Source organism: Vipera ursinii (genome assembly GCF_947247035.1).
Source record: "Vipera ursinii genome assembly, chromosome: 2".
Lineage (NCBI taxonomy): Eukaryota > Metazoa > Chordata > Lepidosauria > Squamata > Viperidae > Vipera > Vipera ursinii.
The window spans coordinates 291,859,428-291,995,733 of NC_139513.1; the positions used below are offsets into that span (position 1 = coordinate 291,859,428).

Sequence of the window (136,306 nt, forward strand, 5' to 3'; positions counted from 1 at the left end):
GTCTTCTCTTTGTCAAAAAGTCCTGGGAACAGGCGTCTGCACGATTCAAGGACTCTTCTGGGCAAGCCCCATCTCTTCTGGAGCTTCATCCTCTGAAGGTGGAACTCTAGGAAGTTGGTGACTTTTGGAGGAAGGAAAAGTAGCTCTCGAGGGAAGACGGAGGCTTGAGTGACAGCCTTTGAAGGACGCAGTGGGGACATGCGGCCACTGAAGTTCCTCAGGGAACTCTGGACCAGGAAAGGAAGACCCCACTGGTGCTGTATCCTTTTCTTCCTAAGGTGCATCTCCAAGACCTCCCTGGCTGATGGCTGGAAGAACGGGGTCTTCCCTTCTGCAAAACGAAAGCCAAACTCCCTGGTCCCATCAGACAGACGTGGCCTCTCTGCATCCTGCTGGATGATGGTGGCCATTTCGGTAACAGCTTCCACGTACTTGAGACCGAGCCCCCAGAGAGAGGCCAGGTGGCCCCGTTGCAACACCGATTCAATCCGACTCATGGCTGCCAAGCCACAGGAGGAGCTGAAGATACGGCTTTGGGGAGTCTTCAGACCCGGAAGGATAAGCTTGGGGAGAGGTTGCCTTTGAGACCACCAAAAAGATTTCCAGGAGATTTGTGGGGCAGCAGGGAAGCTTTCCAAGCGCATCTCCAAATGTTTCTTCGTCAGGTGGACCTGCAGTTTCTTCAAGACTTTCATTTTTAACACGAGGAGTGGCTGAGCTGGACATAACGGAAGACCCTGATTTTTCCTAATTTTCTCCTCTTCCTTCTTGGGCCTTACAAGGTGCCCTGGTGGTGTTCCTATCCCCAATCTGGGCTGCTGAGAAAAGGGCTTTACTGCCACTCTCTTCTCTTTATAAAGAACATCCGGCAACAGCCGTCGACAGGTTTCGAGGACTCTTCTAGGCAAGCCCCACCTCAGCTGGAGCTTCATCCTCTGAAGATGGAACTCCAGGACGACGCAAGTGTCCTCGGGAAGAAAGGTAAGTTTCCGTGGCAGAGTTTTGACGCGGCTCCTGGTCTTGTAGAGGACGGAAGAACGTGGGGCCATGCTCGGCAGGAAAGCCTTCAGAGATCTCCTGATCACACTTGGGAGACCCCACTCATGGTGCAGTCTCTTTTTTCTCACGTGGGCTTCCAAGGTTTCTCGCCCCCGCTGCGGGAGAAAGGGGGTCTGCGCCCCAGAGAATTCAGAAGCTTCCCTTCTGCATGGGAAGGGCTTGGAGGAAGATGAAGGAGGGGCCATGGCAACCAGGGACTCTACGTACCACTTTCCCAGATCCCAACAGGAACTCAGGCGCCATCTCTGCACAACCATCTCCATCTTCTTAGCCTCCTGGGGGAGCACAAAGGGGAGGAAGACCAGGCGAGTTTGCAAGGGTTTGTCCGCATGAGATACCAGCTTGGGCAGAGGTTGGGCGGTCAAACGGGCCAAGAGTCTCCAGGAGCGAAGGGCCACATCTGGAAACACCTCTGCTTGTATTTCGACACACTTCTTAGCCAGGTGGAGTTTCACCTTCATCTGAACTACAGCCAATGATCTCTGGGGCAATGGTGGACCTGTGACCACTGATCTTTTGGCCTTCTTGCCCGGTTTCTGTACTAGAGACGTTTCCCTCTTGGGCACAGGAAGTGGCCTCATTTGCCTGAGACCCTCTTGGTTTTCTACGGAGCTCCGGGAGATGAAACGTCAGAGACGGGGCCTAGAGAGCTGTTGGAGATCCAGCCGATCCGAATCCGACCGATCGCGACTAAGGTCCTTTACGAGGTCTTATCTCGCGGCGCTGAGGAGGGCAAGGTCAAATTACTTTGCTACCCTTATCGCGTCCGCAGATAATCGCCCGACCGCCCTGTTTAGGGTGACCCGCTCCCTCCTTAATCTAGAGGTGAAGGAGGATCCCATACAGGGTCGTGCCGAGGAATTTAGCCAACATCTGCTGGACAAAATCGCTCGGATCCGGACCAGTCTGGATACCGACTGGGCAGAATCTGACGATGAGAACATGGACAGTCTTGTTGATGTTATCTGGGAAGTGTTCGATCCTGTGACTCTGGACGAGGTAGACAAGATCATGAGGAAGCTGAGCTCCACTACATCCTTATTGGACCCGTGCCCCTCCTGGCTGGTTTATGCGGCTCGGGATGGGACACGAGGCTGGATCCATGCATTGATAACTGCTTCATTGAAAGAGGGCAGTTTCCCCGCAGCCTTGAAAGAAGCGGTGGTGAGACCCCTCCTCAAAAAGCCTTCCCTGGACCCAGCTGTTTTAAACAACTTTCGCCCGGTCTCCAACCTTCGCTTTCTTGCGAAGGTTGTTGAGAGCGTAGTGGCGCATCAGCTTCCTCTGTTCCTTGAAGATACTGACTATCTAGACCCGTACCAATCGGGTTTCAGGCCCGGACACAGCACGGAGACGGCATTGGTCACTCTGATGAATGATCTCTGGCGAGCTCGGGACAGGGGTTATTCCTCTGTCTTGGTCCTATTAGACCTCTCTGCGGCTTTTGATACCATCGACCATGGTATCTTACTGCGGCGTCTCAGGAGATTGGGAGTGGGAGGCACTGTTCTTCAGTGGTTCTCCTCCTACCTTCTGGAACGTTCACAGTGGGTGTTGGCGGGTGGGCAGAGATCGACCCCGAAGCCTCTCATTTATGGAGTTCCTCAAGGGTCGGTCCTCTCACCTCTCCTGTTTAACATCTATATGAAGCCGCTAGGTGAGATCATCCGTGGTTTTGGAGTGGGTTATCATCAGTATGCTGATGACACCCAGCTTTTCATCTCGACCCCAAACCACACCAGTGATGCCCTCGACGTGATGTCCCGTTGCCTGGAAGCGGTCCGGGAATGGATGGGGAGGAACAGGCTTCAACTCAACCCGGACAAGACTGAATGGCTGTACATACCGGCATGTCAGGAAATTCAGATTATTCCATCTCTTAATATTGGGGGCGAGTTATTACCCCCCGGATTACCTACGGGAGCACCTACTGCCGGCGTCAACGTCCCTCCGTCCAGTACGTTCCCACAGAGACGGCCTCCTCAGGGTACCACCGGTCAGAGAATGTCGGCTGGTGACCCCCAGGGGGAGAGCATTCTCGGTGGGTGCACCAATCCTTTGGAGCCGCTTACCAGCTGAACTACGGATGGCCCCCGACCTTCGCTCCTTCCGGCGTGATCTAAAAACTTATCTATTCGAACAAGCCGGCCTGGCCTGATGGACTTGGGTTTTAAAATTATTTATCTAATATATTCTTATTTTATTACCCTGTACACCGCCCTGAGTCCTCCAGGAGAAGGGCGGTATATAAATCAAATAAATAAATAAATAAATAAAAGCCCAAGAGCAAAGTTGGCAATAAGAGACAGAGAGCAACAGGCAAGTCTAGGCGAACTAAAGTCCAGATTTGCTCTGGTAACAAGACAGGGCTCTCTTTCCTCCCAGAGAGCAGCCGGAACCTTCTGGAATTCCACATCCAGTGGAAGAGAATCCAGCATGCATGGGGCTTGCCATCAACAGTGCTAAAATCGTTGCAAGCTTTCGCCCCACCTCTCTTTAAAGCAGAGAAGATCACCGCAGACACTGTGACCAAGATTCCCCCACGTGATAGAGGAGAAGTGCAAATCCTCAGTCAAGACCTCGATTTTCTCAGCATTGGGGAAAAGGAACTCTTGGAGGCCCATCTGAGACATCGTACATCAGAGCACAGATGGGGTCTTCCAGAAAGAGTTCGGCAATCTCTGAGGGCCTTCCTACCACCCAGATCTCCTTCTCATCCTGGGATGACTGGATTCCAGCCTCTCTTGCCTTTACCACCCAAATCCTTACGGAAAAGTGGACCTGATTTGCAAACCACAGACATCTATGAACCGGTATTGTTTAAGCAAGAGCAGAAGACTTTAGAAAAGCCCAAGAGCAAAGTTGGCAATAAGAGACAGAGAGCAACAGGCAAGTCTAGGCAAACTAAAGTCCAGATTTGCTCTGGTACCAAGACAGGGCTCTCTTTCCTCCCAGAGAGCAGCCAGAACCTTCTGGAATTCCACATCCAGTGGAAAAGAATCCAGCATGCATGGGGCTTGCCATCAACAGTGCTAAAATCATTGCAAGCTTTCGCCCCACCTCTCTTTAAAGCAGAGAAGATCACCGCAGACACTGTGACCAAGATTCCCCCACGTGATAGAGGAGAAGTGCAAATCCTCAGTCAAGACCTCGATTTTCTCAGCGTTGAGGAAAAGGAACTCTTGGAGGCCCATCTGAGACATCGTACATCAGAGCACAGATGGGGTCTTCCAGAAAGAGTTCGGCAATCTCTGAGGGCCTTCCTACCACCCAGATCTCCTTCTCATCCTGGGATGACTGGATTCCAGCCTCTCTTGCCTTTACCACCCAAATCCTTACGGAAAAGTGGACCTGATTTGCAAACCACAGACATCTATGAACCGGTATTGTTTAAGCCAGAGCAGAAGACTTTAGAAAAGCCCAAGAGCAAAGTTGGCAATAAGAGACAGAGAGCAACAGGCAAGTCTAGGCAAACTAAAGTCCAGATTTGCTCTGGTACCAAGACAGGGCTCTCTTTCCTCCCAGAGAGCAGCCGGAACCTTCTGGAATTCCACATCCAGTGGAAAAGAATCCAGCATGCATGGGGCTTGCCATCAACAGTGCTAAAATCATTGCAAGCTTTCGCCCCACCTCTCTTTAAAGCAGAGAACATCACCGCAGACACTGTGACCAAGATTCCCCCACGTGATAGAGGAGAAGTGCAAATCCTCAGTCAACACCTCGATTTTTTCAGCGTTGAGGAAAAGGAACTCTTGGAGGCCCATCTGAGACATCGTACATCAGAGCACAGATGGGGTCTTCCAGAAAGAGTTCGGCAATCTCTGAGGGCCTTCCTACCACCCAGATCTCCTTCTCATCCTGGGATGACTGGATTCCAGCCTCTCTTGCCTTTACCACCCAAATCCTTACGGAAAAGTGGACCTGATTTGCAAACCACAGACATCTATGAACCGGTATTGTTTAAGCCAGAGCAGAAGACTTTAGAAAAGCCCAAGAGCAAAGTTGGCAATAAGAGACAGAGAGCAACAGGCAAGTCTAGGCAAACTAAAGTCCAGATTTGCTCTGGTACCAAGACAGGGCTCTCTTTCCTCCCAGAGAGCAGCCGGAACCTTCTGGAATTCCACATCCAGTGGAAGAGAATCCAGCATGCATGGGGCTTGCCATCAACAGTGCTAAAATCGTTGCAAGCTTTCGCCCCACCTCTCTTTAAAGCAGAGAAGATCACCGCAGACACTGTGACCAAGATTCCCCCACGTGATAGAGGAGAAGTGCAAATCCTCAGTCAAGACCTCGATTTTCTCAGCGTTGAGGAAAAGGAACTCTTGGAGGCCCATCTGAGACATTGTACATCAGAGCACAGATGGGGTCTTCCAGAAAGAGTTCGGCAATCTCTGAGGGCCTTCCTACCACCCAGATCTCCTTCTCATCCTGGGATGACTGGATTCCAGCCTCTCTTGCCTTTACCACCCAAATCCTTACGGAAAAGTGGACCTGATTTGCAAACCACAGACATCTATGAACCGGTATTGTTTAAGCCAGAGCAGAAGACTTTAGAAAAGCCCAAGAGCAAAGTTGGCAATAAGAGACAGAGAGCAACAGGCAAGTCTAGGCAAACTAAAGTCCAGATTTGCTCTGGTACCAAGACAGGGCTCTCTTTCCTCCCAGAGAGCAGCCAGAACCTTCTGGAATTCCACATCCAGTGGAAAAGAATCCAGCATGCATGGGGCTTGCCATCAACAGTGCTAAAATCGTTGCAAGCTTTCGCCCCACCTCTCTTTAAAGCAGAGAAGATCACCGCAGACACTGTGACCAAGATTCCCCCACGTGATAGAGGAGAAGTGCAAATCCTCAGTCAAGACCTCGATTTTCTCAGCGTTGAGGAAAAGGAACTCTTGGAGGCCCATCTGAGAAATCGTACATCAGAGCACAGATGGGGTCTTCCAGAAAGAGTTCGGCAATCTCTGAGGGCCTTCCTACCACCCAGATCTCCTTCTCATCCTTGGATGACTGGATTCCAGCCTCTCTTGCCTTTACCACCCAAATCCTTACGGAAAAGTGGACCTGATTTGCAAACCACAGACATCTATGAACCGGTATTGTTTAAGCCAGAGCAGAAGACTTTAGAAAAGCCCAAGAGCAAAGTTGGCAATAAGAGACGGAGAGCAACAGGCAAGTCTAGGCAAACTAAAGTCCAGATTTGCTCTGGTACCAAGACAGGGCTCTCTTTCCTCCCAGAGAGCAGCCGGAACCTTCTGGAATTCCACATCCAGTGGAAGAGAATCCAGCATGCATGGGGCTTGCCATCAACAGTGCTAAAATCGTTGCAAGCTTTCGCCCCACCTCTCTTTAAAGCAGAGAAGATCACTGCAGACACTGTGACCAAGATTCCCCCACGTGATAGAGGAGAAGTGCAAATCCTCAGTCAAGACCTCGATTTTCTCAGCGTTGAGGAAAAGGAACTCTTGGAGGCCCATTTGAGACATCGTACATCAGAGCACAGATGGGGTCTTCCAGAAAGAGTTCGGCAATCTCTGAGGGCCTTCCTACCACCCAGATCTCCTTCTCATCCTGGGATGACTGGATTCCAGCCTCTCTTGCCTTTACCACCCAAATCCTTACGGAAAAGTGGACCTGATTTGCAAACCACAGAGATCTATGAACCGGTATTGTTTAAGCCAGAGCTGAAGACTTTAGAAAAGCCCAAGAGCAAAGTTGGCAATAAGAGACAGAGAGCAACAGGCAAGTCTAGGCAAACTAAAGTCCAGATTTGCTCTGGTACCAAGACAGGGCTCTCTTTCCTCCCAGAGAGCAGCCGGAACCTTCTGGAATTCCACATCCAGTGGAAAAGAATCCAGCATGCATGGGGCTTGCCATCAACAGTGCTAAAATCGTTGCAAGCTTTCGCCCCACCTCTCTTTAAAGCAGAGAAGATCACCGCAGACACTGTGACCAAGATTCCCCCACGTGATAGAGGAGAAGTGCAAATCCTCAGTCAAGACCTCGATTTTCTCAGCGTTGAGGAAAAGAAACTCTTGGAGGCCCATCTGAGACATCGTACATCAGAGCACAGATGGGGTCTTCCAGAAAGAGTTCGGCAATCTCTGAGGGCCTTCCTACCACCCAGATCTCCTTCTCATCCTGGGATGACTGGATTCCAGCCTCTCTTGCCTTTACCACCCAAATCCTTACGGAAAAGTGGACCTGATTTGCAAACCACAGACATCTATGAACCGGTATTGTTTAAGCCAGAGCAGAAGACTTTAGAAAAGCCCAAGAGCAAAGTTGGCAATAAGAGACAGAGAGCAACAGGCAAGTCTAGGCAAACTAAAGTCCAGATTTGCTCTGGTACCAAGACAGGGCTCTCTTTCCTCCCAGAGAGCAGCCAGAACCTTCTGGAATTCCACATCCAGTGGAAAAGAATCCAGCATGCATGGGGCTTGCCATCAACAGTGCTAAAATCGTTGCAAGCTTTCGCCCCACCTCTCTTTAAAGCAGAGAAGATCACCGCAGACACTGTGACCAAGATTCCCCCACGTGATAGAGGAGAAGTGCAAATCCTCAGTCAAGACCTCGATTTTCTCAGCGTTGAGGAAAAGGAACTCTTGGAGGCCCATCTGAGACATCGTACATCAGAGCACAGATGGGGTCTTCCAGAAAGAGTTCGGCAATCTCTGAGGGCCTTCCTACCACCCAGATCTCCTTCTCATCCTGGGATGACTGGATTCCAGCCTCTCTTGCCTTTACCACCCAAATCCTTACGGAAAAGTGGACCTGATTTGCAAACCACAGACATCTATGAACCGGTATTGTTTAAGCCAGAGCAGAAGACTTTAGAAAAGCCCAAGAGCAAAGTTGGCAATAAGAGACAGAGAGCAACAGGCAAGTCTAGGCAAACTAAAGTCCAGATTTGCTCTGGTACCAAGACAGGGCTCTCTTTCCTCCCAGAGAGCAGCCGGAACCTTCTGGAATTCCACATCCAGTGGAAGAGAATCCAGCATGCATGGGGCTTGCCATCAACAGTGCTAAAATCGTTGCAAGCTTTCGCCCCACCTCTCTTTAAAGCAGAGAAGATCACCGCAGACACTGTGACCAAGATTCCCCCACGTGATAGAGGAGAAGTGCAAATCCTCAGTCAAGACCTCGATTTTCTCAGCGTTGAGGAAAAGGAACTCTTGGAGGCCCATCTGAGACATTGTACATCAGAGCACAGATGGGGTCTTCCAGAAAGGGTTCGGCGATCTCTGAGGGCCTTCCTACCACCCAGATCTCCTTCTCATCCTGGGATGACTGGATTCCAGCCTCTCTTGCCTTTACCACCCAAATCCTTACGGAAAAGTGGACCTGATTTGCAAACCACAGACATCTATGAACCGGTATTGTTTAAGCCAGAGCAGAAGACTTTAGAAAAGCCCAAGAGCAAAGTTGGCAATAAGAGACGGAGAGCAACAGGCAAGTCTAGGCAAACTAAAGTCCAGATTTGCTCTGGTACCAAGACAGGGCTCTCTTTCCTCCCAGAGAGCAGCCGGAACCTTCTGGAATTCCACATCCAGTGGAAGAGAATCCAGCATGCATGGGGCTTGCCATCAACAGTGCTAAAATCGTTGCAAGCTTTCGCCCCACCTCTCTTTAAAGCAGAGAAGATCACTGCAGACACTGTGACCAAGATTCCCCCACGTGATAGAGGAGAAGTGCAAATCCTCAGTCAAGACCTCGATTTTCTCAGCGTTGAGGAAAAGGAACTCTTGGAGGCCCATTTGAGACATCGTACATCAGAGCACAGATGGGGTCTTCCAGAAAGAGTTCGGCAATCTCTGAGGGCCTTCCTACCACCCAGATCTCCTTCTCATCCTGGGATGACTGGATTCCAGCCTCTCTTGCCTTTACCACCCAAATCCTTACGGAAAAGTGGACCTGATTTGCAAACCACAGAGATCTATGAACCGGTATTGTTTAAGCCAGAGCAGAAGACTTTAGAAAAGCCCAAGAGCAAAGTTGGCAATAAGAGACGGAGAGCAACAGGCAAGTCTACGCAAACTAAAGTCCAGATTTGCTCTGGTACCAAGACAGGGCTCTCTTTCCTCCCAGAGAGCAGCCGGAACCTTCTGGAATTCCACATCCAGTGGAAGAGAATCCAGCATGCATGGGGCTTGCCATCAACAGTGCTAAAATCGTTGCAAGCTTTCGCCCCACCTCTCTTTAAAGCAGAGAAGATCACCGCAGACACTGTGACCAAGATTCCCCCACGTGATAGAGGAGAAGTGCAAATCCTCAGTCAAGACCTCGATTTTCTCAGCGTTGAGGAAAAGGAACTCTTGGAGGCCCATCTGAGACATCGTACATCAGAGCACAGATGGGGTCTTCCAGAAAGAGTTCGGCAATCTCTGAGGGCCTTCCTACCACCCAGATCTCCTTCTCATCCTTGGATGACTGGATTCCAGCCTCTCTTGCCTTTACCACCCAAATCCTTACGGAAAAGTGGACCTGATTTGCAAACCACAGACATCTATGAACCGGTATTGTTTAAGCCAGAGCAGAAGACTTTAGAAAAGCCCAAGAGCAAAGTTGGCAATAAGAGACGGAGAGCAACAGGCAAGTCTAGGCAAACTAAAGTCCAGATTTGCTCTGGTACCAAGACAGGGCTCTCTTTCCTCCCAGAGAGCAGCCGGAACCTTCTGGAATTCCACATCCAGTGGAAGAGAATCCAGCATGCATGGGGCTTGCCATCAACAGTGCTAAAATCGTTGCAAGCTTTCGCCCCACCTCTCTTTAAAGCAGAGAAGATCACCACAGACACTGTGACCAAGATTCCCCCACGTGATAGAGGAGAAGTGCAAATCCTCAGTCAAGACCTCGATTTTTTCAGCGTTGAGGAAAAGGAACTCTTGGAGGCCCATCTGAGACATCATACATCAGAGCACAGATGGGGTCTTCCAGAAAGAGTTCGGCAATCTCTGAGGGCCTTCCTACCACCCAGATCTCCTTCTCATCCTGGGATGACTGGATTCCAGCCTCTCTTGCCTTTACCACCCAAATCCTTACGGAAAAGTGGACCTGATTTGCAAACCACAGACATCTATGAACCGGTATTGTTTAAGCCAGAGCAGAAGACTTTAGAAAAGCCCAAGAGCAAAGTTGGCAATAAGAGACGGAGAGCAACAGGCAAGTCTAGGCAAACTAAAGTCCAGATTTGCTCTGGTACAAAGACAGGGCTCTCTTTCCTCCCAGAGAGCAGCCGGAACCTTCTGGAATTCCACATCCAGTGGAAGAGAATCCAGCATGCATGGGGCTTGCCATCAACAGTGCTAAAATCGTTGCAAGCTTTCGCCCCACCTCTCTTTAAAGCAGAGAAGATCACCGCAGACACTGTGACCAAGATTCCCCCACGTGATAGAGGAGAAGTGCAAATCCTCAGTCAAGGCCTCGATTTTCTCAGCGTTGAGGAAAAGGAACTCTTGGAGGCCCATCTGAGACATCATACATCAGAGCACAGATGGGGTCTTCCAGAAAGAGTTCGGCAATCTCTGAGGGCCTTCCTACCACCCAGATCTCCTTCTCATCCTGGGATGACTGGATTCCAGCCTCTCTTGCCTTTACCACCCAAATCCTTACGGAAAAGTGGACCTGATTTGCAAACCACAGACATCTATGAACCGGTATTGTTTAAGCCAGAGCAGAAGACTTTAGAAAAGCCCAAGAGCAAAGTTGGCAATAAGAGACGGAGAGCAACAGGCAAGTCTAGGCAAACTAAAGTCCAGATTTGCTCTGGTACCAAGACAGGGCTCTCTTTCCTCCCAGAGAGCAGCCGGAACCTTCTGGAATTCCACATCCAGTGGAAGAGAATCCAGCATGCATGGGGCTTGCCATCAACAGTGCTAAAATCATTGCAAGCTTTTGCCCCACCTCTCTTTAAAGCAGAGAAGATCACCGCAGACACTGTGACCAAGATTCCCCCACGTGATAGAGGAGAAGTGCAAATCCTCAGTCAAGACCTCGATTTTCTCAGCGTTGAGGAAAAGGAACTCTTGGAGGCCCATCTGAGACATCGTACATCAGAGCACAGATGGGGTCTTCCAGAAAGAGTTCGGCAATCTCTGAGGGCCTTCCTACCACCCAGATCTCCTTCTCATCCTGGGATGACTGGATTCCAGCCTCTCTTGCCTTTACCACCCAAATCCTTACGGAAAAGTGGACCTGATTTGCAAACCACAGACATCTATGAACCGGTATTGTTTAAGCCAGAGCAGAAGACTTTAGAAAAGCCCAAGAGCAAAGTTGGCAATAAGAGACGGAGAGCAACAGGCAAGTCTAGGCAAACTAAAGTCCAGATTTGCTCTGGTACCAAGACAGGGCTCTCTTTCCTCCCAGAGAGCAGCCGGAACCTTCTGGAATTCCACATCCAGTGGAAGAGAATCCAGCATGCATGGGGCTTGCCATCAACAGTGCTAAAATCATTGCAAGCTTTCGCCCCACCTCTCTTTAAAGCAGAGAAGATCACCGCAGACACTGTGACCAAGATTCCCCCACGTGATAGAGGAGAAGTGCAAATCCTCAGTCAAGACCTCGATTTTCTCAGCGTTGAGGAAAAGGAACTCTTGGAGGCCCATCTGAGACATCGTACATCAGAGCACAGATGGGGTCTTCCAGAAAGAGTTCGGCAATCTCTGAGGGCCTTCCTACCACCCAGATCTCCTTCTCATCCTGGGATGACTGGATTCCAGCCTCTCTTGCCTTTACCACCCAAATCCTTACGGAAAAGTGGACCTGATTTGCAAACCACAGACATCTATGAACCGGTATTGTTTAAGCCAGAGCAGAAGACTTTAGAAAAGCCCAAGAGCAAAGTTGGCAATAAGAGACGGAGAGCAACAGGCAAGTCTAGGCAAACTAAAGTCCAGATTTGCTCTGGTACCAAGACAGGGCTCTCTTTCCTCCCAGAGAGCAGCCGGAACCTTCTGGAATTCCACATCCAGTGGAAGAGAATCCAGCATGCATGGGGCTTGCCATCAACAGTGCTAAAATCGTTGCAAGCTTTCGCCCCACCTCTCTTTAAAGCAGAGAAGATCACCACAGACACTGTGACCAAGATTCCCCCACGTGATAGAGGAGAAGTGCAAATCCTCAGTCAAGACCTCGATTTTTTCAGCGTTGAGGAAAAGGAACTCTTGGAGGCCCATCTGAGACATCGTACATCAGAGCACAGATGGGGTCTTCCAGAAAGAGTTCGGCAATCTCTGAGGGCCTTCCTACCACCCAGATCTCCTTCTCATCCTGGGATGACTGGATTCCAGCCTCTCTTGCCTTTACCACCCAAATCCTTACGGAAAAGTGGACCTGATTTGCAAACCACAGAGATCTATGAACCGGTATTGTTTAAGCCAGAGCAGAAGACTTTAGAAAAGCCCAAGAGCAAAGTTGGCAATAAGAGACGGAGAGCAACAGGCAAGTCTAGGCAAACTAAAGTCCAGATTTGCTCTGGTACCAAGACAGGGCTCTCTTTCCTCCCAGAGAGCAGCCGGAACCTTCTGGAATTCCACATCCAGTGGAAGAGAATCCAGCATGCATGGGGCTTGCCATCAACAGTGCTAAAATCGTTGCAAGCTTTCGCCCCACCTCTCTTTAAAGCAGAGAAGATCACCGCAGACACTGTGACCAAGATTCCCCCACGTGATAGAGGAGAAGTGCAAATCCTCAGTCAAGACCTCGATTTTCTCAGCGTTGAGGAAAAGGAACTCTTGGAGGCCCATCTGAGACATCGTACATCAGAGCACAGATGGGGTCTTCCAGAAAGAGTTCGGCAATCTCTGAGGGCCTTCCTACCACCCAGATCTCCTTCTCATCCTGGGATGACTGGATTCCAGCCTCTCTTGCCTTTACCACCCAAATCCTTACGGAAAAGTGGACCTGATTTGCAAACCACAGACATCTATGAACCGGTATTGTTTAAGCCAGAGCAGAAGACTTTAGAAAAGCCCAAGAGCAAAGTTGGCAATAAGAGACGGAGAGCAACAGGCAAGTCTAGGCAAACTAAAGTCCAGATTTGCTCTGGTACCAAGACAGGGCTCTCTTTCCTCCCAGAGAGCAGCCGGAACCTTCTGGAATTCCACATCCAGTGGAAGAGAATCCAGCATGCATGGGGCTTGCCATCAACAGTGCTAAAATCGTTGCAAGCTTTCGCCCCACCTCTCTTTAAAGCAGAGAAGATCACCACAGACACTGTGACCAAGATTCCCCCACGTGATAGAGGAGAAGTGCAAATCCTCAGTCAAGACCTCGATTTTTTCAGCGTTGAGGAAAAGGAACTCTTGGAGGCCCATCTGAGACATCGTACATCAGAGCACAGATGGGGTCTTCCAGAAAGAGTTCGGCAATCTCTGAGGGCCTTCCTACCACCCAGATCTCCTTCTCATCCTGGGATGACTGGATTCCAGCCTCTCTTGCCTTTACCACCCAAATCCTTACGGAAAAGTGGACCTGATTTGCAAACCACAGACATCTATGAACCGGTATTGTTTAAGCCAGAGCAGAAGACTTTAGAAAAGCCCAAGAGCAAAGTTGGCAATAAGAGACGGAGAGCAACAGGCAAGTCTAGGCAAACTAAAGTCCAGATTTGCTCTGGTACCAAGACAGGGCTCTCTTTCCTCCCAGAGAGCAGCCGGAACCTTCTGGAATTCCACATCCAGTGGAAGAGAATCCAGCATGCATGGGGCTTGCCATCAACAGTGCTAAAATCGTTGCAAGCTTTCGCCCCACCTCTCTTTAAAGCAGAGAAGATCACCGCAGACACTGTGACCAAGATTCCCCCACGTGATAGAGGAGAAGTGCAAATCCTCAGTCAAGACCTCGATTTTCTCAGCGTTGAGGAAAAGGAACTCTTGGAGGCCCATCTGAGACATCGTACATCAGAGCACAGATGGGGTCTTCCAGAAAGAGTTCGGCAATCTCTGAGGGCCTTCCTACCACCCAGATCTCCTTCTCATCCTGGGATGACTGGATTCCAGCCTCTCTTGCCTTTACCACCCAAATCCTTACGGAAAAGTGGACCTGATTTGCAAACCACAGACATCTATGAACCGGTATTGTTTAAGCCAGAGCAGAAGACTTTAGAAAAGCCCAAGAGCAAAGTTGGCAATAAGAGACGGAGAGCAACAGGCAAGTCTAGGCAAACTAAAGTCCAGATTTGCTCTGGTACCAAGACAGGGCTCTCTTTCCTCCCAGAGAGCAGCCGGAACCTTCTGGAATTCCACATCCAGTGGAAGAGAATCCAGCATGCATGGGGCTTGCCATCAACAGTGCTAAAATCATTGCAAGCTTTCGCCCCACCTCTCTTTAAAGCAGAGAAGATCACCGCAGACACTGTGACCAAGATTCCCCCACGTGATAGAGGAGAAGTGCAAATCCTCAGTCAAGACCTCGATTTTCTCAGCGTTGAGGAAAAGGAACTCTTGGAGGCCCATCTGAGACATCGTACATCAGAGCACAGATGGGGTCTTCCAGAAAGAGTTCGGCAATCTCTGAGGGCCTTCCTACCACCCAGATCTCCTTCTCATCCTGGGATGACTGGATTCCAGCCTCTCTTGCCTTTACCACCCAAATCCTTACGGAAAAGTGGACCTGATTTGCAAACCACAGACATCTATGAACCGGTATTGTTTAAGCCAGAGCAGAAGACTTTAGAAAAGCCCAAGAGCAAAGTTGGCAATAAGAGACGGAGAGCAACAGGCAAGTCTAGGCAAACTAAAGTCCAGATTTGCTCTGGTACCAAGACAGGGCTCTCTTTCCTCCCAGAGAGCAGCCGGAACCTTCTGGAATTCCACATCCAGTGGAAGAGAATCCAGCATGCATGGGGCTTGCCATCAACAGTGCTAAAATCATTGCAAGCTTTCGCCCCATCTCTCTTTAAAGCAGAGAAGATCACCGCAGACACTGTGACCAAGATTCCCCCACGTGATAGAGGAGAAGTGCAAATCCTCAGTCAAGACCTCGATTTTCTCAGCGTTGAGGAAAAGGAACTCTTGGAGGCCCATCTGAGACATCGTACATCAGAGCACAGATGGGGTCTTCCAGAAAGAGTTCGGCAATCTCTGAGGGCCTTCCTACCACCCAGATCTCCTTCTCATCCTGGGATGACTGGATTCCAGCCTCTCTTGCCTTTACCACCCAAATTCTTATGGAAAAGTGGACCTGATTTGCAAACCACAGACATCTATGAACCGGTATTGTTTAAGCCAGAGCAGAAGACTTTAGAAAAGCCCAAGAGCAAAGTTGGCAATAAGAGACGGAGAGCAACAGGCAAGTCTAGGCAAACTAAAGTCCAGATTTGCTCTGGTACCAAGACAGGGCTCTCTTTCCTCCCAGAGAGCAGCCGGAACCTTCTGGAATTCCACAGCCAGTGGAAAAGAATCCAGCATGCATGGGGCTTGCCATCAACAGTGCTAAAATCGTTGCAAGCTTTCGCCCCACCTCTCTTTAAAGCAGAGAAGATCACCGCAGACACTGTGACCAAGATTCCCCCACGTGATAGAGGAGAAGTGCAAATCCTCAGTCAAGACCTCGATTTTTTCAGCGTTGAGGAAAAGGAACTCTTGGAGGCCCATCTGAGACATCATACATCAGAGCACAGATGGGGTCTTCCAGAAAGAGTTCGGCAATCTCTGAGGGCCTTCCTACCACCCAGATCTCCTTCTCATCCTGGGATGACTGGATTCCAGCCTCTCTTGCCTTTACCACCCAAATCCTTACGGAAAAGTGGACCTGATTTGCAAACCACAGACATCTATGAACCGGTATTGTTTAAGCCAGAGCAGAAGACTTTAGAAAAGCCCAAGAGCAAAGTTGGCAATAAGAGACGGAGAGCAACAGGCAAGTCTAGGCAAACTAAAGTCCAGATTTGCTCTGGTACCAAGACAGGGCTCTCTTTCCTCCCAGAGAGCAGCCGGAACCTTCTGGAATTCCACATCCAGTGGAAGAGAATCCAGCATGCATGGGGCTTGCCATCAACAGTGCTAAAATCGTTGCAAGCTTTCGCCCCACCTCTCTTTAAAGCAGAGAAGATCACTGCAGACACTGTGACCAAGATTCCCCCACGTGATAGAGGAGAAGTGCAAATCCTCAGTCAAGACCTCGATTTTCTCAGCGTTGAGGAAAAGGAACTCTTGGAGGCCCATCTGAGACATCGTACATCAGAGCACAGATGGGGTCTTCCAGAAAGAGTTCGGCAATCTCTGAGGGCCTTCCTACCACCCAGATCTCCTTCTCATCCTGGGATGACTGGATTCCAGCCTCTCTTGCCTTTACCACCCAAATCCTTACAGAAAAGTGGACCTGATTTGCAAACCACAGACATCTATGAACCGGTATTGTTTAAGCCAGAGCAGAAGACTTTAGAAAAGCCCAAGAGCAAAGTTGGCAATAAGAGACGGAGAGCAACAGGCAAGTCTAGGCAAACTAAAGTCCAGATTTGCTCTGGTACCAAGACAGAGCTCTCTTTCCTCCCAGAGAGCAGCCGGAACCTTCTGGAATTCCACATCCAGTGGAAGAGAATCCAGCATGCATGGGGCTTGCCATCAACAGTGCTAAAATCGTTGCAAGCTTTCGCCCCACCTCTCTTTAAAGCAGAGAAGATCACCGCAGACACTGTGACCAAGATTCCCCCACGTGATAGAGGAGAAGTGCAAATCCTCAGTCAAGACCTCGATTTTCTCAGCGTTGAGGAAAAGGAACTCTTGGAGGCCCATCTGAGACATCGTACATCAGAGCACAGATGGGGTCTTCCAGAAAGAGTTCGGCAATCTCTGAGGGCCTTCCTACCACCCAGATCTCCTTCTCATCCTGGGATGACTGGATTCCAGCCTCTCTTGCCTTTACCACCCAAATCCTTACGGAAAAGTGGACCTGATTTGCAAACCACAGACATCTATGAACCGGTATTGTTTAAGCCAGAGCAGAAGACTTTAGAAAAGCCCAAGAGCAAAGTTGGCAATAAGAGACGGAGAGCAACAGGCAAGTCTAGGCAAACTAAAGTCCAGATTTGCTCTGGTACCAAGACAGGGCTCTCTTTCCTCCCAGAGAGCAGCCGGAACCTTCTGGAATTCCACATCCAGTGGAAGAGAATCCAGCATGCATGGGGCTTGCCATCAACAGTGCTAAAATCATTGCAAGCTTTCGCCCCATCTCTCTTTAAAGCAGAGAAGATCACCGCAGACACTGTGACCAAGATTCCCCCACGTGATAGAGGAGAAGTGCAAATCCTCAGTCAAGACCTCGATTTTCTCAGCGTTGAGGAAAAGGAACTCTTGGAGGCCCATCTGAGACATCGTACATCAGAGCACAGATGGGGTCTTCCAGAAAGAGTTCGGCAATCTCTGAGGGCCTTCCTACCACCCAGATCTCCTTCTCATCCTGGGATGACTGGATTCCAGCCTCTCTTGCCTTTACCACCCAAATTCTTACGGAAAAGTGGACCTGATTTGCAAACCACAGACATCTATGAACCGGTATTGTTTAAGCCAGAGCAGAAGACTTTAGAAAAGCCCAAGAGCAAAGTTGGCAATAAGAGACGGAGAGCAACAGGCAAGTCTAGGCAAACTAAAGTCCAGATTTGCTCTGGTACCAAGACAGGGCTCTCTTTCCTCCCAGAGAGCAGCCGGAACCTTCTGGAATTCCACATCCAGTGGAAGAGAATCCAGCATGCATGGGGCTTGCCATCAACAGTGCTAAAATCGTTGCAAGCTTTCGCCCCACCTCTCTTTAAAGCAGAGAAGATCACTGCAGACACTGTGACCAAGATTCCCCCACGTGATAGAGGAGAAGTGCAAATCCTCAGTCAAGACCTCGATTTTCTCAGCGTTGAGGAAAAGGAACTCTTGGAGGCCCATCTGAGACATCGTACATCAGAGCACAGATGGGGTCTTCCAGAAAGAGTTCGGCAATCTCTGAGGGCCTTCCTACCACCCAGATCTCCTTCTCATCCTGGGATGACTGGATTCCAGCCTCTCTTGCCTTTACCACCCAAATCCTTACAGAAAAGTGGACCTGATTTGCAAACCACAGACATCTATGAACCGGTATTGTTTAAGCCAGAGCAGAAGACTTTAGAAAAGCCCAAGAGCAAAGTTGGCAATAAGAGACGGAGAGCAACAGGCAAGTCTAGGCAAACTAAAGTCCAGATTTGCTCTGGTACCAAGACAGAGCTCTCTTTCCTCCCAGAGAGCAGCCGGAACCTTCTGGAATTCCACATCCAGTGGAAGAGAATCCAGCATGCATGGGGCTTGCCATCAACAGTGCTAAAATCGTTGCAAGCTTTCGCCCCACCTCTCTTTAAAGCAGAGAAGATCACCGCAGACACTGTGACCAAGATTCCCCCACGTGATAGAGGAGAAGTGCAAATCCTCAGTCAAGACCTCGATTTTCTCAGCGTTGAGGAAAAGGAACTCTTGGAGGCCCATCTGAGACATCGTACATCAGAGCACAGATGGGGTCTTCCAGAAAGAGTTCGGCAATCTCTGAGGGCCTTCCTACCACCCAGATCTCCTTCTCATCCTGGGATGACTGGATTCCAGCCTCTCTTGCCTTTACCACCCAAATCCTTACGGAAAAGTGGACCTGATTTGCAAACCACAGACATCTATGAACCGGTATTGTTTAAGCCAGAGCAGAAGACTTTAGAAAAGCCCAAGAGCAAAGTTGGCAATAAGAGACAGAGAGCAACAGGCAAGTCTAGGCAAACTAAAGTCCAGATTTGCTCTGGTACCAAGACAGAGCTCTCTTTCCTCCCAGAGAGCAGCCGGAACCTTCTGGAATTCCACATCCAGTGGAAGAGAATCCAGCATGCATGGGGCTTGCCATCAACAGTGCTAAAATCGTTGCAAGCTTTCGCCCCACCTCTCTTTAAAGCAGAGAAGATCACCGCAGACACTGTGACCAAGATTCCCCCACGTGATAGAGGAGAAGTGCAAATCCTCAGTCAAGACCTCGATTTTCTCAGCGTTGAGGAAAAGGAACTCTTGGAGGCCCATCTGAGACATCGTACATCAGAGCACAGATGGGGTCTTCCAGAAAGAGTTCGGCAATCTCTGAGGGCCTTCCTACCACCCAGATCTCCTTCTCATCCTGGGATGACTGGATTCCAGCCTCTCTTGCCTTTACCACCCAAATCCTTACGGAAAAGTGGACCTGATTTGCAAACCACAGACATCTATGAACCGGTATTGTTTAAGCCAGAGCAGAAGACTTTAGAAAAGCCCAAGAGCAAAGTTGGCAATAAGAGACAGAGAGCAACAGGCAAGTCTAGGCAAACTAAAGTCCAGATTTGCTCTGGTACCAAGACAGGGCTCTCTTTCCTCCCAGAGAGCAGCCGGAACCTTCTGGAATTCCACATCCAGTGGAAGAGAATCCAGCATGCATGGGGCTTGCCATCAACAGTGCTAAAATCGTTGCAAGCTTTCGCCCCACCTCTCTTTAAAGCAGAGAAGATCACCGCAGACACTGTGACCAAGATTCCCCCACGTGATAGAGGAGAAGTGCAAATCCTCAGTCAAGACCTCGATTTTCTCAGCGTTGAGGAAAAGGAACTCTTGGAGGCCCATCTGAGACATCGTACATCAGAGCACAGATGGGGTCTTCCAGAAAGAGTTCGGCAATCTCTGAGGGCCTTCCTACCACCCAGATCTCCTTCTCATCCTGGGATGACTGGATTCCAGCCTCTCTTGCCTTTACCACCCAAATCCTTACGGAAAAGTGGACCTGATTTGCAAACCACAGACATCTATGAACCGGTATTGTTTAAGCCAGAGCAGAAGACTTTAGAAAAGCCCAAGAGCAAAGTTGGCAATAAGAGACAGAGAGCAACAGGCAAGTCTAGGCAAACTAAAGTCCAGATTTGCTCTGGTACCAAGACAGAGCTCTCTTTCCTCCCAGAGAGCAGCCGGAACCTTCTGGAATTCCACATCCAGTGGAAGAGAATCCAGCATGCATGGGGCTTGCCATCAACAGTGCTAAAATCGTTGCAAGCTTTCGCCCCACCTCTCTTTAAAGCAGAGAAGATCACCGCAGACACTGTGACCAAGATTCCCCCACGTGATAGAGGAGAAGTGCAAATCCTCAGTCAAGACCTCGATTTTCTCAGCGTTGAGGAAAAGGAACTCTTGGAGGCCCATCTGAGACATCGTACATCAGAGCACAGATGGGGTCTTCCAGAAAGAGTTCGGCAATCTCTGAGGGCCTTCCTACCACCCAGATCTCCTTCTCATCCTTGGATGACTGGATTCCAGCCTCTCTTGCCTTTACCACCCAAATCCTTACGGAAAAGTGGACCTGATTTGCAAACCACAGACATCTATGAACCGGTATTGTTTAAGCCAGAGCAGAAGACTTTAGAAAAGCCCAAGAGCAAAGTTGGCAATAAGAGACGGAGAGCAACAGGCAAGTCTAGGCAAACTAAAGTCCAGATTTACTCCGGTACCAAGACAGGGCTCTCTTTCCTCCCAGAGAGCAGCCGGAACCTTCTGGAATTCCACATCCAGTGGAAGAGAATCCAGCATGCATGGGGCTTGCCATCAACAGTGCTAAAATCGTTGCAAGCTTTCGCCCCACCTCTCTTTAAAGCAGAGAAGATCACCGCAGACACTGTGACCAAGATTCCCCCACGTGATAGAGGAGAAGTGCAAATCCTCAGTCAAGACATCGATTTTTTCAGCGTTGAGGAAAAGGAACTCTTGGAGGCCCATCTGAGACATCATACATCAGAGCACAGATGGGGTCTTCCAGAAAGAGTTCGGCAATCTCTGAGGGCCTTCCTACCACCCAGATCTCCTTCTCATCCTGGGATGACTGGATTCCAGCCTCTCTTGCCTTTACCACCCAAATCCTTACGGAAAAGTGGACCTGATTTGCAAACCACAGACATCTATGAACCGGTATTGTTTAAGCCAGAGCAGAAGACTTTAGAAAAGCCCAAGAGCAAAGTTGGCAATAAGAGACGGAGAGCAACAGGCAAGTCTAGGCAAACTAAAGTCCAGATTTGCTCTGGTACCAAGACAGGGCTCTCTTTCCTCCCAGAGAGCAGCCGGAACCTTCTGGAATTCCACATCCAGTGGAAGAGAATCCAGCATGCATGGGGCTTGCCATCAACAGTGCTAAAATCGTTGCAAGCTTTCGCCCCACCTCTCTTTAAAGCAGAGAAGATCACCGCAGACACTGTGACCAAGATTCCCCCACGTGATAGAGGAGAAGTGCAAATCCTCAGTCAAGACCTCGATTTTCTCAGCGTTGAGGAAAAGGAACTCTTGGAGGCCCATCTGAGACATCGTACATCAGAGCACAGATGGGGTCTTCCAGAAAGAGTTCGGCAATCTCTGAGGGCCTTCCTACCACCCAGATCTCCTTCTCATCCTGGGATGACTGGATTCCAGCCTCTCTTGCCTTTACCACCCAAATCCTTACGGAAAAGTGGACCTGATTTGCAAACCACAGACATCTATGAACCGGTATTGTTTAAGCCAGAGCAGAAGACTTTAGAAAAGCCCAAGAGCAAAGTTGGCAATAAGAGACGGAGAGCAACAGGCAAGTCTAGGCAAACTAAAGTCCAGATTTGCTCTGGTACCAAGACAGGGCTCTCTTTCCTCCCAGAGAGCAGCCGGAACCTTCTGGAATTCCACATCCAGTGGAAGAGAATCCAGCATGCATGGGGCTTGCCATCAACAGTGCTAAAATCGTTGCAAGCTTTCGCCCCACCTCTCTTTAAAGCAGAGAAGATCACCGCAGACACTGTGACCAAGATTCCCCCACGTGATAGAGGAGAAGTGCAAATCCTCAGTCAAGACCTCGATTTTCTCAGCGTTGAGGAAAAGGAACTCTTGGAGGCCCATCTGAGACATCGTACATCAGAGCACAGATGGGGTCTTCCAGAAAGAGTTCGGCAATCTCTGAGGGCCTTCCTACCACCCAGATCTCCTTCTCATCCTGGGATGACTGGATTCCAGCCTCTCTTGCCTTTACCACCCAAATCCTTACGGAAAAGTGGACCTGATTTGCAAACCACAGACATCTATGAACCGGTATTGTTTAAGCCAGAGCAGAAGACTTTAGAAGAGCCCAAGAGCAAAGTTGGCAATAAGAGACGGAGAGCAACAGGCAAGTCTAGGCAAACTAAAGTCCAGATTTGCTCTGGTACCAAGACAGGGCTCTCTTTCCTCCCAGAGAGCAGCCGGAACCTTCTGGAATTCCACATCCAGTGGAAGAGAATCCAGCATGCATGGGGCTTGCCATCAACAGTGCTAAAATCGTTGCAAGCTTTCGCCCCACCTCTCTTTAAAGCAGAGAAGATCACCGCAGACACTGTGACCAAGATTCCCCCACGTGATAGAGGAGAAGTGCAAATCCTCAGTCAAGACCTCGATTTTCTCAGCGTTGAGGAAAAGGAACTCTTGGAGGCCCATCTGAGACATCGTACATCAGAGCACAGATGGGGTCTTCCAGAAAGAGTTCGGCAATCTCTGAGGGCCTTCCTACCACCCAGATCTCCTTCTCATCCTGGGATGACTGGATTCCAGCCTCTCTTGCCTTTACCACCCAAATCCTTACGGAAAAGTGGACCTGATTTGCAAACCACAGACATCTATGAACCGGTATTGTTTAAGCCAGAGCAGAAGACTTTAGAAAAGCCCAAGAGCAAAGTTGGCAATAAGAGACGGAGAGCAACAGGCAAGTCTAGGCAAACTAAAGTCCAGATTTGCTCTGGTACCAAGACAGGGCTCTCTTTCCTCCCAGAGAGCAGCCGGAACCTTCTGGAATTCCACATCCAGTGGAAGAGAATCCAGCATGCATGGGGCTTGCCATCAACAGTGCTAAAATCGTTGCAAGCTTTCGCCCCACCTCTCTTTAAAGCAGAGAAGATCACCGCAGACACTGTGACCAAGATTCCCCCACGTGATAGAGGAGAAGTGCAAATCCTCAGTCAAGACCTCGATTTTCTCAGCGTTGAGGAAAAGGAACTCTTGGAGGCCCATCTGAGACATCGTACATCAGAGCACAGATGGGGTCTTCCAGAAAGAGTTCGGCAATCTCTGAGGGCCTTCCTACCACCCAGATCTCCTTCTCATCCTGGGATGACTGGATTCCAGCCTCTCTTGCCTTTACCACCCAAATCCTTACGGAAAAGTGGACCTGATTTGCAAACCACAGACATCTATGAACCGGTATTGTTTAAGCCAGAGCAGAAGACTTTAGAAGAGCCCAAGAGCAAAGTTGGCAATAAGAGACGGAGAGCAACAGGCAAGTCTAGGCAAACTAAAGTCCAGATTTGCTCTGGTACCAAGACAGGGCTCTCTTTCCTCCCAGAGAGCAGCCGGAACCTTCTGGAATTCCACAGCCAGTGGAAAAGAATCCAGCATGCATGGGGCTTGCCATCAACAGTGCTAAAATCGTTGCAAGCTTTCGCCCCACCTCTCTTTAAAGCAGAGAAGATCACCGCAGACACTGTGACCAAGATTCCCCCACGTGATAGAGGAGAAGTGCAAATCCTCAGTCAAGACCTCGATTTTCTCAGCGTTGAGGAAAAGGAACTCTTGGAGGCCCATCTGAGACATCGTACATCAGAGCACAGATGGGGTCTTCCAGAAAGAGTTCGGCAATCTCTGAGGGCCTTCCTACCACCCAGATCTCCTTCTCATCCTGGGATGACTGGATTCCAGCCTCTCTTGCCTTTACCACCCAAATCCTTACGGAAAAGTGGACCTGATTTGCAAACCACAGACATCTATGAACCGGTATTGTTTAAGCCAGAGCAGAAGACTTTAGAAAAGCCCAAGAGCAAAGTTGGCAATAAGAGACGGAGAGCAACAGGCAAGTCTAGGCAAACTAAAGTCCAGATTTGCTCTGGTACCAAGACAGGGCTCTCTTTCCTCCCAGAGAGCAGCCGGAACCTTCTGGAATTCCACAGCCAGTGGAAAAGAATCCAGCATGCATGGGGCTTGCCATCAACAGTGCTAAAATCGTTGCAAGCTTTCGCCCCACCTCTCTTTAAAGCAGAGAAGATCACCGCAGACACTGTGACCAAGATTCCCCCACGTGATAGAGGAGAAGTGCAAATCCTCAGTCAAGACCTCGATTTTTTCAGCGTTGAGGAAAAGGAACTCTTGGAGGCCCATCTGAGACATCATACATCAGAGCACAGATGGGGTCTTCCAGAAAGAGTTCGGCAATCTCTGAGGGCCTTCCTACCACCCAGATCTCCTTCTCATCCTGGGATGACTGGATTCCAGCCTCTCTTGCCTTTACCACCCAAATCCTTACGGAAAAGTGGACCTGATTTGCAAACCACAGACATCTATGAACCGGTATTGTTTAAGCCAGAGCAGAAGACTTTAGAAAAGCCCAAGAGCAAAGTTGGCAATAAGAGACGGAGAGCAACAGGCAAGTCTAGGCAAACTAAAGTCCAGATTTGCTCTGGTACCAAGACAGGGCTCTCTTTCCTCCCAGAGAGCAGCCGGAACCTTCTGGAATTCCACATCCAGTGGAAGAGAATCCAGCATGCATGGGGCTTGCCATCAACAGTGCTAAAATCGTTGCAAGCTTTCGCCCCACCTCTCTTTAAAGCAGAGAAGATCACTGCAGACACTGTGACCAAGATTCCCCCACGTGATAGAGGAGAAGTGCAAATCCTCAGTCAAGACCTCGATTTTCTCAGCGTTGAGGAAAAGGAACTCTTGGAGGCCCATCTGAGACATCGTACATCAGAGCACAGATGGGGTCTTCCAGAAAGAGTTCGGCAATCTCTGAGGGCCTTCCTACCACCCAGATCTCCTTCTCATCCTGGGATGACTGGATTCCAGCCTCTCTTGCCTTTACCACCCAAATCCTTACAGAAAAGTGGACCTGATTTGCAAACCACAGACATCTATGAACCGGTATTGTTTAAGCCAGAGCAGAAGACTTTAGAAAAGCCCAAGAGCAAAGTTGGCAATAAGAGACGGAGAGCAACAGGCAAGTCTAGGCAAACTAAAGTCCAGATTTGCTCTGGTACCAAGACAGAGCTCTCTTTCCTCCCAGAGAGCAGCCGGAACCTTCTGGAATTCCACATCCAGTGGAAGAGAATCCAGCATGCATGGGGCTTGCCATCAACAGTGCTAAAATCGTTGCAAGCTTTCGCCCCACCTCTCTTTAAAGCAGAGAAGATCACCGCAGACACTGTGACCAAGATTCCCCCACGTGATAGAGGAGAAGTGCAAATCCTCAGTCAAGACCTCGATTTTCTCAGCGTTGAGGAAAAGGAACTCTTGGAGGCCCATCTGAGACATCGTACATCAGAGCACAGATGGGGTCTTCCAGAAAGAGTTCGGCAATCTCTGAGGGCCTTCCTACCACCCAGATCTCCTTCTCATCCTGGGATGACTGGATTCCAGCCTCTCTTGCCTTTACCACCCAAATCCTTACGGAAAAGTGGACCTGATTTGCAAACCACAGACATCTATGAACCGGTATTGTTTAAGCCAGAGCAGAAGACTTTAGAAAAGCCCAAGAGCAAAGTTGGCAATAAGAGACGGAGAGCAACAGGCAAGTCTAGGCAAACTAAAGTCCAGATTTGCTCTGGTACCAAGACAGGGCTCTCTTTCCTCCCAGAGAGCAGCCGGAACCTTCTGGAATTCCACATCCAGTGGAAGAGAATCCAGCATGCATGGGGCTTGCCATCAACAGTGCTAAAATCATTGCAAGCTTTCGCCCCATCTCTCTTTAAAGCAGAGAAGATCACCGCAGACACTGTGACCAAGATTCCCCCACGTGATAGAGGAGAAGTGCAAATCCTCAGTCAAGACCTCGATTTTCTCAGCGTTGAGGAAAAGGAACTCTTGGAGGCCCATCTGAGACATCGTACATCAGAGCACAGATGGGGTCTTCCAGAAAGAGTTCGGCAATCTCTGAGGGCCTTCCTACCACCCAGATCTCCTTCTCATCCTGGGATGACTGGATTCCAGCCTCTCTTGCCTTTACCACCCAAATTCTTACGGAAAAGTGGACCTGATTTGCAAACCACAGACATCTATGAACCGGTATTGTTTAAGCCAGAGCAGAAGACTTTAGAAAAGCCCAAGAGCAAAGTTGGCAATAAGAGACGGAGAGCAACAGGCAAGTCTAGGCAAACTAAAGTCCAGATTTGCTCTGGTACCAAGACAGGGCTCTCTTTCCTCCCAGAGAGCAGCCGGAACCTTCTGGAATTCCACATCCAGTGGAAGAGAATCCAGCATGCATGGGGCTTGCCATCAACAGTGCTAAAATCGTTGCAAGCTTTCGCCCCACCTCTCTTTAAAGCAGAGAAGATCACTGCAGACACTGTGACCAAGATTCCCCCACGTGATAGAGGAGAAGTGCAAATCCTCAGTCAAGACCTCGATTTTCTCAGCGTTGAGGAAAAGGAACTCTTGGAGGCCCATCTGAGACATCGTACATCAGAGCACAGATGGGGTCTTCCAGAAAGAGTTCGGCAATCTCTGAGGGCCTTCCTACCACCCAGATCTCCTTCTCATCCTGGGATGACTGGATTCCAGCCTCTCTTGCCTTTACCACCCAAATCCTTACAGAAAAGTGGACCTGATTTGCAAACCACAGACATCTATGAACCGGTATTGTTTAAGCCAGAGCAGAAGACTTTAGAAAAGCCCAAGAGCAAAGTTGGCAATAAGAGACGGAGAGCAACAGGCAAGTCTAGGCAAACTAAAGTCCAGATTTGCTCTGGTACCAAGACAGAGCTCTCTTTCCTCCCAGAGAGCAGCCGGAACCTTCTGGAATTCCACATCCAGTGGAAGAGAATCCAGCATGCATGGGGCTTGCCATCAACAGTGCTAAAATCGTTGCAAGCTTTCGCCCCACCTCTCTTTAAAGCAGAGAAGATCACCGCAGACACTGTGACCAAGATTCCCCCACGTGATAGAGGAGAAGTGCAAATCCTCAGTCAAGACCTCGATTTTCTCAGCGTTGAGGAAAAGGAACTCTTGGAGGCCCATCTGAGACATCGTACATCAGAGCACAGATGGGGTCTTCCAGAAAGAGTTCGGCAATCTCTGAGGGCCTTCCTACCACCCAGATCTCCTTCTCATCCTGGGATGACTGGATTCCAGCCTCTCTTGCCTTTACCACCCAAATCCTTACGGAAAAGTGGACCTGATTTGCAAACCACAGACATCTATGAACCGGTATTGTTTAAGCCAGAGCAGAAGACTTTAGAAAAGCCCAAGAGCAAAGTTGGCAATAAGAGACAGAGAGCAACAGGCAAGTCTAGGCAAACTAAAGTCCAGATTTGCTCTGGTACCAAGACAGAGCTCTCTTTCCTCCCAGAGAGCAGCCGGAACCTTCTGGAATTCCACATCCAGTGGAAGAGAATCCAGCATGCATGGGGCTTGCCATCAACAGTGCTAAAATCGTTGCAAGCTTTCGCCCCACCTCTCTTTAAAGCAGAGAAGATCACCGCAGACACTGTGACCAAGATTCCCCCACGTGATAGAGGAGAAGTGCAAATCCTCAGTCAAGACCTCGATTTTCTCAGCGTTGAGGAAAAGGAACTCTTGGAGGCCCATCTGAGACATCGTACATCAGAGCACAGATGGGGTCTTCCAGAAAGAGTTCGGCAATCTCTGAGGGCCTTCCTACCACCCAGATCTCCTTCTCATCCTGGGATGACTGGATTCCAGCCTCTCTTGCCTTTACCACCCAAATCCTTACGGAAAAGTGGACCTGATTTGCAAACCACAGACATCTATGAACCGGTATTGTTTAAGCCAGAGCAGAAGACTTTAGAAAAGCCCAAGAGCAAAGTTGGCAATAAGAGACAGAGAGCAACAGGCAAGTCTAGGCAAACTAAAGTCCAGATTTGCTCTGGTACCAAGACAGGGCTCTCTTTCCTCCCAGAGAGCAGCCGGAACCTTCTGGAATTCCACATCCAGTGGAAGAGAATCCAGCATGCATGGGGCTTGCCATCAACAGTGCTAAAATCGTTGCAAGCTTTCGCCCCACCTCTCTTTAAAGCAGAGAAGATCACCGCAGACACTGTGACCAAGATTCCCCCACGTGATAGAGGAGAAGTGCAAATCCTCAGTCAAGACCTCGATTTTCTCAGCGTTGAGGAAAAGGAACTCTTGGAGGCCCATCTGAGACATCGTACATCAGAGCACAGATGGGGTCTTCCAGAAAGAGTTCGGCAATCTCTGAGGGCCTTCCTACCACCCAGATCTCCTTCTCATCCTGGGATGACTGGATTCCAGCCTCTCTTGCCTTTACCACCCAAATCCTTACGGAAAAGTGGACCTGATTTGCAAACCACAGACATCTATGAACCGGTATTGTTTAAGCCAGAGCAGAAGACTTTAGAAAAGCCCAAGAGCAAAGTTGGCAATAAGAGACAGAGAGCAACAGGCAAGTCTAGGCAAACTAAAGTCCAGATTTGCTCTGGTACCAAGACAGAGCTCTCTTTCCTCCCAGAGAGCAGCCGGAACCTTCTGGAATTCCACATCCAGTGGAAGAGAATCCAGCATGCATGGGGCTTGCCATCAACAGTGCTAAAATCGTTGCAAGCTTTCGCCCCACCTCTCTTTAAAGCAGAGAAGATCACCGCAGACACTGTGACCAAGATTCCCCCACGTGATAGAGGAGAAGTGCAAATCCTCAGTCAAGACCTCGATTTTCTCAGCGTTGAGGAAAAGGAACTCTTGGAGGCCCATCTGAGACATCGTACATCAGAGCACAGATGGGGTCTTCCAGAAAGAGTTCGGCAAACTCTGAGGGCCTTCCTACCACCCAGATCTCCTTCTCATCCTGGGATGACTGGATTCCAGCCTCTCTTGCCTTTACCACCCAAATCCTTACGGAAAAGTGGACCTGATTTGCAAACCACAGACATCTATGAACCGGTATTGTTTAAGCCAGAGCAGAAGACTTTAGAAAAGCCCAAGAGCAAAGTTGGCAATAAGAGACAGAGAGCAACAGGCAAGTCTAGGCAAACTAAAGTCCAGATTTGCTCTGGTACCAAGACAGGGCTCTCTTTCCTCCCAGAGAGCAGCCGGAACCTTCTGGAATTCCACATCCAGTGGAAGAGAATCCAGCATGCATGGGGCTTGCCATCAACAGTGCTAAAATCGTTGCAAGCTTTCGCCCCACCTCTCTTTAAAGCAGAGAAGATCACCGCAGACACTGTGACCAAGATTCCCCCACGTGATAGAGGAGAAGTGCAAATCCTCAGTCAAGACCTCGATTTTCTCAGCGTTGAGGAAAAGGAACTCTTGGAGGCCCATCTGAGACATCGTACATCAGAGCACAGATGGGGTCTTCCAGAAAGAGTTCGGCAATCTCTGAGGGCCTTCCTACCACCCAGATCTCCTTCTCATCCTTGGATGACTGGATTCCAGCCTCTCTTGCCTTTACCACCCAAATCCTTACGGAAAAGTGGACCTGATTTGCAAACCACAGACATCTATGAACCGGTATTGTTTAAGCCAGAGCAGAAGACTTTAGAAAAGCCCAAGAGCAAAGTTGGCAATAAGAGACGGAGAGCAACAGGCAAGTCTAGGCAAACTAAAGTCCAGATTTACTCCGGTACCAAGACAGGGCTCTCTTTCCTCCCAGAGAGCAGCCGGAACCTTCTGGAATTCCACATCCAGTGGAAGAGAATCCAGCATGCATGGGGCTTGCCATCAACAGTGCTAAAATCGTTGCAAGCTTTCGCCCCACCTCTCTTTAAAGCAGAGAAGATCACCGCAGACACTGTGACCAAGATTCCCCCACGTGATAGAGGAGAAGTGCAAATCCTCAGTCAAGACATCGATTTTTTCAGCGTTGAGGAAAAGGAACTCTTGGAGGCCCATCTGAGACATCATACATCAGAGCACAGATGGGGTCTTCCAGAAAGAGTTCGGCAATCTCTGAGGGCCTTCCTACCACCCAGATCTCCTTCTCATCCTGGGATGACTGGATTCCAGCCTCTCTTGCCTTTACCACCCAAATCCTTACGGAAAAGTGGACCTGATTTGCAAACCACAGACATCTATGAACCGGTATTGTTTAAGCCAGAGCAGAAGACTTTAGAAAAGCCCAAGAGCAAAGTTGGCAATAAGAGACGGAGAGCAACAGGCAAGTCTAGGCAAACTAAAGTCCAGATTTGCTCTGGTACCAAGACAGGGCTCTCTTTCCTCCCAGAGAGCAGCCGGAACCTTCTGGAATTCCACATCCAGTGGAAGAGAATCCAGCATGCATGGGGCTTGCCATCAACAGTGCTAAAATCGTTGCAAGCTTTCGCCCCACCTCTCTTTAAAGCAGAGAAGATCACCGCAGACACTGTGACCAAGATTCCCCCACGTGATAGAGGAGAAGTGCAAATCCTCAGTCAAGACCTCGATTTTCTCAGCGTTGAGGAAAAGGAACTCTTGGAGGCCCATCTGAGACATCGTACATCAGAGCACAGATGGGGTCTTCCAGAAAGAGTTCGGCAATCTCTGAGGGCCTTCCTACCACCCAGATCTCCTTCTCATCCTGGGATGACTGGATTCCAGCCTCTCTTGCCTTTACCACCCAAATCCTTACGGAAAAGTGGACCTGATTTGCAAACCACAGACATCTATGAACCGGTATTGTTTAAGCCAGAGCAGAAGACTTTAGAAAAGCCCAAGAGCAAAGTTGGCAATAAGAGACGGAGAGCAACAGGCAAGTCTAGGCAAACTAAAGTCCAGATTTGCTCTGGTACCAAGACAGGGCTCTCTTTCCTCCCAGAGAGCAGCCGGAACCTTCTGGAATTCCACATCCAGTGGAAGAGAATCCAGCATGCATGGGGCTTGCCATCAACAGTGCTAAAATCGTTGCAAGCTTTCGCCCCACCTCTCTTTAAAGCAGAGAAGATCACCGCAGACACTGTGACCAAGATTCCCCCACGTGATAGAGGAGAAGTGCAAATCCTCAGTCAAGACCTCGATTTTCTCAGCGTTGAGGAAAAGGAACTCTTGGAGGCCCATCTGAGACATCGTACATCAGAGCACAGATGGGGTCTTCCAGAAAGAGTTCGGCAATCTCTGAGGGCCTTCCTACCACCCAGATCTCCTTCTCATCCTGGGATGACTGGATTCCAGCCTCTCTTGCCTTTACCACCCAAATCCTTACGGAAAAGTGGACCTGATTTGCAAACCACAGACATCTATGAACCGGTATTGTTTAAGCCAGAGCAGAAGACTTTAGAAGAGCCCAAGAGCAAAGTTGGCAATAAGAGACGGAGAGCAACAGGCAAGTCTAGGCAAACTAAAGTCCAGATTTGCTCTGGTACCAAGACAGGGCTCTCTTTCCTCCCAGAGAGCAGCCGGAACCTTCTGGAATTCCACATCCAGTGGAAGAGAATCCAGCATGCATGGGGCTTGCCATCAACAGTGCTAAAATCGTTGCAAGCTTTCGCCCCACCTCTCTTTAAAGCAGAGAAGATCACCGCAGACACTGTGACCAAGATTCCCCCACGTGATAGAGGAGAAGTGCAAATCCTCAGTCAAGACCTCGATTTTCTCAGCGTTGAGGAAAAGGAACTCTTGGAGGCCCATCTGAGACATCGTACATCAGAGCACAGATGGGGTCTTCCAGAAAGAGTTCGGCAATCTCTGAGGGCCTTCCTACCACCCAGATCTCCTTCTCATCCTGGGATGACTGGATTCCAGCCTCTCTTGCCTTTACCACCCAAATCCTTACGGAAAAGTGGACCTGATTTGCAAACCACAGACATCTATGAACCGGTATTGTTTAAGCCAGAGCAGAAGACTTTAGAAAAGCCCAAGAGCAAAGTTGGCAATAAGAGACGGAGAGCAACAGGCAAGTCTAGGCAAACTAAAGTCCAGATTTGCTCTGGTACCAAGACAGGGCTCTCTTTCCTCCCAGAGAGCAGCCGGAACCTTCTGGAATTCCACATCCAGTGGAAGAGAATCCAGCATGCATGGGGCTTGCCATCAACAGTGCTAAAATCGTTGCAAGCTTTCGCCCCACCTCTCTTTAAAGCAGAGAAGATCACCGCAGACACTGTGACCAAGATTCCCCCACGTGATAGAGGAGAAGTGCAAATCCTCAGTCAAGACCTCGATTTTCTCAGCGTTGAGGAAAAGGAACTCTTGGAGGCCCATCTGAGACATCGTACATCAGAGCACAGATGGGGTCTTCCAGAAAGAGTTCGGCAATCTCTGAGGGCCTTCCTACCACCCAGATCTCCTTCTCATCCTGGGATGACTGGATTCCAGCCTCTCTTGCCTTTACCACCCAAATCCTTACGGAAAAGTGGACCTGATTTGCAAACCACAGACATCTATGAACCGGTATTGTTTAAGCCAGAGCAGAAGACTTTAGAAGAGCCCAAGAGCAAAGTTGGCAATAAGAGACGGAGAGCAACAGGCAAGTCTAGGCAAACTAAAGTCCAGATTTGCTCTGGTACCAAGACAGGGCTCTCTTTCCTCCCAGAGAGCAGCCGGAACCTTCTGGAATTCCACAGCCAGTGGAAAAGAATCCAGCATGCATGGGGCTTGCCATCAACAGTGCTAAAATCGTTGCAAGCTTTCGCCCCACCTCTCTTTAAAGCAGAGAAGATCACCGCAGACACTGTGACCAAGATTCCCCCACGTGATAGAGGAGAAGTGCAAATCCTCAGTCAAGACCTCGATTTTCTCAGCGTTGAGGAAAAGGAACTCTTGGAGGCCCATCTGAGACATCGTACATCAGAGCACAGATGGGGTCTTCCAGAAAGAGTTCGGCAATCTCTGAGGGCCTTCCTACCACCCAGATCTCCTTCTCATCCTGGGATGACTGGATTCCAGCCTCTCTTGCCTTTACCACCCAAATCCTTACGGAAAAGTGGACCTGATTTGCAAACCACAGACATCTATGAACCGGTATTGTTTAAGCCAGAGCAGAAGACTTTAGAAAAGCCCAAGAGCAAAGTTGGCAATAAGAGACGGAGAGCAACAGGCAAGTCTAGGCAAACTAAAGTCCAGATTTGCTCTAGTACCAAGACAGGGCTCTCTTTCCTCCCAGAGAGCAGCCGGAACCTTCTGGAATTCCACATCCAGTGGAAGAGAATCCAGCATGCATGGGGCTTGCCATCAACAGTGCTAAAATCGTTGCAAGCTTTCGCCCCACCTCTCTTTAAAGCAGAGAAGATCACCGCAGACAATGTGACCAAGATTCCCCCACGTGATAGAGGAGAAGTGCAAATCCTCAGTCAAGACCTCGATTTTCTCAGCGTTGAGGAAAAGGAACTCTTGGAGGCCCATCTGAGACATCGTACATCAGAGCACAGATGGGGTCTTCCAGAAAGAGTTCGGCAATCTCTGAGGGCCTTCCTACCACCCAGATCTCCTTCTCATCCTGGGATGACTGGATTCCAGCCTCTCTTGCCTTTACCACCCAAATCGTTACGGAAAAGTGGACCTGATTTGCAAACCACAGACATCTATGAACCGGTATTGTTTAAGCCAGAGCAGAAGACTTTAGAAAAGCCCAAGAGCAAAGTTGGCAATAAGAGACGGAGAGCAACAGGCAAGTCTAGGCAAACTAAAGTCCAGATTTGCTCTGGTACCAAGACAGGGCTCTCTTTCCTCCCAGAGAGCAGCCGGAACCTTCTGCAATTCCACATCCAGTGGAAGAGAATCCAGCATGCATGGGGCTTGCCATCAACAGTGCTAAAATCGTTGCAAGCTTTCGCCCCACCTCTCTTTAAAGCAGAGAAGATCACCGCAGACACTGTGACCAAGATTCCCCCACGTGATAGAGGAGAAGTGCAAATCCTCAGTCAAGACCTCGATTTTCTCAGCGTTGAGGAAAAGGAACTCTTGGAGGCCCATCTGAGACATCGTACATCAGAGCACAGATGGGGTCTTCCAGAAAGAGTTCGGCAATCTCTGAGGGCCTTCCTACCACCCAGATCTCCTTCTCATCCTGGGATGACTGGATTCCAGCCTCTCTTGCCTTTACCACCCAAATCCTTACGGAAAAGTGGACCTGATTTGCAAACCACAGACATCTATGAACCGGTATTGTTTAAGCCAGAGCAGAAGACTTTAGAAAAGCCCAAGAGCAAAGTTGGCAATAAGAGACGGAGAGCAACAGGCAAGTCTAGGCAAACTAAAGTCCAGATTTGCTCTGGTACCAAGACAGGGCTCTCTTTCCTCCCAGAGAGCAGCCGGAACCTTCTGGAATTCCACATCCAGTGGAAGAGAATCCAGCATGCATGGGGCTTGCCATCAACAGTGCTAAAATCATTGCAAGCTTTCGCCCCATCTCTCTTTAAAGCAGAGAAGATCACCGCAGACACTGTGACCAAGATTCCCCCACGTGATAGAGGAGAAGTGCAAATCCTCAGTCAAGACCTCGATTTTCTCAGCGTTGAGGAAAAGGAACTCTTGGAGGCCCATCTGAGACATCGTACATCAGAGCACAGATGGGGTCTTCCAGAAAGAGTTCGGCAATCTCTGAGGGCCTTCCTACCACCCAGATCTCCTTCTCATCCTGGGATGACTGGATTCCAGCCTCTCTTGCCTTTACCACCCAAATTCTTATGGAAAAGTGGACCTGATTTGCAAACCACAGACATCTATGAACCGGTATTGTTTAAGCCAGAGCAGAAGACTTTAGAAAAGCCCAAGAGCAAAGTTGGCAATAAGAGACGGAGAGCAACAGGCAAGTCTAGGCAAACTAAAGTCCAGATTTGCTCTGGTACCAAGACAGGGCTCTCTTTCCTCCCAGAGAGCAGCCGGAACCTTCTGGAATTCCACAGCCAGTGGAAAAGAATCCAGCATGCATGGGGCTTGCCATCAACAGTGCTAAAATCGTTGCAAGCTTTCGCCCCACCTCTCTTTAAAGCAGAGAAGATCACCGCAGACACTGTGACCAAGATTCCCCCACGTGATAGAGGAGAAGTGCAAATCCTCAGTCAAGACCTCGATTTTCTCAGCGTTGAGGAAAAGGAACTCTTGGAGGCCCATCTGAGACATCGTACATCAGAGCACAGATGGGGTCTTCCAGAAAGAGTTCGGCAATCTCTGAGGGCCTTCCTACCACCCAGATCTCCTTCTCATCCTGGGATGACTGGATTCCAGCCTCTCTTGCCTTTACCACCCAAATCCTTACGGAAAAGTGGACCTGATTTGCAAACCACAGACATCTATGAACCGGTATTGTTTAAGCCAGAGCAGAAGACTTTAGAAAAGCCCAAGAGCAAAGTTGGCAATAAGAGACGGAGAGCAACAGGCAAGTCTAGGCAAACTAAAGTCCAGATTTGCTCTGGTACCAAGACAGGGCTCTCTTTCCTCCCAGAGAGCAGCCGGAACCTTCTGGAATTCCACATCCAGTGGAAGAGAATCCAGCATGCATGGGGCTTGCCATCAACAGTGCTAAAATCGTTGCAAGCTTTCGCCCCACCTCTCTTTAAAGCAGAGAAGATCACTGCAGACACTGTGACCAAGATTCCCCCACGTGATAGAGGAGAAGTGCAAATCCTCAGTCAAGACCTCGATTTTCTCAGCGTTGAGGAAAAGGAACTCTTGGAGGCCCATCTGAGACATCGTACATCAGAGCACAGATGGGGTCTTCCAGAAAGAGTTCGGCAATCTCTGAGGGCCTTCCTACCACCCAGATCTCCTTCTCATCCTGGGATGACTGGATTCCAGCCTCTCTTGCCTTTACCACCCAAATCCTTACAGAAAAGTGGACCTGATTTGCAAACCACAGACATCTATGAACCGGTATTGTTTAAGCCAGAGCAGAAGACTTTAGAAAAGCCCAAGAGCAAAGTTGGCAATAAGAGACGGAGAGCAACAGGCAAGTCTAGGCAAACTAAAGTCCAGATTTGCTCTGGTACCAAGACAGAGCTCTCTTTCCTCCCAGAGAGCAGCCGGAACCTTCTGGAATTCCACATCCAGTGGAAGAGAATCCAGCATGCATGGGGCTTGCCATCAACAGTGCTAAAATCGTTGCAAGCTTTCGCCCCACCTCTCTTTAAAGCAGAGAAGATCACCGCAGACACTGTGACCAAGATTCCCCCACGTGATAGAGGAGAAGTGCAAATCCTCAGTCAAGACCTCGATTTTCTCAGCGTTGAGGAAAAGGAACTCTTGGAGGCCCATCTGAGACATCGTACATCAGAGCACAGATGGGGTCTTCCAGAAAGAGTTCGGCAATCTCTGAGGGCCTTCCTACCACCCAGATCTCCTTCTCATCCTGGGATGACTGGATTCCAGCCTCTCTTGCCTTTACCACCCAAATCCTTACGGAAAAGTGGACCTGATTTGCAAACCACAGACATCTATGAACCGGTATTGTTTAAGCCAGAGCAGAAGACTTTAGAAAAGCCCAAGAGCAAAGTTGGCAATAAGAGACAGAGAGCAACAGGCAAGTCTAGGCAAACTAAAGTCCAGATTTGCTCTGGTACCAAGACAGAGCTCTCTTTCCTCCCAGAGAGCAGCCGGAACCTTCTGGAATTCCACATCCAGTGGAAGAGAATCCAGCATGCATGGGGCTTGCCATCAACAGTGCTAAAATCATTGCAAGCTTTCGCCCCACCTCTCTTTAAAGCAGAGAAGATCACCGCAGACACTGTGACCAAGATTCCCCCACGTGATAGAGAAGTGCAAATCCTCAGTCAAGACCTCGATTTTCTCAGCGTTGAGGAAAAGGAACTCTTGGAGGCCCATCTGAGACATCGTACATCAGAGCACAGATGGGGTCTTCCAGAAAGAGTTCGGCAATCTCTGAGGGCCTTCCTACCACCCAGATCTCCTTCTCATCCTGGGATGACTGGATTCCAGCCTCTCTTGCCTTTACCACACAAATCCTTACGGAAAAGTGGACCTGATTTGCAAACCACAGACATCTATGAACCGGTATTGTTTAAGCCAGAGCAGAAGACTTTAGAAAAGCCCAAGAGCAAAGTTGGCAATAAGAGACGGAGAGCAACAGGCAAGTCTAGGCAAACTAAAGTCCAGATTTGCTCTGGTACCAAGACAGGGCTCTCTTTCCTCCCAGAGAGCAGCCGGAACCTTCTGGAATTCCACATCCAGTGGAAGAGAATCCAGCATGCATGGGGCTTGCCATCAACAGTGCTAAAATCATTGCAAGCTTTCGCCCCACCTCTCTTTAAAGCAGAGAAGATCACCGCAGACACTGTGACCAAGATTCCCCCACGTGATAGAGGAGAAGTGCAAATCCTCAGTCAAGACCTCGATTTTCTCAGCGTTGAGGAAAAGGAACTCTTGGAGGCCCATCTGAGACATCGTACATCAGAGCACAGATGGGGTCTTCCAGAAAGAGTTCGGCAATCTCTGAGGGCCTTCCTACCACCCAGATCTCCTTCTCATCCTGGGATGACTGGATTCCAGCCTCTCTTGCCTTTACCACCCAAATCCTTACGGAAAAGTGGACCTGATTTGCAAACCACAGACATCTATGAACCGGTATTGTTTAAGCCAGAGCAGAAGACTTTAGAAAAGCCCAAGAGCAAAGTTGGCAATAAGAGACGGAGAGCAACAGGCAAGTCTAGGCAAACTAAAGTCCAGATTTGCTCTGGTACCAAGACAGGGCTCTCTTTCCTCCCAGAGAGCAGCCGGAACCTTCTGGAATTCGACATCCAGTGGAAGAGAATCCAGCATGCATGGGGCTTGCCATCAACAGTGCTAAAATCGTTGCAAGCTTTCGCCCCACCTCTCTTTAAAGCAGAGAAGATCACCGCAGACACTGTGACCAAGATTCCCCCACGTGATAGAGGAGAAGTGCAAATCCTCAGTCAAGACATCGATTTTTTCAGCGTTGAGGAAAAGGAACTCTTGGAGGCCCATCTGAGACATCATACATCAGAGCACAGATGGGGTCTTCCAGAAAGAGTTCGGCAATCTCTGAGGGCCTTCCTACCACCCAGATCTCCTTCTCATCCTGGGATGACTGGATTCCAGCCTCTCTTGCCTTTACCACCCAAATCCTTACGGAAAAGTGGACCTGATTTGCAAACCACAGACATCTATGAACCGGTATTGTTTAAGCCAGAGCAGAAGACTTTAGAAAAGCCCAAGAGCAAAGTTGGCAATAAGAGACGGAGAGCAACAGGCAAGTCTAGGCAAACTAAAGTCCAGATTTGCTCTGGTACCAAGACAGGGCTCTCTTTCCTCCCAGAGAGCAGCCGGAACCTTCTGGAATTCCACATCCAGTGGAAGAGAATCCAGCATGCATGGGGCTTGCCATCAACAGTGCTAAAATCGTTGCAAGCTTTCGCCCCACCTCTCTTTAAAGCAGAGAAGATCACTGCAGACACTGTGACCAAGATTCCCCCACGTGATAGAGGAGAAGTGCAAATCCTCAGTCAAGACCTCGATTTTCTCAGCGTTGAGGAAAAGGAACTCTTGGAGGCCCATCTGAGACATCGTACATCAGAGCACAGATGGGGTCTTCCAGAAAGAGTTCGGCAATCTCTGAGGGCCTTCCTACCACCCAGATCTCCTTCTCATCCTGGGATGACTGGATTCCAGCCTCTCTTGCCTTTACCACCCAAATCCTTACAGAAAAGTGGACCTGATTTGCAAACCACAGACATCTATGAACCGGTATTGTTTAAGCCAGAGCAGAAGACTTTAGAAAAGCCCAAGAGCAAAGTTGGCAATAAGAGACGGAGAGCAACAGGCAAGTCTAGGCAAACTAAAGTCCAGATTTGCTCTGGTACCAAGACAGAGCTCTCTTTCCTCCCAGAGAGCAGCCGGAACCTTCTGGAATTCCACATCCAGTGGAAGAGAATCCAGCATGCATGGGGCTTGCCATCAACAGTGCTAAAATCGTTGCAAGCTTTCGCCCCACCTCTCTTTAAAGCAGAGAAGATCACCGCAGACACTGTGACCAAGATTCCCCCACGTGATAGAGGAGAAGTGCAAATCCTCAGTCAAGACCTCGATTTTCTCAGCGTTGAGGAAAAGGAACTCTTGGAGGCCCATCTGAGACATCGTACATCAGAGCACAGATGGGGTCTTCCAGAAAGAGTTCGGCAATCTCTGAGGGCCTTCCTACCACCCAGATCTCCTTCTCATCCTGGGATGACTGGATTCCAGCCTCTCTTGCCTTTACCACCCAAATCCTTACGGAAAAGTGGACCTGATTTGCAAACCACAGACATCTATGAACCGGTATTGTTTAAGCCAGAGCAGAAGACTTTAGAAAAGCCCAAGAGCAAAGTTGGCAATAAGAGACAGAGAGCAACAGGCAAGTCTAGGCAAACTAAAGTCCAGATTTGCTCTGGTACCAAGACAGGGCTCTCTTTCCTCCCAGAGAGCAGCCGGAACCTTCTGGAATTCCACATCCAGTGGAAGAGAATCCAGCATGCATGGGGCTTGCCATCAACAGTGCTAAAATCGTTGCAAGCTTTCGCCCCACCTCTCTTTAAAGCAGAGAAGATCACCGCAGACACTGTGACCAAGATTCCCCCACGTGATAGAGGAGAAGTGCAAATCCTCAGTCAAGACCTCGATTTTCTCAGCGTTGAGGAAAAGGAACTCTTGGAGGCCCATCTGAGACATCGTACATCAGAGCACAGATGGGGTCTTCCAGAAAGAGTTCGGCAATCTCTGAGGGCCTTCCTACCACCCAGATCTCCTTCTCATCCTGGGATGACTGGATTCCAGCCTCTCTTGCCTTTACCACCCAAATCCTTACGGAAAAGTGGACCTGATTTGCAAACCACAGACATCTATGAACCGGTATTGTTTAAGCCAGAGCAGAAGACTTTAGAAAAGCCCAAGAGCAAAGTTGGCAATAAGAGACAGAGAGCAACAGGCAAGTCTAGGCAAACTAAAGTCCAGATTTGCTCTGGTACCAAGACAGAGCTCTCTTTCCTCCCAGAGAGCAGCCGGAACCTTCTGGAATTCCACATCCAGTGGAAGAGAATCCAGCATGCATGGGGCTTGCCATCAACAGTGCTAAAATCGTTGCAAGCTTTCGCCCCACCTCTCTTTAAAGCAGAGAAGATCACCGCAGACACTGTGACCAAGATTCCCCCACGTGATAGAGGAGAAGTGCAAATCCTCAGTCAAGACCTCGATTTTCTCAGCGTTGAGGAAAAGGAACTCTTGGAGGCCCATCTGAGACATCGTACATCAGAGCACAGATGGGGTCTTCCAGAAAGAGTTCGGCAATCTCTGAGGGCCTTCCTACCACCCAGATCTCCTTCTCATCCTGGGATGACTGGATTCCAGCCTCTCTTGCCTTTACCACCCAAATCCTTACGGAAAAGTGGACCTGATTTGCAAACCACAGACATCTATGAACCGGTATTGTTTAAGCCAGAGCAGAAGACTTTAGAAGAGCCCAAGAGCAAAGTTGGCAATAAGAGACGGAGAGCAACAGGCAAGTCTAGGCAAACTAAAGTCCAGATTTGCTCTGGTACCAAGACAGGGCTCTCTTTCCTCCCAGAGAGCAGCCGGAACCTTCTGGAATTCCACATCCAGTGGAAGAGAATCCAGCATGCATGGGGCTTGCCATCAACAGTGCTAAAATCGTTGCAAGCTTTCGCCCCACCTCTCTTTAAAGCAGAGAAGATCACCGCAGACACTGTGACCAAGATTCCCCCACGTGATAGAGGAGAAGTGCAAATCCTCAGTCAAGACCTCGATTTTCTCAGCGTTGAGGAAAAGGAACTCTTGGAGGCCCATCTGAGACATCGTACATCAGAGCACAGATGGGGTCTTCCAGAAAGAGTTCGGCAATCTCTGAGGGCCTTCCTACCACCCAGATCTCCTTCTCATCCTGGGATGACTGGATTCCAGCCTCTCTTGCCTTTACCACCCAAATCCTTACGGAAAAGTGGACCTGATTTGCAAACCACAGACATCTATGAACCGGTATTGTTTAAGCCAGAGCAGAAGACTTTAGAAGAGCCCAAGAGCAAAGTTGGCAATAAGAGACGGAGAGCAACAGGCAAGTCTAGGCAAACTAAAGTCCAGATTTGCTCTGGTACCAAGACAGGGCTCTCTTTCCTCCCAGAGAGCAGCCGGAACCTTCTGGAATTCCACATCCAGTGGAAGAGAATCCAGCATGCATGGGGCTTGCCATCAACAGTGCTAAAATCGTTGCAAGCTTTCGCCCCACCTCTCTTTAAAGCAGAGAAGATCACCGCAGACACTGTGACCAAGATTCCCCCACGTGATAGAGGAGAAGTGCAAATCCTCAGTCAAGACCTCGATTTTCTCAGCGTTGAGGAAAAGGAACTCTTGGAGGCCCATCTGAGACATCGTACATCAGAGCACAGATGGGGTCTTCCAGAAAGAGTTCGGCAATCTCTGAGGGCCTTCCTACCACCCAGATCTCCTTCTCATCCTGGGATGACTGGATTCCAGCCTCTCTTGCCTTTACCACCCAAATCCTTACGGAAAAGTGGACCTGATTTGCAAACCACAGACATCTATGAACCGGTATTGTTTAAGCCAGAGCAGAAGACTTTAGAAGAGCCCAAGAGCAAAGTTGGCAATAAGAGACGGAGAGCAACAGGCAAGTCTAGGCAAACTAAAGTCCAGATTTGCTCTGGTACCAAGACAGGGCTCTCTTTCCTCCCAGAGAGCAGCCGGAACCTTCTGGAATTCCACATCCAGTGGAAGAGAATCCAGCATGCATGGGGCTTGCCATCAACAGTGCTAAAATCGTTGCAAGCTTTCGCCCCACCTCTCTTTAAAGCAGAGAAGATCACCGCAGACACTGTGACCAAGATTCCCCCACGTGATAGAGGAGAAGTGCAAATCCTCAGTCAAGACCTCGATTTTCTCAGCGTTGAGGAAAAGGAACTCTTGGAGGCCCATCTGAGACATCGTACATCAGAGCACAGATGGGGTCTTCCAGAAAGAGTTCGGCAATCTCTGAGGGCCTTCCTACCACCCAGATCTCCTTCTCATCCTGGGATGACTGGATTCCAGCCTCTCTTGCCTTTACCACCCAAATCCTTACGGAAAAGTGGACCTGATTTGCAAACCACAGACATCTATGAACCGGTATTGTTTAAGCCAGAGCAGAAGACTTTAGAAAAGCCCAAGAGCAAAGTTGGCAATAAGAGACGGAGAGCAACAGGCAAGTCTAGGCAAACTAAAGTCCAGGTTTGCTCTGGTACCAAGACAGGGCTCTCTTTCCTCCCAGAGAGCAGCCGGAACCTTCTGGAATTCCACATCCAGTGGAAGAGAATCCAGCATGCATGGGGCTTGCCATCAACAGTGCTAAAATCGTTGCAAGCTTTCGCCCCACCTCTCTTTAAAGCAGAGAAGATCACCGCAGACACTGTGACCAAGATTCCCCCACGTGATAGAGGAGAAGTGCAAATCCTCAGTCAAGACCTCGATTTTCTCAGCGTTGAGGAAAAGGAACTCTTGGAGGCCCATCTGAGACATCGTACATCAGAGCACAGATGGGGTCTTCCAGAAAGAGTTCGGCAATCTCTGAGGGCCTTCCTACCACCCAGATCTCCTTCTCATCATGGGATGACTGGATTCCAGCCTCTCTTGCCTTTACCACCCAAATTCTTATGGAAAAGTGGACCTGATTTGCAAACCACAGACATCTATGAACCGGTATTGTTTAAGCCAGAGCAGAAGACTTTAGAAAAGCCCAAGAGCAAAGTTGGCAATAAGAGACGGAGAGCAACAGGCAAGTCTAGGCAAACTAAAGTCCAGATTTGCTCTGGTACCAAGACAGGGCTCTCTTTCCTCCCAGAGAACAGCCAGAACCTTCTGGAATTCCACATCCAGTGGAAGAGAATCCAGCATGCATGGGGCTTGCCATCAACAGTGCTAAAATCGTTGCAAGCTTTCGCCCCACCTCTCTTTAAAGCAGAGAAGATCACCGCAGACAATGTGACCAAGATTCCCCCACGTGATAGAGGAGAAGTGCAAATCCTCAGTCAAGACCTCGATTTTCTCAGCGTTGAGGAAAAGGAACTCTTGGAGGCCCATCTGAGACATCGTACATCAGAGCACAGATGGGGTCTTCCAGAAAGAGTTCGGCAATCTCTGAGGGCCTTCCTACCACCCAGATCTCCTTCTCATCCTGGGATGACTGGATTCCAGCCTCTCTTGCCTTTACCACCCAAATCCTTACGGAAAAGTGGACCTGATTTGCAAACCACAGACATCTATGAACCGGTATTGTTTAAGCCAGAGCAGAAGACTTTAGAAAAGCCCAAGAGCAAAGTTGGCAATAAGAGACGGAGAGCAACAGGCAAGTCTAGGCAAACTAAAGTCCAGATTTGCTCTGGTACCAAGACAGGGCTCTCTTTCCTCCCAGAGAGCAGCCGGAACCTTCTGCAATTCCACATCCAGTGGAAGAGAATCCAGCATGCATGGGGCTTGCCATCAACAGTGCTAAAATCGTTGCAAGCTTTCGCCCCACCTCTCTTTAAAGCAGAGAAGATCACCGCAGACACTGTGACCAAGATTCCCCCACGTGATAGAGGAGAAGTGCAAATCCTCAGTCAAGACCTCGATTTTCTCAGCGTTGAGGAAAAGGAACTCTTGGAGGCCCATCTGAGACATCGTACATCAGAGCACAGATGGGGTCTTCCAGAAAGAGTTCGGCAATCTCTGAGGGCCTTCCTACCACCCAGATCTCCTTCTCATCCTGGGATGACTGGATTCCAGCCTCTCTTGCCTTTACCACACAAATCCTTACGGAAAAGTGGACCTGATTTGCAAACCACAGACATCTATGAACCGGTATTGTTTAAGCCAGAGCAGAAGACTTTAGAAAAGCCCAAGAGCAAAGTTGGCAATAAGAGACGGAGAGCAACAGGCAAGTCTAGGCAAACTAAAGTCCAGATTTGCTCTGGTACCAAGACAGGGCTCTCTTTCCTCCCAGAGAACAGCCGGAACCTTCTGGAATTCCACATCCAGTGGAAGAGAATCCAGCATGCATGGGGCTTGCCATCAACAGTGCTAAAATCGTTGCAAGCTTTCGCCCCACCTCTCTTTAAAGCAGAGAAGATCACCGCAGACACTGTGACCAAGATTCCCCCACGTGATAGAGGAGAAGTGCAAATCCTCAGTCAAGACCTCGATTTTCTCAGCGTTGAGGAAAAGGAACTCTTGGAGGCCCATCTGAGACATCGTACATCAGAGCACAGATGGGGTCTTCCAGAAAGAGTTCGGCAATCTCTGAGGGCCTTCCTACCACCCAGATCTCCTTCTCATCCTGGGATGACTGGATTCCAGCCTCTCTTGCCTTTACCACCCAAATCCTTACGGAAAAGTGGACCTGATTTGCAAACCACAGACATCTATGAACCGGTATTGTTTAAGCCAGAGCAGAAGACTTTAGAAAAGCCCAAGAGCAAAGTTGGCAATAAGAGACGGAGAGCAACAGGCAAGTCTAGGCAAACTAAAGTCCAGATTTGCTCTGGTACCAAGACAGGGCTCTCTTTCCTCCCAGAGAGCAGCCGGAACCTTCTGGAATTCCACATCCAGTGGAAGAGAATCCAGCATGCATGGGCCTTGCCATCAACAGTGCTAAAATCGTTGCAAGCTTTCGCCCCACCTCTCTTTAAAGCAGAGAAGATCACCGCAGACACTGTGACCAAGATTCCCCCACGGGATAGAGGAGAAGTGCAAATCCTCAGTCAAGACCTCGATTTTCTCAGCGTTGAGGAAAAAGAACTCTTGGAGGCCCATCTGAGACATCGTACATCAGAGCACAGATGGGGTCTTCCAGAAAGGGTTCGGCAATCTCTGAGGGTGTTCTTGCCATCTAGATCTCCTTCTTGCTTTGAGATGACTGGATCCCAGCCTCTCTTGCCATATCCACCCATAGCTAGAGCGCAAGCGCGATAGCTGAGAGCGGAGCACAAGGACTCTAGCTGTCAAAACGCCGACACAGCCGATTGGCCCAGCTTCCCGGAGGGAGAAGCCGAACCGCTGATTGGAGGAACCAACTTCCAGCTGGCTATATAAAGAACTCAAACTGGCAGAGTTTTGCCAGGTGTACCTCAATAAACCTGTAACCCGAGCCTGCTGTCTCTGCGTAATCCTTGCACCCGCGAGCCACTTCACAGGCCACAGCCCACTACCAGGCTGCCGCTTATTCGGAACTGAGCCATGTGAGCAGTGGGCTGGCATGTACATGCGCATGCAGCTCAACTCATGCAAACAGCAGGCTAGCGCACACTTGAAGTCAAGTTGAGCTGTGCACAAGCATCGGCCCATTGCTCGTATGGCCTGGTTCCTGTCTCCCCCACCCCTAGCCGTGCCACCAAGCCGCAAAGGTTGGGGACCGCTTGTCAACTGTCCAGTTGGCATTTCCAGAAAAAGAAACTCCTCAGACATGATTTTACCAAGAGTCTAATACTTTACTGAAATTTTACATTGGCGCAGAAGAAGCAAAACCAGCTCTTGATTTTCCGGCTCAGGCTTGCTTAGCTAAACAATAAATTCCCTCATCCCCACCCACCAGGTGTTCATATTGCCCAATAGTAACATTTGTTCTTATTATGGAAACAGTCCACTTCCCTGCTGAGCACCTGCATTAGTGACCTTGGCTCTCAGAAGCCTCGGTTGCCTAGAAACCACTCCTCCCAGTTCTGCATCCCATCCCACTGTAAAGCTATAAGCGAGGGTAAAAGGGCAAATCAGTCTTGACACTACTGCTGTAGTCCAATCCCCTGCTCAAGCAGAAGACCTTATACCATTCTGGGCAACTGGCTGTCCACTCTCTTCTTGAACGCCTCGAGGGATGAAGCACCACAGACTGGTCACTCATGTGCTCCTCAAAGAGGAGGGGTCATTTTATTACTGCTGGCTAAGTCCTCGATTTATGACCACAACTGGGTCCAGAATTTAGTTGCTAAGCAAGTTAGTGGTTAAGGAAGCTGCACCCAATGGTCAAATGAACCATTGCGGTTGTTAAGGGAATCATGTGATCGTTAAACGAATCGGCTTCTCCCCCTTGACTTTGCTTGTTCGAAGCCAGCTGGGAAGGTTGCAAATGGGGCTCACCTGACCCTGGGATGCTCAGTTGTGGTTGTAAGTCGAGGACTACCTATACAACAATCCTGCAAGTCATGAGTAGGACCAATTTGGTTGCTGGTCAGCATCCCAGTCCAGTTCAAAATGCTGGTCATCCCACCTCCCCCCCCCCCCAAGCTCTTTATGCTTGTTGAAATAATTTTACAATTTAAGTAATTTTATTCATGCACTCCCTGTGAACTTCGTTAATCATATACGTGCCTGTAGCCAGAAGACAGTATGTTAATAAATATTAATAAAGGAGAATATTTGTAGCTCAGAGTTGAAGTGTAGGGTCCTTGGTGCTCTCCGAGCTTGGTTGTTTTCTTGCAGACATTTCAGGACCCAACTAGGTAACATCATCAGTGCTAGAAGGGAGGAGGAGGAGGAGGAATGTGGGGTCTTTGGTGCTCTCTGAAGTGGGTTGTTTTCTTGCAGACATTTCAGGACCCAACTAGGTATTTTTTATTTTATTTTTTATTTTAATTCCATTTATATCCCGCCCTTCTCCAAAGACTCAGGGCGGCTTACAAACTTAGCAGTAGCCTTCATTCTATGTATATGCCTGCTTATTAGGGCTTTCACATACACCCCCCCCAAGCGGCATTATTACAAAGTCAGCTTAATTGCCCCCAAGAATCTGGGTCCTCATTTTACCTACCTCGGAAGGATGGAAGGCTGAGTCAATCTTGAGCCTGGTGGGATGCGAACCTGCACTAATTGCAGGCAGCTGGTGTTACTTAAGGAGGCATTAGCCCACTGCTCCACCAAGGTAACATCATCAGTGCTAGAAGGGAGGAGGAGGAGGAGGAGGAGGAGGAGGAGGAGGAGGAGTCTTTGGTGCTCTCTGAAGTGGGTTGTTTTCTTGCAGATGTTTCATGACCCAACTAGTTAACATCATCAGTCCTAGTAGTCCTAGTCTGGGTTGTGAAACATCTGCAAGAAAACAACCAAGCTCAGAGAATACCGTCTCCTCAGAAACTATATTGCAAAGACAATATAAGGTTGCAAATACTCTTCAACTAGTTTTAGCCGATAATTGACAGCCAGGCTGAAGTTGATTAAATCAAGCAAATAATAGCAAACAGGGAATATCCCTTATAATACAAACTTCCCTGAGCATATAGATGTGGCATTCCAGAATCAGCACATAGACACTTGCCAAAGAAAAGATGTACACACTCAGCAAAATAAGATAAGGCCATCCCTACTGGAACTGCATGTCCACCAAATTAAACATTACAAAGGGCATATTCGCGTACACCTCACAATGGACCATCTTTCTTATAAGTATTACCAGCCTGTATATCCAAAATTGTAGCTACTCCAAGGGCTGTTTCTATGCTCTTGAAAAACAGAACAATAGAATTGGAAAGGACCTTGGGGGTCTTCTAGTCCAATCCCCTACTCAAGCAGGAAACCCTATACCAGTGGTGGCAAACCTATGGCACGGTTGCCAGAGGAGGCACTCGGAGCTCTCTCTGTGAGCATGCGCACCTCACTCTTTGGCTAAGTTTTTGCAGGAAAAAGCCATTTCTCAAGCCCCTTCCTAGCCAAAACAAGCCTCTGGAGCAAGCACACTGTTTTTAGCTTTGAATTATATCAAATCTGACACCAGAAACAGATTAACAAATGACCTGAGTGCTGCACGTGTTGCTCTCAAACTTACAAAGTATAAGCCAAGGTTAGACAAATTATCAGCATGCATACAACAGAAAAAATCACATTAATTGTTCAAAAGCATGCCAAAGGCAAACTTTTACCTTTCAGTAAAAAGTTGTTTGAATCGAAAGCTTTGTTATTGTGTTTTTTCTTTTAAGACAAAAGATGTTAATGTATGAGTTGTTTTTTTATAAACGAAAACCTTAGTATTCAGATTAAATTGCCGTGTTGGCACTTTGCGATAAATAAGTGGGTTTTGGGTTGCAGTTTGGGCACTCGGTCTCTAAAAGTTTTGCCATCACTGCCCTATACTATTCAGGACAAATGGCTGCCCAATCTTTTCTTGAAAACCTCCAGTGGTGGAGTAACCAGAACTTCTGGAGGCAAGTCGTTCCACTGATTACCGTATTTATCGGACCATAAAACGCACTTTTCCCCCCCCCCCAAAAGTGGGTGGAAAAATGAGGTGCGTCTTATGGTCCGAAGGTAAGCGAAAACTCTTGTCTCCCGTTCAGTCAACGCCATCCATCAGCTCCATTGGAGAGACATGATTGAATGAAGACATGGAATTCTCCGCCCCTCCCCGCGCGCGCCCATTTTCTTTCTTTTACTTCACCGCTAAAGAAAGTTTTTGCTAAACTAAACCTCATAGGCCAAATCCCAATAATTCTCTGGTTTCGTATTGCTGGCGACTTGCCCCAGCAAAGCTGTGAGGAGTTGTCCCTGCAGGTTTCTCGGCGAAGTTTATCGGAAGTGATTTCCCATTTGCAAGAGTAATAATTGTTTGAAATTGCTTCGGCATCTTAGAAAACCTATTCAGGGAAAAGAAACTATCGGTACCTTAAATTTTGGCCGGCAGCTGAAGTGTGTTCAAAACCCTGCAAGAAAGCAGCTTCTCATCCTGGCTGGGTGGAGGAAGGGCGGCAAATACTTTTCTAATGCATCTTTTCTTCCTTTCTCCCCCCCCAGCACTTCGCCCCCCCTCCCCACACATTCCTTGCCTCTCCTCCTTCCTCGGCTCTCAACGCAGCCCTGCTGTGTATACACGTGCACAGAGACACGCAACCTAACTGGGTGGAGGGTGAGGGTGGGGAAGCCGGCATGCTGAGCTGCTGATCAGCCAATAGAAATGCAGGTTCCCGACGCGGCGAGGGCGGGGTGCGTAGAGAAAGAATTGTGAAGGTTGTTCTTGTGTGGCGGGAGAACTGGTCATTCGAGGAGAGCTGCTGGTAATTCACACGTTTGCAGGCTCCCAGTGGAAAAGAGCAGGAGGGGCGGTGGACGGATCGCGTCTGCTGCTATCTTTCCAGCTGCAACTTGTGGAGACCTGGCCTTTTTTTTTTGTATCCCCATGTATTAAGGGGTGTCCTCCATCTTGACTTTATTTTACCTCAGCTGCAGAGCCCATTGTTATACGCAAAACACAGACTACCGGTAAATTTGCTGCTACACTGGCCACCAGTCCTGTGATGTTCTCTATGAGTGCAAGTGTCTTTCTTTCTTTTTGTTTCTTTTTCTTTCTTTATTTCTTTCTCTTCTTTCTTTCTTTCTTTCTTCCTTCCTTCCACTCTCTCTCTCTTCCTTCCTTTCTTCCTTCCTTTCTCTCTTTTTTCTTCTATCCTTTCCTTCCTTCCTTCCTTTCACTCTCTCTCTCTCTTCCTTCCTTTCTTCCTTCCTTCCTTTCACTCTCTCTCTCCCTTCCTTCCTTCCCTCCTTCTCTCTCTCTCTCCCCTCCTTCCTTCCTAGTATACCGGTACTATTTGGTTCAGAATATTTTTTTTCTTGTTTTCCTGCTCTAAAAACTGGGTGCGTCTTATGGTCAGGTGCGTCTTATGGTCCGAAAAATACGGTAATTGTTCTCACTGTCAAGAAATTCCTCTTTAGTTCTAGGTTGAATCTCTCCTTGATTGGTTTCCATCCCTTGGTTTTGTGTTGCCTTCTGGTGCGTTGGGGAATAGGTTGAACCCCTCATCTTTGTGGCAACCTCTCAAACACTGGAATACGGCTATCATGTTGCTCCAGGTCCTTCTTTTCATTAAACTAGGCATACCCAATTCCCGCAACTTTTTCTTCATATGTTTTAACTCGTCCTCCAGTCATCTTTGTTGAATATACTACTTCTTCTTCAAGCAGTGACTCCGGTGTCATTCTTATGCAAATCCTGGCTCAAACCGGAGCAGGATATTCTTCTGACATGCTAGTTGGGGATTATGGAAGGGATGGATCCCTGAAGGGGATCCCAGTTGAAAAGATCTTCCACATGGCCAAGTCCCACTTGCTCTAAGTCCAGAGGGCTACCATAAGCCTCATAGCCAGGCATGTGAATCAGATGTATGACTGCGATGCAACATGTAATGCAAAAGCTGAGCTGAGCTGAGCTGGCCTTTGAAGGTTTCCAGATCTACTACCCATCGCGCCAACCTTCCAATCCTTGAGGGGCCCAAGGAAAGCAGGTGTGAACTCCACCTTTACTCTTCATCACCTGGGAAGCGGGGAAAATCCGGAGGATAGTAGGAAGTCAGAACTAAGCCAGGATTCTTCTCACAAACTACCTTCAATTTCCACTTCGTGTTTTGGTTTAACAATTTCATGGTAAGTCTGGAAGGAGGAGAAACAAAGCAAAGCATCAGAATTGGGACACTCTCAAGAACACCAATTGGCTTGCAAATCTCTGCTCATCAGCAGCTCTGCAGGGAGTTGAGGGTCAAGCTATTCTCCAAAGCACCTGAAGGCAGGACAAGAAGCAACGGAATGAAACGAATCAAGGAGAAAAACATCTTGGAACTAAGAAGTTTCCTGACAGGGAGGACAATTAATCAGTGGAACTACTTGCCTCCAGAAGTTGTGAGTGCTCCATCACTCGAGGTTTTCAAAAAGAGATTGGACAGCCATTTGTCTGGAAAGGTATAGGGCTTATTCCTGAGGAGAGGGTTAGACTAGAAGAGCTCCAAGGTCCCTTCCAACTCTGTTAGTCTGTTAGTCTGTTTCTGTTCTGTTATTCTGTCACTCTGTTGCTCATCTTCCTTCCTCTGTCCTGACCACTTTCTACAGGGGGAACGATCGAGAGCATCCTTTCATGCAGCATCACAGTCTGGTTTGGAAGCCTCACTGCTTCAGACAGGAAGGCGGTGCAGAGAGTGGTGAGGATGGCCAAAAAGATCATTGGCAGTTCCCTCCCTCCCATCCAGGACATAGCACAGAAGCGTTGTTTGAGCACGGCCCGTAAGATTATCTGGGACACTACTCATCCTCTTCGCGACCTGTTTTCCTTGTTACCTTCTAGGAGGAGACTTTGTGGTATCCGCAGCAGAACATCCAGATTCAGCCATAGTTTCATTCCGTACAGCATTAACCTTGTGAACTCTCAAGCTTCCTCCTTCCGTTATATATTCAAGATGGATAGTATTTAATATCTTATTGTTCTGTATATGTAGGGGTGTAGGTCGTATATAGTATGGTTTAGGTGTGTGTCATGTATGTGTTTGACTTTGAGAGCGGGCAACTAAATTTTATTTTTGATGTGTGCCGTTATGCCCACAGTAAAAAAAATGACAATAAAGGTTATCTTATCTATTCTGCTGAGAGATATGTCGAAAGAGGTCAGCCTTTTGAGCAAATTATGGCATAAATTCATGAGCCACATGGCCTTGTTTTGGAAGCTGATATGGGTGTTGCCCACCGGCCAGGTGGTTGGGAGACCTCTTGACAAAACATTATGTAGAGATTAAATCATCTTTATTTTTCACAGCAGCTTTTGGCAGACTGGGAAATTCAACGAATCTGGGCTGGAAGATGACAGTCAACTTAAGATGGCAAGGATGTCACCTCTGTTCCCACTCAAAGCTCAAAGGACTTTATTTTGGTCGTTGACCAAGATCCACTCAAAAAAAGAAAATAAAAAGAAAGACAAGCTAAATGTACCATTCCCAATGATAACAGAGTTGGAAGGGACCTTGGGAGCCCCTTCCAGCTCTATTATTTTTTTATAATTATTTATTATTTATCATATGGATAGCAATATTCCAATATTTGAGGGGCCGCTACAAAGACGAGGGGGGGGGGTGTCAAACTATTTTCACAGGTCCCTGGACAAACTGTACACTTACGTCAACTTTTGAAGCTTGCCTTTGTATCAACTTCTGGCACAGCTGCCTGATTCCTTTATCTCCCAGGCTGTTATCGCCCAGGTTCAGCTCCAAGAGGGTCTGGCTGGTCTCCAAAACAGAGGCCAGGTTTTCACAGGCAAGGGCTGTCATGCCACAGGAGTGTAAACTGCAAGAGAAGAAAGACAAGGACACCTGTGACCCCATCGTGCTTGGGAGATCAGAAAAGCCTTCCTCGCTACAGATAGTCCTTGACTTACAACAGCTCATTTAGTGACCGTTCAAAGTTACAACGGCACTGAAAACAGTGACTTAGGACCGTTTTTTTCACACTTAAGACCATTGCAACATCCACATGGTCATGTGAACAAAATACGGATGCTTGGCAACCGGTTCATACTTAGGACAATTGCAATGTCTCGGGTCATGTGATCCCCTTTTGTGACCTTTTGACAAGCAAAGTCCATGGGGAAGCAAGATTCGCTTAACCACCATGTTCCTAACTTAACAACTGCCGTGATTCGCTTAACAAATAATGCAAGAGAAGTCGTAAAATCAGGCAAAATTCACTTAACAAATGTCTCACTTAGCAACAGAAATTTTGTTGTCATAAGTCGTGGACTGCCTGTTCTGGTTCTCAACCTACAAACATTTGTTTAGCGACGGTCCCAAGTTAGGGTGGTGCTGAATGGATGGTGGTTAGGAGTGGCCCTCAGAGTTCCAGCCATTCCAGAAACCCAGATTGTGATCTTAGTCAAGCTATTTTCCAAAGCACCTGAAGGCAGGACAAGGAGCAACGGATGGAAACTTATCAAGGAGAGAAGCAGCCTGGAACTAAAGAGAAATATCCTGACAGAACAATTAACCAGTGGAATGGCTTGCCACCAGAAGTTGTGGTTGCTCCATCACTGGAGGTTTTCAAGAAGAGATTGGATAACCATGTTGTTTAAAATGTAAATTATCACAGCCTTTTTCTCATTTTCTTCTTGTGATAACACGGGAGCACAAATATCTGACAGTGGTTTGTTCAAAGAATTGTGGTGTAATATATAACATGAAACAACAACATTCAGGGAGCATACAGAATACAAGATAGTTATCCAGGGGTGGACAACCTTGGCTTTTTTATGACTCATGGACTTCAACTCCCAGAATTCCTGAGCCAGCTATGCTGAGGGGAAAGGGAAAGGTTTCCAAGCTGAGCCATGCTGGCTCAGGAATTCTGGGAGTTGAAGTCCACGAGTCATAAAAGAGCCAAGGTGGCCTAACTCCTGTTATATACAAACCGCTCAAGATTCCAACTGCAATTCTCCTCAGACACTGTCTCTTAAAGGGATACTACCCCCAAATACTCTGCTGACTCACTCTACTGTATATAACACTTCTGCTGGTCAGCTGCTAAATTATAATTACCTTGACAAGCCACTTGTCTGAAATGGTATAGAGCAGGGGTGTCAGACTAGCCACATCACACAATGTGTCACGACGTATCGTGATCTTTTTTCCATTGCTGATAGTGGGGTGGGCGCGGTTTCTGTATGATGAAACCGGCCTGCGGGCTGGCAGTTTGACACCCCTGGTATAGAGTTTCCTGCCTGAACAGGGGTTGGACTAGAAGACCTCCAAGGTCCCTTCCAAGTCTGTTATGAATTAATCAGTGGAAGGGCTTGCCTTCAGAAGTTGTGGGTGCTCCATCACTCAAAGCTTTCAAGAAGAGACTGAACAGTCATTTGTCTGGAATGGTATAAGATCTCCTGCTTGAGCAGTGGGTTGGAGTAGAAGACCTCCAAGGTCCCTTCCAACTCTGTTATTCTGCTGAGTGCTCTGGCAATCAGCTTGTATTTATGGCTGGTTACCAAACACACCGTGATCGCATGATCGGGTTTTTTTGCCACTTTCCCCACTGCAAACAGAAAGAAGGGAATTGCTGGTGATATCTGAGGGCAAGGGTGCCTGTTTGGGTGTTTTCCTACTTCCGACTCATGCAAAGGTCTCCAAGAAGCACAACTGTGACATTCACACAACCAGCTACATGCTCTGTAGGATGGTTATTATAAGTCTAGTTGAGACAGCAGCGAAGGACCAAGGATGAAGGCATTGCCAGAGGGCGTCTGCAGGATGCAAATATTGTAAGCTGCCCAGAGTCATCTTGGACAGTGAGATGGGCAGCATATAAATTTGATTAAAAATAGTTATTTAGTTTTGCTTCTCACCTTTATTAATTTTACAAATAAGGCAGTGAGCATATGCAACATACCTTCCTCCTCCTATTTTCCCAAAGTCATCCAGCTGGCTCTTGTGCCCAAGGCAGGACTAGAACTCGCCATCTCCTGGTGGCTGGTCTAAAGTTACCCAGCTGCCTGTCATGCTTAAGGTGGGCTAGAAGTCTCCATCTCCTGCTGATTGGCCCAAAATCACCCAACCGGCTTTCATGGGTGTGGGAAGTAAGCCCCCCAGAGAAGGAAATATTCAAAGGGCAGAAAAAATATATTTCCTCAAAGGATCTTAAAGAGGCAGAAAAGAATGCCCAGTTTTTCTCTTAATAGCCTCAAGTCTCCCTCCCCCAAGCAGAAACCAGCTCTGTAGAAATGCAGGTGTAAGCCATTCAGGAAGGTTGGAGCTAGAAGATTAAGAAGACAAAGACACCTAAAATCTACATACCCCACCCAAACTCTAAGACAGGACATAATAGGATCAACTCACAGAGGCCAAAGGGACACAGGTCAAAATACATGACACAGGAAATGCAAAGCCTCAAAACAGGAACAGGAAACAACTCCAAACAAAAGGCTCCAGAGGGTATAAAAACCCACTCCCTACATGTGCTCACCCCTTTTTTCTCTTTTCTGCCAGAGCCATCTTTCTGTCTGGCTCTCCTCTTCAATAAACTGCAACCTTCTTTCTAAAGCAGTCGCCATGTTGTTTATTCCCGGCTTGGACTGAACCACGTTGAAGACTTTTCCTTCAACATGGATAAGGTGGGACTAGAACTCACTGTCTCCTGGCGATTGGCCCAAAGTCACCCAGTGACTTTGCCATTTGCTCAGGGGATCCAACCAGGAGGCAAATCTTCCCCCAACCTTTTAATCTTCTAATAAATTTCTTTTCATTTTCAGAATTAAAATTCAGGATGCTTTTTTTTCTTTTCATTTCCGTTTCTGCTCTGGAATGAACCTTTTCCTTCTGAAACAAGCTTGAGAAATTTCCTGGGAGAAGAATGTCCTGGTCACTTCCCTACTCCCTCTGCTGCTCTTGGTGGTGGCTGAAGGAGAAATTGGGGGTGGGGTGTAAACTGGCCTCCCCGTGCCCAGCTGCCAACCGGTTCCAAAAGCTGTGGGGAAAACCAGGGGCTCAGATCAGGAAATCCCTCACCCCACTTACATGAGTCTCTGCAGCCCAGAAGAGGGGTGCTTTAGCCCTTGGCACAGCAGCTTTGCTCCCCCATCACCCAGGGGGTTCGCCCCCAGATTGAGCTCCAGAAGAGAATGTCTGGATTCCAGGACCTGTGAAAGGAGCTGGCAGATGGCGGCCGTGAGGTTGCAGGAGTACAGCCTGTAGGAGACAGAGAAAGGGGGGGGGGGGGAATTTGTACCAGGGTTATAGAATCATAGAATCCTAGGGCTTGAAGGGATCCTGGAGGTCTACTCCACCCTTTGCCCAAGTCCTTGTACCAGGGGTCTTCAAACTTGGCCCTTTCTTATTTTATTTATTTTTATTTATTTTAATTCCATTTATATCCCGCCCTTCTCCAAAGACTCAGGGCGGCTTACAAGCTTAGCCTGGCTGAGGAATTCTGGGAGTTGAAGTCCACAAGTCACAAAAGGGTCATGTTTGAAGACCCCCGCTTTATACCATCCCAGGCTGCTCACCTGAGACTTTGAAGTTGGCAGGTGGGCTGAAGAAGCCATTCACACAAGTAGGAGACCCCTGCCTCCTCCAAGGGATTCTCACCCAAGTCCAGACTGGTCAGCCTTGTGTTGGTCATTGCGATGGGTGTCAAGTCTTTGCAGGCAGTGGGGGAGAGGCCACAGTGGTTCAACCTGTGGAAATCAGGAGGCACATAAACATAATTATGGAGGAAATTGGTAGACACACAATCTGCAGGCAGAACTAGAAGCAACAGATGGAAACTAATCAAGGAGAGAAGATAGTCAGAACTAAGGATAAACTTCCTAACAGTGAGAACAGTTAACTAGCGGAATGACTTACCACTAGAACAGTGATGGCGAACCTTTTAGAGACTGAGTGCCCAAACTGCAACCCAAAGCCCATTTATGTTATCGTCGGGTGCCGGGTGGGCGTGGCCCATTGGATGGGCGTGGCCCATTGGATGGGCGTGGCTGTGGTGGTAATGGCAGACTGGGTGGGACTAAAAAGTTCAATCAATTCCAACTTTGCGAGATCTTTTTTTCCCCGCAAGAAGTTGAAATTGATTGATTGATTGACTGAACCTTTTTTTTTGCACACGGTAGCAGAGCTGAAGGCCTAGGACTAGGGCGATGGCATGCGTGCCCACAGAGAGGGCTCTGCGTGCTAGGTGTGGCACGCATGCCATAGGTTCGCCACCACAGCACTAGATGTTGTGCATGCTCAATCAATGGAGGTTTTAAAAAAGAAATTGGTCAACCATTTATCTGAAATGGTAGGGTCTCCTGCCTGAGCAGGGGGTTGGACTAGAACAGGGGTCGGCAACCTAAAAAAGGAAAAGAGCCACTGGGAACCGGTTCCATCACAAATTTAAAAAGTGGGAGCCGCGTGCGTGTGTCCATGCACGCGCATGCGCAAAAAATGTTTTGTGCATGCACAAAACGGTTTTTTGCGCATGCGCGGACGCACGCGGCTGCCATTTTTTTAAAAGTGAGATGGAACCGGTTCCCGGTTGCCCGACGGCGACGGCCCGTCTGCAAAGCTGCCGCTTTCGGCAGCTTTGCAGACGGGCCGCGGCAGCCTCCTCAAAGAGCGGCGCCCCTGCCCATTCCGAGAGGTGCGCGCGCACCTCTCCGAACGACCGGAGGTGCGCGCGCACCTCCCCAAACCTTTGGGGAGGTGCGCGCGTACCTCCGCGCGAACGGGCAGCGGTGCCGCTCTTTGAGGAAGCTGCCGCGGCCCGTCTGCAAAGCTGCCGCTTTCGGCAGCTTTGCAGACGGGCCGCGGCAGCTTCCTCAAAGAGCGGTGCCCCTGCCCATTCCGAGAGGTGCGCGTGCACCTCCCCAAACCTTTGGAGAGATGCGCGTGGACCTCCGCGCGAAGGGGCAGCAGTGCCGCTCTTTGAGGAAGCTGCCCATTCCGAGTGCGCGCGCACCTCCCCAAACCTTTCTGGATCTCTGAAGATTTCAAGAATCCTGGTAAAAGTTGTTGGAATCTTTGAGGTCTAAACTCATAGCCAGAGAGCTGACCTGAATTCAAAGTCTCAGCAGCTGACAGGCAAAATGATAAAGCTTCAAAGTCCAGCTTGGTCAAAAGTTGTGTTCTGAGATCCATATTGTGGATATGTTTCATTGTTCTCTGGGCAAAGACGGTGTCCTTCATTTCATAAATACAATGAGTGAGCCTTGGCTTCTTGATCCACCCACCTTAGCAATTCTGGACAAACCTTAGTGGTGGATATCTTGAAGGACCACGATTCTTGAAGGACACTCATCCTTTCCACATTGGACAAGCCGTAGAGAAAATGGATCAACATGAGGTATCTGTTGCTGTTCTTCTTATCACCAAATATCTCACTCAAGTCTTGGTAAGGTGTTCTGGTGGTCTCTTCAGTGTCCAACAAGTAGAACAAGGCAGCAAGGAACTCCTGAAAACTCAAGTGGGTGAACCTGTACAAGGTTCCCACCTGAACATCTTGGAGGAAAACTTTCTTATTTGCAGAAGGAGAGTCTGAAGTCAAGTAATCCAAGACACGTTCCTTTAGCTCTTCTTCACGGAAGACCATTGTTCCGCAGATCATCCCATCTTTTGCTAGACAGCACAGGTCTTCCAGGTGACTTTGCCTGGAAAAGGTACCCAAGAAACTCAGGAGGAGATGCAGGTGAATTTCGGTGAGTGTTGCAGTTTCTGGGATACCTTGAAGAAGTTCTGTCTGTGGGTTTTGTTGAAAAATGGAGCCAATGACCCAACAGGTTGCAGGGAGAAAGCACAGACTGAAAAGAGTTTCATTTCTTTGAACCAGTTCAAAGATCTGGTTGGCTTGTTCCATGTTTTGAAAGAAGTGATGAAAATATTCTTTCCTGTGCACAGGAGGAAAACCCAACACCTCCACCAAGAGTGGTGATCTCAGATACTTCAACATTGAGCGTACACCCATGGGCCTTGTGGTCACCAGGAGGTGATACTTCGGAAAGATCTTTTTCTTGAGCAGACCCATCAACAGCTTCACCACCTCTTGCTTTTGATGGGGATCCTTGTCCAGCCCATCAACTGGGACATGAGAGAGCTTCAGGTCCTCCAAACCATCATCAATGAGGAGGAGGTTGTCTTGGTTGGCCAAAACATCCTCCATGGATACCATTCCTGAAGGACAATTGTTGAGGATCATCTCCGTTGCACTCATAAACTTGGTGACACAGCGGAGCGCATCGCAAGAGATATAAAAAGCGTAATCAAACTTGGTCTGCCATAGATAATCTGATGCCCAGTCCAACATGAACTTCCACGTGGCTGTGGTTTTTCCTACCCCAGAAGGTCCAAGCAACATGTTAGGCATATGGTGCTAGCCTACAATGTTGGGTTGAAAATATATTAACCATAATGCTATGTCTTTAAGAATTAATTGGCCAATGGGTGTGTAAGTGTTCTCATGGCCATAAGAGGAAGCTAGGAATGTAGCTTCTCTCTCTCTCTGAATTCACTGATCTCTACTGTTACTATTTTTTGCTCTGCTGTTGGTTTACTACTGTTGTAACCTGAACTGTGTATTGACCTCTGGACCGGTAAGAAGACTTTGTAGTTTGGATTACTCATTGGACTGTTGCTATTGTTTATGACTTGGACTGTTTATTTTTGACTGTGCATTTTTCTTTTTACACCACCTCAAAAGTAAACTACTTTTTGTTTTTATAACTCAGTGCATTCTTGTGTGACTTTTACTGCTCTCAGTACCCTTCGTCTGTGCAACTCTTTGGTAGCACAAGGAGACCTCTGCACAACAAATTCCTTATCAAAAGAGTTTTGGAGTTTTCTCCTTCAGGATCTGGATGAAATAAAATTCTCCAGATCAACGTTCGGGCCACCTTCTAGATGGCTCTTCATCTCCCAGTACTTTCTCTGCACAGCCATAATCTCATGACCTGTTTGGGGCAGATCTGGTCTCCTCTTCAGAAGAAGATCTACATAGGTCTCTTGCAAGGTCACTCTTGGATTGGGGTGTGGGCCCAGTTTAGGAAGATTTTGAAAAACCTGTTGGATGTGCCTCTTATATTTCTTCTTGCGATCTAAAGAAACACATCAAAAGAAAGCATTTGTAGTTCAGTGGCAGAAATAAAAGAGGTTCCCCTGAGGACCCAGATTGTTGGGGGCAATAAGCTGACTTTGTAATAATGCCGCTTGTGGGGTGTGTGAAAACCCTAATAAGCAGGCATATACATAGAATGAAGGCTACTGCTAAGCTTGTAAGCCGCCCTGAGTCTTCAGAGAAGGGCGGGATATAAATGGAATTAAAATAAAAAATAAATAAATTTTACAACAGTTCATTTAGTGACCATTGAAGTTATAACGGCACTGGGAACAATGACTTATGACCATTTTCCACACTTTCACAACCATTGCAGCATCCCCATGGTCATGTGATCAAAATTCAGATGCTTGGCAGCTGATTCATAAGTACTGTCCCAGGGTCAGGTGATCCCCTTTTGTGACTTTCTGACAACTTTGTCACTAACATAACAACCAAAATAATTCATTTTAACAACTGTGGCAAGGAGGGTTGTAAAATGGGGCAAAACTCACTTGAGAAATGTCTCACTTAACAACAGAGGTGTTGGACTCAGTCGGCTGTAAGTCGAGGACTACCTGTACTTTCTAAGCTAAGGTCCAAATTGTTTCGACAGGGGGTGGGGAAAGGGAAAACCAGGTCAGATAATCTGGGTAGTTGGTTTGTTTAAAAGAGACTTGTAAGTCCAATCTTGGAAAAACACAGCTAGTCCTCAACTTACGACCATTTGTTTAGCGACTGTTCAAATTTACAACGGCACTGAAAAAAGTGGTTTATGGCCATTTTTCACATGACCACTGTAGCAGCCCCAGGGTTATGATGGTGTCCCGGGGTCATGTGATCCCCTTTTGCGAAGTTAATGGGGAAGCAGTGTTGGCTAGGGAATTCTGGGAGTTGAAGTTCAAACATCTTCAGGTTGCCAAGTTTGAGAAACATTGGCCCATGCTGGCTCAGAAATAAATCTATTTTTTTAATTTGTTAGCTTACCGTGGTGGCCTTTTGATGCTCGACTTTATTGCATGTGTAAGGCATCGAGAGATCCCAGATTGCATAGGATGGGAAACCAATTTTAAAAATGCTTTTTTACATGGTTGGGTCTTGGAGTTAGGATTTGCTATTTTTCAATTGCATGTACCACTGCAAGCGGGATCAACTCAAACTCACTACCTCCCACGACCTGGGAAAACAACTCTGAAGCTTATTTCCAGGGGAAAGGCTCTCCTAATCTTGAGCTTCCACAGTTTTCTGGTCCACCTCAACCCAGAAAACCCCGCAAATAAATTCTAGTCTTCAACCTACGACCACAATTGAGCGAATCACTGCAGCTGTTAAGCTAGTAACACAATTCTTTTTTTTTTTTATTGAAAAGTTTTACAATACAATTTTCCATTAAAAACCCCCATCCCCCTCCACCCTCCCCTCCCTACCTCCCCCCTCCCTCTTCCCTCCCCCCTTACCTCCCCCCTTCTCCCCTCCCTCTTCCCTCCCCTACCTACCCCCACCCCCCTCCCCCCCCCGGACTTCCCAGAGCTAAATACAAGGTATATATATATAAAAGCAATCATAAGCAACCATATACTAACAACCATAAATTCTAAAATCCATCACTCTCTAACTTATATAAGAACAAACAAAACTTAACATTATTAAATATATATAAAAAAGAAAATAGGAAAAGAAAAGAAAAAACACGAAAGAAGACTTATTCGAATGCTAGATAAAACTTCTTAACCCTATACTTATTCTGGATAAACTCAATCCACTTTCTCCATTCCATAATATAACGTTCTTGCGAATAATCTTTCAAATAAGCCGATATCTTCGCCATCTCTGCCAGGTCGGAAACCTTTAAAGTCCATTCTTCTATGGTCGGCAGCTCCTCTTTCTTCCAATATTGTCCTATCAAAAGTCTTGCTGCCGTAACTAAATTCAGCATCAACTTAGAGTCCACCACTGTAGCATCAACAATTATTCCCAACAAAAAAAATTGCGGACAAAACTTTATCCTCCTTTTAAAAATCTTCTGTATATTCCACCAGATTTTAATCCAAAAGGCCTTAACCTTTTTACATGTCCACCATATGTGAAAATATGTTGCATCTTCAACCCCGCACCTCCAACACTTAGGCTGATAATTCGGGTACATACTTGCAAGCTTTTTAGGATCTAAATGCCATCTATAAAACATCTTATAAAAATTCTCTCTTAAATTTTGAGCTTGAGTAAATTTCACATTCCTCACCCAAATCTTCTCCCACATGTCCATTGTAATAACTTCCTGGATATTTTGGGCCCATTTTATCATACAGTCCTTAACAAGCTCTGTTTCTGAATCAATCTCTATCAATGCAAGATATATCCGTTTAATGTGTGCAGGTCCCTGATTTCTAATTTGCTTTATCAAATTTTCATCAATCGTTGCAAATCCAATTTTCTGGTCTTCTTTCCACCTGGCCCGTAACTGAGTATATTGAAACCATGTTTGAACAACCTTCTCTTCTCGCAAGAAGCTATATGATTTCAAGCACCAAACATTCCTTTCCAGGGTTATGATGGTGTCCCGGGGTCATGTGATCCCCTTTTGCGAAGTTAATGGGGAAGCAGTGTTGGCTAGGGAATTCTGGGAGTTGAAGTTCAAACATCTTCAGGTTGCCAAGTTTGAGAAACATTGGCCCATGCTGGCTCAGAAATAAATCTATTTTTTTAATTTGTTAGCTTACCGTGGTGGCCTTTTGATGCTCGACTTTATTGCATGTGTAAGGCATCGAGAGATCCCAGATTGCATAGGATGGGAAACCAATTTTAAAAATGCTTTTTTACATGGTTGGGTCTTGGAGTTAGGATTTGCTATTTTTCAATTGCATGTACCACTGCAAGCGGGATCAACTCAAACTCACTACCTCCCACGACCTGGGAAAACAACTCTGAAGCTTATTTCCAGGGGAAAGGCTCTCCTAATCTTGAGCTTCCACAGTTTTCTGGTCCACCTCAACCCAGAAAACCCCGCAAATAAATTCTAGTCTTCAACCTACGACCACAATTGAGCGAATCACTGCAGCTGTTAAGCTAGTAACACAATTCTTAAGTGAATCTGGCTTCCCCATTCTTTGCTGGTCAGATGGGGGTCACATGACCCCGGGACACCGCAGCCGTCATAAGTACGAGTCAGTCGCCAAGCGTCTGAATTTTGATCACATGACCCCCGGGACACCGCAGCCATCATAAGTACGAGTCAGTCGCCAAGCGTCTGTATTTTGATCCCGTGAGCACGGGGATGCTGCAACGGTCATAAGCGTGAAACTGGTCATAAGTCACTTTCTTCAGTGCTGTTGTGACTGAATGGTCACTAAACGAATGATTGTTACGTCAGGGACTAGCTATATTTCCAGTACAACTGCACAGACTTTCTACTAAGCTGCTCCAGCAGATCTCACAAAAGACACATACAGAAAGACACACACACACACACACAGAGTGGCACTTGTGGCATCCACCAAGGATAGTTCAGCCCCTCCCCCATCGCACGACAACCATATGGGGTACATTTGAGCGCTATCAGGGTAGGAAATGATGGGAGCCAGGACTCTTGCTTTGCCCGCCTCATCCAGAATGCAACCTGTAACTTTAAGGAAACAAAAGAGGTGTGTGTTGTGTCTGTAGACTAATTAATTGGGCCTTCCTAGAAGCGGGAAACTCTGAGTGCAATTATTGGCTGATGCAATTTAGGCGGGAGTTTCCGGGCTGGGGATTGGCCACTGTTTGAATGTAGCAGACTATATAAAGGGGAGTTAAACGGTTAATTGCCAGTTGACTTATGCGTGTGTTAATAAACGTTCTTGCATTAAACCTCACGGTGTGGATCGTCTATTCGAACCTAACAATTGGCGACGAAGGTGGGATAGACGGCGGATCAGTGAAGGAACGGCGAAATCAGCTGTGCGCAAGGCGGGAAGATTTGAACGCAGTCAACCAAAGTACGACGCTGCCGAATAAATCTAATAATGGCACAAGTCGGCTCGCTGAAAGAGTTTGATCCGCGATTTCCAGAAGACTGGGAAGAATATGTTGGCCAGGTTGAAGGGTTCCTGTTAGTAAACGGCATTACGGACGACAGAAAGAAAGCCGCGGCTCTTTTGACCATTAGCGGTACGCCTGTGTATCGGATTGCCGTTGGCCTGTGTCAACCGCTGCCGGTGTCCAGCGTCTCGTATGCAGACTTATTGGCAAAATTGAAGGTTCACTTCACGCCAAAAAGGTCTGAATTATTTTGGAGACGGATTTTTTGAAAAAAGGAATCAAAGACCTGGCGAATCGATTACACAGTTCGTGGCAGCGGTGAGAGAGGCGGCTTTGAGGTGCAAATATGACAACCTCGAAATCAGGATCCGAGATTGAGTGGTGCTCGGCTTGCGGGACGAGAATCTACAAAATCGAATCATCGCTAAGCCCACGGGAGATCTGCAGGAAGTCCTCGATGAGTTATTGACTTATGAATCAACGGGAACGCGAGACCCCCCCCAAAACAGCATGGGCTCTGCAGCCGAAATCAATCTTGAAAGCCATGTGGACAGCGGGGAGGTGGACCAGCAATGGGAGGCCGACATAGCTGAGATCTCCAGACGACTCGGTAAAATGGCAGCCAGACCACAGCGCACCGAAGTACCAGACCAGGCCCGAAGACAACAGCCACAAGCAGCACAAAGATTACCACGGGACAGCCAGCCCAGACCGAGAGACTTGGACACTAGATGTGGTAGCTGTGGGGGTAACCACCCCAGATCAACTTGCAGATTCCGCACAGCAAAATGCAGATCGTGTGGAAAGACCGGCCACATCCAGGCCATTTGCTGCAACCGGACGCGAGACAACCGAATCCACGAAATGGACGTCTGGGCCGAAGGTAACGTAACCCCCTGGGATCGTGGCATAGAGACCCCTAGACCTAGGGCACGACAATCCAACCGCGGGGTGGGGGCGAGAGTCAACCACATAGTACAACAAAAAATAAATCACATACTGAGGCCTAAATTAAAAATTGTAGTTCAATTGCAAGGAATACCCTGCAAAATGGAGGTAGATTCAGGGGCCTCAGTATCAATAATTTCATGCGAAACCTTGAAGTACATTGAACGGAAAAGTGGTCACAAAATTCCACTTAAACCGACCGGAATCCAGTTAGCCGATTTCCAAAAATCCCCCATAAACATTAAGGGAAAAATCACCATTAGGGTTATTTATAAGGGGTTCAATGGGTCATTGGACCTGTTAGTGACCGAGGGCCAAAGAACTAGTTTAGTAGGCCTTAATTGGTTCCCTGCTTTAGGAATTTGGGTAGGGGGAATAAATACAATTCAAAGTAAGACCCTCAAATCTGTTTGCGACGAATTCGCAGACGTATTTGATGGATCTTTAGGTAAATATAAAGCCCCCCCCCATCAATTTTAATTTGGACCCCGCAGTAAAGCCTATTAGATTGAAGGCCCGGAGGGTGCCTTTTGCCCTTAAACAAAAAATCGAGGCCGAGCTTGATAAGCTTGTAGGCCAAGGCGTGCTAGAACCAGTCGAGGGAGGCCTGTGGGAGACACCAATCGTCACACCCCTTAAACCTAATGGGCATGTGAGGATTTGTGCCAATTATAAAGCCACTCTAAATTTAGGAATGAAAAACACGCTTACCCGGTCCCAACAGTGAAGCAGGTCCTCGCGACGATCCAGGACGGCGCCATCTTTGCCAAGCTCGACTTGGCGCAGGCGTATTTACAGCTTACCGTGTCTAAGGAAGCCGCCGAGGCCCAAACGATTGTTACCCACAAGGGGGCGTTTTGAGTTCACAGGCTTCAATTTGGAATTGCAGCAGCTCCAGGCATCTTTCAGGAGGTGATGGAGAGGACCTTAAAGGGCATACCTGGTGTATGCCCTTACTTTGATGATGTCCTGATTGCTGGAAAAACTGAAGAAATCTTAGCTGACCGGTTGGAACAGGTATTGGGGAAATTTAGAGCTGCAGGACTTAAATTAAAAAGGGAAAAATGTTTTACTGGAGTTAAATCAACAGAATTTTTGGGGTTTACAATTGATGAGAAGGGCATTCACCCAACAACTGAAAAAATTAAAGCAATTAAATTGGCACCTGAACCAAAGAACAAGGCTGAATTACAAGCCTTTTTAGGATTAGTTAATTTTTATCATACATTTTTACCACATAAAGCTGCTATTGCTGAACCATTACATAGGCTTTTAGACAAGAAAACCCCTTGGCAATGGCAGGAAAAACATAGAATCAGTTTTCAAACGTTAAAGGACATTTTGTCTAGCCATTCCACTGTTACACACTTTATTGAAAATAAGCCAATTTATTTAGCGTGTGATGCTTCACCTTATGGTGTTGGGGCTGTCATCAGCCATATGGATGACAAGGGTCAGCAAAAGCCAATTGCATATTATTCTAGAACGCTTACAAAAGCTGAAAGAAATTATGCCCAAATTGACAGGGAAGCCTTAGCAATAGTGGCAGGTGTAAAAAAGTTCCATGATTACCTTTATGGTAGGAACTTTACCATTTACACTGACCATAAACCCTTATTGGGATTGTTTACTACTGATAAGCAGACACCTCAGATCATGTCCCCTAGGATGCTTAGGTGGTCTATATTCCTGTCAGCATACTCGTTCTCCCTAAAACATAGACCAGGCAAGGAAATGGGCCATGCAGATGCTTTAAGCAGATTGCCCCTAACTGACACTGAGGGGGATCCTGCTCCAGCGGGCCAGATTTTGTCATTACACGAAATACCTGAGTGCCCATTAACTGCAAAGGACATTGCAGTGGCCACTAAGAAAGATCTAATACTTAACAGAATTGCAGCATGGGTTCAGGGGGGATGGCCCAATAAAAATCCAGACCCTAAATTCACACCTTATTTTAGGAGAAAAGATGAATTATCATCTCATTTGGGATGCTTGTTGTGGGGCAGCCGAGTGGTGATCCCTGAGACTCATAGAAAGTCAGTATTAGCTGAATTACACGAAGGTCACCCGGGTATTGTACACATGAAGGCTCTAGCTAGAAGCCATTTGTGGTGGCCTGGGTTTGCAAGAAAGCAAAATGGCTGTCTGAGGAAGCTTTGCAAATAGCTGAGGAAAGGAGGAAAGCAAAAGGCAAGGGAGAAAAACATAGATATGCCCAATTGAATGCAGAATTCCAGAGAATAGCTAGAAGAGATAAGAATGCCTTCTTAAATGAACAGTGCAAAGAAATAGAAGAAAACAATAGAATAGGGAGGACCAGAGATCTTTTCAAGAAAATTGGAGAGATGAAGGGAACATTCCATGCAAAAATGGGCATGATAAAGGACCAAAATGGCAGGGACCTAACAGAGGCAGAAGAGATTAAGAAGAGGTGGCAAAATTACACAGAAGAACTATACAAGAATGAGCTTAACGTCCCTGATAATCACAATGAGGTGGTCACTGACCTCGAGCCAGACATCCTAGAATGTGAAGTGAAGTGGGCCTTAGAAAAGCTGAGCAACAACAAAGCTAGTGGAGGTGACAGTATTCCAGCTGAGCTATTCAAAATCTTAAAAGACAGTGCAGTAAAAGTGCTACACTCAATTTGCCAGCAAATTTGGAAAACTCAACAGTGGCCACAGGATTGGAAAAGATCAGTTTACATTCCAATTCCAAAGAAAGGCAGTGCCAAAGAATGTTCAAACTATCGCACCATTGCACTCATTTCTCATGCTAGTAAAGTCATGCTTAAAATCCTACAAGCTAGACTTCAGCAGTATGTGGATCGAGAACTACCAGAAGTACAGGCAGGATTTCGAAGAGGCAGAGGAACTAGAGATCAAATTGCTAACATACGCTGGATCATGGAGAAAGCTAGGGAGTTCCAGAAAAACATCTACTTCTGCTTCATTGACTATGCTAAAGCCTTTGATTGTGTGGATCATAACAAACTGTGCAAGTTCTTAAAGAGATGGGAGTACCAGACCATCTTATTTGTCTCTTGAGAAACCTATATGCGGGTCAAGAAGCAACAGTGAGAACTGGACACGGAACCACTGATTGGTTCAAAATTGGGAAAGGAGTCCGGCAAGGCTGTATACTGTCGCCCTGCCTATTTAACTTATATGCAGAGCACATCATGAGAAAGGCAGGGCTAGATGAATCAAAAATTGGAATTAAGATTGCTGGAAGAAATATCAACAACCTAAGATACGCAGATGATACCACTCTAATGGCAGAAAGTGAAGAAGAACTAAAGAGCCTCTTGTTGCGGGTGAAGAAGGAGAGTGCAAAAGTTGGGTTGAAACTTAACATTAAGAAAACCAAGATCATGGCATCTGGCCCTCTCAATTCCTGGCAAATAGATGGGGAAGAAATGGAGGTAGTGACAGATTTTGTTTTCCTGGGCTTCAAGATCACTGCAGATGGGGACTGTAGCCAAGAAATTAAAAGACGCTTGCTCCTGGGGAGGAAAGCCATGGCAAATCTAGACAGCACACTAAAAAGCAGAGACATCACCCTGTCGACAAAAGTGCGTATAGTCAAGGCTATGGTCTTCCCAGTTGCAATGTATGGCAGTGAAAGTTGGACCATAAGAAAGGCTGAGCACCAAAGAATTGAGGCCTTTGAACTGTGGTGCTGGAGAAGACTCCTGCGAGTCCCTTGGACTGCAAGGCGATCAAACCGGTCAGTCCTAGAAGAGATCAACCCTGACTGCTCTTTAGAAGGCCAGATCCTGAAGTTAAAACTCAAATACTTTGGCCACCTAATGAGAAAGAAGGACTCACTGGAGAAGAGCCTAATGCTGGGAAAGATCGAGGGCAATAGAAGAAGGGGACGACAGAGAATGAGGTGGCTGGATGGAGTCACTGAAGCAGTAGGCGTGAGCTTAAATGGACTCCAGAAGATGGTGGAAGACAGGAAGGCCTGGAGGAACGTTGTCAATAGGGTCGCGATGAGTCGGACACGACTTCGCAGCTAACAACAACGGGTTAGACACAGCAATTGAAGAGTGCGTAGCTGGGTGTTATCTACGTCAACCATCTAGGCCGGAACAGGCTCACACAACAACTCACAAGTGGGAGGCGGCTAGGAATCCATGGTCACGCATTCATATTTACTTCGCAGGGCCATTTCAAGGCCTAACATTCCTAGTTGTGGTGGACAGCTTTTTCCGGTGGTTGGAGGTTGTGCCTGTCAAATCTATGTCTTCAGCTAAAACAATTCAGGATTTAAGGGGCCTCTTTGCCACCCACGGGTTACCTGACGTGATTGTCTCTGACAATGGGCCCCAATTCACCTCTGCTGAATTTCAGGATTTCCTCAAGGCCAATTGGATTAGGCACACGACTTCGGCACCCTTTCACCCGTCCACCAATGGCTTGGCTGAACGCAACGTCCGAACAACAAAAGACGCTCTGAAACGAATCATCCGCGGCAACTGGCAACAGAGATTGGCACAATTCCTTCTGTCACAGCATACTACACCGTGCACAGCTACAGGAAAGAGCCCGGCTGAAATGAGGTGGGGAAGAAGATTAACAACAAAGCTGGACAGACTTCACCCTGATAGACTACCCACAGAAGCTGAGGCGACTATACCAACCCGGTCTCTCAACATTGGGGACTTAGTTTGGGCCAGAAACTATGGTCCGGGAGACAAATGGGTACCGGGAGCGGTCATTGATGTCACGGGGCCGTTACCTTACACTATTGAGGGGGAAGGGAATAGAGTAATTAAGAGACATATCGACCAATTAAGGAAAAGGGCCCCAGAAATTGTGCAAAATGATGTGGGTCAATACACACAGGCTCAGGATGTCACATTCAATCCTGACCACACTAGCTCAACAACTAATGGGTACGGAGAGGTAGGAGTAGAAACGCAAACCAGGCTACCAAACACTGTGACTCAGCAGGGAAACGATGATTGGGAGTTGTTTCCAGTGGGTAGCTCAAGTGTAGCTCATAGAGGTCCAGTACAACAACAACAAACTCAACAACAACAACAAAACACTAACATTGTGTCATCAGAGACCATGGCCCAAACACCTGGGTCAATTGCCAATGGCCAGACAGCAAATGAGACTGTTGCCAACAAGAGTAATAGATACCCTGCCAGAGTTCACAAGCCACCATTATATTTAAAAGACTATGTTAATAAATAACATTAGTGGGGGGGAAGGGGTGTTGTGTCTGTAGACTAATTAATTGGGCCTTCCTAGAAGCGGGGAAACTCTGAGTGCAATTATTGGCTGATGCAATTTAGGCGGGAGTTTCCGGGCTGGGGATTGGCCACTGTTTGAATGTAGCAGACTATATAAAGGGGAGTTAAACGGTTAATTGCCAGTTGACTTATGCGTGTGTTAATAAACGTTCTTGCATTAAACCTCAGGTGTGGATGTCTATTCGAACCTAACTCTGTGTGTGTGTGTGTGTGTGTGTGTGTGTGTGTGAGAGAGAGAGAGAGAGAGAGAGAGAGAGAGAGAGAGAGATGTAGGAGGTTTGTGGACTAGTAACTTCAAAAGGAGTTCTAGAAAAGCCTAAAGCCTCAAAAGGCCCCTTTGCCATCTCTGTGATACCTGCAAGTCTGCTACATGTGTGAAGTACTGCCAGGGGACTCCTTCTAGGATGCGATTTGGGGCAGAATTTCCGAAATGTTCCCGGGGCAGGCGGGGCCCCTTGGCGCCGGGATCAGAAGGGCTGTGCCACCCCTACCTCGCTTCCTTCTCCCAGCCTCAGGCCAGCGAGGGATGGGAGACCACGAGGAAATCCCAGCTGGAAGCATTGTGGAAGAAGCCGCTGACCCCCTCCCCTCTCCAAAGGGTCCCGAGGAAACAACCCGGGTTGGGGGGGGGGGGTGTCCCGAAATCCCAGAGTGGATCTAGGCGCAAAGAGGAACCGCCCCCCCTTCTCTTCCTTCCTTCCTTTTTTTTAACAGCTGAGAAACTTGGGACAACTTTGAGCCCCGATTCGCTTTCCGGCCCGAAGCGAAGCGTCCCGGCCCGGCTCGACCTTGCAGGAGGGTCACCCCGAGGTCCAGAAGTCGTGCCCCGCCAGGGCACCGGGACCCTCCCGCAGTCGCGACTGCAATGCGAGCCCCACTCCACGCCGAGGCTTCCCAGCCAGCACCTTTCCCCCCTCCCCCGCCCCCGGGAAGGGGCCGAGCGAGCCTCCAGCAGCAGGGATAGTCTATCTGCGAGGCTCCCCCCCCCGGGAAAGACCGCCGCTTCGCTGCTCGGCAGCTGCGGGTTCCGGCCGAGAAAGGGCCCGATCCTCCGCCCCGCGCCCTCTGCACTGGCTCAGAGGCACGCTCGCCACTCTCCGCGTCCCAGCCCCGCCTACTTACGGGAGCCACCGGCCGCCGACTCGGGAAGCCGCCGCCGCCGCCGCCTCGGCTCGCCTGGCCAGGCTGGGCCGGGTCGGGGGCGCCGCCGCTGATCCCCGCCCCTGCGTGCCATTGGCTGCGGGCGGGCCCGGGGAGCGCTGATTGGCCGCCCGCGCCGGCTCCCCCTCTCTGCACGTGAGCCGCCGCTGGTCGTGTGAACGCGCCTGGGAAGCCGCCCCGCGCCCGGGATGCGATCGCAGGCCAGCCTTCCGACCCAGGCCGGCCCGAGCCGGAGGATGCGTAGCGTAGCGGTGTCCGCTTCGCTGCTCGTGTCCCCCGGGAGCTGGCTTTGCAGGGCAGGGTGTTTTGGAGCATGTGCAGAGCTCTGGTGGGCCCGGAGGAGGAGGGAGGGGGTGGAGGAGGAGAACTATGGGTGCTCTCTGAGCTGGGTTGCAGACGTTTCATGGCCCCACTAGGTAACATCATCAAGGTCAGAAGGGAGTGGGGTTTGCTGAGGAGGAGGAGGAAGAGGAGAAGAGGAGGAGGAAGAGGAAGAGAGGGGGAGGAGGAGAAGAAGAGATGGAGCATCCAGGACTCTTGGCCCATTTGCCTGCGAAGGGGCCCAGCTGTGGAACATGGGTTGCCTTTGCCTAGCCCTGCAAAGAGGCCACTTGGCCCTGGAGGTCCCCCTTGAGCGAAGCCCCCCCCCCGTGGAACCCGCTCAGCCCTCTGGGGATCCCCTGTAAGGCCGAGCGGCCATCTTGACTTCTTTGACCACAGGAGGGAGGGGAAGGGCGTGCCTTGGGACAAGGGACAAAGTTGGCTGGAGCAGGAAGGCCCGGTTGGGTCGAGCAAGCCAGTTCTGAAAGAGGCTCATCCGGTTACAGAACTGACCCCTTGTCTGGGTCTGGGCCGGACCTTCAACCCCGGACTGCCGATGGCTGTAGCCTTCACCCGGCACTCAGGCTAAGCCCTGACGTGGGTAGGAGGGCAAGGGAGATGGCTGCTGGGTGAAGAAGCCGGGGGGGGGAGGGGCGGAGCGATGCCAGGTGTTCCCTGCGGGGTCCAGCTGAAGATGGCTGACCTTTGTCTCTGGAGGGAGATGCCAAAAGGCAGCCAGGAGCTGTTTGCCCGGTTGAGTGCCAGGGCTGGGGTCATGCCAGGAGGAGCAGCATGGAAGGTGCCAGGTAGTGCCTGATAAAAGTGGGTGCCAGAAAAGATATTGCCCCCCCTCCTCCCTCCTTCCTAGCACTGGTGTTATCTCAATGGGATATGAAATGTCTGCAAGGAAACAGCCAAGCTCGGTGCTAAGGATCTTCCCTTTCCCAGTGGAACAGCCGGCCTTTTCTTCCTATTGGCCAGAGCTGCTGTGGGCGGAACTCTCTTCCGGAACGCCCACGTCGCGTGCCTTTACTTAAAGCATCCTGGCTGAGGATTTCTGGGAGTTGAAGTCCACAAGTCATAAAAGGGCCAATCTAAAGCCACGCGACGGGGGCGTTCCAGAAGAGAGAGTTCCACCCACAGCAGCTCTGGCCAATAGGAAGAAAAGGGCGTCCCTCCCTCTTTGCGCAGGCGCGAGTCTTTCCCCTCACTCTGCGTTGTAGCGCATGCGTGGTCCATCATTCGCGCTGAGGAAGCCTCTTGGGCGCCATTTTGGTTGCGGCCCGGCGGCGCCGCTGGCGGCGGCAATTGGTGAGCGGGGGAAGGTTTGGGCTGGGGATGATGGGAGTGAGTGCCCGAAGCCTAGGGAGACCAGTGGTGAGGCGAAAAAAGTCCGGGGCCGCGTTCACATGTTTCTGGGTCAGCCCGGGTTGGTCCCTCAGCAGTTCTGAGGGGAATCCGCGGCTCGGCGCTTTGCCGTGAGGTGCGTTTTTATTTAATTTATTAATTTTTATTTCGCCTTGATGGAATTTTTATCCTGCTTTTTATGTATTTGGGATAACTCAATGTAGCAAATTTGCCTGATCCTATTTTCCCCACAACAACCCTGCGAGGTGGGCCTGCCTGGCCTGAGAGAAAAACCGAGCCAACATTCCTCCCACCCCCATAAAGACCATTTATACAGTACACTGCAAAAGAGGGGGATCCAGTTCAAACAAACCAAAATATCTGCTATATTATTTCATTATCAGCAATTGATTAATATTGGTGAGTTACTTCACCACAATAATTCGCTAATATATTCAGGAATATTACTGAATGGTCTCTGTAATCTAGATAATAAGCAGAGTGACAGTCTTAAATAATATTACTTCGCTACAGTAATTCAGGAATATTAGTGAATTGTTTCGCTGCAGCCCAAATAATCTAATATTTCACAAGCATAATTTACTAATATAACCCTCGACTTACGACCACAATTGAGCCCAAAATCTACCTTGCTAAGCAAGACAGCTGTTGTGAGCTTTGCCCCATTTTACAACCTACCTTGCCACCGTTGCTAAGCAAATCAAACGGGTTGTTCAATTAGTCGCCCGGTCGTTAAGTGAATCTGGCTTCCCCGTTGACTTTGCTTGTCAGAAGGTTACAAAAGGTTCACGTGACCCTGCAACTGTCATAAATGTGAGACAGTTGCCAAGCATCTGGATTTTGGGGAGGCTGCAGTGTGAAAAATGATCTTGTCATTTTTCCCCCCACTGCCCTTGTAACTTCAAATGATCACTGAATAAATGGTTATAAGTCAAAGATTACCTGTGGTACAAGGCTTTCTCTAATATTCCATTTAAAAGTACATCAGCAACTCGTCCTCTCTTTCAAAGGAAATGAGAGGATGGAGTTGTGTGATTAATTGAATACTGATTGCATCAACTGATTAAAATTGATGGCTTAAATGACAGAACATTTTCTTCTAGATTTGCATAGCACTGATTGTTGAACATGAGATATTAATGAAGAACGCTTAAAGGTAAACCAGCACACGCTTGTTTGCCTGCTCTGCTTAATAAAACATTTATTTTTTATGACATTTATATTCTGCCCATCTCAATCCGCAAAGTGTCTTTGGGTGGCTTAAAATTCACTTGCTGCACATAAGCAACATTACATAGAATAACAGAGTTGGAAGGGATTTTGGAGGTCTTGTAGTCCAAACTCCTTCTCAAGCACTTATACCAGAGGTCCCCACCTTTTGGGCACCAGGGACCGGTTCCGTGGAGAGAGGTTTTTCCATGGACCGGAAGGTGCATGGTTTTGTGTGCTGCCTGCATCCCACAGATGGGGCTTTGCTTGTTTGTGCGGACCGGTTGCTGGAATGCCACAGCCTGGTACTGGTCCACGGACTGGGGTCTGGGGACCCCTGACATACCATTTCAGACAAGTGACTGTCCAATCTCTTCTTAAAAGCCTCCAGTGTTGGAACACCCACAACTTCTGGAGGCAAGTTGTTCCACTGATTAACTGTTCTCATTGTTAGGAAGTTTCTCCTTAATTCCAGGTTGCTTTGCTCCTTGAATAGTTTCCATCCATTGTTGCCTTCAGGTCCTTTGGAGAATAGGTTGACCCCCTCTTTTTTGTGGCAGCCCCTCAAACCCTGGAATACTGCTCTCATGTCACCCCTGGTCCTTCTTTTCTCTAAACTGGCCATACCCAATTCCTGCAGCCTTTCCACTGGGACTCCCAAGGTCCCATTTCTCTTTCTTGTTCTTCTTGAAATCCTCCAGTGATGCGGCACCCACAACTTTTGAAAGCAAGCCTAAAGCATTAGTTATATATGGGTGGCTGAAGCTTCCCCTTATGCATTATTAACGAGGGTGTGAATAAGAGCAGGAATAAGGATGCTTTAATGTGACGAAGGCACCTTGGAGTGAGTTGAAACATTGATCTGGCTTGTCTTTGCTAAACAGTGTTTTCGGTAATTATTGTTTCATTGTACAGTTATCTCCTTCCCTTTTTTCCTTTTATTCTTATTATTTATTGGGCTTACATGCCACCCATCTAGCCTAGAGCCGACCCTAAGCAGCTTACAATAAAAAAAAGCTCAAGATGAAACATTTAAGCGTAATAACCATAAATATTAACACTAGGATTAAGTTGAAATTGCAAGCTGGGAAGAAAGGGAAGAAGATGCAGAAAAGGAGGAGGTGGGGTCTTAGCACATTAACCACCTCCAGAGTGAGATGCCCCAGTTGGGGGCCCAGGCCAGCTGGCAGAGCCAGATCTTCAGGCCCTTTCAGGATGTGTGCAAATCTCACCTGCGGGGTGGTGGATGATATTTCAAAGGGCAGAAGCCACAGCAGAAAACGCTCTTCTCCTGGCCCCCACCAGCTGGAATGTCTTGAGTGCCATGGTCTGCAGTAGACCTCTTCTGCTAGCACAATAAGGATAACCTGGGCCCATGCCTGAAGGGTTTTTATCACCCTTGAAAATGGAACAAGGGACTGGGGATAAACCTCGTCGTGTTCAGCGGGGTAAATTCCCAGATTTCTAAGACTTTGCATCCGTAATCCTATAGCATAATTGGATCCTGAAATGCCATTTCTGTCCTTGTTCCTTACAGCACTGCAAACCATGGAGAATTACCAGAAGTCCAAGGTAGTGGAGAAGCCTTCTCCTCTCCCTTTCACCAGCTTGCCCTCAGACATCATTGAAATGAAAGTGAAGGATGGAAGCAAGATCCGGAATCTGATGGGCTATGCCATTGGCAAGATGGAGCAAGAGACGACGAGACAGATGCTCTTCAGCGGGGTTGGCAAAGCCATCAACAAGACCATCACCTGCGTGGAGATTATGAAGCGGCGGCTCAAGGATCTTCATCAGATCACAAAAGTGTTCTTTCATCAAATAGAGGAGATCTGGGAACCCATTGTGCCAGAGGCTTGCCTGGATCCCTTGACTGTGAAACGAAATATCCCTGCCATTTGCGTTTTGCTGAGCAAAGAGCCCCTAGATCATCAGGAGCCAGGTTATCAGGCTCCGGGATCTTTTGATGCTTTCTGGTTGGAAACGCTGAATTCGGAGTCCCAAAGTCAGCCGAAAAGGAAGAAGGGGGCGGGAGAGGGGCAAGCCATGCAGGAAAGCACCCTTCCTCTGCCTTTTGATAAGAATCCCAAAACAAGCCTCAGTCGAGCTGACAGAATTACTTAACCTACAGAGCAAAAGAAAGCCGGACAGTTTTTCGTGTTGAGAGAGAAAAAGGGAGAACCTTGGAATGGAAAGAGGCTGATTTAAAGGAAGCGGAAGAAAAGAGGCTGAGATTTCAGAACTGCCTGGGTCGGGTTGATCATCGGCATCTAGCAAAAGGGCTCTTTTCTTCCTTTCAGAGGGAAACAAATGCTCTGGTGGATTGTTCTAGTGGTCGAAACAATAATGATTAAAAAAAGCCTTCCTGGTTGGAGGAGATGTGGAAAATCTGTGCCTGTTTACCAAGAAGGTAGCTATGACGTTTGCCTGATTTCCTCAGTGGGTGACTTGGATGTTACCTTAGGATCTAATTCTGTGAAAGGGCAGGTATTTCCTGGTTCCAAAATTGGATGGTGACAGGGGAAGGAGGCCCTGTTTTTCGTGGTATTCTTTGGCTTTAGCACAGGGCTCTCCAAACTTGGCGACTGTAAAACTAGTGGATTTCAACTCCCAGACCGCATGCTGGCTGGGGGATTCTGGGAGCTGAAGTCCACAAGTTGTCAAGTTTGGAGACCACACACACACACACACACACACACTCAACCGTTGTAACCTAAGCATCTGCCTTCCTGTATAGTCAAGATTATCATGTTTGATTCAGCGTAAAGATGAGGCGGTCTCGATTGCCCAACATGCAGAGGGTGCAGCTTAGTATGTCTAAAGACAGTTGGGAAAATGCTGAGGTTATTTGATTGTTAAAAAAACGTAAGATTGCACAACAATACTATTTTATTTTTTAAATTTTTAATTATTTTTTTTCCCAATGTTTGAAAAATGTTGATCTATGAAAGGGTTGTTGCTACTTGCTGATACTTATCTCCAGTAATTCTGTTTCCCTCCATAAGTGTTTCCTGAGGAAATGTAAAATGTTATGAAGAGCAGCTTCTTTTTGGTCTTGGTGGCCACAAAGGCGAGGACCTGAGGCCTTCTCACCACAACCCTGACCCCCAGTGGCCTCCCCAAGGAGGAAACTGGAGCAGAGGGCATGAAGTTCCTGTGGGACCTGAGGAGAATCCAGGACATCCCCAGCATATGCTGGAGCCTCTTGGCTAGCCAGTGAGACTCTAAGCTCTGAATCATAGCTTCTTCCATGAAGGAGACAGACACAGATGGAAAGTGCATCTCCTCTACCTTGGCAGCCTCGGGTTAAGCTGGCTTGGAGCTTCTGCTACTCTTCTGCTTTTGAAGGACCCTTTTGTGGTGCTTAAGGGACCTGCAGCTCCTCAGTCTGCTGAAGATGATGGTAGAGGGGCCAGAAGAATCTGTCCAGCTACTGATGGAGGAGGTCTCATAAGTGCTGGAGGACAAGTTCGAGAGGTCCTCCGTGAAAAACGTCCAGCTCCCCAAGGAAACTGCCCTGGGTCTTTCGATCCTGGAGGCTACGTTTCGAGGCCTTCTTCCCTGCTGCGACACTTGCCACATGCTGGATTGTATCAGTGGATGCTGTGCCCTCTGGGCCAAAGGAAATAGGTCCCAGGCAGGCAGAGGTCACACTGGAGGACCAGAGGCAGGACTCATGTTCTTCCTCTACTGAGGTGGCAGGGGAGACTTTGGTTTCCTTGCAAGGCCTGGGAGAAAGCAGGAATCTGGATTTGGTGTGGCCACAGTGCTCTGTGCGTTGCCAATAAATTAGCTGCCAGGCGTCCTGAGCTACTCGCAGGCACACGATTCAAGGACTCTTCTGGGCAAGCCCCATCTCTTTTGGAGCTTCATCCTCTGAAGGTGGAACTCTAGGAAGTTGGTGACTTTTGGAGGAAGGAAAAGTAGCTCTCGAGGGAAGATGGAGGCTTGAGTGACAGCCTTTGAAGGACGCAGTGAGGACATGCGGCCACTGAAGTTCCTCAGGGAACTCTGGACCAAGAAAGGAAGACCCCACTGGTGCTGTATCGTTTTCTTCCTAAGGTGCATCTCCCAGACCTCCCTGGCTGATGGCTGGAAGAACGGGGTCTTCCCTTCTGCAAAACAAAAGCCAAACTCCCTGGTCCCATCAGACAGACGTGGCCTCTGTGCATCCAATCTGGATTTGGTGTGGACACACTGCTCTGCGTTACTAATAAATTAGCTGCCAGGCGTCCTGAGCTACTCGCAGGCACACCTGGCAGTGCAGGTCTTTGCAGAGCAATTGACGGAGATGCTGGTAGGATGTCAGACGGACACTCTTCTGTGGTCCCTGCAGAGAAGAATTGTCCCAACATTGGACCTCTTTGGGGAACATCTTTGCCTGTCCCATCTAAAGGTAAAACGGCTAAGGGGCCCAGGTGGTGCTACATGACACAACCTAGGTCAGGGGTATTCAAACTCGGCTCTTTTATGACTCATGGACTTAATAATTTAATAATTTAATAATTTAATTTGTATACCGCCCTTCTCCCGAAGGACTCAGGGCGGTGAACAGGGCAATACATAATAAAAAAAGAGAATACAAAAATTAAAAAGTGATTAAACCATTATGCCCATAATAATTAATACATATTAAAAATTAAAACTAATTATAAAAACCCAACCCCATCCCGTCAGACCAGGCCAGCTTGTTCAAAAAAGGTTTTGAGATCGCGCCGGAAGGAGCGACGGTCGGGGGCCATCCGGAGCTCGACCGGTAAGCGGTTCCAAAGGTCTGGCGCGCCCACAGAGAACGCTCTCCCCCTGGGGGCCACCAATCGGCATTCTTTGATCGGAGGCACCCTGAGGAGGCCCTCTCTGTGGGAGCGCACTGGACGGAGGGAAGTTGACGCCGGCCGCAGGTGTTGCCGTAGGTAATCCGGACCCATGTCATGAAGGGCTTTGTAAGTCATCACTAACACCTTGAACCTCACCCGGAGAGCAACCAGTAGCCAATGCAGCTCGCGGAGGAAAGGTGTAACATGGGAGTATCGGGAAACCCCCAAGACAACTCGTGCGGCTGCATTCTGCACCAGTTGAAGTCTCCGGGTGGATCTCAAGGGCAGCCCCATGTAGAGAGCATTACAGTAGTCTAGACGAGAAGTCACGAGCGCATGAGTGACTGTACGCAAGGCATCCCGGTCTAGATAGGGCCGCAACTGGCGCACCAGGCGGACCTGGGCAAAGGCCCCCCTAGTCACAGCTCCAATATGTTCTTCCAAAGAGAGCTGTGAATCTAGAAGGACCCCCAAGTTGCGAGCCCTATCTACGGGGGGTAATAGCTCACCCCCCATGGCCAGAGATGGAATAATCGGAATTTCCCGGGATGCCGGCACGAACAGCCACTCAGTCTTGTCAGGGTTGAGTCAAAGCCTGTTCCTCCCCATCCAGACCCGGACCGCCTCCAGGCATCGGGACATCACGTCGAGGGCATCACTGGGGTGGTTTGGGGTCGAATTGAAAAGCTGGGTATCATCAGCATATTGATGATACCCAACTCTGAAACCACGAATGATCTCACCCAGCGGCTTCATATAGATGTTGAACAGGAGAGGCGAGAGAACCGATCCCTGAGGAACTCCACAAATGAAAGGTCTCAAGGTTGATCTCTGCCCCCCTGCCAACACTGACTGCGAACGTCCCAGAAGGTAAGAGGAGAACCACTGGAGAACTGTGCCTCCCACTCCTAACCCCCTGAGACGTCGCAGCAGGATACCATGGTCGATGGTATCAAAAGCTGCTGAGAGGTCTAAAAGGACTAGAACAGAGGAGCAACCTCTGTCCCGAGCCCGCCAGAGATCATTCACCAGCGCGACCAATGCCGTCTCCGTGCTGTACCCGGGCCTGAAACCCGATTGGTACGGGTCTAGATAATCAGCTTCATCCAAGAACAAAGGGAGCTGCTGCAACATCACGCTCTCAACAACCTTCGCCAAAAAGGGAAGGTTGGAGACCGGACGATAGTTGTTTAAAATTGCTGGGTCCAAGGCAGGCTTCTTGAGGAGGGGTCTCACCACCGCCTCCTTCAAGGCGGCGGGAAAACTACCCTGACTCAAAGAGGCAGTAATCACTGCCTGGAGCCAGCCTCGTGTCCCATCCCGGGCCGCATAAGTCAGCCAGGAGGGGCACGGGTCCAACAAACACATGGTGGAGCTCAGCTTCCCCATGATCTTGTTCACTTCTTCAGGAGTCACAGGGTCGAACTCTTCCCAGATTAAATCGACAAGGCCGCCCGTATCCTCATCGTCAGACTCTGCCCAGTCGGAGTCCAAACCGGTCCGGATCCGAGCGATTTTGTCCGACAGAAATCGGCTAAACTCCTCGGCTCGACCCTGCAAGGGTTCCTCTGTCACCTCCTGATTAAGGAGAGAGCGAGTTACCCTAAACAGGGCGGCCGGGGGATTATCTGCGGACGCGATGAGGGTGGCAAAGTGGTTAGACCTTGCCACCCTCAATGTTGCGAGATAAGTTCTCGTAAACGACCTTAGTCGTAACCGGTCGGATTCGGATCGGCTGGATCTCCAACAGCTCTCTAGGCCCCGTCTCCGATGCTTCATCTCGCGGAGCTCCATGGAGAACCATGGGGCCCGTTGGGATCTGCGTCGGGTCAAGGGCCGCATGGGTACAACTTGGTCGAGTGCCTCTGTGGCTGCCCTTTCCCAGGCTTCCACTAGGGCATCGACCGAGCTGTGAGCAAAGGAGGCAGGTGGGGGCCCAAGCGCCGTTTGGAACCGCTCAGGGTCCATAAGGCGCCTAGGACGGAACCATCTTATTGGCTCAGCAACCCCACGACAGGGAGTGGCAAAACGGAAGACCAACCGCAGGAGATGATGATCAGTACATGACAGGGGTGTAGATCATCTAACCACCGTCCAGATAGAAAAACCAGATTGAGCGTGTGACCCCCCCCCCCCCCCGTGAGTTGGGCCCAGAATAACCTGCATCAGGTCCATGGCCGTCATGGAAGCCATGAACTCCCGAGCTAACTCAGATGATCCCCCCAGGGATGGTAGGTTGAAGTCACCCAAAACTATAAGTTTGGGGAACTCAACCACCAACCCTGAGAGGATATCGAGAAGCTCAGGCAGGGCTGCTGCCACGCGACTAGGCGAAACGTACACCAGCAGCAAGCCCAGCTGAGCTCTAGGGCCACATCTCAGGAGGAGGGACTCACACCCGACTATCTGGACTATGGTGGCCTCCCGCGGACATAAGGTCTCCCTCACAACAACTGCCACTCCACTTCCCCTACCCTGAGCCCAAGGCTGGTGCAGCACCCGGAAACCTGATGGGCTAAGATCAACCAGGGGCACCCCGCCCAGGTCTCCGTAATGCAAGCCAGGTCCGCATGCTCCTCCTCAATCAGATCACGAATGAGAGGTGCTTTATTCATTACGGACCTGGCATTAAAATACACGAGCCTGAGCTCAGGTGGCTGCTCATCCTCGCTCCCGGTACCACGTGCTGAAATCAGAGGGTCGGAGCGCATCACCGCTTGAAGACAGCGGGGACGCACTCCCAGATATTGATATGGCCCTCTGTTCATACACCTGCGGCCATTCCCAACCGCCGTGGGAATAGACAATCCCACACCCCGCTCCGGGGCCCCATAGGCCCCCAGCCCAACCCCCACCACGGCGCGATCAGTCCCTGACCTGGTCTGAGAAACGGTTGGTGGAACCCCCCTAGTTTCCAACCAAACCTGTAAACCCACCCCCCTCCCTAACCCCACAAAACATTTAGCTAAAAAACACACCAGGGGCCTCTTGTTAAATTTGGAAGAGAGGCTCCTGTCCCTGCCCAGCCATCTCTCGGGGTCCCAACAATTGGGCCCGTCATCAAGAGGAGAAATCAAAAAACAGGTGGGTCGCTCCCAGGAAGGGGGGGCACCCCTGAGAGCAAACAAATCCTTGCTGGAGTAGCGTAGCCGAGCCATAATTGTCTATGAGAGTCCAGCAGGGCAGACCCATAATTAATGGGGAATCTTGAAACAGAGGAAAATAGATGTCCAGACCGCCACACCAACTCTACTGCCACTAGAGTTGGATAACCGCTGAGCAGGCCAGCCACCATCCTCTTATGACGGTCGCTGGCCAGGACCAGGAAGCGGAATAAAAAATACATCCAGGATAAGGCCTACCCCCCATAGAGCTCACACCTCAAGGGGGGTAGCAGATGGTAGTTCCGGGCCACTCTCTCACAGTGGCTCAAAACCTGGGTCTTTCTGAGTCTTTAAAAGGGAGGGAGAACCAAAGAGACAGTCACTGGGGTAAATATAAAAGCCTGCTGGATGGTAGAATAAGCAGGTGTCCCAAATATAAAGATTTTAGTCCATACCTAAAGAAATTGGGCGGAGGTGGGTACAGCACTGGTTGATGGAGTGCAAGGAGCTATAAAGCCCTCTCTGCCAGTCATAATAGATAATATTGCTGTTCCTCACCATGCTGCCATTCCGCAAGTCGCACTAACCGTACCAAGCCACAGCTCTACCGGCTCCGAAAATCAGCTGGCAACAGTCCTAACATGACAAAACCAGCTGGTCGGAGCCGTTACAAGCCGCAGCTCTTCCGGGGTCTTCCGGGCCCAACCAGGGCCCTCCGAAGGTCGTTGGAGCTCAGGGAGACAGCTGCAGGTCCCGTTGCCACTCTGCTGAACCAAATCGCTCCACACGCCATTCTTCCGCGTGTCGCTCCGAGCCGCAGCTCCAACGGCTCCGAAAAACCGCCGGTCGGAGCCATTACGGGCCCAAAACCAGCGGGTTGGAACCGCTAAAGCCATGGCTCTTCCGGGATCTTCCAGGCCCAGCCAAGGCCCCTCCGAGGGTCACCAGAACTCTCAGGGACGAACTTCCGGAACCTCCGCTGCTCCTCAGTTCTGAACGTTCCAAAACGCTCCCTTCACACGCTGTTTCTGTAAAACTCTCCTCGTTGTTCCGAGCAGCGGCTCCATGGGCTCCAAAAATCAGCTGGTCAGGCTATTATCCGCCGAAAGCCAGCTGGTCGAAGCCAACCCAAGCCGCGGCTCTTCCGGGGTCCTCCGGGCCGACCAACGATCTCACGGAGGCAATTTTAGGTATGGAGAATCATTCTCCAGTTCACTCCAGTTCACTCCTGTCCTCTCCAGTTCTCTCATTCCATCTCCCCACACAGAAGGCAAAAGTCTCTGTAAAATTCCAGGGTCGCCAAAAAAGCCGGAGCCCCTCACGGAGCTTGAGCAAGGACGTCCGCCATCTTGGGCATGCGTAGACTTAATTTGCTGTGATGCAGCAAATTTGCTATCCAAAACATTTTTTTCTTCAACTTCAACTTCAGCTATGACGTTTGCCTGATTTCCTCAGTGGATGACTTGGATGTTACCTTAGGATCTAATTCTGTGAAAGGGCAGGTATTTCCTGGTTCCAAAATTGGATGGTGACAGGGGAAGGAGGCCCTGTTTTTCGTGGTATTCTTTGGCTTTAGCACAGGGCTCTCCAAACTTGGCGACTGTAAAACTAGTGGATTTCAACTCCCAGACCGCATGCTGGCTGGGGGATTCTGGGAGCTGAAGTCCACAAGTTGTCAAGTTTGGAGACCACACACACACACACACACACACACACACACACACACACCATTGTAACCTAAGCATCTGCCTTCCTGTATAGTCAAGATTATCGTGTTTGATTCAGCATAAAGATGAGGCGGTCTCGATTGCCCAACATGCAGAGGGTGCAGCTTAGTATGTCTAAAAACAGTTGGAATAATGCTGAGGTTATTTGATTGTTAAAAAAACGTAAGATTGCACAACAATACTATTTTATTTTTTAAAGTTTTAATTATTATTTTTTTCAATGTTTGAAAAATGTTGATCTATGAAAGGGTTGTTGCTACTTGCTGATACTTATCTCCAGTAATTCTGTTTCCCTCCATAAGTGTTGCCTGAGGAAATGTAAAATGTTATGAAGAGCATTTTCCCTTTGTAGCTGATGTAACTTCATGTACCTCTGAAAGCACTGATGCTCGAGTGGGCAGGGGCAGGAATTTTATCCGTTTGACTGCAATGACAATACTGATGGATTATTTGTATTCAATCAAACCATTAAAAAAAATCACATTCTTAGTACTTTTGAGGCTCGCATCTCGTTATTAACAACATAACAAAAACCTAGGAGCCTAAAGCCTTAGCTGTCTAGCATTCTGTTTTCAGTGTCCAACCACAATTTTCTGAGTTGAAACAAGGAGATTTGATCTTCTTTTCTTGGCCGCTATTCAAAAATAATTTGTAGGATGTGTGTTCCAAGTTTCCAGTTAGGCCTACAGCCCTCCTGGAATATTCTAGTGGTCTTCCATTCACTTTCCAGACATTTTGCTGCTTAACTGTTTCAAGATCAGTCAGAGCAGCTAACAGGTTGAGCTAAGAAAGCTGAGTTTGTAATGTCATCTCTGCTCATAAAGTGACTTTTATCTCACAGATCTGAGATAAAAATTCACAACTGAAACACATTTCAGATGAGAATTGGGAAGTTGCTGCTGAAAGAAGAAAAAGTTTGCCTGTTTCCAGAACATTATGATTGGCACAAAATGAATGATAGTAAGTCCACTTAGCAAGTTTAGGATGGTGGTGGAACTGCAGAACTGACCTAGTTAAGCATGTTGTAAAATTCTGTCAGTGTGAATGTTCTTGAATGCCCAAGCAGTAAATACTTCCAATTATTAGAATCCAGCTTATAGGTAATCTCTGCTAACCAAAACAGTCTTGCTCTTTTTCTAGATTTCCTTGATAATGTTCTACAGTTCATGACATTGGATTTTCAAATATACTGTGCCAAAGATTTAGCAGTCATAGATTGACAACATGTAGCTAAAAACTAAGAGAACAGAAAGAATCGAGAAATAAGAATTACAGATATTCCTTGACTTACAACCACATCTGAGCCAAAAAATTATGTTGCTAAGCAAGACAGTTAAGTGACTTGCCTCATTTTACAACCTTTCTTCGCACAGTTGTTGAGTAAATGACTCCAGCATTAGTATCACGGTTGTAAAGCGAATCAGGCGTCTCCATTGACTTAGCTAGTCGGAAGGTCTCAAAGGGGATCACATGACATTGCAACCATCAAAAAGACATGCCAGTTGCCAAGCTGCTCTTTGCCCACAATGATTGTTCTTAATCCCCCAGTGCCCTCCGACATCTAACATTTCCTTTCCACTGAAATTATGGCCTGATGGATTATCTTGATTTTTTTAAAGAAAAAAAATCCAGTTCATTGCTTGCTCTATCTCTTGCTGAACTTGATGCTTTCTTGAATCTAGTATATTTGGATTTAATGCAGTCAAATTGCAGAATTGGGAACATTTATTTCTGCTTCTACAATCATAGCTTGAGACTGGGCTTGAATTCAGGCTGAAAGTGCAGGAGAGATCAGAGCGAGGCTATTTGCTGCAACCATATGCACGGATGCAAAAGCATTCTGCACTTGAGTGAACTCATGAAGAATTTTAGTAAATCTTGATAAGAGATTAGAAAAGAATTTCAGCAAAGCATTTGATATAGTTCCACATAACAAGCTCATTAAAAAGTTGTACAGGCCAGGTTTTAGCCACTGTGTGTTTCAATTGATAAGAAATTGACCCAGGGATAAATCCCAGCGTGTGATTGTTAATGGACCAGGGACCAGTCACAAGTGATGTACCACAAGGCTCAGTCCTAGGTCCTGTTCGGTGTGTTTGTAAGTGATAAAACAGAAGGATTGCTAAGTAAGGTTTGCTTGTTTTTTGCTGAGGACACGAAGGTGTGTAGTAGAGTTGATGGGGTACTTATAACATGGGAAATGATTTGACGTTGCTGAAAAATTGGTCAGAAATGTGGAAATTGTAGTTCACGGTTTCTAAATGTAAGATCACACACTCGGGGAAAAACAAGCGCTGGGGGCACAGTGTTAGAATAATAGAAGAAAAAGATTTAGGAGCACTCATTGCAGATAACAGAATAACAGTTGGAATGGACCTTGCAGGTTGTCTAGTCCAACCCCGAGGAGGCCTTAGACAATTCCGGACAAATGGCTGCCCAGTCTCTTCTTAAAAACCTCCAGTGATGGAGCACCCACAACTGGAGGGAAGCCTTTCCACCAGTTAATTGTTCTCACTGTCAGAAAAGTTTTCCATAATTCCAGGTTGCTTCTCTCCTTGATAAGTTTCCATCCTTTGCTTCTTGTCCTGCCTTCAGGTGCTTTGGAGAATAGGTTGACCCTTTCCTCTTCTCTGAAAAGGAAGACTGCTATTATGTCACCCCCTAGTCCTTCTTTTCATTAAACTAGACATTCCCAACTGCGGCAACAGTTCTTCCTATATTTCAGCCTCCACCTTCTGAATCAACTTTGTTGCTCTTTCCTGTACTCTTTCTGGAATCTCAACATCTTTTTTTACATCGTGGTGACCAACACTGGATGCACTATTCCAAGTGTGGCCTTACCAAGGCCTTATAAAATGGCATTAACGCTTCACATGATCTTGATTCTATCCTTCTGGATGACTGCAAAATGAACAATCGGTGTGGCCAGGCAGCCGTGAAGGCAACCCAAATCCTGGGATGTGTCGCTAAAAGAATCGCTAGCAAGAAAAGGGAGGTCCTAGGACTTTAGTCAGACCCCCACTTGGAGTACTGTGTCCAGTTCTGGAGACCTCACTTAAAAAGAGAGATTCATAAGATTGAGCGGCAAGTCCAGAGAGCAGCAACAAAAATGACACAAGGTTGAATAAAACACGAATATCGGCAGCCTGAAGCACAGAAGGGAGAAGGGGGTCATGATTGAAATCTTAAACTCCCAGGTGATTAAGGGGAGCGCATAAAAATAAATGTCATGCATTGGAAGCCCATACAGGGAAATTTTACACCTGGGGTCTGAATTAAGTCTCTTAAAAGAGTAAGGTTGTCGCAGCCAAGATTATTGCAGAAAACAATTGAAAAAGCATTCAGGCTGCTTTCACTCCCTCCTCTGGAACTGAATGCCGGAATTTAATACCGGATAGTCCTTGACTTACGACCACAACTGAGTCCAAAATCCCATTGTTAAGCAAGACAGTTTTCCAGTGAGTTTTACCCCATTTTATTTTCTTCCCACAGTTAAGTCAATCACTGCAGTGTTCAGTTACTATCACGGTTACTAAATGAATCCGGCTTCCCCGTTGACTTTGCTTGTCAGAAGGTCGCAAAAGGGGATATAACATGACCCAGGTTGCGGCAGCTGTCATAAATACGAGCCAGTTGCCAAGCGGCTGAATTTTGATCACGTGACCCTGAGGATGCTGCAACGGTCGTAAGTGTGAAAAGTCCTAAATATTGTTCTGTACCAGCCTGCTACCAGCCCTGCAGAAAAGGCAGGGACAACCCCTCCACAAACGGCAAGAGGCTGGAACTACGCCTGCCAAATTTATTGCAACAAAAACAAACAAGACACGAACCAAGAAACAGAAGCTTAAAGAAACATGAACCATCCGAGCGGTTGCCTTCAGCAAACCAGCCCTCCCAGACATTCCCCTTATATAGAGTTCAGGGCGTGGCTTCTCTCTGCCTCCTTCCGAGAAGCCCCATTGCCTTCCTCTGTTTACTCCTAATTGACTGCCTCCTGCGTCGGGCGTCCTTGAACAGGGCCAGCTGTGGGTCATCTTCATCCACACTGTCAGGCTCACACAGCTGGGTCTCCGTGGTGACCAAGTGGGAGGGGCCTGGCTGAGGGCTATCATCAGCAAGATCTTCAACCCCCTCAGCAAGGTCTTCAACACCCCCCTCCTCCTCTGAGTCGTCCGACCCAACTGCCGAACCCACAGGCTGACCCTGAATCACAACAAATATCTTCTTTTAGTACTGTTGTAACTTCAAACGGCCACTAAACAAACTGTTGTAAATCAAGGACTACCAATAGAGTAGAGCAGGGGTGTCAAATTCAATTTCATTGAGGGCCGCATCAGCACTGCGGTTGCCCTCGGGGCAGGGGGGGGTATGGCCAGGGTGGGTGTGGCCTACTGGGTGGGCATGCCTAGAGTGTGTATGGCCTACTGGGTGAGCATGGCCAGCTCTACATCGTTCGCATCAAGGGTGCCTATGGGGGCCTGGGCAGGAGTGGGACAGATCTGAGGGTCTCTGGGCCAGGGCCAAGGCAGTGGGGGCCGTTCCCTCACTGTTTCCAGGATGGCTTCGCGGGCCGCATGAAACCACTTCGCGGGCTGGATCCAGCCCCCGGGCCTTGTGTTTGACATGTCTGGAGTAGAGGGACGCGGTGGCTCAGTGGGTTAGGACGCTGAGTTTGTCGATCAGAAGGTCGGCAGTTTGGCGGGTCGAATCCCGAGTGCCGCGTAGCAGAGTGAGCGCCTGTTACTCGTCCCAGCTTCTGCCAACCTAGCAGTTCGAAAGCACGTAAAAATGCAAGTAGAAAAATAGGGACCACTACGGTGGGAAGGTAACAGCGTTCTGTGCGCCTTTGGCGTCTAGTCATGCCGGCCACGTGACCACGGAGATGTCCTCGGACAAGCGCTGGCTCTTCGGCTTTGAAACGGAGATGAGCACCGACCCCTAGAGTCGCAGGGGAACCTTTACCTTTACCAATAGAGCACCTGAAACTCCACATTAAGATGGCTCCTGGTTTGGTTCGCAAAAGAACATTAAGGCTTGGTCAACCTTACTGAGTTCTTTGATTCCATATGAAGGCTCTTTCCTTTTCCTCATGTGTTGTGTTACGTTTTGTTGCCGGGACACTTCTGGTGAAACCAGCTAATGGAAAGTATCAGGGACAAGCAGAAGGGACCCCTGTGTTTCTTATCGTCCCATCAGCTCAGGACCCCCAAGGACCAACCAGGTTTTTGGCCAAATAGCCACAAACAGTGATTCACCTCCTGGATAGATCCACATTTCCCACGGGAAAGACTTCCATCCCGTCTCCACATTGATTAACGATTATATTTTGAGAATTTAGAAGCTGCCCTTTTGTTCCAAAGTGCATCTCCAGGCAGTATTTACAAAAATCAATGTAATTCCAACACAGAACAATAAAACCAAGATGAAGCAAAACGCCTCTCTAGCCGAACAGGTTTTCACTTAAAACATAAAAGAAGTTTCAACCAACACTAGACCGAGTGTACGCAGGTTGCTCCTGAGGAAAGGCAAGGAGGTGAAACTTAATTATTCTTTTTAATTGTGCCCTCCAAAGGAGAGGAAGAATATCACAGAAATGGGGTGAGCCTGATATCGTCACCCTGTTTGTGTCAAGAGGAACCGGGACGTTTTTTAATTCAGAATAGGGGTGTTAAGCCTAACAAAGCTTTTAACACATCTCTTTGCAACTTAACCTCCTTTTTTAAAAACCATGCACATACTCACTTGCACGCACATCGCACACAAAGACTGTGGAAAAGCACACATTTGCTGCTGAATTTCAACAATGAGCTTGGAAGGGGTCCAGAACAGAGGAGTGTGTGTCTCTGTGTGTGTTATTCCCATTGTTCTGGGTCCTTTTTATTCCCTTCGCCTCCTGGCTGCTTCTCTCACACAAAAAAGGCAAAGCAACAGGGGAAGAAAAACAGTTGGATCCCAGTAAATCCAGACAGTGTTCATTCTTTAAAGAATGCTCAGATATTTGTTCCACAGGTATGATTTTGTTCTTCCAACTGTTATTTTTAGATCTGCCTTTCAAAATAAAAATCCTTCTCAGGCAGCTGGCATCAAGATGCAACCTTTTTTTAAAAAAAATCTGCATCAGATATGGCGGCCCACTGGACCGCCTGACAACGGAGGATCCATACAATAATTTAACCAAGTCAGTTACAAATGAAATGAGGGGTCCTTGGAGCTCTCTGAGCTTGGTTGCTTTCTTGGAGATGTTTCATGAGCCAACTAGGTAACATCATCAGTGCTAGAAGGGAGTGGGGTTTGCAGAGTAGAGGAGCAGGGAGGAGGAGGAGAGAGAGAGAGAGAGAGAGAAGGGGAGAAGGAAGAGGGGGAAGACTGTGAGGATCCTTGGCGCTCTCTGAGTGTCAGGACCCACCCCAATCCACGTCTTAGGAAAACAAAAACTCTTGGAGTCAGTTCTAGTCCAAAAGGAATTTTTACTAGGACATGTTTGGTTGTGGAAATACAAGACAGGACCTGGTATTGTTTTACAGATTGAGACTTTATAAGGAGTTCCCGGTTCAACCCACCTTCCCTCAACCCCATTTGGTCAGCCCCCCATCATTTACTTCGTGTCATCCCTTTCGTGGGAAAAAGGGATCTTCGAATCTTTACGGTTATTGCCTTCTTCCTTTACAGATTCAAATGGAGACACAGGCCAGATGCCTCCTTCCCTAACCCTCCCCTTTGTTCCCCCAGTTCAAAAGGTTTCCCTTGGTCTTTGAAATAACCTAAGGCAGGCTGAATCCACATCCGCTCCTCCTTCCTCAGGAGATGGCAGAATCCAGGAAGGGGGGGATAATGTTTTAAACATACATTTATGAATGTGATATAAATGGATTCTGACACTGAGCTTGGTTGTTTTTTTTGGGGGGGGGGGGTTTGCATCTTTCATGACCCAACTAGATAACATCATCAGTCTTAGAAGGAAGGGAGTTTGTGAAAAAGAGACGGAGACGACTGTGTAGTCCCAACTGCGCTGTGAGCTTGTTTTTTTTTCCCTGCAGACATTTCACGACCCAACTACGTAGCAGCATCCGTGCATCCGAAGGGTACTAATGATGTGACCGAGTTGGGTTATGAAACGTCCGCAATAAACCCACCAACCCAGAGAGCACCAACCGACTCCACAAGTCGGTTCCAAACTGGACAGCAACTTTTGCTCAACGTGTTTTCCAAAACAAGGCTGAATCCCAGGTCTGTATAGTTTCAGGGAGATTTTTAGCATTCCACTCAAAGCGATTTCCTTCCGTCCCCCTTTTTTTCCTATGCCTGAGGAAGTCTGGGAGTTGAAGTCCACAAGTCATAAAAAGGCTAAGTTTGAAGACCCCTGATCTGGGTGGTGGGGAAGCTTCTGAAACTAAACCAACTGGCCTTCTCCAACCTATTTGGTGGGTCTGTGGGGAGATGGCCGCCACGTCCCCTTGGTGTCTCACAAGACTTCACAAGCAGCCATGCTTTTTCCAGATTTTGCAGACATGATACAGACACCTGAACACGTGTGCTGCATCAGCCAGACAACCGCAACAGGGCACATGCATCCTTCCTCATCCTACCTCTGGGCTGCTTCCTCTTAAGCTGCACCATTTTTGTCTTTAGTGGAAAACACCCGATAGCAATATTCCTACAATTAGTTTGCCAAAATCCAACCAGGTGGCAATTCCAGTGACGGGATGGAGAAATCTCTAAAGCGCGCCAAGTGAACGTCACAGTCCTCTTCCCCCGTGCAGAATAGCAGCTCCAGATCTTGGGGAGGAACGCAACGTTTTCAAGCGACTTCGCAATCGACCACGTGGCACTAATTAGTCACGAGACCCATGTGCAGGACACATAAATAGCTCAGAGGCATCCATGGCTGCTGCGTTGCTCCTGACCAATTTGCCAATCAGAGCTTTGGGTTCCTGAAAGGATTCCTCAGAGGAATATTTCCTCTGAGGTCCAGGAAATAGAAGCCAAGCGTCCCTAATTTATTTCAGCCTGCTATACGGATAAATCAGCCAGCCAGCCCAGTCAATTAATTGCACCCATTTTACTCAATAATTGAGTCAATCTGTTTTCTTTTGCCTGCCCATCACGCAAAACAACAAGACGACGTGCTCAGATGATGCCCTAGTGGGTTGCAGATAGTCCTGAGTAGACAATAAGTAATTAGCGGCTTTTTCGTTTTGCCACGTTCCTCCTGGGAGGTTATTGGACCTCGGCAGTTTTTTTGATAAATGGCTGAACACAAAATACTTTCCTAAAATTGCAGGCTAATTAAAACAGGAGCATCTCAGCCAAGCAGAATGTTCTGGAATCCACTTAACAAATTATTCCGCAGCTGGATGCAGTTTGATGGCAGTCAGTCTCCTTGGTTCTCCTTCGGAGGGTTTTTTTGGGGTGGGGGGGGATGTCTATCCCTCAAATCTCACTGATATGTTTTTTCTTCTGGGTCCAGTTTGGAAAATCCCAGGTTATGGTTGCAGAGTCAGATCTGCCGGCTTAGATGCGTTTTGCAAACAGGAACTCCCAAAGCCTCAGAAACGGATAAAAGTTTAGCCATAATTTGTCTGTTTCCTAAAATTCTTCCTACAGATGCTTTTAACCTCTTAACAATTCACATGGCCGTAACTGAGTCCGTCCTTCTTGATGCTGGTTGTCTTCTTTCTTCTTTTTTCCGGTCCAAAAACCTTTTCCAAAAAATGGATCTTCGCCACCTGTGTCTGAAGTAAAGGTGGTCCTCAATTTAGGACCACAACCTAGCCCAAAATTTCTGTTGCTAAGCCAGACAGATGTTAAGTGAATTTTGAACCCATTTTGCGAGCTTTCTTGCCACTGTTAAGTGAATCACTGCAGTTGTTAAGTGAGCAACACCATTATTAGGTGAATCTGGCTTTCACCCCCCAACCCCGGACTTTGCTTGTCAGGTCACAAAAGGAGGATCACGGGACCCCAAGGACACGGCAACCGTCATAAATATGAACCAGTTGCCAAAAGCATCTGAATTTTGATCTCATGACCATGGAGATGCTGTAACGTTCGTGTGAAAAACACTTTTCCAATTTTTTCCAATTCAAACGGTCATTAAACGAACAGTTTTAAATCCAGGATTTACCTGTAGGCTCATTTCAGCTCTGACGTTCGTGCTTCGAGGGAGAACGCTGGTTTCATTTGTTCAATAGTCCATCGGTTTGTTTTCGTGGCTGTCTGAAGTCTCGGGTGTTTTTCCCAACGTCAAAGTTCAAGGACATCAATACTCTTTCCTATCCTATCCCAAAGGTGCTTTTTCTCCCCAAAAGACAACTGGACTTTGCTTTTTTTATTCCCCCCCCTTCCTCTAAAACATTCTGCTCATCCAAGAAGCTTCTTCGGTTCGGTTCAGCTTCTCGGATGAGTGAAGTGAAACATTTTCAAGGGAAAAAAAGCCAAGGTGCCTTTTTTTTGGGGGGGGGGGGAAACACACCTTTGGGACAACCGGGACCTGGACCAATTGAGAATCTCCATAGACTCACTCTCTTTTTCTTGTTTTTTAAAATCCCATTTATATCCTGCCCTTCTCCGAAGACTCAGGGCGGCTTACAGTCCAAGAAGCACAAATCAAATGTGCTTAGCAATAGCCTTCATTCTATGTATATGCCTGCTTATTAGGGCTTCCCCCCCCCCGAGCGGCATTTTTACAAAGTCAGCTTATTGCCCCCAACAATCTGGGTCCTCATTTTACCTACCTGGGAAGGATGGAAGGCTGAGTCAACCTTGAGCCTGGTGGGACTCAAACCTGCACTAATTGCAGGCAGCTGGTGTTACTTAGGGAGGCATTAGCCCCCTGCTCCACCAAGGCTCTCTTCCTCTCCTACATCTTCAGAATCTGACTTCGGCTTCCGTAGAGGGTCACAGGGAATGTCACGGCTTTCGAGGTCCCCTGGTTGACCCAGACTCCATCACTGTTGGGTGAGCTTCCCTGGCGGCCGATCTGCTTCCGGGTTCATCTCCAAAGTGTTGGTCCCTACCTTTAAAGCCTACGGCGATTCTCCGTCATCCAGGTCACGGTTGTCCCAAAGGTGCTTTTTTTTCAGGAGGCAGCTGGACTGTTTCGTTTTTCTCTGAAGACGTTTCGCTTCTCATCCGAGAAGCTTCTTCAGCTCTTGAGTGGATGGTGGGGAACGGAAGGATTGATAGTCCTGGCAGACAGCTGGTCATTTGCAATCGTTTAGAGCAGTGGTGGCGAACCTTTTAGAGACCGAGTGCCCAAACTGCAACCCCAAACCCACTTATTTATCACGGGGTGCCAGGTGGGCGTGGCCCACTGGGTGGGTGCAGCTGTGGTGGTCATGGAAGATTGGGTGGGTGTGGCCAAGGTGTGTGTGGTCACCTCAATCTTGCTCGTGGGGAGGGACACCTGTGGGGGGTGGGCAGGGTTGGGGGAGCTCCACGAGGTTTCTGGCAGGTGGGGCGGTAGGCAGGAGACTCATCCTGTGGGGTGAGGCGAGGCAGGGTGGGGATGCCATTGCCGCGGGGCAAGGCAAGAGCTGGGGCAGCTGCTGCCTGACACCATCGGCCCCCGCACACAGGCCAGCGAGCGCATGGGGGCCAACGGTGTCCGTCAGTAGCCACAGCCTGCCGACCCCTCGACAGGCGCACTCTGTTGCTCCGCAGCCCGTCGCCAGCAGTTCAAAGAAGCCGCCTCCAAGATGGATGGTCAGCCGACAGCTGAGGAAGTGATGCAGTGGGTCGTGCCTGGGAAAAGGAAGGACGGGATGGGGGGCAGGAGGGAAACCAGCCGTGCCGGGATGCATCCAGCCACCTGGGACCTCGACGAATTAGCAGGCGGCTGGTTGAAGAGGGACAGTTGCCACTTCCGGGGCTTGGCGCGGGTGCCCCCAGAGAGGGCTCCGAGTGCCCCCTCTAGCGCCCGTGCCATAGGTTCGCCACCACTGGTTTAGAGAATCCAAATGGCCTCAATGACTCTCTAGATCAGGGGTGTCAAACTCAATTTCACTGAGGGCCGCATCAGCATTGCGGTTGCCCTCAGGGGGCCGGCTGGGTGTGGCCAGGGTGGGTGTTGCCTACTGGGTGGGCGTGGCTAGAGTGCGTATGGCCTACTGGGTGGGCGTGGCCAGCTCTACATCGTTGGCATCAAGGGTGCCTGTGGGGGCCTGGGCAGGAGTGGGACAGATCTGAGGGTCTCTGGCAGGAGGAGGGTCTCTGGGCCAGGGCCAAGGCAGTGGGGGCCGTTCCCTCACTCTTTCCAGGGTGGCTTCGCGGGCCACATGAAACCACTTCACGGGCCGCATCCGGCCCCCGGGCCTTGTGTTTGACATGTCTGCTCTAAAAGAAGGCAAAGGATCAGCTGTCTGCCAAGAGTATAAATCCTGCCATTCCCCCATTATCCAGTCAAGAGCTGAAGAAGCTTCCTGGATGAGAAGCGAAACGTCTTCGGAGAAAAACGAGAAAGTCCAGCTGCTTCGTGAAAAAGCATTTTGGGATTATCTTCCAAGCCCTTCATGGCATGGGGCCCAGCTACCCAAGGAACCGTCTTGGCCAGTGGGATCGGCCTGCCCCACTTGCAAAGGGAACATGTTCCAAATCCTGCCAGGGGAGGAACTGCTGCTGGTGGGGTCCAAAAAGAGCCTTTTCTGCCATGGCCCCCGCCCTTGGGAATATCTTTCCCCCCTTCCCCCAAGGTGGGATCCACACCCACCCGTCTGGCCTTCAAGAAATGCCTGAAAACATGGGCTAAATTTCTTCCATGCAAGACACCCAAAGTGCCTCTCTTTGCTTTGCCTGAATCTGGGCTGCGAAGCCGGGCACATCAGTCTATTTATGAAGACCTCTGTTTCATTCATTCAGGTCGTCCCAGGTTTCCTCTAACCTTCAAAATCTGCCTTTGGGGTGAAAGTGCAATTCTCAGCTCTGCTGACTGCTGGGCAACTCAAGGGGGGAGCCGAACGGTCCCAGACCGAGCAATGCTTGCGTCAACAGGCGCATGCGGGAAAATGTAGGCCAGTGTCACATCGAATTATTGACAGGGGGACTCGCTGGCATTTTATCCCATGGTTTTTCCCCTCTAGTCAGAGATGTCTTCCAGACGCCTTGGCCGTCAAAGTTTTTCCTGTGGCCTGGAAAGCCAAGGACATTTTTTTCAGGAAAAGCCTCTATTTTGCAATTTCTTAATGGAATGCCTCGTTTTTATACAGCTCCTGGAGGGTGAGCGAAGAAGGCAGACAGTTAAGTTAGGGTAATCCTTGCCCAATCTTGTTATCCAAAGCTTTTAAAGGAAGTGGGAGGGAGGGAGATGGCCAGTTTAAAAATGGGATAAATAAATTAAAATAAGCAAAGAAGACCAAAGCCTCCTTCTCATGGTTTTCCTTTGTTTTTCTAACATTTCCTGGTTAGAGTCTTCCATTTTAGGACGATGTTTGGGAAAGAGAAGGGACGCGGTGGCTCAGTGGGCTAGGACGCTGAGCTTGTCAATCAGAAGGTTGGCAGTTTGGGGGGTCGAATCCCGAGTGCCGCGTAACAGAGTGAGCGCCTGTTACTCGTCCCAGCTTCTGCCAACCTAGCAGTTCGAAAGCACGTAAAAATGCAAGTAGAAAAATAGGGACCACTACGGTGGGAAGGTAACAGCGTTCCGTGCGCCTTTGGCGTCTAGTCATGCCGGCCACAGGACCATGGAGACGTCCTCAGACAAGCGCTGGCTCTTCGGCTTTGAAACGGAGATGAGCACTGGCCCCTAGAGTTGGAAACGACTAGCACGCATGTGCGGGGGAACCTTTACCTTTAACTTTACCTTTACCTTGGGAAAGAGGGCAAATGCCATTTTATTTAATGATGTATTCACATCAGGAAAACAGAATAACAGAGTTGGAAGGGACCTTGGAGGTCCTCTAGTCCAGCCCCCTGCTTGAGGAGGAGACTCTATGCCATTTCAGACAAAGGGTTGTCTAATTTCTTCTTAAAAACCTCCAGCGGTGGAGCACCCACGAAATCTGAAGGCAAGTCGTTTCACTGATAATTTGTTCTCACTGCCAGAAAATTTCTCCTTAGTTCCAGGTTGGTTCCTCCTTGACCATCTTGACTTTCTGACTCCCTTCCTGCAGACAGACGACACCCCCTGTCCCGAAGGCTGCTTGTCTGACACCAACACCCTTCTGAGAGACTGAGAATCAGACACTTCCAACATTTTCAGAATCTTGCTATAAAGAATAGTGGGAGTCAGAGAGAGTCGCTCTCCTCGCTGGCTCTGTGGTCTGGGACCCTCATCTGCTCGGAAGGAAGGAAGGGAGGAAGGGAGGGAAGGAGGAAAAGAAAGAAAGGAGGAAGGGAGGAAGGAAAAGAAAGAAAGAAAGGAGGAAGGGAGGGAGGGAAAAGAGAAAGAATGAAAGAAAGAAAGAAAGAAAGAAAGAAAGAAAGAAAGAAAGAAAGAAAGAAGAAAGAAAGAAAGGAGGGAGGGAGGGAGGAAAAGAAAGAAAGGAAAGAGGAAGGAAGGGAGGGAGGAAGGAAAAGAAAGAAAGAGAAAGAAAGAAAGAAAGAAAGAAAGAAAGAAAGAAAGAAAGAAAGAAGAAGAGAAAGAAAAAGAAAGAAAGAAAAAGGAAAGAGGGAGGGAGGAAAGAAAGAAAGAAAAAGAAAGAAAAAGAAAGAAGGGAAAGGAGATAGGAAGGAAGGAAGGAAGGAAGGAAATGGAATGGAATCTAAAAGGGACCTCGGAGGTCTTCTAGTCCAGCCCCCTTGCTCAAGTAGGAGAACGTATATCATTTCAAATAGCTGTCCACTCTCTTCTTAAAATCCTCCAGTGATGGAGCACCCACAATTTCTGAAGGGAAGCTGTTCCACTGGGAAAGGGAAGATCCTTAGCACCGAGCTTGGCTGTTTCCTTGCAGACATTTCATATCCCATTGAGATAACACCAGTGCTAGGAAGGAGGGAGGAGGGGGGCAATATCTATTCTGGCACCTTCCATGCTGCTCCTCCTGGCATGACCCCAGCCCTGGCACTCAACCGGGCAAACAGCTCCTGGCTGCCTTTTGGCATCTCCATCCAGAGACAAAGGTCAGCCATCTTCAGCTGGACCCCGCAGGGAACACCTGGCATCGCTCCCCCCCCCCCCCGGCTTCTTCACCCAGCAGCCATCTCCCTTGCCCTCCTACCCACGTCAGGGCTTAGCCTGAGTGCCGGGTGAAGGCTACAGCCATCGGCAGTCCGGGGTTCAAGGTCCGGCCCAGACCCAGACAAGGGGTCAGTTCTGTAACCGGATGAGCCTCTTTCAGAACTGGCTTGCTCGACCCAACCGGGCCTTCCTGCTCCAGCCAACTTTGTCCCTTGTCCCAAGGCACGCCCTTCCCCTCCCTCCTGTGGTCAAAGAAGTCAAGATGGCCGCTCGGCCTTACAGGGGATCCCCAGAGGGCTGAGCGGGTTCCGCGGGGGGGGGGGGGCTTCGCTCAAGGGGGACCTCCAGGGCCAAGTGGCCTCTTTGCAGGGCTAGGCAAAGGCAACCCATGTTCCACAGCTGGGCCCCTTCGCAGGCAAATGGGCCAAGAGTCCTGGATGCTCCATCTCTTCTCCTCCTCTTCTTCTTCTTCTCCTTCTTCTTCTCCTCCTCCGCCTCTCTTCCTCTTCCTTCTCCTCTTCTCCTCTTCCTCCTCCTCCTCAGCAAACCGCACTCCCTTCTGACCTTGATGATGTTACCTAGTTGGGCCATGAAACGTCTGCAACCCAGCTCAGAGAGCACCCATAGTTCTCCTCCTCCACCCCCTCCCTCCTCCTCCGGGCCCGCCAGAGCTCTGCACGTGCTCCAAAACACCCTGCCCTGCAAAGCCAGCTCCCGGGGGACACGAGCAGCGAAGCGGACACCGCTACGCTACGCATCCTCCGGCTCGGGCCGGCCTGGGTCGGAAGGCTGGCCTGCGATGGCATCCCCGGCGCGGGGCGGCTTCCCAGGCGCGTTCACACGACCAGCGGCGGCTCACGTGCAGAGAGGGGGAGCCGGCGCGGGCGGCCAATCAGCGCTCCCCGGGCCCGCCCGCAGCCAATGGCACGCAGGGGCGGGGATCAGCGGCGGCGTCCCCGACCCGGCCCAGCCTGGCCAGGCGAGCCGAGGCGGCGGCGGCGGCGGCTTCCCGAGTCGGCGGCCGGTGGCTCCCGTAAGTAGGCGGGGCGGGGACGCGGAGAGTGGCGAGCGTGCCTCTGAGCCAGTGCAGAGGGCGCGGGGCGGAGGGTCGGGCCCTTTCTCGGCCGGAACCCGCTGCCGAGCAGCGAAGCGGCGGTCTTTCCCGGGGGGGGGGGAGCCTCGCAGATAGACTATCCCTGCTGCTGGAGGCTCGCTCGGCCCCTTCCCGGGGGCGGGGGAGGGGGGAAAGGTGCTGGCTGGGAAGCCTCGGCGTGGAGTGGGGCTCGCATTGCAGTCGCGACTGCGGGAGGGTCCCGGTGCCCTGGCGGGGCACGACTTCTGGACCTCGGGGTGACCCTCCTGCAAGGTCGAGCCGGGCCGGGACGCTTCGCTTCGGGCCGGAAAGCGAATCGGGGCTCAAAGTTGTGCCAAGTTTCTCAGCTGTTAAAAAAAAGGAAGGAAGGAAGAAAAGGGGGGGCGGTTCCTCTTTGCGCCTAGATCCACTCTGGGATTTCGGGACACCCCCCCCCCCAACCCGGGTTGTTTCCTCGGGACCCTTTGGAGAGGGGAGGTGGTCAGCGGCTTCTTCCACAATGCTTCCAGCTGGGATTTCCTCGTGGTCTCCCATCCCTCGCTGGCCTGAGGCTGGGAGAAGGAAGCGAGGTAGGGGTGGCACAGCCCTTCTGATCCCGGCGCCAAGGGGCCCCGCCTGCCCCGGGAACATTTCTGAAATTCTGCCCCAAATCGCATCCTAGAAGGAGTCCCCTGGCAGTACTTCACACATGTAGAAGACTTGCAGGTATCACAGAGATGGCAAAGGGGCCTTTTGAGGCTTTAGGCTTTTCTAGAACTCCTCTTGAAGTTACTAGTCCACAAGCAAACCTCCTACATATCTCTCTCTCTCTCTCTCTCTCTCTCTCTCACACACACACACACACAAAGACACACACACACCTCTTTTGTTTCCTTAAAGTTACAGGTTGCATTCTGGGTGAGGCAGGCAAAGCAAGAGTCCCGGCTCCCGTCATTTCCTACCCTGAGAGCGCTCAAATGTACCCCATATGTTTGTTGTGCGATGGGGGAGGGGCTGAACTATCCTTGTTGGATGCCACAAGTGCCACTCTGTGTGTGTCTGTGTCTTTCTGTATGTGTCTTTTGTGAGATCTGCTGGAGCAGCTTAGTAGAAAGTCTGTGCAGTTGTACTGGAAATATAGCTAGTCCCTGACGTAACAATCATTCGTTTAGTGACCATTCAGTCACAACAGCACTGAAGAAAGTGACTTATGACCAGTTTCACGCTTATGACCGTTGCAGCATCCCCATGCTCACGGGATCAAAATACAGACGCTTGGCGACTGACTCGTACTTATGGCTGCGGTGTCCCGGGGTCATGTGATCCCCATCTGACCAGCAAAGAATGGGGAAGCCAGATTTACTTAAGAATTGTGTTACTAGCTTAACAGCTGCAGTGATTCGCTTAACAACCGTGGCAAGAGAGGTCGTAAAAAGGGGCAAAACTCACTTAACGACTGTTATCAGAAATGTTGGGCTCAATTGTGGTCGTAGGTTGAAGACTAGAATTTATTTGCGGGGTTTTCTGGGTTGAGGTGGACCAGAAAACTGTGGAAGCTCAAGATTAGGAGAGCCTTTCCCCTGGAAATAAGCTTCAGAGTTGTTTTCCCAGGTCGTGGGAGGTAGTGAGTTCGAGTTGATCCCGCTTGCAGTGGTACATGCAATTGAAAAATAGCAAATCCTAACTCCAAGAGCCAACCACGTAAAAAAGCATTTTTAAAATTGGTTTCCCATCCTATGCAATCTGGGATCTCTCGATGCCTTACACATGCAATAAAGTCGAGCATCAAAAGGCCACCACGGTAAGCTAACAAATTAAAAAAATAGATTTATTTCTGAGCCAGCATGGGCCAATGTTTCTCAAACTTGGCAACCTGAAGATGTTTGAACTTCAACTCCCAGAATTCCCTAGCCAACACTGCTTCCCCATTAACTTCGCAAAAGGGGATCACATGACCCCGGGACACCATCATAACCCTGGGGCTGCTACAGTGGTCATGTGAAAAATGGTCATAAACCACTTTTTTCAGTGCTGTTGTAAATTCGAACAGTCGCTAAACAAATGGTCGTAAGTTGAGGACTAGCTGTGTTTTTCCGAGATTGGACTTACAAGTCTCTTTTAAACAAACCAACTACCCAGATTATCTGACCTGGTTTTCCCTTTGCCCACCCCCTGTCGAAACAATTTGGACCTTAGCTTAGAAAGTACAGGTAGTCCTCGACTTACAGCCAACTGAGTCCAACACCTCTGTTGTTAAGTGAGACATTTGTCAAGTGAGTTTTGCCCCATTTTACAACCCTCCTTGCCACAGTTGTTAAAATGAATTATTTTGGTTGTTAAGTTAGTGACACAGTTGTCAGAAAGTCACAAAAGGGGATCACCTGACCCTGGGACAGTACTTATGAATCAGCTGCCAAGCATCTGAAGTTTGATCACATGACCATGGGGATGCTGCAATGGTTGTGAAAGTGTGGAAAATGGTCATAAGTCATGGTTCCCAGTGCCATTATAACTTCAACGGTCACTAAATGAACTGTTGTAAAATGAGGGGAACCTCTTTTATTTCTGCCACTGAACTACAAATGCTTTCTTTTGATGTGTTTCTTTAGATCGCAAGAAGAAATATAAGAGGCACATCCAACAGGTTTTTCAAAATCTTCCTCAACTGGGCCCGCACCCCAATCCAAGAGTGACCCTGCAAGAGACCTATGTAGATCTTCTTCTGAAGAGGAGACCAGATCTGCCCCAAACAGGTCATGTGATTATGGCTGTGCAGAGAAAGTACTGGGAGATGAAGACCCATCTAGAAGGTGGCCCGAACGTTGATCTGGAGAGTTTATTTCATCCAGATCCTGAAGGAGAAAACTCCAAAACTCTTTTGTTGCTTGGACCTTCTGGGGTAGGAAAAACCACAGCCACATGGAAGTTCATGTTGGACTGGGCATCAGATAAACTATGGCAGACCAAGTTTGATTACGCCTTTTATATCTCTTGCAATGCACTCCGCTGTGGCACCAAGTTTATGAGTGCAACGGAGATGATCCTCAACAATTGTCCTTCAGGAATGGTATCCATGGAGGATGTTTTGGCCAACCAAGACAACCTCCTCCTCATTGTTGATGGTTTGGAGGACCTGAAGCTCTCTCATGTCCCAATTGATGGGCTGGACAAGGATCCCCATCAAAAGCAAGAGGTGGTGAAGCTGTTGATGGGTTTGCTCAAGAAAAAGATCTTTCCGAAGTGTCACCTCCTGGTGACCACGAGGCCCATGGGTGTACGCTCAATGTTGAAGTATCTGAGATCACCACTCTTGATGGAGGTGTTGGGTTTTCCTCCTGTGCACAGGAAAGAATATTTTCATCGCTTCTTTCAAAACATGGAACAAGCCAACCAGATCTTTGAACTGGTTCAAAGAAATGAAACTCTTTTCAGTCTGTGCTTTCTCCCTGCAACCTGTTGGGTCATTGGCTCCATTTTTCAACAAAACCCACAGACAGAACTTCTTCAAGGTATCCCAGAAACTGCAACACTCACCGAAATTCACCTGCATCTCCTCCTGAGTTTCTTGGGTGCCTTTTCCAGGCAAAGTCACCTGGAAGACCTGTGCTGTCTAGCAAAAGATGGGATGATCCACGGAACAATGGTCTTCCATGAAGAAGAGCTAAAGGAACGTGGCTTGGATTACTTGACTTCAGACTCTCCTTCTGCAAATAAGAAAGTTTTCCTCCAAGATGTTCAGGTGGGAACCTTGTACAGGTTCACCCACTTGAGTTTTCAGGAGTTCCTTGCTGCCTTGTTCTACTTGCTGGACACTGAAGAGACCACCAGAACACCTTACCAAGACTTGAGTGAGATATTTGGTGATAAGAAGAACAGCAACAGATACCTCATGTTGATCCATTTTCTCTATGGCTTGTCCAATGTGGAAAGGATGAGTGTCCTTCAAGAATCATGGTCCTTCAAGATATCCACCACTAAGGTTTGTCCAGAATTACTACGGTGGGTGGATCAAGAAGCCAAGGCTCACTCCTTTAGAAGACAGGAGGATCTGCTGGAATTGTGTCATTGTATTTATGAAATGAAGGACACCGTCTTTGCCCAGAGAACAATGAAACATATCCACAATATGGATCTCAGAACACAACTTTTGACCAAGCTGGACTTTGAAGCTTTATCATTTTGCCTGTCAGCTGCTGAGACTTTGAATTCAGTTCAGCTCTCTGGCTATGAGTTTGGACCTCAAAGATTCCAACAACTTTTACCAGGATTCTTGAAATCTTCAGAGATCCAGTAAGTAGAAAGAGACCCAAGGAATAGTTGAGTTGGCAATGGGTTCAAAACTTAACATTTGATTGTCCAGGATCCCAATCAATACAGATAGTTCTTCACTTACAACTCGGTTGTTAAGTGAATCTGGTTTCCCCACTGCTTGTCAGAAGGTCGCAAAAGGGATCACACAACATAGCACTGGTCATAGGTATGAACCAACTGCCAAGCATCTGAATTTTGATCACATGATCATCGAGGATGCAACAAAGGTTGCAACTATGAAGAATGGTCATAAGTCACGTTTTTCAGCGCTGTTGTAACTTTGAATGGTTACTAAATGAACTGTTGTATGTTGAGAACTCTCAGTATTATACCACAAAAACCCTGTAAAAATATGTGGTGTAGTGTTGTTCAACTTTGTGCACTTGAAGATGGATGGACTTCCAACACCCAGAATTCTCCAGCCAGCATTCCTCAGCCAGCCAACTCCCAGAATTTCTTATGGCTGGCTGGGGAATTCTGGGAATCGAAGTTTACCCATCTTCAAATTAAGAAATATTGATCCGGTGGGTGATAGAGTATGACGTATGAGAGAATAAAAGAATGACTGAGTTGGAAGGGACCTTGAAGGTCTTCTAGTCCAACCCCCTGCTCAAACAGGAGACCCCGTACCATTTCAGACAAATGGCTGTCCACTCTCTCCTTAAAATCCTCCAGTGTTGGAGCACCCACAACTTCTGAAGGCAAGCTGCTCCACTGGTTGATTGTTCTCTCAGGAAATTTCTTCTTAATTCTGGGTTGCTTCTCTCCTTGATTAGTTTCCATCTGTTGCTTCTTGTCTTTTGGTGCTTTGGAGAATAGGGTGACCCCTCCTCTTCTTTGAAGGCAAGGCTACACTCAGAATCACAGGGCTGGAAGGGAACTTGGAGATCTTCTAGTCCAACCCCCTGCTCAGGCAGGAGACCCTACCATTTCAGATAAATGGTTGACCAATTTCTTTTTTAAAACCTCCGTTGATTGAGCATGCACAACTTCTAGTGCTGTGGTGGCGAACCTATGGCACGCGTGCCACAGCTGGCACGCAGAGCCCTCTCTGTGGCACGCATGCCATCGCCCTAGTCCTAGGCCTTCAGCTGGGTTTTATAAAACCTTTTCGCTTTAGACCTCTGCTGCCGTGTGCAAAAAAAAAAGGTTCAGTCAATCAATCAATCAATTTCAACTTCTTGCGGGGAAAAAAAAGATCTGGCAAAGTTGGAATTGATTGAACTTTTTAGTCCCACCCAGTCTGCCATTACCACCACAGCAACGCCCATCCAATGGGCCACACCCATCCAATGGGCCACGCCCACCCGGCACCCGACAATAACATAAATGGGCTTTGGGTTGCAGTTTGGGCACTCAGTCTCTAAAAGGTTCGCCATCACTGTTCTAGTGGTAAGTCATTCCGCTGGTTAACTGTACTCACTGTTAGGAAGTTTATCCTTAGTTCTAACTTTCTTCTCTCCTTGATTAGTTTCCATCTGTTGCTTCTAGTTCTGCCTGCAGATTGTGTGTCTACCAATTTCCTCCATAATTATGTTTATGTGCCTCCTGATTTCCACAGGTTGAACCACTGTGGCCTCTCCCCCACTGCCTGCAGAGACTTGACACCCATCGCAATGACCAACACAAGGCTGACCAGTCTGGACTTGGGTGAGAATCCCCTGGAGGAGGCAGGGGTCTCCTACTTGTGTGAATGGCTTCTTCAGCCCACCTGCCAACTTCAAAGTCTCAGGTGAGCAGCCTGGGATGGTATAAAGCGGGGGTCTTCAAACTTGGCCCTTTTGTGACTTGTGGACTTCAACTCCCAGAATTCCTCAGCCAGGCATGCTGGCTCAGGAATTCTGGGAGTTGAAGTCCACAAGTCATAAAAGGGCCAAGTTTGAAGACCCCTGGTACAAGGACTTGGGCAAAGGGTGGAGTAGACCTCCAGGATCCCTTCAAGCCCTAGGATTCTATGATTCTATAACCCCGGTACAAATTCCCTCCCCCCATTCTCTGTCTCCTACAGGCTGTACTCCTGCAACCTCACGGCCGCCATCTGCCAGCTCCTTTCACAGGTCCTGGAATCCAGACATTCTCTTCTGGAGCTCAATCTGGGGGCGAACCCCCTGGGTGATGGGGGAGCAAAGCTGCTGTGCCAAGGGCTGTAGCACCCCTCTTCTGGGCTGCAGAGACTCATGTAAGTGGGGTGAGGGATTTCCTGATCTGAGCCCCTGGTTTTCCCCACAGCGTTTGGAGCCGGTTGGCAGCTGGGCACGGGGAGGCCAGTTTACACCCCACCCCCAATTTCTCCTTCAGCCACCACCAAGAGCAGCAGAGGGAGTAGGGAAGTGACCAGGACATTCTTCTCCCAGGAAATTTCTCAAGCTTGTTTCAGAAGGAAAAGGTTCATTCCAGAGCAGAAACAGAAATGAAAAGAAAAAAAAGCATCCTGAATTTTAATTCTGAAAATGAAAAGAAATTTATTAGAAGATTAAAAGGTTGGGGGAAGATTTGCCTCCTGGTTGGATCCCCTGAGCAAATGGCAAAGTCACTGGGTGACTTTGGGCCAATCGCCAGGAGACAGTGAGTTCTAGTCCCACCTTATCCATGTTGAAGGAAAAGTCTTCAACGTGGTTCAGTCCAAGCCGGGAATAAACAACATGGCGACTGCTTTAGAAAGAAGGTTGCAGTTTATTGAAGAGGAGAGCCAGACAGAAAGATGGCTCTGGCAGAAAAGAGAAAAAAGGGGTGAGCACATGTAGGGAGTGGGTTTTTATACCCTCTGGAGCCTTTTGTTTGGAGTTGTTTCCTGTTCCTGTTTTGAGGCTTTGCATTTCCTGTGTCATGTATTTTGACCTGTGTCCCTTTGGCCTCTGTGAGTTAATCCTATTATGTCCTGTCTTAGAGTTTGGGTGGGGTATGTAGATTTTAGGTGTCTTTGTCTTCTTAATCTTCTAGCTCCAACCTTCCTGAATGGCTTACACCTGCATTTCTACAGAGCTGGTTTCTGCTTGGGGGAGGGAGACTTGAGGCTATGAAGAAAAAAACTGGGCATTCTTTTCTGCCTCTTTAAGATCCTTTGAGGAAATATATTTTTTCTGCCCTTTGAATATTTCCTTCTCTGGGGGGCTTACTTCCCACACCCATGAAAGCCGGTTGGGTGATTTTGGGCCAATCAGCAGGAGATGGAGACTTCTAGCCCACCTTAAGCATGACAGGCAGCTGGGTAACTTTAGACCAGCCACCAGGAGATGGCGAGTTCTAGTCCTGCCTTGGGCACAAGAGCCAGCTGGATGACTTTGGGAAAATAGGAGGAGGAAGGTATGTTGCATATGCTCACTGCCTTATTTGTAAAATTAATAAAGGTGAGAAGCAAAACTAAATAACTATTTTTAATCAAATTTATATGCTGCCCATCTCACTGTCCAAGATGACTCTGGGCAGCTTACAATATTTGCATCCTGCACACGCCCTCTGGCAATGCCTTTATCCTTGGTCCTTCGCTGCTGTCTCAACTAGACTTATAATAACCATCCTACAGAGCATGTAGCTGGTTGTGTGAATGTCACAGTTGTGCTTCTTGCAAACCTTTGCATGAGTCGGAAGTAGGAAAACACCCAAACAGGCACCCTTGCCCTCAGATATCACCAGCAATTCCCTTCTTTCTGTTTGCAGTGGGGAAAGTGGCAAAAAAAAACGATCATGCGATCACGGTGTGTTTGGTAACCAGCCATAAATACAAGCTGATTGCCAGAGCACTCAGCAGAATAACAGAGTTGGAAGGGACCTTGGAGGTCTTCTACTCCAACCCACTGCTCAAGCAGGAGATCTTATACCATTCCAGACAAATGACTGTCCAGTCTCTTCTTGAAAGCTTTGAGTGATGGAGCACCCACAACTTCTGAAGGCAAGCCCTTCCACTGATTAATTCATAACAGACTTGGAAGGGACCTTGGAGGTCTTCTAGTCCAACCCCTGTTGAGGCAGGAAACTCTATACCAGGGGTGTCAAACTGCCAGCCCGCGGGCCGGTTTCATCATACAGAAACCGCGCCCACCCCACTATCAGCAATGGAAAAAAGATCACGATACGTCGCGACACATTGTGTGATGTGGCGAGTCTGACACCCCTGCTCTATACCATTTCAGACAAGTGGCTTGTCAAGGTAATTATAATTTAGCAGCTGACCAGCAGAAGTGTTATATAGAGAATGAGTCAGCAGAGTATTTGGGGGTAGTATCCCTTTAAGAGACAGTGTCTGAGGAGAATTGCAGTTGGAATCTTGAGCGGTTTGTATATAACAGGAGTTAGGCCACCTTGGCTCTTTTATGACTTGTAGACTTCAACTCCCAGAATTCCTGAGCCAGCATGGCTCAGCTTGGAAACCTTTCCCTTTCCCCTCAGCATAGCTGGCTCAGGAATTCTGGGAGTTGAAGTCCATGAGTCATAAAAAAGCCAAGGTTGTCCACCCCTGGATAACTATCTTGTATTCTGTATGCTCCCTGAATGTTGTTGTTTCATGTTATATATTACACCACAATTCTTTGAACAAACCACTGTCAGATATTTGTGCTCCCGTGTTATCACAAGAAGAAAATGAGAAAAAGGCTGTGATAATTTACATTTTAAACAACATGGTTATCCAATCTCTTCTTGAAAACCTCCAGTGATGGAGCAACCACAACTTCTGGTGGCAAGCCATTCCACTGGTTAATTGTTCTGTCAGGATATTTCTCTTTAGTTCCAGGCTGCTTCTCTCCTTGATAAGTTTCCATCCGTTGCTCCTTGTCCTGCCTTCAGGTGCTTTGGAGAATAGCTTGACTAAGATCACAATCTGGGTTTCTGGAATGGCTGGAACTCTGAGGGCCACTCCTAACCACCATCCATTCAGCACCATCCTAACTTGGGACCGTCGCTAAACAAATGTTTGTAGGTTGAGAACCAGAACAGGCAGTCCACGACTTATGACAACAAAATTTCTGTTGCTAAGTGAGACATTTGTTAAGTGAATTTTGCCTGATTTGACGACTTCTCTTGCATTATTTGTTAAGCGAATCACGGCAGTTGTTAAGTTAGGAACATGGTGGTTAAGCGAATCTTGCTTCCCCATGGACTTTGCTTGTCCAAGGTCACAAAAGGGGATCACATGACCCCAGACATTGCAATTGTCCTAAGTATGAACCGGTTGCCAAGCATCCGTATTTTGTTCACATGACCATGGGGATGTTGCAATGGTCTTAAGTGTGAAAAAAACGGTCCTAAGTGACTGTTTTCAGTGCCGTTGTAACTTTGAACGGTCACTAAATGAGCTGTTGTAAGTCAAGGACTATCTGTAGCGAGGAAGGCTTTTCTGATCTCCCAAGCATGATGGGGTCACAGGTGTCCTTGTCTTTCTTCTCTTGCAGTTTACACTCCTGTGGCATGACAGCCCTTGCCTGTGAAAACCTGGCCTCTGTTTTGGAGACCAGCCAGACCCTCTTGGAGCTGAACCTGGGCGATAACAGCCTGGGAGATAAAGGAATCAGGCAGCTGTGCTAGAAGTTGATACAAAGGCGCTGCAAGCTTCAAAAGTTGACGTAAGTGTACAGTTTGTCCAGGGACCTGGGAAAATAGTTTGACACACACACATCCCTCGTCTTTGTAGCGGCCCCTCAAATATTGGAATATTGCTATCCATATGATAAATAATAAATAATTATAAAAAAATAATAGAGCTGGAAGGGGCTCCCAAGGTCCCTTCCAACTCTGTTATCATTGGGAATGGTACATTTAGCTTGTCTTTCTTTTATTTTCTTTTTTTGAGTGGATCTTGGTCAACGACCAAAATAAAGTCCTTTGAGCTTTGAGTGGGAACAGAGGCGACATCCTTGCCATCTTAAGTTGACTGTCATCTTCCAGCCCAGATTCGTTGAATTTTCCACTCTGCCAAAAGCTGCTATGAAAAATAAAGATGATTTAATCTATGCATAATGTTTTGTCAAGAGGTCTCCCAACCACCTGGCTGGTGGGCAACACCCATATCAGCTTCCAAAACAAGGCCATGTGGCTCATGAATTAATGCCATAATTTGCTCAAAAGGCTGACCTCTTTCAACATATCTCTCAGCAGAATAGATAAGATAACCTTTATTGTCATTTTTTTTTACTGTGGGCATAACGGCACAGATCAAAAATGAAATTTAGTTGCCCGCTCTCAAAGTCAAACACATACATGACACACCCCTAAACCATACTATATACAACATATGTATAGACCTACACCCCTACATACTGCTAAGCTTGTAAGCTTGTAAGCCGCCCTGAGTCTTCGGAGAAGGGCGGGATATAAATGGGATTAAAATAAAAATAAAAATAAAACTGCCAATGATCTTTTCGGCCATCCTCACCACTCTCTGCACCGCCTTCCTGTCTGAAGCAGTGAGGCTTCCAAACCAGACTGTGATGCTGCGTGAAAGGATGCTCTCGATCGTTCCCCCTGTAGAAAGTGGTCAGGACAGAGGAAGGAAGATGAGCAACAGAGTGACAGAATAACAGAACAGAAACAGACTAACAGACTAACAGAGTTGGAAGGGACCTTGGAGCTCTTCTAGTCTAACCCTCTCCTCAGGATTAAGCCCTATACCTTTCCAGACAAATGGCTGTCCAATCTCTTTTTGAAAACCTCGAGTGATGGAGCACTCACAATTTCTGGAGGCAAGTAGTTCCACTGATTAATTGTCCTCCCTGTCAGGAAACTTCTTAGTTCCAAGATGTTTTTCTCCTTGATTTGTTTCATTCCGTTCCTTCTTGTCCTGCCTTCAGGTGCTTTGAAGAATAGCTTGACCCCCAACTCCCTGCAGAGCTGCTGATGAGCAGAGATTTGCAAGCCAATTGGTGTTCTTGAGAGTGTCCCAATTCTGATGCTTTGCTTTGTTTCTCCTCCTTCCAGACTTACCATGAAATCGTTAAACCAAAACACGAAGTGGAAATTGAAGGTAGTTTGTGAGAAGAATCCTGGCTTAGTTCTGACTTCCTACTATCCTCCGGATTTTCCCCGCTTCCCAGGTGATGAAGAGTAAAGGTGGAGTTCACACCTGCTTTCCTTGGGCCCCTCAAGGATTGGAAGGTTGGTGCGATGGGTAGTAGATCTGTAAACCTTCAAAGGCCAGCTCAGCTCAGCTCAGCTTTTGCATTACCTATTGCATCGCAGTCATACATCTGATTCACATGCCTGGCTATGAGGCTTATGGTAGCCCTCTGGACTTAGAGCAAGTGGGACTTGGCCATGTGGAAGATCTTTTCAACTGGGATCCCCTTCAGGGATCCATCCCTTCCATAATCTCCAACTAGCATGTCAGAAGAATATCCTGCTCCGGTTTGAGCCAGGATTTGCATAAGAATGACACCGGAGTCACAGCTTGAAGAAGAAGTAGTATATTCAACAAAGATGACTGGAGGACTGGAGTTAAAACATATGAAGAAAAAGTTGCGGGAATTGGGTATGCCTAGTTTAATGAAAAGAAGGACCTGGAACAACATGATAGCAGTATTCCAGTGTTTGAGAGGTTGCCACAAAGATGAGGGGTTCAACCTATTCCCCAACGCACCAGAAGGCAACACAAAACCAAGGGATAGAAACCAATCAAGGAGAGATTCAACCTAGAACTAAAGAGGAATTTCTTGACAGTGAGAACAATTAATCAGTGGAACGACTTGCCTCCAGAAGTTCTGGTTACTCCACCACTGGAGGTTTTCAAGAAAAGATTGGGCAGCCATTTGTCCTGAATAGTATAGGGCAGTGATGGCGAAACTTTTAGAGACGAGTGCCCAAACTGCAACCCAAAACCCACTTATTTATCGCAAAGTGCCAACACGGCAATTTAATCTGAATACTGAGGTTTTCGTTTATAAAAAAACAACTCATACATTAACATCTTTTGTCTTAAAAGAAAAAACACAATAACAAAGCTTTCGATTCAAACAACTTTTTACTGAAAGGTAAAAGTTTGCCTTTGGCATGCTTTTGAACAATTAATGTGATTTTTGCTGTTGTATGCATGCTGAGAATTTGTCTAACTTTGGCTTATACTTTGTAAGTTTGAGAGCAACACGTGCAGCACTCAGGTCATTTGTTAATCTGTTTCTGGTGTCAGATTTGATATAATTCAAAGCTAAAAACAGTGTGCTTGCTCCAGAGGCTTGTTTTGGCTAGGAAGGGGCTTGAGAAATGGCTTTTTCCTGCAAAAACTTAGCCAAAGAGCGAGGTGCGCATGCTCACAGAGAGAGCTCCGAGTGCCTCCTCTGGCAACCGTGCCATAGGTTCGCCACCACTGGTATAGGGTTTCCTCCTTGAGTAGGGGATTGGACTAGAAGACCCCCAAGGTCCTTTCCAATTCTATTGTTCTGTTTTCAAGAGCATAGAAACAGCCCTTGGAGTAGCTACAATTTTGGATATACAGGCTGGTAATACTTATAAGAAAGATGGTCCATTGTGAGGTGTGCACGAATATGCCCTTTGTAATGTTTAATTTGGTGGACATGCAGTTCCAGTAGGGATGGCCTTATCTTATTTTGCTGAGTGTGTAGATCTTTTCTTTGGCAGGTGTCTATGTGCTGATTCTGGAATGCCACATCTATATGCTCAGGGAAGTTTGTATTATTTGCTTGATTTAATCAATTTCAGCCTGGCTGTCAATTATCACCTAAACTAGTTGAAGAGTATTTGCAACCTTATATTGTCTTTGCAATTTAGTTTCTGAGGAGACAGTATTCTCTGAGCTTGGTTGTTTTCTTGCAGATGTTTCATAACCCAGACTAGGACTACTAGGACTGATGATGTTAACTAGTTGGGTCTTGAAACATCTGCAAGAAAACAACCCACTTCAGAGAGCACCAAAGACTCCTCCTCCTCCTCCTCCTCCTCCCTTCTAGCACTGATGATGTTACCTAGTTGGGTCCTGAAATGTCTGCAAGAAAACAACCCATTTCAGAGAGTACCAAAGACCCCACATTCCTCCTCCTCCTCCTCCTTTCTACCACTGATTATGTTACCTAGTTGGGTCCTGAAATGTCTGCAAGAAAACAACCAAGCTTGGAGAGCACCAAGGACCCTACACTTCAACTCTGAGCTACAAATATTCTCCTTTATTAATATTTTTTAATATACTGTCTTCTGGCTACAGGCATGTATATGATTAACGAAGTTCACAGGGAGTGCATGAATAAAATTACTTAAATTGTAAAATTATTTCAACAAGCATAAAGAGCTTCAGGGGGGATGACCAACATTTTGAACTGGACTGGGATGCTGACCAGCAACCAAATTGGTCCTACTCATGACTTGCAGGATTGTTGTATAGGTAGTCCTCGACTTACAACCACAACTGAGCATCCCAGGGTCAGGTGAGCCCCATTTGCAACCTTCCCAGCTGGCTTCGAACAAGCAAAGTCAAGGGGGAGAAGCCGATTCGTTTAACGATCACATGATTCCCTTAACAACCGCAATGGTTCACTTGACCATTGGGTGCAGCTTCCTTAACCACTAACTTGCTTAGCAACTAAATTCTGGACCCAGTTGTGGTCATAAATCGAGGACTTAGCCAGCAGTAAAAAAATGACCCCTCCTCTTTGAGGAGCACATGAGTGACCAGTCTGTGGTGCTTCATCCCTCGAGGCTTTCAAGAAGAGAGTGGACAGCCAGTTGCCCAAAATGGTATAAGGTCTTCTGCTTGAGCAGGGGATTGGACTACAGCAGTAGTGTCAAGACTGATTCGCCCTTTTACCCTCGCTTATAGCTTTACAGTGGGATGGGATGCAGAACTGGGAGGAGTGGTTTCTAGGCAACCAAGGCTTCTGAGAGCCAAGCTCACTAATGCAGGTGCTCAGCAGGGAAGTGGACTGTTTCCATAATAAGAACAAATGTTACTATTGGACAATATGAACACCTGGTGGGTGGGGATGAGGGAATTTATTGTTTAGCTAAGCAAGCCTTTGAGCCGGAAAATCAAGAGCTGGTTTTGCTTCTTCTGCGCCAATGTAAAATTTCAGTAAAGTATTAGACTCTTGGTAAAATCATGTCTGAGGAGTTTCTTTTTCTGGAAATGCCAACTGGACAGTTGACAAGTGGTCCCCAACCTTTGCGGCTTGGTGGCACGGCTAGGGGTGGGGGAGACAGGAACCAGGCCATACGAGCAATGGGCCGATGCTTGTGCACAGCTCAACTTGACTTCAAGTGTGCGCCAGCCTGCTGTTTGCATGAGTTGAGCTGCATGCGCATGTGCATGCCAGCCCACTGCTCACATGGCTCAGTTCCGAATAAGCCACAGCCTGGTAGTGGGGTGTTGGGAGCCTCTTGACTAGAGGAACTTCAAAGCCCCTTCCAACTCTGTTGTTCAGTGGAAAGGCTTGCCTTCAGAAGTTAGTGGGTGCTCCATCCCTGGAGGTTTTTAAGAAAAGATTGGAAAGCCATTTAGTAGGAATAGTTTGAGTTCTTCTGCTTGAGCAGGAGGTTAGACTAGAAGACCTCCAAGGTCCCTTCCAGCTCTGTTTTTCTGTTCATTAATCAGTGGAAAGCTTGCCTCCAGACATTCTGGATGCTCCATCCCTGGAGTCTTTCAAAAAGAAACTACACAGCTATTTGTCCAGAATGATAGGGTCTCCTGCTTGAGCAGAAGGTTAGACTAGAGGACCTCCAAGGTCCCTCCAAGGTGCCTTCCAACCTTATTCTTTGTTCTTTCAGGCACTGCAGACCCTAAACACAACACTGCCAAAAATAAAGGTTTATTGGTGAAAAGGTACTGCAGAATAGAGCCAATTTACTTAACGGTCCCCAATTTTTGTCCCTGCACCCCACCATATTTCCCAGTTCTCCTGGTTTTGGAAAGTTCCTGGCTTTTCTTCCAGAAGCAGAGCTTTCCTTTTAGGATGTTCCTGCAGAGATGGAGCTTCCCTGCAGGATGCTGGTGAGGGTGGAGCTCTGCTTGTCCACAGACGTGGATGATGCTGATCTCCCTCCCTGTCCTCCTGTGCCTTCCCTTTTGTCTCTCTTTGGGCCTCTTCCTTCCTCTTCCTTCTGTCTGGGGCTCTGCCTCCAAATGAACAGCCCCTGTTGCAAGTTCAATTTCTTCTCCAGGATGTTACCCAACATGGTCATCTTTTCGCTATCCGAAGACTTCTGTTCTTGAGGTCTCTTGTTGGCTCCTTGCCTAGGAACCTCCAAAGTCTGGCTGAGCTTCGGGTCAAAGGCCAGCCTTCTGATGACAAGACGTTCTTGGTGTGTTTCCTTGAAAGACCAGCTTACCTTCACCTGTTTCTTCTTCCCAGCTTTTGGGGGCCTTCCAGGTGAACAGCTGATAGGCCTCATCCCTCTAGGGAGAGGACGTTGGACCCCACTCGCCTGCCCCACAGCTCCTGCTTGCATGAGGTCTACTGGAATCTGCCTTTTCTGCCAGATGACCACATCCTTACCCTCTGAGATTTCACCTGGTTTTAGGACACCATGATCTTTAGGTGATCCCACAACTACCTCTGCTACTCCGCTGCAAAGCTGATCACTGATGATGACTCTTGCTTCTTCTGAGAGGGCCACCAAGGAAGGGGCAGAGTCCTCAGCTAAAGGGGGTTGTCTCACTACTGAGGAATTAGCCCATGTCCAGCTGCCCATCTCTTCTCTGAAGCACTCTTCTGCACCCTTGTTCTGATCTTCCCACTTCACTATATTTTCAACACTGGGCATGTAATCCCTGGTGGTGTATGCAGAAGGAGAGGAAGGTGGCAGGATTTGAGGATCTTCTGTCCCCTTAGAAATCCTTGAAGGCTGCACAGAGGTGGATATGGGTGGATATGGCAAGAGAGGCTGGGATCCAGTCATCTCAAAGCAAGAAGGAGATCTGGGTGGCAAGAACAACCTCAGAGATCGCCGAATCCTTTCTGGAAGTCCCCATCGGTGCTCTGATGTAAGATGTCTCAGATGGGCCTCCAAGAGTTCTTTTTCCTCAACGCTGAGAAAATCGAGGTCTTGACTGAGGATTTGCACTTCTCCTCTATCCCGTGGGGGAATCTTGGTCACAGTGTCTGTGGTGATCTTCTCTGCTTTAAAGAGATGTGGGGCAAAAGCTTGCAACGATTTTAGCGCTGTTGATGGCAAGCCCCATGCATGCTGGATTCTCTTCCACTGGATGTGGAATTCCAGAAGGTTCTGGCTGCTCTCTGGGAGGAAAGAGAGCCCTGTCTTGGTACCGGAGCAAATCTGGACTTTAGTTTGCCTAGACTTTCCTGTTGCTCTCTGTCTCTTATTGCCAACTTTGCTCTTGGGCTTTTCTAAAGTCTTCTGCTCTGGCTTAAACAATACCGGTTCATAGATGTCTGTGGTTTGCAAATCAGGTCCACTTTTCTGTAAGGATTTGGGTGGTAAAGGCAAGAGAGGCTGGAATCCAGTCAACCCAGGATGAGAAGGAGATCTAGGTTGTAGGAAGGCCCTCAGAGATTGCCGAACTCTTTCTGGAAGACCCCATCTGTGCTCTGATGTACGATGTCTCAGATGGGCCTCCAAGCGTTCTTTCACCTCAATGCTGAGGAAAACAAGGTCTTGACTAAGGATCTGCACATCTATTTTTTCCCTTCTTGGTTTCCTAGATGTGATTTTCCCAGTAGTCCTCTCTGATTGAAGAAGATATGGGGCAAAGACATGGAGAGATCTAACCACCATAGATGGTAAGCCCCATGCATGCTGGATTTTCTTTCGTTGGATATGGAATTCCAGGAGGTCCCTCTCCTCAATGGGGAGGAAAGAGAGCACTATTTTGGGACATAAGAACCTTGTTGCTTCAGTAGTCCCCCCTGTCTTAACCTGTAATGCTTTGGGAGGTATCTTCATCGCCCCCAAATGGTGCTTTGCCTTTTGCAATGGCACTGAAATTCGGGGAGCAGATGATGTGTCTTGAAATGGTCTATACCTGCAAGGCCAGTGAGGCTGTGCTGGAACCTGGGAAGAGGGGAGAGAAGGCAGGAATGGATGAAATGAATGTTGAATGTTGTGTACAAGAGCAGGTAATCCCCACTCGTGCTGGATCCTCTTGTATTGTACATGTAATCTCATAAATTCCGGGTCTTCCTGTTTAAGGGACATCGGGGTGGTCTCTTCATCAAGTGCCATCTTTTCTCTCCCAGACCTTGAGATTTTTCCTGGGGATCTTTCTCCTAGAAGATTACCTTTGGGGAGAGCCCTCTTGACTGTGGTTACATGATGTATGTCTTCTGCTTTGTTCCATGGCTTTGAGGCAGTCTGGAAGAGTCGGTTGTAGGCATGCCGTGGGGTTTCAGCTTGACCCTGGTCGCCCTCAACCTGGGAACGAGAAGCAGGGGGCAGAAACATTTTCAGTGACTCCTGGACATGCTTGGGAAGACCCCATCGATGGACTGCAGTTCGGTTCTTCATGTGAGCCTCCAGTAGTTTCTGCGTCACAAGACCCAAGAAGAACAAGCTGTTGGTTATTTTAATTGTCACTTTTAATACACCCCACGAAGCGGTGATGGCAATGCCAAGTCCCTCCAGGAGCCGTTCTGGTTCTAAAGGGAGTGCAGCAAAGGGCTGAAGAGATTTTTGAACCATGGATGGTAATCCCCATTCATGCTGTAACTTCTTGCGCCGAACGCGCATCTCCAGAAGGTCCAAAATCTCTGTTTGGACAAAACATGGACCTGTCCTTGAGAATCTCAGTTCTTTTGTTCTGGAATCCATTGCATTGGCTGTTTGACTCTCCTGGCCAACATTCTTCTCCAGAGTCCACCTCCTGAGCTTGGACATCTCTAGTGGTGGGCTTCCTACAATAACATTGCCAAACATCTTGTTTAAGGATTTAGTGTAGATACTGGGAAGACCCCAAAGATGCATTAATTGTTTGCATTTAATGTTCAAGTTCATCTTTTCCACAATGTCCTTTTCCAGAAAATACAAGCAAGATGACCTGGGTTTGATTTCTGAGGACACAAGGGAACATTTAGGAAGAAAAGCATGTTCGATGGGGCCAGAAAACTTCTTATATCTTATTAACTGGAACTTAATCTCCAGAGATTTTTTCTTGAGGTGAGTCTCCAGAGTATATCTAAGCAGATCTTCTAGACATCCCGTGTTATTTGGGAGGAGAATGTTGGTTTCTTCCCACCTTCCACTCTCCACCTGAGTTTCTCCAAATGTGGCTTGAGGTTTCTCCTCTGGAAGTAGTGAGTGAAAAAACTTTACAAACTGATGGACTTTCTGAGGGATGCCCCACTTTTGCTGTAACTTTAGCCGTTGAATGTGGAGCTCCAGGTTTTGTTTGACTTTCTCAGAAAGGAAATGCAACTCTAGATGAAGCAAGGAAATCTGAGTCACCGCCTTTGGAAGATCGCGATGCCACTTGGGTGGTTCTCCAATTAAGCTTCTAAGGGATCTCTGGACCAGGGTAGAATATCCCCACTCATGTTGTAGTCTCTTCTTCTTAACATGCATTTCTAAGTTTTCTCTGACCGCATTTTTGAAAAACAGAGACTTTACTTCTGAAAACTCAACGGGAATCTCTTTGAACCTGACTGAAGACAAAGGTCCTCCAGGACACATAGCTGCCAATGTCTCCACGTACTTTAGCCCCAGGCCCCAGAGGGACACCAAGCGACCCCGTTGCAAAGTTACTTCGATCTGACCCATGGCTGACAAGTCAAAGGAGAGGCAGGGGCTACGAGTTTGGGGGGTCCTGAGACCAGGAAGGATAAGCTTGGGGAGAGGTTGTCTTTGAGACCACCAACAAGATTTCCAGATTTGTGGGGCAGCAGGAAAGCTTTCCAAGCGCACCTCCAAATGTTTCTTCGTCAGGTGGACCTGCAGTTTCTTCAAGACTTTCATTTTTAACAGGAGGAGTGGCTGAGCTGGACATAACGGAAGACCCTGATTTTTCCTAATTTTCTCCTCTTTCTTCTTGGGCCTTACAAGGTGCCCTGGTGGTGTTCCTATCCCCAATCTGGGCTGCTGAGAAAAGGGCTTTACTGCCACTTGGACCCTCCTGGGCAGCTGCCAAAGCTTCAGCTGGACTCTCTTCTTAAGGGACCTGCAGCTCCTCAGTCTGCTGAAGATGATGGTAGAGGGGCCAGAAGAATCTGTCCAGCTACTGATGGAGGAGGTCTCATAAGTGCTGGAGGACAAGCTCGAGAGGTCCTCCGTGTAAACGTCCAGCTCCCCAAGGAAACTGCCCTGGGTCTTTCGATCCTGGAGGCTCCATTTCGAGGCCTTCTTCCCTGCTGCAACACTGTCTTCTGTGGTCCCTGCAGAGAAGAATTGTCCCAACATTGGACCTCTTTGGGGAACATCTTTGCCTGTCCCATCTAAAGGTAAAACGGCTAAGGGGCCCAGGTGGTGCTACATGACACAACCTAGGTCAGGGGTAGGCAACCTCGGCTCTTTTATGACTCATGGACTTCAACTATGCTGACTCAGGAATTCTGGGAGTTGAAGTCCATGAGTCATAAAAGAGCCGAGGTTGCCTACCCCTGACCTAGAACTAAGGAGGGATTTCCTGAAGGGAAGGGAACAGAAGAAAGAGACAGAGAGAGGGAGAAGATGATAGCTAGCTAGGGAGATAGAGAGATAAAGAAAAAGGGAGATGATAAAGATAGATAGATAGATAGATAGATAGATAGATAGATAGATAGATAGATAGATAGATAGATAGATAGATAGATAGATAGATGGATGGATGGATGGATGGATGGATGGATGGATGGATAGATAGATAGATAGATAGATAGATAGATAGATAGATAGATAGATGGATGGATAGATAGATAGATAGATAGATAGATAGATAGATAGATAGATAGATAGATAGATAGATAGATAGATAGATGATAGATAGATAGATAGAGATGATAGATAGATAGATAGATAGATAGATAGATAGATGATAGATAGATAGAGATGTTAGATAGATAGAGATGATAGATAGATAGATGATAGATAGATAGATAGATAGATAGATAGATAGATAGATAGATAGATAGATAGATAGATAGAGATAGACAGACAGACAGACAGACAGACAGACAAACAGATGGAGAGATAGAGGGATGAAGAGAAAGATGATGGATAGATAGACAGAGAGAGATGGAGAGATAAAGGGATGCAAAGATGATGGATAGATAGATAGATAGACAGACAGACAGACAGATGGAGAGATAGAGGGATGGAGAGAAAGATGGATTGATAGATAGATAGATAGATAGATAGATAGATAGATAGATAGATAGATAGATAGATAGATAGATAGATAGATACAGTAGATACATACATACATACATACATACATACATACATACATAGACAGAGATGGAGAGATAGAGGGATGGAAAGATGATGGATAGATAGATAGATAGATAGATAGATAGATAGATAGATAGATAGATAGACAGACAGAGATGGAGAGATAGAGGGATGGAGAGAAAGATAATGAATAGATAGACAGACAGACAGAAAAAGTACTGCAACAAACTGGTGGGTTAAATGCTTGAAACAACTTAAAACCTTTTCCGATGGTTTTAGTTTCCTGCAGGCTGGCCTCACTTTTCTGCTGAATCTGCAGAGACAAAAGAAAAAAGAAAATCTTTTCTCCAAGTGATGACCAGGACTTAGGGGACAGTGAATGTGTCCAGATGCCCACTCTCTCTCTGGTCACTTGCAGGCCTCTGAATGCTGGGTCATGAAAGGACAGCAAAGGAAACACCCAATGTTCTAACTCAGGGCTTTTCGACCTTTTCACCCATTGTACCACTTTTAGGATATGGCAACATCCGAGTACCACCAATCGCCTAGCAAGGTGGAAAAAAGTGATGAAGTACAGGTAGGCCTTGACTTACAACAGTTCACTTAGTGACTGTTTGAAGTTACAACGGCACTGAAAAAGTGCCCCCCAAGCCACAACCAAGCAAGACACCTGCCTGCCCACCCGGTGGCGCTCTTCCTCCTGTCCGAGGTTTTCATTGTTGTGAGCATTTCTGTTGAGGAATGGCAGTGGGGGTGGGGGGCTGTTTGTTTTTTATTTCTCCCCCTCTGCTGGGTGGTTGCAGCAGGTTTTGGTCACTTCACATGACCCTGGGATACTGTGACCGTCATAAATATGAATCAGTTGCCAAGCCTCTGAATGTAAATCACAAGACCCTGGAGATGCTGCAACATTCCAGCTGATCGGCACTTCTTCTGGGCTCAGAAGCACCGGGATCAGCGCCGAGCTCCAGCTGGAGCCTGGTGCTGATCCTGGTGCTTCCGCTGAGCCCTGACAGCCCTGCAGCTCCAGCCATGTTTCGCTCAGGCTTGTGCGGTGCTGCCACTGGTTCAGCTCATTCCCCTCCCCCGCTACTTTTCTAGGATGGTCGTGTACCACCTGCCAGGTGCCAGTGTACCACAGGTGGTACCCGTACCACTGGTTGAATAGCCCTGTTCCAATATTTGAGGGGCTGCCAGAAAGAATAGGGGTGTGTGTCAACCTCTTCTCCAAAGCAACCAGAGGCAGAAGAAGAGGCAACGGATGGGAAACTCATCAAGGAGAGAAGCAACCTGGAACTAAGAAGAAATTTCCTGACTTTTAGAACAATTAACCAGTGGAACAGCTTGCCTCCAGAAGTTGTGAATGCTCTCCAACACTGGACGTTTTTAAGAAGAGACTGGACAGCCACTTGTCTGAAATGTATAGGGTCTCCTGCCTGAGCAAGGGGTTGGATTAGATGACCTCCAAGATCCCTTCCAAGTCTGTTAGTCTGTTATACACCAGGTTTCTTCAGCATATTCAACTACAGATGTAAGACTCAGGCCTTGAATTCATCTTATTAAGAAAAGTCACATTTATCTCCCTATGACTTCTTCCCTATGGCACAGATGTCTCAAAAACTTACAGATTCTGCCTTGGGAAACCATTTACGAGGGTCCAAGAGGAATTTCAAGCTGCTTTGGATCAGCTCAAAAGCCACACGCCACACTGTGAAAGTTTTCAAGATTTTCCAGATAATAAAGAAAACTAAGATCAAAGGGGCATTTTTGTCGAGAAGTATAATCAATTTCTGAAGAGCTAAAATGCCAAAACATGGAGCTGCCAGCTCCATACTGGAAAAAAAATATCCAGATAGCTAAAGTCCTGGGCTGGGTTTAAAGATAAACAGGGTCTTTGTATGATGTGTTCTGAGCGCATCATAAAGGTCACCACACAGCACTATGCCAGCCCCATCTCAAAAGTCCCTCATCATCCTCTTCCTGGAAATTGTCACATAGAAAAGCCCTCACCTACTTGCTAGAATTCATGATGCTCCACCCTCATGTCTATACATTTATCATCTGGAGTTTATCATCTTAGAAAATCAGAATAGAGCTAGAAGGGACCTTGGAGGTCATCTAGCCCAACCCCCTGCTCAGGCAGGAGACCCTATTCCATTTCAGACAAATGGTTGTCCGGTGTCTTCTTAAAAACTTCCAGTGTTGGAGCATTCACCGCTTCTGGAGGCAGGTTGTTCCACTGGTTAGTTGTTCTAACTCTGTTAGGAAGTTTCTCCTTAATTCCAGGTTGCTTCTCTGCTTCATTAGTTTCCATCTGTTGCTTCTTGCCCTGCCTTGGAGAGTAGGTTGACCCCCCTCTTCTTTTTTTAACATATTTTATTGATTTTTAACAATAACAATCTTTTATTGCTTAGCAAACAGCATGTTGTCTGGGTTCGTATATTTAAAAACAATCAATAATAATTAATTTCTAAAATTCCATAATATATTAATATTTTTCCTTGATCTTCTCTTCCAGTAGTATTCTCCCTTTTGTCAACATCAAACAAATCCAATACTTTCAATGCATTCAAGGTTAAATATAAACATTTTTCTTGGGTTTGTACAAATAACAATAACATCAACGTATAACATCTTTTCTAATTGGCTTATGTTTCAATTGCATTTATAAAGGCCATCTTATTGAGTCACTATGTGTCCTGTTTTCAAGATTCTTATTTAAGCTTAGTTTTCCCTCAGTGTTCAAACCATTTTTATCAGTCATGATTTTCTCAAAGTTAATTGCCTTTACACAGCTAAACTTTTCATTCACACACACCATCCCAATATTTTTACATTTCATATGTTATAAAAGATACTATACTACTTGCATGTCTTATCCCTCTTACTGTAGGGCCCCTCTATATCCAAAATTTATCTATTCTTTTAACCATATTCAAACAAGTGTTTAATCATATAGTACTCCATCTGGTAAATCGAGTCAAATCTCTTGAATCTAATTCTAGCTTTCTTCTTTTGCCAAGTAGCTTTCCAAGTCAGTATGTTCAGCTTGCCAGGGGATTCTTCCTGTATTTAATAATAATAATCATAATAATAATAATCATAATCATAATAAACATAATAATAATCATAATAATAATAATAATAAAGTTGGAAGGGACCTTGGAGGTCATCTAGTCCAACCCCCTGCTCAAGCAGGAAACCTTATACAAGTTCAGACCAATGGCTGTCCAGTCTCTTCTTAAAAACCTCCAGTGTTGGAGCATTCACCACCTCTGGAGGCAGGTTGTTCCACTGGTTAATTGTTCTAACTATCAGGAAGTTTCTCCTTAGTTCCAGGTTGCTTCTCTCCTTGACTAGTTTCCATCCGTTGCTTCTTGTCCTGCTTTCAGGTGCTTTGGAGAATAGCTTGACTGCCTCTTCTTTGTGGCAACCCCTGAGATATTGGAACACTAGTTATCATGTTACACACACACAGTCCTTTTCATTAAACTACACATACCCAATTCCAGCAACCGTTCTTTGTATGTTTTAGTCTCCAGTCCCCTAATCATCTTTGTTGCTCTTCTCTCTTTCTAAAGTCTCGACATCTTTTTTACATCGTGGTGACCAAAACTGGATGCAGTATTCCAAGTGTGGTCTTACCAAGGCATTGTAAAGTGGTATTAACACTTCACACGATCTTGATTCTATCCCTCTGTTAATGCAGCCTAGCATTGTGTTGGCTTTTTGGCAGCTGCAGCACACTGCTGGCTCATATTGAAGTGATTGTCCACTAGGACTCCAAGATCCCTCTCACAGTTACTACTATCGAGCAAGGTACCACCTATACTATACCTGTGCATTTGGTTTTTCTTGCCTAAATGTAGAACCTTACTTTTTCCATCATTGAATTTCATTTTGTGAGATAGCACCCAATGTTCAAATCTGTTAAGATCCTTCTGTATCTTAAGCCTGTCTTCTGGAGTGTTGGCTGTTCCTGCCAGCTTCGTGTCGCCTGCAAATTTGATGAGTTCCCCATATATTCCCTCGTCCAGATCACTGATGAAGATGTTGAAGAGCACTGGGCCCAGAACAGAGCCCTGGGGCACCCCACTACACACTTCCCTCCATGTAGATGCGGTTCTATTGAGGACCACACGCGGACTTTGCCTGCCGGTCAGCCAGCTACAAATCCATCTGGTGCGGCTAGCCCACATTTTCCTATCTTATCAAGTGGTAGGTTGTGGTCTATGTTATCAAATGTCTTACTAAAGTCCAAGTTGCACCCTTTTATGTTTACAGAAAATAGAATAAGAACTTTATTGTGCTATAAATAAATCGGCATACATTAAACTGAGATTTTCGTTGCATATAGCTCTCAATATACACAAATAACAATTGCAAGAGCCTTGACTGCAAAAGAAAAATAAAAATATTGATGAAAGTGATCACCGCACCATAAGCAATCCCCGAGCAGATTTATACAAAAGCTGAACGATGGGAAAAACCTGAGTCACGATAAACCACGTTTCTTGGTCAAGGAAGAAGCAAACCTGGCAGAGTTTTTACAAGCTTCTAAAGCCACGCGACGGGGGCGTTCCGGAAGAGAGAGTTCCGCCCACATCAGCTCTGGCCAATAGGAAGAAAAGGGCGGCCCTCCCTCTTTGCGCAGGCGCGAGTCTTTCCCCGCGCTCTGCGTTGTAGCGCATGCGTGGTCCATCATTCGCGCTGAGGAAGCCGGGTGGGCGCCATTTTGGTTGCGGCCCGGCGGCGCCGGTGGCGGCGGCAATTCGGTGAGCGGAGGAAGGCGTGGGCTGGGGATGATGGGGGTGAGTGCCCGAAGCCTAGGGAGACCAGTGGTGAGGTGAAAAAAGTCCGGGGCCGCGTTCACATGTTTCTGGGTCAGCCCGGGTTGGTCCCTCAGCAGTTCTGAGGGGAATCCGCAGCTCGGTGCTTTGCCGTGAGGTGCGTTTTTATTTAATTTATTAATTTTTATTTCGCCTTGTTGGAATTTTTATCCTGCTTTTTATGTATTTGGGATAACTCAAGGTAGCAAATTTTCCTGATCCTATTTTCCCCACAACAACCCTGCGAGGTGGGCCTGCCTGGCCTGAGAGAAAAACCGAGCCAACATTCCTCCCACCCCCATAAAGACCATTTATACAGTACACTGCAAAAGAAGGGGATCCAGTTCAAACAAACCAAAATATCTGCAATATTATTTCATTATCAGCAATTGATTAATATTGGTGAGTTACTTCACCACAATAATTCGCTAATATATTCAGGAATATTACTGAATGGTCTCTGTAATCCAGATAATAAGCACAGAGTGATAGTCTTAGATAATATTACTTCGCTACAGTAATTCAGGAATATTAGTGAATTGTTTCGCTGCAGCCCAAATAATATATGTAAATCAAACGGGTTGTTCAATTAGTCGCCCGGTCGTTAAGTGAATCTGGCTTCCCCGTTGACTTTGCTTGTCAGAAGGTTACAAAAGGATCACGTGACCCTGCAACTGTCATAAATGTGAGACAGTTGCCAAGCATCTGGATTTTGGGGAGGCTGCAGTGTGAAAAATGATCTTGTCATTTTTTTCCCCACTGCCCTTGTAACTTCAAATGATCACTGAATAAATGGTTATAAGTCAAAGATTACCTGTGGTACAAGGCTTTCTCTAATATTCCATTTAAAAGTACATCAGCAACTCGTCCTCTCTTTCAAAGGAAATGAGAGGATGGAGTTGTGTGATTAATTGAATACTGATTGCATCAACTGATTAAAATTGATGGCTTAAATGACAGAACATTTTCTTCTAGATTTGCATAGCACTGATTGTTGAACATGAGATATTAATGAAGAACGCTTAAAGGTAAACCAGCACACGCTTGTTTGCCTGCTCTGCTTAATAAAACATTTATTTTTTATGACATTTATATTCTGCCCATCTCAATCTGCAAAGTGTCTTTGGGTGGCTTAAAATTCACTTGCTGCACATAAGCAACATTACATAGAATAACAGAGTTGGAAGGGATTTTGGAGGTCTTGTAGTCCAAACTCCTGCTCAGGCACTTATACCAGAGGTCCCCACCTTTTGGGCACCAGGGACCGGTTCCGTGGAGAGAGGTTTTTCCACGGACCGGAAGGTGCATGGTTTTGTGTGCTGCCTGCATCCCACAGATGGGGCTTTGCTTGTTTGTGCGGACCGGTTGCTGGAATGCCACAGCCTGGTACTGGTCCACGGACTGGGGTCTGGGGACCCCTGACATACCATTTCAGACAAGTGACTGTCCAATCTCTTCTTAAAAGCCTCCAGTGTTGGAACACCCACAACTTCTGGAGGCAAGTTGTTCCACTGATCGACTGTTCTCATTGTTAGGAAGTTTCTCCTTAATTCCAGGTTGCTCCTTGAATAGTTTCCATCCATTGTTTCTTGTCTTGCCTTCAGGTCCTTTGGAGAATAGGTTGACCCCTTCTTTTTTGTGGCAGCCCCTCAAATCCTGGAATACTGCTCTCATGTCACCCCTGGTCCTTCTTTTCTCTAAATTGGCCATACCCAATTCCTGCAACCATTCTTCATATGTTTTTGTCTCCAGGCCCTTAATCATCTAGTTGCTCTTCTTTGTAATTTTTCCAAAGTCACAACATCTTTTTTGTAAAGTGGTGACCAAAACTGGATACTGTGTGGCCTTACTAAGACTTTATAAAGCAGTACTAATATTTCATATGATTTTGATTCTATACCTCTGTTTATACAACCCAGGATTGTATTAGCTTTTTTTGGCGGCTGCTGCACATGGCTGCCTCATGTTTAAATGATCGTCCACTGGGACTCCCAAGGTCCCATTTCTCTTTCTTGTTCTTCTTGAAATCCTCCAGTGATGCGGCACCCACAACTTTTGAAAGCAAGCCAAAAGCATTAGTTATACATGGGTGACTGAAGCTTCCTCTTATGCATTGTTAACGAGGGTGTGAATAAGAGCAGGAATAAGGATGCTTTAATGTGACGAAGGCACCTTGGAGTGAGTTGAAACATTGATCTGGCTTGTCTTTGCTAAACAGTGTTTTCGGTAATTATTGTTTCATTGTACAGTTATCTCCTTCCCTTTTTTCCTTTTATTCTTATTATTTATTGGGGCTTACATGCCACCCATCTAGCCTAGAGCCGACCCTAAGCAGCTTACAATAAAAAAAAGCTCAAGATGAAACATTTAAGTGTAATAACCATAAATATTAACACTAGGATTAAATTGAAATTGCAAGCTGGGAAGAAAGGGAAGAAGATGCACAAAAGGAGGTGGGGTCTTAGCACATTAACCACCTCCAGAGTGAGATGCCCCAGTTGGGGGCCCAGGCCAGCTGGCAGAGCCAGATCTTCAGGCCCTTTCAGGACGTGTGCAAATCTCACCTGCGGGGTGGTGGATGATATTTCAAAGGGCAGAAGCCACAGCAGAAAACGCTCTTCTCCTGGCCCCCACCAGCTGGAATGTCTTGAGTGCCATGGTCTGCAGTAGACCTCTTCTGCTAGCACAATAAGGATAACCTGGGCCCATGCCTGAAGGGTTTTTATCACCCTTGAAGATGGAACAAGGGACTGGGGATAAACCTCGTCGTGTTCAGTGGGGTAAATTCCCAGATTTCTAAGACTTTGCATCCGTAATCCTATAGCATAATTGGATCCTGAAATGCCATTTCTGTCCTTGTTCCTTACAGCACTGCAAACCATGGAGAATTACCAGAAGTCCAAGGTAGTGGAGAAGCCTTCTCCTCTCCCTTTCACCAGCTTGCCCTCAGACATCATTGAAATGAAAGTGAAGGATGGAAGCAAGATCCGGAATCTGATGGGCTATGCCATTGGCAAGATGGAGCAAGAGACGACGAGACAGATGCTCTTCAGCGGGGTTGGCAAAGCCATCAACAAGACCATCACCTGCGTGGAGATTATGAAGCGGCGGCTCAAGGATCTTCATCAGATCACAAAAGTGTTCTTTCAGCAAATAGAGGAGATCTGGGAACCGATTGTGCCAGAGGCTGGCCTGGATCCCTTGACTGTGAAACGAAATATCCCTGCCATTTGCGTTTTGCTGAGCAAAGAGCCCCTAGATCATCAGGAGCCAGGTTATCAGGCTCCGGGATCTTTTGATGCTTTCTGGTTGGAAACGCTGAATTCGGAGTCCCAAAGTCAGCCGAAAAGGAAGAAGGGGGGCAGAAGAAGGGCAGGCCATGCAGGAAAGCACCCTTCCTCTGCCTTTTGATAAGAATCCCAAAACAAGCCTCAGTCGAGCTGACAGAATTACTTAACCTACAGAGCAAAAGAAAGCCGGACAGTTTTTCGTGTTGAGAGAGAAAAAGGGAGAACCTTGGAATGGAAAGAGGCTGATTTAAAGGAAGCGGAAGAAAAGAGGCTGAGATTTCAGAACTGCCTGGGTCGGGTTGATCATCGGCATCTAGCAAAAGGGCTCTTTTCTTCCTTTCAGAGGGAAACAAATGCTCTGGTGGATTGTTCTAGTGGTCGAAACAATAATGATGAAAAAAAGCCTTCCTGGTTGGAGGAGATGTGTAAAATCTGTGCCTGTTTACCAAGAAGGTAGCTATGACGTTTGCCTGATTTCCTCAGTGGATGACTTGGATGTTACCTTAGGATCTAATTCTGTGAAAGGGCAGGTATTTCCTGGTTCCAAAATTGGATAGTGACAGGGGAAGGAGGCCCTGTTTTTCGTGGTATTCTTTGGCTTTAGCACAGGGCTCTCCAAACTTGGCGACTGTAAAACTAGTGGATTTCAACTCCCAGACCGCATGCTGGCTGGGGGATTCTGGGAGCTGAAGTCCACAAGTTGTCAAGTTTGGAGACCACACACACACACACACACACACACACACCGTTGTAACCTAAGCATCTGCCTTCCTGTATAGTCAAGATTATCGTGTTTGATTCAGCGTAAAGATGAGGCGGTCTCGATTGCCCAACATGCAGAGGGTGCAGCTTAGTATGTCTAAAGACAGTTGGAAAAATGCTGAGGTTATTTGATTGTTAAAAAGACGTAAGATTGCACAACAATACTATTTTATTTTATTTTTTAAATTTTTAATCATTTTTTCCAATGTTTGAAAAATGTTGATCTATGAAAGGGTTGTTGCTACTAGCTGATACTTATCTCCAGTAATTCTGTTTCCCTCCATAAGTGTTGCCTGAGGAAATGTAAAATGTTATGAAGAGCAGCTTCTTTTTGGTCTTGGTGGCCACAAAGGCGAGGACCTGAGGCCTTCTCACCACAACCCTGACCCCCAGGGGCCTCCCCAAGGAGGAAACTGGAGCAGAGGGCATGAAGTTCCTGTGGGACCTGAGGAGAATCCAGGACATCCCCAGCAGATGCTGGAGCTTATTGGCTAGCCAGTGAGACTCTAAGCTCTGAATCATAGCTTCTTCCATGAAGGAGACGGACACAGATGGAAAGTGCATCTCCTCTACCTTGGCAGCCTCGGGAGAAGCTGGCTTGGAGCTTCTGCTACTCTTCTGCTTTTGAAGGACCCTTTTGTGGTGCTTAAGGGACCTGCAGCTCCTCAGTCTGCTGAAGATGATGGTAGAGGGGCCAGAAGAATCTGTCCAGCTACTGATGGAGGAGGTCTCATGAGGACAAGCTCGAGAGGTCCTCCGTGTAAACGTCCAGCTCCCCAAGGAAACTGCCCTGGGTCTTTCGATCCTGGAGGCTACGTTTCGAGGCTGCCTTCCCTGCTGCGACACTTGCCACATGCTGGGTTGTATCAGTGGATGCTGTGCCCTCTGGGCCAAAGGAAATAGGTCCCAGGCAGGCAGAGGTCACACTGGAGGACCAGAGGCAGGGCTCCTGTTCTTCCTCTACTGAGGTGGCAGTGGAGACTTTGGTTTCCTTGCAAGGCCTGGGAGAAAGCAGGAATCTGGATTTGGTGTGGCCACAGTGCTCTGTGCGTTGCCAATAAATTAGCTGCCAGGCGTCCTGAGCTACTCGCAGGCACACGATTCAAGGACTCTTCTGGGCAAGCCCCATCTCTTCTGGAGCTTCATACTCTGAAGGTGGAACTCTAGGAAGTTGGTGACTTTTGGAGGAAGGAAAAGTAGCTCTCGAGGGAAGACGGAGGCTTGAGTGACAGCCTTTGAAGGACGCAGTGGGGACATGCGGCCACTGAAGTTCCTCAGGGAACTCTTGACCAGGAAACGAAGACCCCACTGGTGCTGTATCCTTTTCTTCCTAAGGTGCATCTCCAAGACCTCCCTGGCTGATGGCTGGAAGAACGGGGTCTTCCCTTCTGCAAAACAAAAGCCAAACTCCCTGGTCCCATCAGACAGACGTGGCCTCTCTGCATCCAATCTGGATTTGGTGTGGACACAGTGCTCTGTGCGTTGCCAATAAATTAGCTGCCAGGCGTCCTGAGCTACTCGCAGGCACACCTGGCAGTGCAGGTCTTTGCAGAGCAATTGACGGAGACGCTGGTAGGACGTCAGACGGACACTGTCTTCTGTGGTCCCTGCAGAGAAGAATTGTCCCAACATTGGACCTCTTTGGGGAACATCTTTGCCTGTCCCATCTAAAGGTAAAACGGCTAAGGGGCCCAGGTGGTGCTACATGACACAACCTAGGTCAGGGGTAGGCAACCTCGGCTCTTTTATGACTCATGGATTTCAACTTCAACCCCCCCCCCTTGTAACCTAAGCATCTGCCTTCCTGTATAATCAAGATTTGATTCAGCGTAAACATGAGGCGGTCTCGATTGCCCAAAAAGACAGTTGGAAAAATGCTGAGGTTATTTGATTGTTAAATAGATGTAAGATTGCACAACAATACTATTTTATTTTATTTTTTAAATTTTTAATTATCTTTTTCAATGTTTGAAAAATGTTGATCTATGAAAGGGTTGTTGCTACTTGCTGATACTTATCTCCAGTAATTCTGTTTCCCTCCATAAGTGTTGCCTGAGGAAATGTAAAATGTTATGAAGAGCATTTTCCCTTTGTAGCTGATGTAAGTTCATGTACCTCTGAAAGCACTGATGCTCGAGTGGGCAGGGGCAGGAATTTTATCTGTTTGACTGCATTGACAATACTGATGGATTATTTGTATTCAATCAAACCATTAAAAAAATCACATTCTTAGTACTTTTGAGGCTCGCATCTCGTTATTAACAACATAACAAAAACCTAGGAGCCTAAAGCCTTAGCTGTCTAGCATTCTGTTCTCAGTGTCCAACCACAATTTTCTGAGTTGAAACAAAGAGATTTGATCTTCTTTTCTTGGGCATCATTCAAAAATAATTTGTAGGATGTGTGTTCCAAGTTTCCAGTTAGGCCTACAGCCCTCCTGGAATATTCTAGTGGTCTTCCATTCACTTTCCAGACATTTTGCTGCTTAACTGTTTCAAGATCAGTCAGAGCAGCTAACAGGTTGAGCTAAGAAAGCTGAGTTTGTAATGTCATCTCTGCTCATAAAGTGACTTTTATCTCACAGATCTGAGATAAAAATTCACAACTGAAACACATTTCAGATGAGAATTGGGAAGTTGCTGCTGAAAGAAGAAAAAGTTTGCCTGTTTCCAGAACATTATGATTGGCACAAAATGAATGATAGTAAGTCCACTTAGCAAGTTTAGGATGGTGGTGGAACTGCAGAACTGACCTAGTTAAGCATGTTGTAAAATTCTGTCAGTGTGAATGTTCTTGAATGCCCAAGCAGTAAATACTTCCAATTATTAGAATCCAGCTTATAGGTAATCTCTGCTAACCAAAACAGTCTTGCTCTTTTTCTAGATTTCCTTGATAATGTTCTACAGTTCATGACATTGGATTTTCAAATATACTGTGCCAAAGATTTAGCAGTCATAGATTGACAACATGTAGCTAAAAACTAAGAGAACAGAAAGAATCGAGAAATAAGAATTACAGATATTCCTTGACTTACAACCACATCTGAGCCAAAAAATTATGTTGCTAAGCAAGACAGTTAAGTGACTTGCCTCATTTTACAACCTTTCTTCGCACAGTTGTTGAGTAAATGACTCCAGCATTAGTATCACGGTTGTAAAGCGAATCAGGTGTCCCCATTGACTTAGCTAGTCGGAAGGTCTCAAAGGGGATCACATGACATTGCAACCATCAAAAAGACATGCCAGTTGCCAAGCTGCTCTTTGCCCACAATGATTGTTCTTAATCCCCCAGTGCCCTCCGACATCTAACATTTCCTTTCCACTGAAATTATGGCCTGATGGATTATCTTGATTTTTTTAAAGAAAAAAAATCCAGTTCATTGCTTGCTCTATCTCTTGCTGAACTTGATGCTTTCTTGAATCTAGTATATTTGGATTTAATGCAGTCAAATTGCAGAATTGGGAACATTTATTTCTGCTTCTACAATCATAGCTTGAGACTGGGCTTGAATTCAGGCTGAAAGTGCAGGAGAGATCAGAGCGAGGCTATTTGCTGCAACCATATGCACGGATGCAAAAGCATTCTGCACTTGAGTGAACTCATGAAGAATTTTAGTAAATCTTGATAAGAGATTAGAAAAGAATTTCAGCAAAGCATTTGATATAGTTCCACATAACAAGCTCGAGTTGTACAGGCCAGGTTTTAGCCACTCTGTGTTTCAATTGATAAGAAATTGACCCAGGGATAAATCCCAGCGTGTGATTGTTAATGGACCAGGACCAGTCACAAGTGATGTACCACAAGGCTCAGTCCTAGGTCCTGTTCGGTGTGTTTGTAAGTGATAAAACAGAAGGATTGTTAAGGAAGGTTTGCTTGTTTTTTGCTAAGGACACGAAGGTGTGTAGTAGAGTTGATGGGGTACTTATAACATGGGAAATGATTTGACGTTGCTGAAAAATTGGTCAGAAATGTGGAAATTGTAGTTCACGGTTTCTAAATGTAAGATCACACACTCGGGGAAAAACAAGCGCTGGGGGCACAGTGTTAGAATAATAGAAGAAAAAGATTTAGGAGCACTCATTGCAGATAACAGAATAACAGTTGGAATGGACCTTGGAGGTTGTCTAGTCCAACCCCGAGGAGGCCTTAGACAATTCCGGACAAATGGCTGCCCAGTCTCTTCTTAAAAACCTCCAGTGATGGAGCACCCACAACTGGAGGGAAGCCTTTCCACCGGTTATTTGTTGTCACCGTCAGAAAAGTTTTCCATAATTCCAGGTTGCTTCTCTCCTTGATAAGTTTCCATCCTTTGCTTCTTGTCCTGCCTTCAGGTGCTTTGGAGAATAGGTTGACCCTTTCCTCTTCTCTGAAAAGGAAGACTGCTATTATGTCACCCCCTAGTCCTTCTTTTCATTAAACTAGACATTCCCAACTGCAGCAACAGTTCTTCCTATATTTCAGCCTCCACCTTCTGAATCAACTTTGTTGCTCTTTCCTGTACTCTTTCTGGAATCTCAACATCTTTTTTTACATCGTGGTGACCAACACTGGATGCACTATTCCAAGTGTGGCCTTACCAAGGCCTTATAAAATGGCATTAACGCTTCATGTGATCTTGATTCTATCCTTCTGGATGACTGCAAAATGAACAATCGGTGTGGCCAGGCAGCCATGAAGACAACCCAAATCCTGGGATGTGTCGCTAAAAGAATCGCTAGCAAGAAAAGGGAGGTCCTAGGACTTTAGTCAGACCCCCACTTGGAGTACTGTGTCCAGTTCTGGAGACCTCACTTAAAAAGAGATTCATAAGATTGAGCAACAAGTCCAGAGAGCGGCAACAAAAATGACAAGGTCAAATAAAACACGAATATCAGCAGCCTGAAGCACAGAAGGGAGAAGGGGGTCATGATTGAAATCTTAAACTCCCAGGTGATTAAGGGGAGCGCATAAAAATAAATGTCATGCGTTGGAAGCCCATACAGGGAAATTTTACACCTGGGGTCTGAATTAAGTCTCTTAAAAGAGTAAGGTTGTCGCAGCCAAGATTATTGCAGAAAACAATTGAAAAAGCATTCAGGCTACTTTCACTCCCTCCTCTGGAACTGAATGTCGGAATTTAATACCGGATAGTCCTTGACTTACGACCACAACTGAGTCCAAAATCCCATTGTTAAGCAAGACAGTTTTCCAGTGGCTTTTACCCCATTTTACTTTCTTCCCACAGTTAAGTCAATCACTGCAGTGTTCAGTTACTATCACGGTTACTAAATGAATCCGGCTTCCCCGTTGACTTTGCTTGTCAGAAGGTCGCAAAAGGGGATATAACATGACCCAGGTTGCGGCAGCTGTCATAAATACGAGCCAGTTGCCAAGCGGCTGAATTTTGATCACGTGACCCTGGGGATGCTGCAATGGTCATAAGTGTGAAAAGTCCTAAATATTGTTCTGTACCAGCCTGCTACCGGCCCTGCAGAAAAGGCAGGGACAACCCCTCCACAAACGGCAAGAGGCTGGAATACGCTTGCCAAATTTATTGCAACAAAAACAAACAAGACACGAACCAAGAAACAGAAGCTTAAAGAAACATGAACCATCCGAGCGGTTGCCTTCAGCAAACCAGCCCTCCCAGACATTCCCCTTATATAGAGTTCAGGGCGTGGCTTCTCTCTGCCTCCTTCCGAGAAGCCCCATTGCCTTCCTCTGTTTACTCCTAATTGACTGCCTCCTGCGTCGGGCGTCCTTGAACAGGGCCAGCTGTGGGTCATCTTCATCCACACTGTCAGGCTCACACAGCTGGGTCTCCGTGGTGACCAAGTGGGAGGGGCCTGGCTGAGGGCTATCATCAGCAAGATCTTCAACCCCCTCAGCAAGGTCTTCAACACCCCCCTCCTCCTCTGAGTCGTCCGACCCAACTGCCGAACCCACAGGCTGACCCTGAGTCACAACAAATATCTTCTTTTAGTACTGTTGTAACTTCAAACGGCCACTAAACAAACTGTTGTAAATCAAGGACTACCAATAGAGTAGAGCAGGGGTGTCAAATTCAATTTCATTGAGGGCCGCATCAGCACTGCGGTTGCCCTCGGGGCAGGGGGGGTATGGCCAGGGTGGGTGTGGCCTACTGGGTGGGCATGCCTAGAGTGTGTATGGCCTACTGGGTGAGCATGGCCAGCTCTGCATCGTTCGTATCAAGGGTGCCTATGGGGGCCTGGGCAGGAGTGGGACAGATCTGAGGGTCTCTGGGCCAGGGCCAAGGCAGTGGGGGCCGTTCCCTCACTGTTTCCAGGATGGCTTCGCGGGCTGCATGAAACCACTTCACGGGCTGGATCCAGCCCCCGGGCCTTGTGTTTGACATGTCTGGAGTAGAGGGACGCGGTGGCTCAGTGGGTTAGGACGCTGAGTTTGTCGATCAGAAGGTCGGCAGTTTGGCGGGTCGAATCCCGAGTGCCGCGTAGCAGAGTGAGCGCCTGTTACTCGTCCCAGCTTCTGCCAACCTAGCAGTTCGAAAGCACGTAAAAATGCAAGTAGAAAAATAGGGACCACTCCGGTGGGAAGGTAACAGCGTTCTGTGCGCCTTTGGCGTCTAGTCATGCCGGCCACATGACCACGGAGACGTTCTCGGACAAGCGCTGGCTCTTCGGCTTTGAAACGGAGATGAGCACCGACCCCTAGAGTCGCAGGGGAACCTTTACCTTTACCAATAGAGCACCTGAAACTCCACATTAAGATGGCTCCTGGTTTGGTTCGCAAAAGAACATTAAGGCTTGGTCAACCTTACTGAGTTCTTTGATTCCATATGAAGGCTCTTTCCTTTTCCTCATGTGTTGTGTTACGTTTTGTTGCCGGGACACTTCTGGTGAAACCAGCTAATGGAAAGTATCAGGGACAAGCAGAAGGGACCCCTGTGTTTCTTATCGTCCCATCAGCTCAGGACCCCCAAGGACCAACCAGGTTTTTGGCCAAATAGCCACAAACAGTGATTCACCTCCTGGATAGATCCACATTTCCCACGGGAAAGACTTCCATCCCGTCTCCACATTGATTAACGATTATATTTTGAGAATTTAGAAGCTGCCCTTTTGTTCCAAAGTGCATCTCCAGGCAGTATTTACAAAAATCAATGTAATTCCAACACAGAACAATAAAACCAAGATGAAGCAAAACGCCTCTCTAGCCGAACAGGTTTTCACTTAAAACATAAAAGAAGTTTCAACCAACACCAGACCGAGTGTACGCAGGTTGCTCCTGAGGAAAGGCAAGGATGTGAAACTTAATTATTCTTTTTAATTGTGCCCTCCAAAGGAGAGGAAGAATATCACAGAAATGGGGTGAGCCTGATATCGTCACCCTGTTTGTGTCAAGAGGAACCGGGACGTTTTTTAATTCAGAATAGGGGTGTTAAGCCTAACAAAGCTTTTAACACATCTCTTTGCAACTTAACCTCCTTTTTTAAAAACCATGCACATACTCACTTGCACGCACATCGCACACAAAGACTGTGGAAAAGCACACATTTGCTGCTGAATTTCAACAATGAGCTTGGAAGGGGTCCAGAACAGAGGAGTGTGTGTCTCTGTGTGTGTTATTCCCATTGTTCTGGGTCCTTTTTATTCCCTTCGCCTCCTGGCTGCTTCTCTCACACAAAAAAGGCAAAGCAACAGGGGAAGAAAAACAGTTGGATCCCAGTAAATCCAGTGTTCATTCTTTAAAGAATGCTCAGATATTTGTTCCACAGGTATGATTTTGTTCTTCCAACTGTTATTTTTAGATCTGCCTTTCAAAATAAAAATCCTTCTCAGGCAGCTGGCATCAAGATGCAACCTTTTTTTTAAAAAAAAATCTGCATCAGATATGGCGGCCCACTGGACCGCCTGACAACGGAGGATCCATACAATAATTTAACCAAGTCAGTTACAAATGAAATGAGGGGTCCTTGGAGCTCTCTGAGCTTGGTTGCTTTCTTGGAGATGTTTCATGAGCCAACTAGGTAACATCATCAGTGCTAGAAGGGAGTGGGGTTTGCAGAGTAGAGGAGCAGGGAGGAGGAGGAGGAGAGAGAGAGAGAGAGAAGGGGAGAAGGAAGAGGGGGAAGACTGTGAGGATCCTTGGCGCTCTCTGAGTGTCAGGACCCACCCCAATCCACATCTTAGGAAAAGAAAAACTCTTGGAGTCAGTTCTAGTCCAAAAGGAATTTTTACTAGGACATGTTTGGTTGTGGAAATACAAGACAGGACCTGGTATTGTTTTACAGATTGAGACTTTATAAGGAGTTCCCGGTTCAACCCACCTTCCCTCAACCCCATTTGGTCAGCCCCCCATCATTTACTTCGTGTCATCCCTTTCGTGGGAAAAAGGGATCTTCGAATCTTTACGGTTATTGCCTTCTTCCTTTACAGATTCAAATGGAGACACAGGCCAGATGCCTCCTTCCCTAACCCTCCCCTTTGTTCCCCCAGTTCAAAAGGTTTCCCTTGGTCTTTGAAATAACCTAAGG

The 136,306-nt window shown here is 47.8% G+C and overlaps 3 protein-coding genes, 1 long non-coding RNA gene and 1 pseudogene across 7 annotated transcripts; 4 read left to right on the plus strand and 1 right to left on the minus strand.

The window, feature by feature from the left end:
* The first annotated feature begins 906 nt into the window (after positions 1-906).
* Positions 907-76,533, plus strand: LOC310635688 (ribonuclease P protein subunit p25-like protein; annotated as a pseudogene). Its single transcript, XR_014494482.1, has 2 exons — positions 907-981; positions 75,077-76,533. The product of XR_014494482.1 is annotated as a ribonuclease P protein subunit p25-like protein (transcript).
* On the minus strand, positions 49,298-58,817 carry LOC310635656 (NACHT, LRR and PYD domains-containing protein 12-like). The gene is given in 6 exon segments (XM_083354849.1): positions 49,298-50,309; positions 51,818-51,835; positions 51,837-51,983; positions 55,196-55,366; positions 55,684-55,854; positions 57,388-58,817. Coding segments are annotated over 6 exon segments (1,767 nt in total). The 5' UTR covers positions 58,518-58,817; the 3' UTR covers positions 49,298-50,179.
* Positions 76,534-95,687: 19,154 nt separating the features above from the next.
* Positions 95,688-96,873, plus strand: LOC310635709. Its single transcript, XR_014491487.1, has 2 exons — positions 95,688-96,192; positions 96,298-96,873. It is a non-coding gene; the product is annotated as an uncharacterized lncRNA (long non-coding RNA).
* A 295-nt stretch (positions 96,874-97,168) lies between these two features.
* On the plus strand, positions 97,169-105,066 carry LOC310635008 (NACHT, LRR and PYD domains-containing protein 3-like; the record flags this gene model as incomplete). Its single annotated transcript, XM_083353546.1, has 6 exons — positions 97,169-97,242; positions 98,008-98,333; positions 100,982-102,662; positions 104,245-104,415; positions 104,692-104,862; positions 104,982-105,066. 5 exons carry the CDS (start codon positions 97,169-97,171, stop codon positions 104,831-104,833), a joined length of 2,394 nt encoding a protein of 797 aa, XP_083209672.1. The 3' UTR covers positions 104,834-104,862; positions 104,982-105,066.
* Positions 105,067-108,090: 3,024 nt separating this feature from the next.
* On the plus strand, positions 108,091-128,491 carry LOC310635685 (ribonuclease P protein subunit p25-like protein). Of its 3 annotated transcripts, none has more exons than XM_083354905.1 (3): positions 108,091-108,241; positions 109,593-109,708; positions 126,630-128,491. In XM_083354905.1, exons 2-3 carry the CDS (start codon positions 109,600-109,602, stop codon positions 127,169-127,171), a joined length of 651 nt encoding a protein of 216 aa, XP_083211031.1. In that variant the 5' UTR covers positions 108,091-108,241; positions 109,593-109,599; the 3' UTR covers positions 127,172-128,491. The 3 variants fall into 3 exon arrangements, with proteins under 3 accessions (XP_083211031.1, XP_083211032.1, XP_083211033.1); XM_083354906.1 differs by having other exon boundaries at positions 108,121-108,241; positions 109,593-109,769; XM_083354907.1 differs by lacking the exons at positions 108,091-108,241; positions 109,593-109,708 and adding an exon at positions 124,531-124,788.
* Positions 128,492-136,306: the final 7,815 nt, after the last annotated feature.

Coding starts and splice junctions, on each gene's coding strand:
- LOC310635685 (XM_083354905.1), top strand. CDS start 109,600: ATGAAATCGTTAAACCAAAACACGAAGTGGAAATTGAAGGTAGTTTGT. Junction 109,709..126,629: donor GGATTTTCCCCGCTTCCCAG/GTGATGAAGAGT, acceptor TGTTCCTTACAG/CACTGCAAACCATGGAGAAT.